The 105,404-nt window shown below is 38.6% G+C and overlaps 2 protein-coding genes across 4 annotated transcripts; both read left to right on the top strand.

The window, feature by feature from the left end:
* Positions 1 to 16,083: 16,083 nt before the first annotated feature.
* Positions 16,084 to 20,212, top strand: RIPPLY2 (ripply transcriptional repressor 2). The gene is made up of 3 exons (XM_045805548.2): positions 16,084 to 16,446; positions 16,711 to 16,775; positions 19,996 to 20,212. The coding sequence occupies exons 1-3, from the start codon at positions 16,084 to 16,086 to the stop codon at positions 20,141 to 20,143; spliced, it is 576 nt and encodes a 191-aa protein (XP_045661504.2). The 3' UTR covers positions 20,144 to 20,212.
* A 2,203-nt stretch (positions 20,213 to 22,415) lies between these two features.
* Positions 22,416 to 104,595, top strand: CYB5R4 (cytochrome b5 reductase 4). 3 transcript variants are annotated; one of them, XM_045804494.2, is made up of 16 exons: positions 22,416 to 22,633; positions 26,598 to 26,751; positions 46,726 to 46,826; positions 50,644 to 50,725; positions 59,797 to 59,826; positions 62,951 to 63,011; positions 64,412 to 64,469; positions 65,856 to 65,949; positions 67,982 to 68,014; positions 69,976 to 70,098; positions 84,744 to 84,884; positions 86,352 to 86,504; positions 89,261 to 89,411; positions 89,718 to 89,804; positions 99,244 to 99,408; positions 104,070 to 104,595. In XM_045804494.2, the coding sequence occupies exons 1-16, from the start codon at positions 22,559 to 22,561 to the stop codon at positions 104,122 to 104,124; spliced, it is 1,563 nt and encodes a 520-aa protein (XP_045660450.1). In that variant the 5' UTR covers positions 22,416 to 22,558; the 3' UTR covers positions 104,125 to 104,595. The 3 variants fall into 3 exon arrangements, with proteins under 3 accessions (XP_045660450.1, XP_087713035.1, XP_045660455.1); XM_087856909.1 differs by lacking the exon at positions 104,070 to 104,595 and adding an exon at positions 98,188 to 98,241 and having other exon boundaries at positions 99,244 to 99,368; XM_045804499.2 differs by lacking the exon at positions 84,744 to 84,884.
* Positions 104,596 to 105,404: the final 809 nt, after the last annotated feature.

The raw sequence follows: 105,404 nt of genomic DNA, 5'->3' as shown, positions 1-105,404 counted from the left end.
TCTTGTTGGGTAGCAGGGACGCAATGATGAAGAACACATGATCTTTTCCTTCAAGGAGCTTGCTGTCTGTTATAAAGATACAGATGTGAACAAATGACTATAATACCATACGCTTGGTGCTTGGCCAGAAGTCTATCCAGGGTGGGAGAGGCACAAAGGAGGAGGTGACTTATTCCTACTTAGAAAGAGAAGACTAGAAAAAGCTTCATGGAGCAGGTGCTACTGGAGCTAAGCGTGTTGGTCTTTCCACACGTGGACTCCCTGTGCAGCCCTGAAGCTGTATCCGACCCCAGAGCCAGGGCTTAGTAGTCATTAGCTGGAGTGAACTGCTGAGCCTGGCCACCCCAGTGCCCAGGATTTGGGGTAAGCTTATGCAGAAGGATTTTTAAACTAAAGACAATGGGTATAAGCCTAGGAACGTAGTGTGATCTCTCAGGGTCAAAAACCCAGCCCTCAGAAAGGACGTGGATTTGAACCCACAGTGGTGTTTCACTTGGTCTTTATCTTTGTTCAGGTTTTCCCATAAGCAGATCCTGACACAAAGCAAAATCTTCAGGAAAGGCAGAGCGCAAAGCAGATTTATCAAACAGAGCTTTCTGACGGCAGAATCTCCGGCTCCTCACAGGTCGGTGGGGGCGGGGGGGCGGGGAAGGAACAGCAGTGTCCACACCCAGCTGTGGATTCGAAAGGCCTCGGTTCCGCTGCCAAGACCAACGGTAAAGAGAGAACCAGAAATGTGGCTTAGGACAAGAACCTGACCAAGGTGGGGCGTTTCTCAAAGGTAACACTTTTCTGCTTCATTTTATGAGGAAACTATTGTTATTGAGAATTTCAGGGACACCTGGGTGGCTCAGTTGGTTAAGTATCCAACTCTTGATTTTTGGCTCAACTCATGATCTCAGGGTGGTGAGATCGAGCCCCACATTGGGCTGGGCGTGGAGCCTGCTTGGGATTCTCTCTCTCCCCCCTCTTCCCCCACTCATTCTCGTGCATGTGCTCTCTTTCTCTCTCAAAAAATATCAATAAGTTGGATCCTCACTACTAAAAGTCATTCTATGTTTAAAATTAAATTTCAATCTATTAACAAATTAAATTCTAATTATTAAATTTAATATTATGGAGCAAACATGCCATGGAGAGGGAAGTCTAAAATCTTTTATTTCTCACAGGAAAAGCACTACCACGCACCACTCATTTATCTGGGGACAGAAACCTCCAATTATGAAGTCAGCATTGGAGGCAGAAAGACATTCCTGAGGGACCCGGAGCCCCTAGACCTTTCAGTCAGACCTTCACAGCCTGGAATAGCCTCAACCAACAACAGGAGTGTTCACAGCTGCTATGTCTGGTTAGCCCAGTTCAACCCCTACCTCCTTTCGTGCTCACTGGGGTTTTTAGAAGCCATCCTGTTGAGGAGGTCACCTAGGAAATGGCGACCGTGTTTGGAGGCAGCAGCAGGCGATAGACACCCTCATGTAAGAGACCACAGGCACTGGGCTTGATTGCCTGAGCTCAAATCCCAACACAGTCTTTTACCAGCTCTGGGACCTGCAGTTAAGTTGCTCAGCCTCCTGGGGCCAACTTCCTCATCTGTAATATGTAAATAAAATCATCATGAAAAATATTGCCAGCCTCAGTCCTCAGGATTGTGAGACCGTAGATGGATCTGCTGTTGTGCAATGTTTTTGCTCTTCCAATAAGTTCTGAAAGGGTCAGATTTCTACAGCAGCAAGTCACCAAGTATGCCTCTGTTGGATGGCGTAACACTAGGGAAGCCCCAAAATTTCTTCTGAATTGTGTTTTCATAAACGGTTAGAGTTCTGATTTTTTAAGTCAGAAGTTTGGAAAGTTTTGCCCAATATCATTTCCTTAACAGCTGTGTCTAGATAATATAACCTGATGTTTGATGTTATGAGCTTATATTTGTTCATAATGTCTATACAAAACCTATCTTTCAATCAGATTTGACTTGTTAAAATCTCGGATTTTTAATTGCTTAAAATATTCACTCAAAGAAATTAGTTAACTTCATTACATGAAACTTTGCTATGATTACTACATTGTCCTGAAGTCCTTGTACACTTTCCAGTTTATGAGCAATATTACCAAAACATACAGATTCGGGAGATGAGGATGCAGGGGTGGCTGGGGGTTGGGGGGCGTTATTTTGCCTACTACAAGTATCGTGCTGTTGAGCATAAGCTTATCTATAGGACTATCAAGAACCATTATGGGATTCTACACCATAGAATGACTTGGTCAGATTTTTATGTTAAAAGATAATGTCTGCAGGGTAGAGGCAAAGATCCTGGACAAGTCCAGGCAGAAGTTGGTGAGGATCTGAACTGGGGAGGGCACGATGCTCAGGGAGAAAAAGGGACATGGAATGCTCGTAGTAGAATGTAAATATTCAATCACTCTGACTGTGAAATTTTTACTATTGCGTTCTTTCTCAACACTTTCCTTGCTGAATTGGAGGGATGGAATGTAATTATTTCTTACCCTCTGGGAGAGTTCAAAGACCAGGCCTTCCATGCCCTTAGAGAAAGGGGATTTGACTATTTTGGCTGCTTTTGATTTAGGCTCTAGATTTAATGAGTCATTGGGGTCTGTTAGAAGTGAACATGGGGCACGGCAGGGATAAAGAGGCCGTGGGGATGGGCAGACTGGGGAGAGGAGCAAGAAGTGGGCATAGTATATGGGACCCCAGACGCCTAGCAATTCATCTGGAGCAAGTGGCCCAAGAAGAGAAAAGCCTAGTGCTTAGAAGTGGGCCTGAGGAGGGATCTGGGTCCTCAGTCACTGAGCAAGAACCTCTTGCAAGATAAGGCAGAGACCCTCCTGAGGCTCGCTTACCAAGTCATTTCATTTTTCCTCCTGGACACACAAGGAATCTATATTCTCCAGCCCTCAGCATCTAGGTGGGACCATGTGCCTGGTTCTGGCCAATGGGATGTGCACAGAAGTAGCAAGTGCCACCTCCAGACCTGGAAAGTAGGAAATCACCTATTCTTGACCCTGCTTTCCCTTTCACTGCACCCTGGGGATCATAACTATAAAGACAGTGAATCTATAGGATAGAAAGAACTTGAAGGACACCCATCCTAGAAGGCTGTGCGGTGGGGAGTATCTGCGTTGGACTTAGCATTAAGTGAAAACTAAATGTTTATCATGTACGCCACTGAAATCTGGGGTATATTTCTTCATGCAGCAGGGCCTTGCCTGTTGTGACTAAAACACCAGACTGTGCTTTTCGTCCCTAAGAGAATGTCACTTTGTGGGTACCAGACCCTATAAGTTTACAGTGGCAAGGACATTTGGAAAGACATATGATTTTCTGGGGTTCTTTCTGATTGTCCCCTGGTCGACCCCCCCCCCCAGGTCATGGCACCTCAAGATGCCTGTGAACCCAAGAGATGTCAGATCCTATATACCTAGTAAAACACTGGGGTGGTGGGAAGGTCTGACTTGTACTTAGGGGTCTGAGCTATACTTGCAAAGTCTGCCCATGCAAGGGACCTCTAAGATGGGTCAGCAGTTACCCACACCTTGGATACATTGTATTTTTTTTTTCTTTTTAAAATGAGAACAAACAGAATGCTACTTGCTGCTTTCATGGTCCTAATCTCTGAAGCCAACTTTATTTTGACTCTGTAGTAATTGCTCTGTCTTAGCCTGAGATCTGCCCAGAGCGGAGCCTGAAACAAACACCTGTGCGCAGGACGTTTATTTAACATGATCTCAGGGAGCAAGAGTAAGAAACCAGAAAGTACAAAGCAGGCAAGAAGAAAAAACTACTACAAGGATATTTTATCAGGTTATTCACTTACTGGGGAGACTCCTGGGGAGTCTCTACAATGCAGGTTAGGGTTCCAAAGTGCTTCCTTTTCCAGACATATCTGTTTGAGACTGGATTTTCTCCATTCACTTCAACAAAGGCAACATATTGCAACAGATTGAATGCAGAACTGACATGAACATCCAGTCATCTTTTATTAAGCAAGACATTAAAGAAATCCGCAAAAGAAATGAGTTCTGGAAAATACAGTCATTTTTATAAGAATATATATTTCATGTTACTATGCAGTGGGTAACTGTTATTTTAAAGGAATTAATAAGTATATAGTTTACAATTTGCTCAGTTTTAATTGTTAATAAAGTAAATATTGATAGATGTAATCCACATAAGCTAAAGGTTTTTGGGGTCCTCAATAATTTTCATTAAACTTTTCATTTTGAAATAATTATTCTCAATAATTTTTAAGAATTTACAGGGGTCCTGAGCAGCTTGTGAAAGTAAATTAAAGGAAACCTTATTTAAAATGGAGTCAGGAAGCCATAAGAAGCATACCTTTCATCCCACAATAGGAAGAAAATTACTTTACCTAGGAGGTGGGAGGATAGAAGAATGGTGATGGGTAGTAAGGAGGGCACGTATTGCATGGTGCACTGGGTGTTAAACGCAAGTAATGAATCATGGAACTTTACATCAAAAACTAGGGGTGTACTGTATGGTGACTAACATAATATAATAAAAAAATATTAATAAAAAAAAAGAAGAAGAAGAATTTCTCCTTGCCTAGCAGCAGCTCAGCCCAGGGGAAACCACCACACTCAGCCAATGAGAAGCTGCAATAGACCTTCCAGCTTCCTCCTTTCCCCTGTAAAAGTAAGCCCCTCTCTTTTGTTTTCTGGACTTCTGCACGGTTCACCATAGCTTGCTCATCTCAAATTGCAATTCTCTGCTATTCCCAAAGAAACTCATTTTGCTGGTAAAATAATTGGCTCTTTTGTGTTTTTAAAGGGCAGCAGGCTTAAGAACCACCATCTTAGATAACCCCCTGCTTGTCAAACTTCAGCGTAAACTTTCAAAAGACAGAACAACTAAATAGCACTTTCCCTACACCGAAGATTTTAAGGATCAGTGAGATGACGATAATTTGTATTCACCTACTCAGGGAGCACTGCACTGTGGGATGGGAACCACATCCCATTTCTGGGAAGAGTAGTTTGGCATGCTTATATTAAAATTTCAAATCAACTGCCTATTTGGATTACAAAAGAGTGTGCTCAGTTAATCTATTGAATACTACCTGAAAATAGAACTACTCACTGAACGAAGATACATGCAGCTACAAAAAACTAAAACACCTTTTCGGGGGTAAAACTCAAATAAGAAAATTCACATTCTCATACCAAAAGTCCTGATGTTGGATATTTCCACGGATGGTTATTGAAATGTTCCCAGGATCTTTACATCCTTCCAACCTGCTAGTTTCAGGATCTTAGCCCGTGTAAGCTTTCATCAGCCCCAGATCCTGGTATCAAAAGTAAATACAGGATTGAGAGGTAGAACATGGAGGACTGGTGTGTTTCCTCCCATGCTTCTCTTTTAGGCAGTAAGAAAGACTTTTCCCACAACCACTCTGCCACCATAATACAGACTACTTTTTAAATATCATTGTTCAGAATTGGATCACATGACTGCCTAAACTAATCACCGGCAAGATCACGTCATGATTCTCTCCCTGCAATTGAGGAAGAGACTAGTTTTTCCGCAAAGCACTCGACTTCTTTATATCTGCACAAATTGGGATTCTTTTAGCAAGAATGAGAGTGGGGGTGGGGAACAGCTATGGCATAGGCAGAGGGAGGTTCTTGCACCACCATGACAACTGAAATGTCTCCTTGTAGTAACCAAGACTGTTACGGGATAACAGATAAAATTTAAACAAGTTTTACGAAGACCACACTTGTCTGCCTTTCTTTTCAATTACTTAGACATCACGGAGGGCCTTATGAATGCCAAGCAGCATTAAAGATATACAAAGTTTCATTTTCTTATATCTTCACTGATAGTTCATTCTTAGCTTGTAACCTTCTCTAAATCCTCATATATATTTCATTCAGTAATAACAAAAACTCAATTCTATTCAATTTCATACTAGTACCTTTTTTTTCCCTACTTAAATTATCATGCACATATTGCTGCCGCCATATTATAGTAATTTTTTAAACTTAATACTTTCAGTTAAAATTTGGCTTCCCATTAAACTGAGAGGTATTTACATATTTAAGGAAAATGAATTTCATTCTATAATCTAAGTAATTCTCTAAGTAATTAATACAACTCAGAAACAAATACAGAAAAATGCTATTCAATATATCTTTCCTTCTCTGGTACAACCCACACGTCAGCTGTCTGGTCTCCCACTAATAGCATGAACCAACCAGAACAGGTAGGTATTTTCTGCTATGATTTTGTATGGTCTGGATATAGCAGAAATAATTTATAGATCATTTAGGGAATGGTCCTGTCTCATTTTTCATTCAAGTCTCAGCCTAAATGTCATCTCTTCCTAGGCCTTCCCTGACTACCCTGCTTAAGAGAGGCTTCCTCCAATTACTTTGCATTAAATCCCTCTTCAATTCTGTCTATGGCACTATTGCAAATCTGTGATTATCTTCTCCAATTATTTATTTTCTGTTTTCCAGCCAGAATACAAGCACTATGAGAGCTGTAAATAAGACATGTTGGTCTTATTCAAACTGTATGCTCAATGCTTAATACAGTGCTTGGCACATAGTGGCTGATCAATAAATGTTTAATTGAATTTAATTTTCTTTTCTGAATCATCTCTCTATTTTATGTTGCATTCTAAAAGCAAAAATTAAAACTAAATCTTGATGTTTATCATATTTTGGCCACTGACCTTTAATAATATAGGATATTAAAATTGTATAGTTAATGACATTTAACATAAAGTGTCAGATGTGACAGAACATGGTAAAATACAGTTTTGTAATGAGAAGATCAATCCTTTTATGTTAAGTGAATACATTTTTTACATATTGTATTTTTATATTATATGATTTATTAGGTAGGAGACATTAAGTTAACTGTTTGGGGCTAGCGTAGAAGTTTAGAAATATCTAGAAGTGAAGCCATCAGGAACTCTGAAGAGTTTCCTTGTCCAAAGCTAAACTTCTGCAAATACTTTGTATCTTCAGTATACTTTGAATTGGAACCACTTCTCATAAACTCTCACTGTGGCTTTAATAATATACAACCAACTATAATATAAAGCATATTGTTTTTAGGCCATTACATATTATACTTTATTGTTATTATTAACCAAATAAGGAAGTTACTTAAGGAGCACAGTGAAATCCGGCTGTTTTCAATGGGGATATTCCCATGTATGAGTGTGATTAGCACAGACTTGCTAAATCTCTCTCTGAGCCATCTGTGAGCACCTTCTTGGTTTAAAACAACACACGCCAGCTCTGCTCAGTTCTAAGTCAGTTTTACCACAACTGTTATCTTTATCTTAAACCTGGGAAGATCCTCAAACGCCTGAAACTTGGAAATGCCACCTTTCACGAAGAATCTAATCTTCAAACTGAAAAAAGACCTCTGTGAAATCAATTATCTCAAGTAAGATTTTATTGGCAGAAAGGGTTGATCATAGAAGTTGCGATCCAACTGTAAGGGGGAAGAAAGAGTCTTTTAGCTTACTAATAAGTTTAGAAGCCATTCCTGTTTTTCACTTTCTGACAAGGCACAATAAAAATCCTAGTTACTTGAAGACATTTGCTTGCTCTTTAGTTCAATCTCAAATTGAAGTGATGCAAACGTTTCTTTTGTAATGGCCTCAGTATGAAGGCTTGGCTCCTGACAATTCAGCAATAGTGGAGACTTTATTAACAGAGACCTGACGGAGAGTTTGTCACTGCACTCAATAGTTTGGAGGTCTAAAGTCCTTGCTGTAGACCCAGTACAATCTTTTCTAAAGATCTTGCTCTGACCACCATGAGTCAAAGCATCGGGGTGGAACCTCGCAGAGACTGCACTGCAATGAAATCACTTAGAACTGTCCAGAGGCCAGTGTAAATACAACATATGCTTGGAAGCAAATTCCAAAGTTATAACAGACATTGTCACAACCACTTTTTCTATCCAAGATGCATATTTTTAAAAACCCCAAATAGAAACACCTCCAGCAGGCTTGCTTCTGACTGCAGCATTTAGTTTCTCGAGCCTAGACTGAGTATGGCTCGGAAACAATACTTTAATGCCAAATTTAAAGTTTTTCTATTAAGCTGTATTTTGCACACCATAAAATTCACCCATTTTTAATGAACAAGTTAATGACATCTAGTAAATTACAGAGTTGTGCAACTCTCCGTGTGATCCAATTTTAGAGCATTTCCATCACGCCAAGAAGATCCCTCATACATATTATGTGTAGGGTTTGGTAGTGGATTTTTCACAATCTTTTTACATGAAAACATGATTATATAACTAAAATAAAATACCCTAAATAAGTAAGTTAATAAATTTGATGCTGTTGGCATTCAGACACAAATGAATAATTATCCTAGAAAGGAGCACACTTTATATGTACAGTCTTTTAAAAAGGAGTCTAGCTTATAAAGCATATGTTATAATTTTCCTTAAATAATATTCATAAAATCATGGATAAAAAAGGATGTGCAGAAACTGAGACTGGCCCTACTTTCGTACCAGCAAAACCGGCATTATTGAGGAGGCACACGGTGGCAATAGCAGATGTGAGTCATTATATTCCCCTCATTGCTTCACACTTCTGTTTCTCACCTTAGTCTCTAAGTGGAGACTAAGTCATACCCTAGTTGAGGTCATCCTGTCCATCGAAAAGGGTGGGGCAACATCAGGTCACATTCAAAATGGGAACCTAGTTCAAGCTCTAATTTATCTTTTCATTTAATATTATTTTCTGGATAATAGAAAAACACATACTCATTGTTTTTATGTGCTTTTCATTTTTTTCCATCCATCCTCCTCAACGACGGTTGCCTAACATCCTTTCTCCAGGGTATGCTTCCCTTCTCTCATCTTATAGTCATACAAAATCCCAAAATAAAAAAAAGAAAACATGTTACGTACACAGGCACCATGTGTAAGGTGAGTTTATAATACTTTCTTTGCCGTAAGTTAAAAACATTGGTGGCTTAGATGTCAGAATGTAAATTCCGTGAAGGTAAGGAGTTTTGTCTCTTGTTCACTGAGGAGCTCAAGCTCCTAGAACAGCACCTGGCACACAGTAGGTGTTCAATAAATACTTGTTGAATGAATGAAGTTTTTTATATTTTTAATCCTAAAAGATTATGTAGATCTGTCTACCTCCTTGGTATGTTATGAAGAACATATCAATACGTTACATAAAGTACATATTTTAGAAATGGATGAATTCCAGAAAGGTACAACCTACCAAGACTGAAACATGAAGAAATCGAAAATCTGAACAGGACAATTACTAGTAAGGGGATTCAATCAGTCATCAAAAACCTCCCAACAAATAAAAGTCCAGGAGCAGATGGCTTTACTGGTGAATTCTACCAAACATTCAAAGAAGAATTAAACCAATCTTTCTCAGACTCTTAGAAAATAAGAGGAAGGGGCACTCCCAACCTCATTTTATGAAGCCAGCATTACCGATACCAAAATCAGACAAGGATCCTATAAGAAGAGAAAATTACACACCAGTGTTCCTGATAAACATAGAGGCAACAATCCTCAACAGGATATTGAAAAACTGAATTCAACCATACATTAAAAGGATCATACGCCGTAACCAGGTGGGATTTATTCCAAGGATGCAAAGATGGCTCAACATCTATAAATCAATCAACATAATACACAACATTAACAAAATGAAGGATAAAAATCATATCATCTCAACAGATTCAGGGAAAGTATTTGACAAAATTCAACATCCATCTATGATTGAAACTTTCAACAAAGTGGTTATAGAGGGAACATTCCTCAACATAATAAAGACCATATATGACAAGCCCATATCTAACATCACTTTCAATGGTGTAAAGCTGAAAGCTTTTCCTCTAAAATCAGGAATATGACAAGGATAACTATTCTTGCTGCTTTTATTCAACACAGAATTGGAAGTCCTAACCACAGCAATTAGGCAAGAAGAAGAAATAAAAGATATCCAAAATGCAAAGGAGGAAATAAAACCGTCTCCATTTGAAGATTCCATGATATATAGAAAACCCTAACGACTCTGCCAAAAAATGTTAGTTAATAAATGAATTCAGTAAAGTAGCAAGATACAACATTAATACATAAAAATCAGTTGGGTTTCTATACACGAATAACAAATTATCAGAAAAAGAAATTAAGAAAACATTCCCAATTACAAATGTATTAAAAAGATTACATTCCTAGGAATAAATTTAAGGAAGTGAAAGATATATACTCTGTAAACTTTAAGATACTGATGAAAGAAATTGAAAAAGACACAAATAAATGGAAAGATTCCATGTTAGTGGATTAAAAGAATTAATATTAAAATGCTTATAATACTCAACGCAATCTAGATTCAGTGCAGCTCTTACCAAAATTCCAATGGCATTTTTCACAGAAATCAAAAAAACAACCTTAAAGTTGCATGGAACCACAAAAGACCCTGAATAGCCAAAGTAAGCTTGAGAAAGAAGAACAAAGTTGGAGGCATCATGCTTCCTGATTTTAAACCATATTACAAAGTATTACTAATCAATACAATATTGGCATAAACACATGCACATAGATCAAGAGAAGAGAAGAGAGAGCCCAGAAATAAACCCATGCACATATGGTCAATTAACTTATGACAAGGGAGGCACAAATATGCAATGGGGAAAGAACAATCTCTTTAATAAATGATGTTGGGAAAACTGGGCAGACGCATGCAAAAAAATGAAACTTGATCAGTATCTTGCACCATACACAAAAATCAACTCAAAATGAATTAAAGACTTGAGCATAAGATCTGAAAACATAAAACTCCTAGGGAAAAAAACCCTTAGGCTATAAGATCCTTGACATCAGTCTTCGCAATGAGTTTTTTGGATCGGATGCTAAAATCAAAGGCAATAAAAGCATAAACAAAATAGTTGGACTATATCAAACTAGAGAGAGAAGGAAAGCATCAACAAAATTAAAAGGCAATCTACTGAGTGATTGAAAATATTTGCAAGTCATACTTCTGGTAAGGGGCTAATATCCAAAATATATAAAGGACTATTACAACTCAATAGCAAAAAAAGCAAACTAGCCAATTAAGAAATGGGCAGAATATCTGAGTAGACATTTTTCCAAAGAAGATGTACCAATGGCCAGTAGGTAAATAAAAAGGTGCTCATCATCACTCATCATCAGGGAAATGAAAATCAAAACAACAATGAGATATCACCTCACACCTGTTAGAATGGCTATTATCAAAAAAACAAGAGATAACAAATATCATCGACGATGTGGAGAAAAGGACACAGTTGTGCACTGTTGGTGGGAATGTAAATTGGTGCAGACACTATGAAAAACAATATAGAAGTTCCTCAAGAAATAAAAAATAGAACTACCATATGACCCAGCAATGGCATAGCTGGGTATTTATCCAAAGAAAACAAAAATACTGACTTGAAAAGATATCTGTACCCCCACTGCAGTATTATTTATGAAAGCCACGTCATGGAAATAACCTAATTATCTACCAATGATGAATGGATAAAGAAAATGTAATATATATATTACATGAAAAAAGAGGGAATTCGGACATTTGGGACAACGTGGATGGCACTTCAGGGCATTATGCTAAATACAATAAGTCAGAGAAAGACAAATAACATTTGATCTCACTTATATGTGGAATCTTTAAACAAAGAAGCAAGCTCAAACTCATAGATACAGAGAAGAAATCGGTGGTTGCCGAAAGTGGGGGATGGGTGTGCATGAGATGAATGAAGGTTGTCAAATGGTACAAACTTCCAGTTACAAAATAAATAAGTCCTGGGGATGTAATCTACAGCCTGGTGACTATAGCCATAAATAATATTTTGTATATTTGAAAGTTGCTAATAGAGTAGATCTTAAAATCCCTATCACAAGAAAAAGAATTGTAACTATGTGTGGTAATAGATGTTAACCAGACTTACTGTGATCATTATTTCATAATATATACACATAATTGAATCATCACATTGTGCGCCTGAAACGAATATAATGTTATATGTGAATTACATCTTCATAAAAAAGCACATGTTTTAAGTGCATTAGTGGGACTCACACAGATTTCTAAATAAATTTTAAATGTAACATGAACAAGTTCTTTTGGTCTTGGCCACACTGGAAATGAGCTTCAGTATCTGTATAAATAGGTGGAACAAATGGATACGTATATAAATGGTCTAGTTCCAGCAATACATATTTCTACTCTCAGTTTATCTAAATTTGATCAAGCATACATTTTATCATATTTTTATTAATTGGCTCTCCCTTTTCTCCTTCTATTAATGCATTTTTCCCCACAATTTTAAGACAATTGATGTTCTCTCAAATTCACATCTCATCATTACATTGCCCCCTCCTTCTTCATGCCAGATCTAGTCACCTTGATTAAAACTGCTTCTTGAGTAATCACTGCTGAATACCCTCCAACTGCATGAGAATCCTCCCGACAGCTCCTGATGTCATTTCTTCTTTCTCCTTATGGGATCCGGAGTCATTGTCCAGTCCCCTTTCTCTCGAGGCCTCTCTACTCCTGCCTCACCTCTTCATCTTATAAACATTCTTTTGCCTCTTGCACCCTAAAACCAAAACCCCTCTACTGATCCCACATTCCTCTTCTCTCTCTTTTTTCCTCTCAGAAAGGTAGTCTCAACTTACTGTTTTATTTTTTCACCTCTACAGCTCAATTTACTGTAAAAAAAAAAAAAAAGCATCTATCTCCATACACTTGAGATCTTGTTAAAGTCACTATGACCCCTACTTGCCAAATTCAATGAACATGCATCCTTATTTTGTTTGACCCACTGGTGGCACTTAATGCCTTGGGCCTTTCCTTCCTTGTTAGGATTCTTTCAGGCCATGGTCCCACCACACCTGCTTTACAAATGTACCTTCTACTACCATTCCTTTTCAGGAATGGTTTTGCTTTGTTTTGGTTTGCATTTCTTCTCACTCCACCATCAGATGTTGCTCTCCAGAGCTCTGTCCTTGGTCCTGTTCTTAAACTACAAAATTTCCTGGGAAAATGAATCAGTCCTTACTACTTCTTTTCTTATGACTCCCATATTTAAATCTTTAGTCCTAAACTCTCTACTGAACTCTTATCTCTGATTGCCCTTTGGATAGTTTCTTCACCTGCATGTTACTAAGTCTTTAAAAATCTGTTAATTTTATTCCCTTCCCCCTGTTATGACAAATGGCACTGTTCCAATGGCAAGAGGTTCCATCAGCTAGTATCCTTAAGTGAAGATGACCTGGAGTAAATCCTACCCACCAAAAATGGAATACGGCATGAGTCGGAAATAAACCTTTATATTCTAAGGCAATGAGAGTTTGGAGTTCTTTGATATCGCTGCATAGCCCAACCTGACCAGACTGATCCAAGATCCAAAACCAAATTCATTATTTTTCCCTGCACACTATTAACAGAATAAAAAAACCGAAAAGCATCTCACTTGCTCTTCATCCTATATTTCCTGTTTTCTCTGTCTTAGTTTGAGCCATCACCACTTACCTAGTTAACCAGGTTAGAAACCTGGGAACATATATAGACTCCACCTTCATGTGGCCCCACATTTTATGATTCAGGTAGTAGCATACATTCTATTTCCTAAGTATCCCTCAAACATGTTCTTTCATTTCCATCCTTACTATACATCTTCTCATCATCTTTTGCCTGAACTATGTCAATGACTTTGCAAATGATTTCCTTTTTTCCAGTATCAGAATTCCCTATATCTGTCTTCCATCTGGCTGCCAGAGAGACTTTTATCAAATGTAAACTTTAGGGTTGCCTGGGTGGCTCAGTTGGTTATGTGTCTGCCTTTGGCTCAGGATATGATCCCAAGGTCCTGGGATTAAGCCCTGCTTCAGGCTCCTTCCTCAGTGGGCAGCCTGTTTCTCCCTCTCCCTCTACCGGGCACTCCCCCTGATTGTGCACTCGCTTTCTCTCTCTCTGTGTGTGTGTCAAATAAATAAGTAAAATCTTTAAAAAATGTACATGTAGACCATTCCACTCTCCTGCTTAAAATATTTCACCAGTGCTTACAGAATAAATCCAAAATGCTCTTTCATGGTATATTAGGCTCCTGTTAGCCCCAGCCCTTCTAACTCTTCAGCCACATCTCTGCTCCAGCAGTCCCTGGTCCTCAGAAGCACTGTTCCTTCCTTCTTTTCCTCCTCCTGCACCACACACACAGACTACACTATTTCCTGATTCTTTTAGAAATCACAGTTTAGGTTTCTTTTATTCTAAAAAGGTTTTCCTGGTTGTCCCAAATAGACTTATCAATTCACTTCCTTGTGCCACTTCTCTGGTTAAAATGTGCTTTTGTTACTGAATGTGGCACTTTTTAAAGACCTTTGCTTATGTGGCCATTGTGATGGTCATAGTTCACAATGACTGTAACCCTCTTGAGGATGGGGATGGGGAAGTGGGGATATCTTATTCACCATTATTTCCGAAAGCACAGTCCTTACCACATTACAGACACCTTAAAAGATGTTTATGAAACCGAAATGATGAACATTTCATCAGCTAGCTTAACATCTGTTAAGGGTTTACATTTTTTAAACACAGCTTAAAATTTGTTGAGAGCTTCTTATGTGTGGCCTTGTAGCAAGTATTCTATAAGTTTTAATTTATTTAGCCAATAGTAAGTCTAGGACATTGAGACATGTATTAGATACCTATCCTTACTGATTTCACTATCTGAAACGAACCGTATCTCACTTTCCTGATGGGTAGATCATTATAAATCTTCAAGTATTAGATTATTTTCCTACACAGTAACTGAATGAATAGCTGAGACACTATTACTTACATTAAAAGCTTTTATCTATAACTTTTAAGAAGTTCAGCTCTATTATTTAAAATATTTTGAAAAAATTATGGCATTTATATATCATCTTTCCTTTGAAGCATAACACTTTTTTACCAAGTTTAATGGACCTTTGTAATAAGTGAGGGTCAACTTAAATAAGAGAAACAGGGTCACAGAGAGGCTGACAACTTGTCCCATAACTTCTCAAGATTTCATTATCATTCTACACACACCCCGCCTCCACGAAATAATTTCTAATTATCATTGAGTGACGAAATGCCAAGAAGTGACTGAAGTGAATACATGAAATTCAAGACTTCTCTTCAGGGGACACTGGTAAGATGTTGAGGAAAATCACAAACATAGGAGAAAATAACATAGAGCTCTAAGCCTAAATCACATGACTCCAATCTTCGGCTTTCCTGGCTGTAACGTTCAGTCTTTCACAATTCACCTTTTGTTATTCTTTTTAGTATTATCTACAAATAATAACAGGCAGAACCTAGTCTGTCAATACATTAACAAAAACCTCCTTTCTTAAGGAGTCTGTTCATTCACCCAGTTTTTATTCTGCCCGAAAGAGGAGTTAAGGCCATTCCTTTTATTTTTTTAATTAATTTATTTTTATTATGTTATGTTAGTCACTATGCCGTACTTCATGAGTTTTTGCTGTAGTGTTCCATGATTCATTGTTTGCCTATAAAGGCCATTCCTTTAAATTTAGTCCGCATCCCAGCTTTTAGCAGACGGGATGCAGAGCTTGTTGCATTGACCACATTCCAAAAAGCCTCGAGTCAAGCAATTACCAGCCACTTGGCCTTTTTGCAGAAATACACAAAACGTGTAGAATTGCTTAATTTTATCTCCTCCTAGACTCCTCACTTGGAAATGGGCTGCTCGGGCGAATGTTGTTTTTTCCCCCCCCGCAGCCATGTGTCGAAGACCGATTAACACTCGCTCCACAAAACCCATTCCCGGGCCATTTGGGAGTTGCACGCGTTCGCACCCGGGGTTCAGCCCATTGCGCCTTCACGCGCACCCTTTTTGTTTCTGCGGCTAGCTGGGGAGAGAGGGGCGGAGAGCGAGCGGACCTCTCCGTGTGCAGCCAGCGGCCGGGCTGTGTATATAAGCTCGGCGCTCGGCTCCGGCGGAGGGAAGAGGCCCGGCTGACCCGCGGGCTGGCAGCAGTCTTGTGCTCGGCCCCGCCGCGCCATGGACACCGGGGAGCCCTCGGCGAGGGGAGCCGGCGAGTGCGCGCGCTGCCGCCGCCGCCGCCGCCGCCCGCCACCCGCGGGCCCCGACCGCCCCACGCGGCGCGAGGGCGCGGACTCCGGCGGCAGCGCCTCCCCCACCCTGGCCCTGCCGCCCGCGTCTCCCCAGCTCCTCCCCATCGCTCTCCGCCCCCCGCCCGCCGCGGGTCCGCGCTCGGCTGCGGGCGGTCCTCCCGGGTCTGGGCTCGCGTCTCCTCCGCGCGCCTTGTGCCCCCCGCCCCGCAGATCCGCAGGCTTCTGGAGACCGTGGGTCGACGCCCCAGGTCACGAGGAGGAGGGGGCGCCGCAGCACGCGGCGGAGGCGGTGAGTGAGTCGCGCGTCGGGCCGCACGTCCCCGGAGGGCTGCTGAGCCGCCCGGACTGGGTCTGCCTGCCCGAGGGAGACGCGCGCCCGGCCGGCCCTACCGGAGGCCCGGGGGTCCTGATGCTGCGAGGGTGTCCTCCGGCCGGGAGCGAGGCTGCTGAGGGCCCCGCGGGTCACGTTCGCCGCGGGCGCAGGAACACTAGACCGCTTTTCCCATTTCTGGAAGGTGAGTGATAACCGCGATTCATCTTCTTTCGTCCCCAGATGCCGGACGGCCCCGGGGTGACCGCAGCCTCAGGAAAGCTCTCCCAGCACAGACACCCAGTCAGGTGAGTGACAGGCCTCCCGGAAGGTCCCCCGCTCCTGCAGCCCCGGGTGGAGCCGGGAATCGCCGCGCCGCGCTCCAGCCGCCGAGCTCCACCGCGGGCCTTGCAGTTCTTCTCTCTGGGAAAATCTGTCTTCACGGATCCCAGAGGTCCTTTACTCATCGAATTGATAAATGTAGTTCACGCTGTCGCCTAAAGAACTGTTACTCAGTGGCCACTCGGTAAACTCTTTAAGAGTATATTAGAAAGAGGGAAAGTGGATGGCATCGTGAAAGTCAACCGGTGACATCTTATGTCTGCAAACCAGTTCTGTTTTAATGCTAAAGGGTTCGAATGAAATTGACTTCACAGCAGGCCGACTGTGTATATTCTTATTCTCTTGCAAACCAGAAGGAAGAATGGTGTTCATAGTTGCAGTTTTACAGCAAATCGAGCTTGACGTGGAAGAGAAAATGGAGTATAATGAAAATCCTAAAATCACAAAGCTTCCTAAAAGGGATCGAGGTTACTTGACATAACAATGAGGAGCTAATTTACCGTTCCTAGCCATGGGAAGGGAAGTCGGCCTTTCTGTAGAAATCTTTGTAGCTTTTAGTCAGGTGAAAGGTTCATTCTGCAGTTTGCTTGCTTCAGAGAGCTGTGAAATGCAGAACCGTATGATATTTGTATATATATGTTTATAAATGGCTTGTAGAGGTCAATACATGTTGATTAATTTTCTACCATGTGCTACCACTAGTGATGGACGCAGGAAAAAAAATAATCACACCCTTCTGGCAAATACGGCAATAGTTTAGTTTGGTCACTTTTACCAGTATGTAAAGGACATGAAGTACCTAACTCTGCCAGAGGGAGTGGGGAAAGATCTGGGAAGTGTGTATGATAGGATGTGGTTACCTAGCTGAGCCTTGAAGTTAGCCAGGTGGATGGTAGGTGGGGAAAAGAGGGACAGAAGAAATAGCATAGGAGAAGGGATAGAGAGTCACCGAACAACATGGCTCCTATGGGAGCCTCCAGGAGCTGGAATTTGGGTGCATGAAGCTGTTGTCATTCTAATAGGTAAGCCATAGGCTGGATCTTGTACACCTTGGTATAGAGTTTTGTCCTATTCCTGTATGTGACATTGGGAACCCATGGCCTTTATTTTGTGGCTGGTATTGGGGGTTACTCAAAGGTCATGTGATCAGATTTATGTTTCAGAAAAAGCAATAAGAAAATGGTATATACGCTTAGTAAACCAAAATGAAATTGGAAGTTACTGTAATTCAGGCAAGATATGATAAAGAGCCATTCTAAGGCATTGGAAGTGGGGATGGGACTGGGCGAATTTGAGGAATGCTTAGGGGACATAATAGATTAGGCTTATAATGTATTGGATATGGTAGGTAAAGAAGAGGTAAAAAGAGAGAATGGCTTCCAAGTTTGTGGCTGATGACCAGATGAATGCTGTGTTAACAGAGTGGAAATTAGGGCTTAAAACAGATTTGGGGAGTAAGATAATGAGTCCATTTTTTCATTTATCGTATTTAATATGCCTATGGGGTATTCAAATGTGTACGTCCAGTAAAGAGCTGGGGGCGCGCGCGCGCGCGCGCGCGCGCACACACACACACACACACACACGCACACAGAGGTAAGGGGCCCAGAGTCAAGATCTTAAGCAGAAATACAGACAGTGGGAGTCTTCGGTAAATGAACAGTTGAAGAAATCATGGCAGTGGATCAGGTCTTCTAGGGGAAAGAGAGAGGAGAAATGATCACTCTTGGTAAAACCCTGAGGAAGCCAATACCAACCTGTATACAAGAAAAAGAGGTCCACAAAGGAGACTGAGAAAAATCACTCAGAACAGGGGAGAATTCAGGAACGTATGAAGTCCCTGAAAGAAGAGTGGTCAGTGAAAGATTCTGGGCAGAGTGTGGTAATAATTAAACAACATTCTTTGGGTTTGACAGTTCTAGTCAAGCATCAGAAAATCATTTGTTTCCTATATAAGAAATCCCTTTCTTTTCTGAACTACCGTAACCATTTATTTGTACTTCTTTTAAGTTTATTTTATTTTTATTAATTTCTATCTTGAATACTATTGGGTATTTCTCATTCTTTTTACTTAATTGTCAACTTCTTGGGGATAGAGACCATGATTTTTTCATCTTTGAATTATGAATTACTTCTGGCACAAGAGATCACTAAAATATTTATTGAATGACTGAATTATTGATGGTTGCTTATTTAGGCACTAAAATTAAAAACTTTTTTTTTTTTTTGCCATCTGGCTAGAAACATTTATAAACTACATTGCCTATTTTTCTGCCTTTTAAAATGGAATACACTGAGCATAATGTAACCTTCTGTTTGTTAGAAGCACTCTGTTATAAATGGGTACATAGGGCTAACTACCCTACACTAAAATGACTGCACTATTGTTGGTGAGTCAGCCATATCATTCTTCTTTGCTTTGCTTTGCTTTGGAGGAAAATAATAGAAGACCAGATGGCAAGATTAATATTTGCCAAAAATTTGAAAGTCTGAGGTAATTGTGTTACATGCAAGTTGTATAAAGCCAGTATTATTCTCAATATTCCAATATGGTATTCCAAATTTAGTTGGATGGGGAAAGGGGAGGGAGATGGGATCAAGCTTGGGGTCAGAGGAAGCCTTCTTATAGCCCTGGTGTGAGTGCACAGAAAAACTTTAGAATATTGCTTTTTGTACTCTTCTAAACTTACATTGTTAGCTACATCTGTAACAGTTAAATCTGTGAGTTTTAAGCAAGATACTAGGTGATTTCTGCTTTTCTGGAAGGTGCATAATATTTTGTTGTCTTTGTAAAATTGGGTTTCAGAATTTTATGTAATATAATGGTAGGCTCATATTTGTTTTCACAAAGGAATTTGGAAATCGGAAGACAAACCTTCTTCTGTATATTGTAAGAATAAATATATCCATAATACCTGAAGTGAGCTAAATATTTATCACAAAGGGTTTTGTGTGAATTTGTTTGATCCAATTTATAGCTTGGATAAAGACTTAAAATGATTAACTAGTTATTGATACTTTGGCAAGTAGACTCCCATGAAACCTGAGATAGTAGCATTTTTAAACTATCTAAAGGCACACATCAATTGTCAAGTATATGGAGCTCTTAAAATTTGAACATTTTATGAGTATAAGGATTCTGAATGTGAAAAAAATAAAGCATATTATGTTGTCTGCTTCTTTCAGACTATTTTGGCCAAAATCAAAGTGTTATGATTACTTATATCAAGAAGCAGAAGCTCTTCTGAAAAATTTTCCAATTCAAGCCACAATTTCATTTTATGAAGATTCTGATAGTGAAGATGATATTGAGGAGCTGATATGTGAAAATTAACCTGATTAGTTACTTGCAATGACATTCAAAGCTTATAGGATTTAAATTTAGTGTACAAATGTATCATAATCCTTCAAACTAATTTATTTGTATATAAATTATTAATAAAATGAAATATTTTGTAATTCTATAGTAGTGTGGCTTTTTTTACCCCTACACTATAATTCAATGTTGGAATTTAAAAATATGTGCTGTTTACGGATGTCTTGATTGGATTGTAAACATTTGGGGCTTACAAAAGATAATTTTGATCTCTTCATCAAATTACAAATTTTATTTTAGTTATAATTTGCAAATATTTAGCTAAAACTTTGCAAAGAATGACAATATTTTATTTTCAAGATTGAATCTTGTAACATCTGGTATTTCCTACTGATCTCCATTAGATACTGTAGTTGCTGATGGATATTTTTAGATAATGAAGAAAATCACCTTATGCTACCAATCACACAATATTATGTGTTTGCTAGCAGATGGTGAAAAACACTTTAAATCATTGTCTATAATTGAAAATGGGAATTAATGCCATGGCTATTAAATTTTAGGGATTTTTAATGAATGATGAATCAAGTAATACACACTTCAATACTCTTCCGCTGCTGTTAAATCCAGTAATTAAATAGCATTGGTGTTCAATAATTACAGCACTTCATTGAGGGATCCCCAGAATTCAAAAAAAAAATGTTTAAGTGAGCATGACTTATATGGTGTCTAAAAAAGGAGAGCCAAAAGGCTAGAATTTGATCTTTTTCCATTTCTGTCTAAGGGGGAGCTAAGACATTTGGCAGATATGAAACATTCTTCAACCGCATAACCTTCCTTTGTTCTGGCTCCTTGCTCCTTATATTGTCATGGACAGATTTTCTCATGGGTAGTGAAATAAGAAATTCTCAGTGATTAGTTTTTTTAAATGTAACTCACAGAAGAATACATCATCATTCAATGACAGAGAAAACAGGAGCACATTGCAAAGTAGAGGTAAACTAGACTATGGTCATGAAGTTCTTTAGCTCAAATGCAGTCTCACAATAAGCATTTTAATTGCAAATGTTTCTTAGTATCCCAGAATGATGATGGGTAGAGGTGAAGGTCAGAGATGGTTACCTGGCTACGGAATGCCTCTTACTTGGATGGCTACATAGATCACACACCTTCCTTCTAATTGAAAGGATGCTACAAACATTGATTTACAGGAACTTAAAGGACAAGGCTGTTGAAATAGAGCAAGTTCAAATCATGTGTCAGAGTAAGGAAAAATTACTAATGGCAGGCAGACAGGGAGAGTTATTTAGAACGTATTTCTTCTGAAAACTTTCCCTTCACTGAATTCTGCGCTCAGGAGGTGTGTGTTCCCCAAGGGATATGCAAAAAACCCACCAGGTCACCAATCTGGACCTTGAACATTAGGGTCTTGTTTTTAGCTGCACAGTATTTGAGCTTCTTTCAGTATGTCGGAATAGTATGACGAGCCCCTGCCATTTTTTGAGTGCCTACTATTAACCGGGCACTATACTAGGTAGTTTACATATGACATCTCATTTAATTTTTCCTGAAACCTAAATCCATTAGGCAGATGGGGAAAATACTAAAATAACTTGCATAAGGCTGCTCATTTAGTAAGTGCAGAGATGGCATTCCAACTAAACCTATCTGACAAACAACTGTTCGTCACTGCATTTGGGGATGGGCTGTATCTGTACACAATTCCCTGTAGCTTTCGGCGAAGACGGGAAGTTAGATGAGGAGGAAGAACTTTTGAGTGGGTGAATGGAGCAGGAGACTACTAACTTCTTTGATTCATTCTTTAGTCATTAGTGGGGGTTCTTAAAAGTGAGGCTTCACCTCATAAGAGTGGCTGTGGCTGTTTGCATTTGACGCCTTAACTCTTAAAATTTCTCTTTCCTGTACAGCCGGGTGCTTTAGAGGAGAGGGTTTCAGAGAAATCCGAATGCTTTGACGGTGGTATTTTCTTCCATACTTCGGGTGGTGCGAAGGTAGGGCTTAGCAACGGGCAGACACTCGTGTTCTGGGTTAACAGGAGTTGGTAAGAATTTATGCTCAGATTCTGTCAGCACCAGGGCTAAGGAACAGCTTCGCTTTGTCTTCGGTCCTTCCGCGGGATAGCTGTCACCTCAGTGCGGTGCTGAAATTCAGGGCGCCGGGCTAACGCGGCCCGCGTACTCTGGTCTGGTTCCTCCCCTGCCGGCGCTGCGTTGGTCCCGTTGGCTCCGCCTCCCGCGGCCTCGACGTGCTGCGTCACGGCGCGCCTCACCCCGGACGACCCCGGAAGTGGGTCGGGGGCTTGGCCTCTGCCCGGCCTCGGAGCCGGAGCGGGAGGTGGTACCCTAGAGGGGTCGAGCCGAGCGATCCTGTCCGGCGGCGGACCCCGGGCAGGGCCCGGGCCAGGGGTCCAGGATGCTGAACGTCCCTTCCCAGTCTTTCCCGGCCCCCAGCTCGCAGCAGCGCGTCGCCTCCGGGGGGCGTAGCAAGGTAAGTGGGTGACACCGTGCGTCTTGTTCAGCTCGCCTCCCGCCGGCGTTCCGTACTACCGAACGGTGCATTCTCTCTTTCGGCCCCCTCTTCCAACCCCTGTCCTCCTCTCCAGCCTGCGTTCCTTCTCGTCCTTGCTGGTGATCTCTTTCCCCGGCCGTCTGCCTTCCTCGAACTATCCTAACCTCCCTTTCTCTCACCTATTAGCCTTTTCCCCCCATCCTCTTTTCCCGTTCTGGGAAGTCTTTTCCCGCGAATTAAATTGAGTTGTGTAGGACAGGGCCAGCACCGTTCTTTTGCCGTTATCATAGGTACTCAGTATTAGCTTCGGTCCCTCAGTCTATCGTGTCTCCGGTCTTTTGTTCTGTACTTTCCGGAAGGAGTTGTGAGTGATGTGGGTTCCCTAGGAGAAGGGAGAGGTTGGGCAGTAGCGACACTGACCAGTGACCATCCTCCAAAGGTGGGGACTCCCAGAGCTAGGGAAGATGGGGGGAGCGAGAACAAATGTTTACAATCCTGGGGTGGGTTTACGGACACTTCTCTAAGCCATGCTGCCTTTCTTCCTCTAGTACCTGTTTCATCACACGGTCTTTTCTGTTGATACCACTTGCTGATTTTGAAGCTAATACAATACTCTAACTTTTTGTTGAACATAGTTTACTCTTAGCAACAGGTGGAATACAAATGTATTTTATATTTATAAAATTTAATAAAATTGTCTCCTGTGCAGTTATTCGTTAGTTCCTCATTCTGTAAGTTCATTTGCATGTTTTGTTCATATTTTGTTTTTGAAACTTTCGCCTACTTGGGCCACTCCCCCTACCCCCACCCCCATTTCTAGGACTCTTGGATCTTAGCATGATTAAGATCTTCACTGACTTTTTTTTTTTTTTCTTTCTTTTCCTCCTCTCCACTTAAACCAGGAGTTTGACTCTATATCAGAATTATGGATTCAGGGATCTGTAGCTTTCATTAGCTTTTCAGAGTCTGTAATTCCAACTGTAATAATACTATAGCTGAGATTTATTTGGTGCTTACGGTATGTATGTTCTAAGTGTTCTGAGTGCTTCATGTGTATTAACTCATTTAATCTTTACAATAATCCCATGAAGTGGTTGCTTTTGTTACCTCTATATCACAGAAAAGGAAACTGATTAAGAAATGTTGCTTTGAATGCTGAAACTTGGATGTGATGTCATTTATTGCTCCATAGCTCCATATATCATCCAGTCATCTAATCATCTGTCCCCTCCTTATGTTTGACCTTTTCTCTCCTTGTACTGGATGCTTGGCTAAATAGTATAGACTTTCTGGAGAAAGAATCTCTGAATTAGAGTATAAGAGTTGCTGGCTTCTGTACTAAAACTACAAACCACGTTCTTAGCATCCTTTTAAAGGAGAAAGCTCAGAGGCAAAGACTAAAGGTCCACAGGCGGTGATGGCAAAGGTGAGTCTTTGGGTCCAAAAAGAGAACAGAATACCGTTATTGCACAATTCAAAGGGAAAGTGAGACTTTTTTCCCCCTTTATGAAATAAGGTAATCTTGCATGTATCAGAACCTGATTCAGGATTGTATGAAATGGATAGAGGTTGAAAAAATAGAAGCTAGTTGGGGAGCTTTTATATCATAATAGTTAAAAGCATAGACTTTTGAGTGAGAAAGACCCAGATTCTTTTCCCAACTCCCGACTTAGTCTCTGAGTCTCAGTTTTCTCAGGTGTAAATGAGAATAATAGTACCCATTTTATAGGGCTGTTCATGGGATTAAATGAGATAATGTTTCTCTTAGCACTCACTGTGTTACTTGCCCTTAGACTTTTATTTGCATTCCATGGATTGTTGTGTGATTGTTGTGTAAAGCCCTGAGCACAGTGTCTGGTGCAGAGTCTGCATTCTAGATGTGATAGCTATTATTGTTTCTACTAATATTAGTAAATAAATATTTTTTGAGAACCTACTATTTGCTGGAGATGTGGTCTCTGTTTCCAAGGAGTTTAGTCTAATAGGCTGCACAGACTAATAAATAGTCAGTTATAAATGTCATAAGTACTATTACTGTGTGTTATGACACAGAGGGCTTGGGGTCAGAGAAGGCTTCTGGAGGAGATAGTGTCTGTGGGAAAGAGGGAGAGAACTGGGCCAGGTTGAGGAGCAGGTGTTTCATAGCAATCAATGAATCAGTTCCCATTTAGCTAAAGCATTTAATAGCAAGGAGCAAAAATTAAAACTCAGAGCTAGTGAGGTAAACTGTGACCAGATATGAAGGGCCTGGTAAACCAGTCTAGGGAATTTAGAGATATTATTATAAGGTAGTGTGGGGAGCCACTGAAAGAGGGAGGGCCCATGCTTAGGTTTGCATTTTCGGAAGATTATGCATTAACCACAGTGGATTATGGAATCCACATAGACGAGAGATGAGTGATTCGGTTTGGATGGGAAAGATCATATTCTCATACTTCACTTCATTTATTGGGACTAAGAGACCTAGAGAGTTTCAGGGATGGTGAGAATGGGGTGATAAAATTGGTAGGAAGGAATGTGAAATTGCAGTGGTACCAGAGACCTATTAACTTGGTTATTTGGGGGGAAAATGAATGCCCACAATAGGCAAGATTCCAGAAAGTGAGGTATATAAATAGTCTATTCAGTCTGTTATAACAGAGGACCGTACACTTTACAAGGTGGATTTTAAACAACAGTCTATTTCTCACAGTTCTGGAGGCTGGGAATTCCAAGATCAATGCACCGAGTTCGATGTCTGATGAAGGCCTGATTCCTGGGTCATAGCCATTTTTTCCCCCACATCCTCACATGGCAGAAAGGATGAGGGAGCTCTTCGTGGCCTTTTTAATAAGGGCATTAATAGCATTCATGAAGGCTCTACCTTTATGATTTAATCACCTACCATAACCTTACTTCCTAATACCATCACATTGGAGGTTAGGATTTCAGCATGAACTTTGGAGGGGCACAAACGTTGAGTCTGTAGCAATATACTTCTTCTTTGAACGTGTCTTTGGTCTTCAGACATTTCTCTGGTACTATGTTACAAACTAGTTGTACAAGTTTAGACAGTAGCTCAAGACCATCTCTGAAAAATTTCCACTAGGTTGTCTTAATTGGTTAAAATATTAGTAATATCTCTCATCCAAAAGCCTTTAAAGTGTATTTTGAAAAAGCAAAAACTACCAAAACCGAACATCCTTTAGTAAATCTCTTGTGCAGGGGTAGGCAAACTTTTCTGCAAAGGGCCAGATAATAAATATTTTAGGCTCTGAGGGCCACACAACAGTTGAGTCTCTTTCCCACCACCGCAATGTGTGAAAATGATTCTAGGCTCCAGAGTGATATAGAAACAGGCATGGGCCAGTTTGCCAAACCCTTCCCTAGAGTGTTACAGTTTGTTTGTTTTTTTACATTATTTGAGAACTTTTGTTTCTCAGTGAATTCTTAGAAAACAGATTGCTGCCTTGTGATTTCTAATGTTCTATGTATATTGACAATCCAGAAAATCAACTTTAGCTAGCCATTTATATTTTCTTCTATTAAATCTCTTGGGATTTTTAAGGGAAAGAAATTTTGGTCTAAGTTGGTAAGTGACTCCAGCATATTAGTGACAGAGCAGAGCCAGGACCAAAACTTGTTTTCTGCCTCCAGGTTCAACAGTGTTCTTGTTGTATTAGATACCATTATGGTGAACATTTGTGTGACAGAATTTCTAAGCCCTACGTCATAGTCCATGTATTTTATATTGTTCTATTTATAATTCTAATACATCAGAGATGATTTTGACAACCATCTAAATCTGTAAAAAAAAATTGTTGAATTGTTAGGTTTGAGTTTTCTTATCTTTTTGAATGAGGATAAGAGTACTGATGCAGCCTGCAGAGAAGCAGCGGGTGGGGGAGGGGGAGGCAGCTGACTCAAAGAAGCCACATTGACTTCTTCCCTTTTCCTTTTTTAGGTCCCTCTAAAACAGGGCAGAAGTCTTATGGATTGGATTCGCCTCACCAAAAGTGGAAAGGATCTAACAGGATTAAAAGGCAGGTTAATTGAAGTAACTGAAGAAGAACTTAAAAAACACAACAAAAAAGATGATTGCTGGATATGCATAAGAGGTACGTGGTATTTATTACGTACTGCAAAAAGTTTTGGCTGGGCTTTCCAGTTGTAATGGCATATGACCTCATGATCCTATTATTTGGTGATATGATTCACAATTAGATAACAAAAATATGCCTTACGCTGGACTATGAAGTATGTAATTCTGAATTTGGACAGTATTTCTTTCTTAGGTAACTGTTTACATAGCATACCTGCACTGTACTCCCTTTGAAAGAAAGCAAGTGTTTTCCCCGGGGGGTTATTCAGTAACACTCTAGTTTACATATAATCATGTCCCACCTTAGTGCCTTATAACAGAATCATTTTGAATGGGAGAAATTGTTCTGCCAGAAAAATGTCTCTGAGAATCGAAAGTAAATCAGAAAGCCTGTGTTTAAGCCAAATCTTAAGTTCTCACATGAAGCAATTTTTATTATTTAATGTAAGTTTCTTAGCAATATTAATGATCTGATTTTTGTAGCCCCATAGCAAATTAGAAATGCCAAACTAGAAATGAGTAGATTGGTGAGAGTGAGCAGAGATACAGGAGAGTAGCTGATAAAAGCAGACCTCACGGTAATCAACAGTCTCACACCTCAGAGGGGAACGAAAGCAATAAAGGGCGTGGGAACGTACAATGGGCTTCCATAGCAATGTCATGGAGTCATCCAGATATGGTTAAATATGCCCACGATCTTTGAAGTGTCGGTTTGTCATTCATTGGTGTTACACAATTGTAATTTATCATTGTATAATTATGGTATGTTGTCAGTTATCCTGATTACACTGTGGGCAGAGTGTATGAGGGCAGAGACCATGTCATGTCAGCCATACTGTTCTGTCCTTGGTGCCTGGCACATAGAGGTCATCAATATGTGTTGTTTGTTGAATGAATTTGCTTAACATTTTTAAGAAGTTTTGTTACTCACAGAGGTGTGTGGTTGTCCTGGTGGATTGGTGATGTGATAAATGTAAAGATTTCAGTAGACACTGTTAGTTTGCTAGGGACACCCAAACAAAGTAGCACAAACTAGGTGGCTTAAACCACAGTGAGTTATTTTCTCATCATTCTGGAGGCTAAAATCTGAGATCAGGGTGCCTTTTTCACAAGGCCGTGAAAAAGAAAAATGTCTCTGTCTCTCACCTAGCTTCTGCTGGTTTGCTGCCAGTCTTTGAAGTTGCTTGGCTTGTAGAAGCATCACCCCAGTCTGCCTTCAGCTTCACACTGCATTCTCCCTGTGTACTTGTCTGGGTCCAAATTTCCCATTTTTATAAGGACCCCAGGCATATTGGATTAAGACCCTGCCCTACTCTAGAATGACCTCATCTAATTATATCTGCATTGACCGTATATCCAAATAGGGTCACGTTCTGAAATACTTGTGGGTAGGACTTCAACATATGAATTTGGGGGGTACGCAATTCAACCCATAACAGACACAATCAGAGTGTGAAATTTTTTTCAGTAGCAAAGGGGGTGGACTCTTCAGCAGGTGATGACATCACTTGTTCTAAGACAGAAGAACAGCTGCTCAACTCCCCGAAGTTTCTCAGGGAAATACAACTGTGGATAGTACCCATAAACTGGAATGAGGATTCTGCTAGATGCAAAAAAACTCCCTTTGCCATTTATTTTATTTATTTATTTTTAATTTTTAAAAAAGATTTATTTGTTTGAGAGAAAGAGAGAACAGGAGTGTGCACACCAGAGGGGGGAAGGACAGAGGGAGAGGGAGAGAGACAGACTCACCGCTGAGCGTGGAGCCCAACATGGGGCTCTATCTCATGACCCTGAGATCATGACCTGAGCCGAAATCAAGAGTTGGCCACTTAACCAACTGAGAGCCACCCAGGCGCCGCTCCTTTTGCCGTTCTGTAGGGTTTTTAATACCCTCCTTGCTCTTTCTCCATGCTGCCCACCTGTTTTACCAGGTGTAAGTATCTGGTAGAAAATGACTGCCACACTCTGCATGAGTGTTTTCTGCTAGACTGGGTGAAGTGGAGGTCAGTGTCCAGGAGAATCTCCGCTGGTGCAGGCTGTAGGCATGTGAGTTCTGTTTCTATAGTAGGAAGCCACCTCTCTAGAAAACTCACTTATGTGAACCCTTCGTGTCTTAGTGATGTTAGATAAATGAGACATTAATATAACAGTCATACTTTATTATTCATTTGGTGTATTGATGGAGATAAGGGACTAGTGTGCTGTGTTTGAAAAGTAATATGTACACTGCTCCCAGTTATAGATCTCCTATAAAGAATGAATGTATAGCACCTTGTCTGGTAAGGTTGTTGATTTAAGGATAAATTTGTTTAAAGTCTCTGTTGGAGAATGTGTTCTACTCTATTAGTAATAAGGCTCTATTAGTAATAAGGAAAACCCCTTTGCAAAAAGTAAAGTGTCTTTTTTTTCCCCCTTTTTGATGAGTTCAATTTATATTATCAAGAAATACTCAATTTAGGTCATGCTCTTTGAGCTTTCCCTCTAGTAGGGGAGGATAAATGATGGACGGGTGGACATATCTGAGTGAAGTGCCCCAAGAAGCTATAAAGAAAGTGACATCAGATTGGAAGGAGGGAGATGTGTGGGTTAGGAAAATCAGAGACACTGTTGTCGTAGTGATAGCTTGGAAGCTGTGAGCAGGTTTTCATTAGAAAATAAGGAGGAAGTACATCAAAGCAGAGGGAAAGCCTAAGCTACAGACCCAGAAAGGCTTGAGATACATCCTGGAACTTAGGTTAATTGTTGAACAGTTATAAAGGAGACTAGAAAGCTATGCTAGGTCAGATAGTAAAGGACCTTGGAAGCCAGGCTGAGAAATGTCCTTAATGTCCTTAATTTAGATGGCTGTATGGACTCTAGGAGATACATGAATGTGGGGACAGTGTGGTCAGAGTATGCCTTGGAAACATGAGTCTGGCGGTGGGTGTAGTGAATTAAACGGGACAAACAGCATTTAGCTCGTTACAGAAGTTCAGGTGGTATTGGGGAACCAGGATGTTGACAAAGACAATGGAAAGTAGGATGACTGTGAGATAAACAGATTAAACAGATTACTGGTAATTTCTGAGATAGTCAAAATTTAAAGTAAGCATGTGACTAAATGTTACCATCTTTTTCTTATTGTTCTAATTTAAAATATAAATGATATCTTTTTTTTTTTTAAAGATTGTATTTATTTATTTGACAGAGAGAGAGACAGCCAGCGAGAGAGGGAACACAAGCGGGGGGAGTGGGAGAGGAAGAAGCAGGCTCCCAGCAGAAGAGCCCAGCGTGGGGCTCGATCCCATAACGCCGGGATCAAGCCCTGAGCCGAAGGCAGACGCTTAACGGCTGAGCCACTCAGGCGCCCCTAAATGATATCTTCTTAAAGGCGAATGTATGCCAAATTTACCTTAGAAGGTCAGAGATAACGTTTGGGCCCAATTTTTAATTGAAGCTGTACCATAGGGAAACATGGTATCGTGGTATCATTTTCCCCTCCTTGATAAAATATTAAATTCTTCATTTGTCTAACAATTGCCCCATATTTAGATCTGTTCCAATTTTAGCTGATCGTGTTAAGGTAGACACAATTAGTTTTTTAAAGAAATCTTAGAAAATATACACTTTGGTATGGGTTTTTATGGCTAATATAATGGAGATTATTTTCTTTTTTTGTGTATATATCAGTATTTATGCACGTGTTCAATTGTGTTGAGTCCAGTTACATTCCTAAAAAAGATGGTGTGAAAAGAACACTTGGCTGGCAGCAGTCTGTAAAACATAAACTAAAATGTGAGCACTGGCCTAGAATGATCTGTAAGGCAGTATATGGGGTTTCCAGTTTGTTCACTTAATCACCATTTTCTGTGAAGTATGTAATTACTGTAATGTAGTAGGTTGTAATTGGAATGTTGAGGGAATGGATAGGATAGGAGTGATAATGCTTTTTAAAAATTCTTGTTGAATTTACCATTAATGCAAACTTTGGTAGTTTTCTCTGTTATTGCTGTTTCTCTCTCGAGAATGAAAGGTGATTTACAAACATGTGAAACTTTGAGCAAACATCTGAATCACTCATCTGTGAAAGCTCCGTAGAGCCTACATCAGGCTTTGTTTTCCCTGTAGTATATTTTATTATAGGATGTAATCAGTGTGGGTAATGATATCTTAAGTCATGAAATCATTTTTTGGCAGCAAGGTATACAGCCTTTGATCTCAGTGAGAGTGAGGGTGAGCGTAGCCTGCCTGATACTCAGTAACAGTCATTTGAATGAATGGTATTTAGAAAAAGATGATTACCGTCAGTAGACTGGCTGCTCTGTTAAAAATTGATGGGATTTGGGGCACCTACCTGGGTGGCTCAGTCAGTTAGGAGTCTGACTCTTGGTTTTGGCTCAGGTGGCTATGGCAGGGTCCTGAGAATAAGCCCTAGGTTGGGTTCTGTGCTCAGCGGGAAGTCTGCTTGAGATTCTCTTCCTCTCCCTCTGCCCCTCCCCCTGTGTGTGCCCTCTCTCTCTCTTTCTCTCAAATAAATAAATAAAATCTTTAAACAATTTATGAGATTAAGTTGCTCATAAGGGATTTAATGGATTTCATTTTAACTTAGAAATAAACATGCTTTGATTTCTCCTAATGCTGATTATCATATACTAGTAAATTGAAGAGGCCTGTTTGAGATCGCTGTAAAAGTGACTTCAAATGGGTCCATACTTTTTGTGTTTCATTACTATTTAGAATATCTTCGGGCCCCTGGGTGGCTCAGTTGGTTGAGTGTCCAGCTCTTGATTTCAGTTCAGGTCATGATCTCAGGGTCCTGGGGTTGAACCCCGCATCAGGCTCCCTGCTGAGCAGGGAGGCTGCTTCTCCCTCTCCCTCTGCTCCTCCCCCCACTCATGTTCTTGCTCGCTCACTCTGCTCTCTCTCTAATAAATAAAAAATCTTTAAAAAAAAAAGGAAAATCTTGGTAGATCGATTCCGAGAAGTAGTATTTAGTCCTGTTATAGGAATCCAGCTTCCTAGATTTCTAAATACGTTTACAGTAAACGTTTTTAAAATTTACTTTGTAGGATGGTAGTGTAAATTTTTGTGCATACAGACAATCCTCATTGTTCGTGAATTCCAAATTTGCAAATTTGCCTACTCACTAAAGTTGTAACCCCAGAAATCAATACTCACAGTGCTTTCATAGTCATTTGCAGACATGAGCAGCACAGGGAAAAATGTGTTGGCCCAAGCACACATTCCTATTTCAGGTTGAACAAGGCCATGCTCTGCCTTCCTATTTCTGCTCTCATACCGTAAAGATGTCTCTTTCTTGAGGTCTGTTACGTGCCATGTTTTTCATATTTTGTGCTTTTTGTTGGTGTTCTTGGCTTAAAGTGGCCCCCAAGGATAGTGCTGAAGGCTGTGATGTGCCTCACAGAGAAAATACGTATGTTAGTTAAGCTTTGTTCTGGCGTGAATTCAGTGCTGCCGGCTGTGAATTAAATGCCCATGAAGCAGCAATACATATGGACTAAGGTATCTTTAAACAGAAATACACCATAAGCACCACGGTTATGGACTGTTTGACAAAAATGTGACCAGAGGCTTACAGGAACCTAACGCTGCCTTTTCCCCCAAGGAGCAATGGTTCAGTGTTTGCCAATTCAGTGTTCACAGTGACTTCGTGGAACGTAACTGCTGAGAGAAAAGAGCATCGACTAGGCTGTTTTTTATTTATACTCCAGAAATAAAGAGAGTTTTATACTTTTTGGGTTAGATTCAAGTCCACCAAGAACAGAGCTGATTTTTCCAACATTAGGCTCTTTTCTTTAAGTCTCCTTAGCTCCTTGCTTCACTTTTATTTTGAGAAACTGTAGTATTCTTTGTCTCTAGCAGAGAAACTTTTTTCTTCTAAGAATAGCCTTTCAAATTTGGGACTAACTTTTTAATTTGTAATGGAGTGTATTATCACAAGCGTACAGAGCTTATCTGAACAATAACGTGCCATTATCACAGGGAGCTCAGCTCCTCTGTACCTGGTCTGCTTCGTGCGCAGCCCTGATCACTTCCTGACGGCAGATTTCTGAACACCTCTCTTCTGCTATCGCTTGCTTGCTTAGGAAATACAAATCAACGTTTTTTTACAGCTACATTTCCCCTTACTCATTTCAAACCTGATCTGTAGGTTTTCACATTGCCTATTGTCTCCTATTAAATGCAGATGATCTCATCCTTGCTGATTTTATTCGTTCTGTCCTGCTGACATCCAAGACGATTTGCTTTTACTCTGTCTGTATCTCCTAAATTGTCAATCTTTTCCTTGCTTTTGTTTTTGTTTTTAAGTTTTCTTCTTTCTGTCCCTTTCTTGCATTCACTAAAAATTCAGTAGAGGAAGCAAACTGGTGGTCTCAGGCCTCCTCTGACCCACAGGGGTTTTGTTTGGTTGACACAGCAGTTTACAAGCTTCAGCCAACGTTTTGAAATTTTTTTCTTTGTGGGAATGTTTGTGATTATAAACTCAATTTTAAAAAAAGATATAGGATAATTCAAATTTTCTTTTGTTCTTAGTTTTTATGTTATGTTTTTCAGTGAATTTGTTCATTCTAATCTCAGGTATTGACCATATTGCCATATTGCCAGAAAGCTGTGCACAGCATTCCCTTATTACATCTTTAGGTTCTGTGGTGATACACCTGTTGTGGTCTGGATATTGCTGATTGTTTGGCTTCTCTCTTTTTTTCTTGATCAGTCTCACTGGAAGTGCATCAGTTTTATTAACTTTTGGTTTTGATTTTCTTTGTTGCTTATCCATTTTCTATTTCATTAATTTCTACTCCTGTCATAGTTAAGAAGGTGGCTATTTTAAGACTCTTTTCCTGCAGTGTTGGCATCAATATATTTATGGAGATAATTTGCAGTTACTCTCGTTATGTTCTTGAATTACCTGATTCTAAGCTTTTATGCTTAAACTATACAGTTACTGTCATTATAGTCTTGAATTACCCGATCTTAAGCTTTTAAGCTTGAACTGTTACGGCATACTTTCTCCTGTTTTATTATATTCAACTCTGGATTGAATCCTGGGTTAGCATTTGTGTGTTACTCACTTCGAGTGCCATATGTAAATTAATTGATTAAGAAATTACCATGGGGTGCCTATTACTTGTAGTTCTTTTTTATGTTAATTAACAATCATATAGGATATCCTTCTGGGACAGTTTTTATTTCTAGTAATTTAATGAAACATGGCTTTTGCTTTTTTTGTTACCTGTGTGTAGCTGTCATTCATAAAAAATAGAGAAGATAGTTTTGAACTTTTCCTCTATCTTGGTTCACTCATTTAATCAATATTTCTTATCATGCACTCTACCAGGTTCTGGGGATAACATGAAAATATAAAACAGAGATGGCTTTTGATTTTAGGGAATTTACAGTGTGGTGGGGATCACAAAGCATTAATTAAATCTGACAAGTATTGTGAAGGAGAGGTACACTGTGCTGAGTGACCACTGCAGAAGATGGAGCTGAGATCTGAAAGTTAACTAGGCAGAGAGGAATGGGAACGGCGCTCCAGGCTCTGGGAAGAAGCACACGCAAAGGCTGGGTGCTGTGATTGTGAGAGAGAGATCACATGCACACACATAGGTATTCACCGTGAATAGAAGGTGCTTAAAGTTAGTGATGTCTGTCTTCTTTCTTCTCTCCTCTTGTATTGGAAAGACACACTCTTTTTTTTTTTTAATTTTATTTATTTATTTGAGAGAGAATGAGAGCATGAGCAGGGTTAGGGGCAGAGGAAGAGGGAGAAGCAGACTCCCCGCTGAGCAAGGAGCCCAATGTGGGACTTGATCTCAGGACCTTGGGATCATGACCTGAGCCGAAGACAGTTGCTTAACCCACTGAGCCACCCAGGTGCCCAAGACACACTCTTTTCAAAGATCCCACTCTTTCTAAGACATTTTCTTAACTATGGTTCATCTCCATATGCTCTTATCAGTCCTCTCCAGCCTCCTCATGACCTTGGGCAGTTGCCTGTCCAGCACTATTTAACACCCTTCAATTCTTTTCTTTTCTTTTCTTTTCTTTTCTTTTCTTTTCTTTTCTTTTCTTTTCTTTGGCAGAGAGAGAGACAGCGAGAGAGGGAACACAAGCAGGGGGAGTGGGAGGGAGAAGCAGGCTTCCTGCTGAGCAGGGAGCCCGACGCGGGGCTGGATCCCAGGACCCTGGGTTCATGACCCGAGCTGAAGGCAGACGCTTAATGACTGAGCCACCCAGGCGCCCCTAACACCCTTCAATTCTTTGCTTTCTTTCTGCCAACAGTTTCTTCCTTTAATCTCTTCATGACTTTGGCCGTCTCAGACTGTGTTTCTTTCCCTGGGCTTTCTTCCTTAGCACTTGGTGTTGGACTTCTGTTAGAACATCTGTAACATGTTTTGGTCATTTTTAGTGTCTTTCCTATTTAAATTGAGTTTGGGAATATAATTCACTGCTTCCCTCCCTACCCCTACCTTCTAGCATAGGGCATGGCTCCTGGCTAGTGTTCAGTAAATGTACCTTGAATCATTTGTATATTTTGATTACACGTAGGAGTTTTAAGAGTTTTAAACCGTAGTAGGGCTTTATATTTCACAAAATAGTAACCAGTTGAGAAACTTGATATTTGATGTTTCTAGATTATGGGCCCCAGGAGTTCCTTAATCAGTTTGAAACTTTGTTATTTCTGGATAGTTTTCTTATTTCTTAGATTCATGGTCCATTATTGAGTTTTGAGCCCATTTTACAATGTATTAGTATTTCCATTAAACGCCTTTTTGTAGTTTTTGTCTCTGTGATGACATTTCTTCTCTGTTAAATGTCATCCACATTTTCTACTAGATTTTTTAAAGGCATTAATTACAGTTATTTTAACATCCCTGTGTAATAGTTTAACATATACACCATCTTAAGTCTGGTTATGTTACTGTTTTTCTCTCTTGACAAAGAGTTCTTTTGTCTTTTTTTTTCAGTGTGACTTGTAATGTTTGCTTGAATGTCACGCGTTGCATAAGGTGGAAAGTAGAACCTGAGGTATTTACACTTAGAAACAAGTACACTTTTTCTGGCAGACAATTCGATTGAGTCAGTCTGGGTAGTAGTTGAGTTGGTTTTGGGGTTTATTGTTGCTGTTGTTACCATCAGTATACCACAGACTTCAAATACCTCCCACAGTGGGTTGCTGCTAACTTGTTTGTAGCGTGGGGCCCAGCAGCCTTGGAGGATTTTCTCCTCGTTCCTGTTGCACTCTTAGCTGACAGCTTGCCTTGCATAGCTGTGTAGGCTCTCCTTCCGTGCTCCGGGCTGCTCTTGCTTGTTACTTGGTGCAAGACTTGTGGTGGAGGCAGAAGGGGTTTTGCAATTTTCCTGTTTGAGCCTCAGTCTCAGGCAGGTCCTGTGCACTTGAGCCCCAGAGTCTGAACTTTTTTTTTTTTTAGATTTTATTTATTTATTTGTCAGAGAGAGAGTACAAGCAGGGGGAGCAGCAGGTAGAGGGAGAAGCAGGCTCCCTGCTGAGCAAGGAGCCCAATGAGGGACTCGATCCCAGAACTCTGGGATCATGACCTGAGCCAAAGCAGTTGCTTAACCGACTGAGCCACCCAAAGCACCCTGAGGCTGAACTTTTTCAGTGTTTGTGTCACTTCCTCAGTGGACATTCTCTTCTGCCTCATACTGGGTGTAAGATCTAGAATGCAGGCGGGTTTTTGCCTCTCCCCAACCTCCCCTCCTGACAGTGGAGCTTTGCCTTATATCAGCAGGGCAAGAGGAGGAGGACAGGGCAGAGGGTATAGGCTCTGAGCAATTTCCCTGCCTCTCCCAGTGCTAGAAGACCTCTAGTTTGTATCAGCACAGAGCCTGGGCATGAGTGGGCTTTCTGTCCCTCCCCCAGTGTTTATCTTGCATTTACCTAGCGTCAGACCAGAGTGAAGGGGGATGTGTGTTTCCTTCCCTTCCCAGCAGCAGCAAACTTCTGCCTGGTATCAACGCAGGAACTCAAGGGTGAGAGGCTTTGCTGTACCTCCCCAAGCAGACAACTTTTGCTGCATGTGAGGGTTCAGTGTGAAGCACGCGTGAATTTCTTGCATCTGCCCCACCAGCAGCTGATAATCACCGTGTATTTGGGCAGTCGGAAAGTGTACGGAGACTTCTGGGTACTCCTGCTCCACCCTCGAGTTTGGTTGTGAGCGGGTACAGAATCCTGTGTCTGAGGCCTTCAGGGTTGTAAATTGGCATGAGTGCACATTTGGCCCTTCAAGTATTTGTTAACATTTCAGTTGTTTTAATAGCAATGTCTTTTTCCCGTGCTCCGTCAAAGATGAAACAACTCGTGTATCCCATCTTCTCAGAGGGGCTACCACTTAGATTATTGGTTGCCTTGTGACCTCACTTGCCTGATGGGCTCAAAAACTTATGGTTTTTATGGATTGTCTGGCTTTTTCTTTTTTTGTTGTTTTATTTACATTTTATTTATTTAATTTTTTTAAAAGATTTTATTTATTTATTTGACAGAGAGGAGAGAAAGCACACACGAGAAGGGAGAGCAGCAGAGGGAGAGGGAGAAGTAGGTTCCCTGCTGAGCAGGGAGCCCCATGTGGGGCTTGATCCCAGAACCCTAGGATCATGACCTGAGCTGAAGGGAGGCACTTAACCAACTGAGCCACCCAGGCACCCTATTTTTCATGTTTTAAAGATTTTATTTATTTATTTGAGAGAGAGAAATAGAGCACAAGCAGACTCCCCACTGAAAGCAGAGCCCGATACAAGGCTGCAGGTGGGGCCCACCCTGGACCCTGAGATTATGACCTGAGCCCAAATCAGACCCTTAACCAACTGAGCCACCCAGGCACGCCTGGCCTTTTCTTTTTTGTTAAGGGTAGGAACACATTTTTCCTGTGGCTTTCTACTTCTGAAGTTCATTATTATATCTTAGCTAATCTTTGCAGCTGACTTACTTTGGAAAATAAGAAATAATCCAAAGCACAAGGACATACTTGCTCCCCCTTCCCACAAGGAGGTAATAGCAAGGTAGTCAAGTGCTGTTGGTAGCTGGCAGTGGTAGACCTAAGGCATAGGCAGACAGGGAAGTGATCCCATGGAATGGGGAAAACTAATCTTTTAGAGAGAGGGTGTCCTGTTTAATATTGACATAAATTGTAAAACCACTTTTAAGTATATGGTCAATGTGGCTCTTGCTAATGGTGTTTGGTCATTGTTCTCCCTAGTTTATGAATGTTTTTCAAAATATTTGGAGTGTAACTGATTCCTCAGACGTCTGGTTAATTTTTAATGATCAATTGCCTCAAATCAATTTCCTAGTTATATATCAGGGCTTTTTTTCCTAATACTAATGTCACATAAGATGATCTTTGATAATTATGCCCTGTTGACATTCTGAAGTGCATAGAGGCCTTTATCACATTCTATTTAAATTTTCCCACGCAAACTGAGGCATTCAGATCAGATTGTCTTTGCTCTTTTGTAAATTCTACTCACCATCATTGAAGTTGTTTGGTGAAGTTAGAAGCTCCAGCTTGAATTCAGGACAGTTGTTACCTGGCTCTTTTCTAAGTTTGTGTGAAGCAGAAACTCATTTTTCATCTTTCTTTTTCTTTTTAAAATCGTGCACCAGAGGCTGACAATTTAAGTTGCTTAGATATTAATCTTAATTTTAGAGGACTTTCTTCAAAGGTCTGTCCTTTTATTTTGAGAGTGATGGACCAGAGAGCAGAATGGAAGCTCCACGTGTGTGGGCAGAACTCTTTTATGCATCTGTTTGGCTGCACTGGCAGGCGTCCCCAACCGACTGTGTGCAAGTCTTTTGGGCTGGAATTCCCCCCATCATCTGCAAATAAGTGTTCTGAGGGTTATTTGGAAAACGGGTGCTGCTGGGATGGTGGATCTTAATGTTTTGACTTGTAAACTTTTGCTTCTGATCTTTAGTTCAAACCTCTCCCGCACTCCTGAGTGTGTTTCCTTTACTATAATGTTTCTCTGGTCCATCCTCTCTAGGGAATAAATGTATACTTCTTGCAGGGTAGAGAAGGGGCTGGTTGCTTGGTAGTGTAGGATGGGGGAGGGGATTTACGGCTCATATTGCTTCTTCTATTGAATTTGAGACCTTCCTGCCCCCTAACTTCAGAACTACCTGGAATCTCTGGTTCTTACATTTTTTGGTTGGTGGGGGGGGACGGGGTGTTGCATACATTGGCTTTTTATAGGTTCCCCTCCAACTTATACAGGCTTTATTTTCACCTTTCTTCATTCTGCTGAGTATGTTATCACTCATCCATTTGGCTTTCAGGCGTCTAAAACTTTATTGCTGTCATCTCCTCTTCTGATTTCTGTGTCATTTTGGCTTTATGTGTTATTTATCTTTTACAGTCATTTTAGAAAATTTTCAGGAGTCTAAGAGACAAATAATGCTTTTAATCCTGAAATTCTAAGATATTCTACTGTCCAACACCTAGTTGGGTGCAGTATTAACTAAAGTAAAGTGGTTAAAGTTAAAGATATATACTAGATATTCCTAAAACAATCACTTTAAAAATAATGAGAGGAGGTATAGCTAAAAAAAAAAAAAAAATCAATAGATAAAATAAAATGAAATTCTAAAAAGTTTTGTTAACCCAAAATAAGGCAGGAAGAGAGGAATAGAGACACAGAAAACTTGGACGAAGAAAAAGAAAATTTGAGGATAAGGATGAAGAGTGATAAAATGGTAGCTCTAAATTCAGCTACATCAATAATTAAGGGTAAATGGACCAGTCATTTGAATTGAAAGATAGAGATTGTGTGTTTATGTGTATCAAGACCTAACTACACGATGCCTCTAAGGGATACACTGTATTTATTTGTTTTGTTTGCTTATTTTGCAGTGTTTTATGTAATTATTTGTCTTTGGTTTTATGTTCCCAGTCAGTTGGTTTCCAAAGTTACTTAGGTCAGTTCCTTTTCTTTTTTCTTTTTCTTTTTCTTTTTAAATTGAAGTATAATTACATACAGTGTTACATTAGTTTCAGATGTATAATATAATGATTCAGCAATTCTATACATTACTCAGTGCTCAACACTATGTGTACTCTTAATCCCCTTTATCTAATTCACCCATCCCCCAATCCACCTCCCCTGTGGCAACCACCAGTTTATTCTCTGTATTTAAGAGCCAGGGTTGTTTTTGTTTGTTTGTTTGTTTTGTTTTTGGCCTCTTTTTTTCTTTGTTCATTTGTTTTGTTTCTTAAATTCCACATATGAGTGAAATAATATGGCATTTTTCTGTCTGTCTGATTTATTTCACTTAGCATAATACCCTCTAGGTTCATCCATGTTGTTGCAAATGGCACGATCTCATTCTTTTTTTTTTTTTTTTGTGGCTGACTAATATGCCAATGTATATATATATCACATCTTTATCCATTCATCAGTCCATGGACATTTGGGTTGCTTTCATATCTTGGCTATTGTAAATAATGCTGTAATAAATGTAAGGGTGCGTGCATCTTGTCAAATTAGTGTTTTTGTTTTCTTTGGGTAAATACCTAGTAGTGGAATTACTGGATTATATGGTATTTCTACTTAATTTTTTTTGAGCAGCCTTCCTGCTATTTTCCAGAGTGGCTACACCAAGTTGTATTCCCACCAGCAGTGCATGAGGGTTCCTTTTTTTCCATATCCTTGTCAACACTTACTTCTTGTGTTTTTGATTTTAGTCATTCTGACAGGTGTGAGGTGATATCTCATTGTAGTTTTGATTTGCATTTTTCTGATGATGAGTGATGTTGAGCATGTTTTCATGTGTCTATTGGCCATTCGTGTGTCTTTGTAGAAATATCTATTTAGGTGCTCTGTAGAAGGGGTACACTTAAAATATATAGACACAGATAGGTTGAAAGTATAAGTGGAGAAAAATGTGTACTGTCTAGACAGTAAGTATAACAGGGTTGACCTATATTGATATTAGATGAAGTATATTACCAAGACAAAGAATCTTACTAGAGATAGACATTTCGTAACATTAAAAGAGTCAGTTCATTATGAAGACTGTTTATGCTTTATAACAAAGTTTCAAAATACATGAAGCAAACACTGATAGTATTGAAAGGTAGAAATAAAATCAGCAGTTATGGTTGCGTATTTTAACACCCTCTCTCAGCAGTTGATAGAAGAACTAGATAAATATCGGTAGTAAAATTAAAATAATGTGTTATTTCTTTACTGAACACAAGATGGCAAAGTGGTCACAGTACTTGCGAAAATGGATCTGTACATTTGAATACAGTGAAATATGCTATGATTTTATTGTGTGAGCACACCTTTTTCTTCATTGATTTTAGAGCCAACAAAATGAGCCATGGGGAATAGTGAAATAAGTAGAAATACTGCAGTGAGTCGCATAATATTTGGCATGTACATGATGGGCATTAAATAAATTCTTGTTGAGTGAATACAATATGGGGCTTTAGAGTTAAATCTCTGTTTGAATTTTCAAAACTAATTTTAAATATGATTACAAAAATACTTTTACTTATAGCAATAGTTCTGAAATTTTTTTGGCTTTAAGATCTCTTTACTCTTGTAAAAATTACACAGACCCCCGAGGAGGTTTTGTTTATGATGTTATATCTGTTGATGTTTTTGCCTTTCAGAAATGAAAATTATGAAATTTAAAGAGGCAGCTCTTTCTGCCCACAGGTCCTGTCCCAGTGCTTTAATAAAACCAAGATTTTATTTATTTATTTATTTGAGAGAGAGAGAGAGAGAGAGAGAGAGAACGCGTGCAAGCGTGAACATGGGGAGGGAGAGGATCCCAAGCAGACTCCATGCTGAGTGCGGAGCCTGACTTGGGGCTCTGTCTCATGACCCTGCAATCATGACCTGAGCTGAAACCAACAGTCTGATGTTCAACTGACTAAGCCACTCAGGTACCCCAATAAAACCACCTTAAAAAAAAAAAGACAAAGAATATTTTAAAATTAATTTTAAAATAAAAACAATAAAGTCACCATATGTTATCACAAATAATAGATATTTTTATGAAAAATAACTTTATTTTCCAAAACAAAAAATAGAGAAGTGGCATTGTTTTACATCTTGGCACATATTTTTAAAGTGTAACTTCATAGGTGACAACTGTATTCTTGTGTCACCTTCTGCATTTTATCTTACACACTTGTGGAAGAAAGATTTTTAAAAAGGCAGATGGCATCTTGTTAGTATTACTATAAAAACGGTTTGGCCTTGGACCACCCACCAAAAGACTTTTAAGCTCCCTCAGGAAGCTCTGGATCATGCTTTGAGGTTCTCTGACATAAAATAGAACAAAGAAAATGACAAATTATCAGTGGGTGTGTGGCCTCGAACCATAGGGATGCAGTTCACTCCCTATCGGTGGGTTATCACGGTTCACATGGGGTTACCTACCCTGAAAAATTGTGGGAGCCTCATCTGGGAGATAGGTTAATAGGTATAAATGTCACTTGAGGCTTACATTGTGGTGTCAGATATAGAGCTGGGGTTGAGAACGAGTTGGAGCTTGCTGCGATCCAGTGTGAGTTTCATTATCTGAGATAAGTGATTCAGGTTCTGTAGGTGGGAAAAGGCTTTTTCTGTCTATGGGAAGTTGGAGTGGTGACTAAAAAAGAGTGCTCTGAAATTGGAAGCTTCCCACATTGCTGCTGAGTATAGAAAACATTCTGGCAGTTCCTCAAAAAGGTAAACATAAATTGTATATGACCCGGCAGATTTACTCCTATGTATATACTCAAAAGAAATAAAAATATATGTCCACGCAAAAATGCGTACATGAATGTTCATAGCAGCATTATTTGTAATAATCCCAAGGTGGAAATAACTTAAATGTCAATGAACTGATGAATAGATAAACAAAGTGTGCTCTATCCATACGTGCAATATTATTCAGCCATAAAAAGGAATGATGTATTGACACATGCTGCAACATGGATGAACCTTGACAATATTATCCTCATGAAAGAAGGCAAACAAAAGACCCTGTATTGTATGCTTCCATTAATTTGAAATGCCCCAAATTTGCAAGTCTCAAGAGACAGAACATACATTAGTGGTGACTCAGCGCTGGGGAGGATGGTAGGTATGCTACCTGAAGAAGGTTTCTGCGTATTGTTAAATCATAGTATCTGTCGTGTGGTCAGTGACCCCCGTACAGGGACTCACGTTTCTCACAATATCAACATCAAAAACTCAAAGACGCTTTCTCCTTTTTAAAAAAGAAAGGAGTCTCCTTTTGTTTGTTTCTTTTTAATACTTTTTAAGATCAGATAATGCAACCAGTGTTACCAGTGTCTCTTTTTAGCCTTGGCTTCCAGGAAGTTTAGGATGACATTTCATGCTCAGTCCTAGTAACATTTTTAGTGGGGTTAGGCCACTGGCATATTTGCTTTTCTTTTGCACGTTTCGTTGTGGGTTTTTAAAATTTTTACACACAAACAAACATTTTGTTCTAGGATGCCTTAGGCTTTAGCAGTAGCAGTTCGGGTTTAAGTTACAACAGATATAAAAATTATATGTGAAAAACTAGGGGCAGCATTTACCAAGATGGGGAAGAGTTCTTTCTGTGTAAAATGACAACATTAGTTTTTAGATATAAAAATGATATTGATCCTTGAACGTAGCCTTTATATGAGCAGTGAGCTCCTAGCCTATCAAGCAGATGCTGGATGATCGTCTTGTCTGTAGATCTTGACCCTGTACTGGGTCAGAAATCAGACTAGAAATTGCCTTTAGAGTTCTCCTCGTCGTCAGACTCTATCACTCTGTGATTGAATTGGCAGTATAAGTTTCTGATGATACAGAGCACTAAGTGGTCGTTTTAAAGTGAGTAATTTTTATTCTGAGAACTTGTTTGAGAGCTCAGAGTTCCAAACATATAACACAAGAGATAATTTCATGAGAAACACTAGAATAGGTACCAGTACGTTGCCTAAAGAACTCAGTGTAGCTGTTGTTCTGAATGTGTGCTTTCCGTTGCACTGTAGCTTGGCCAGGATGAAGCTAAAAAAGGTACCCCTGAATATCATTAGGGTGTTTAAAAGTGATGTCTTAAACATTAGAGTAGATGTTCCTAATAAAACTGTTGTATTTTAATTTTAATAAGTTGTTCTTTTTTATCTATTTTTTTTCCAGTACAGTGAGATATAGTTGACATATAACACTCTGTCCCAGGACCCTGGGATCATGACCTGAGCTGAAGGCAGACGCTTAACTGACTGAGCCACCAGATGCCCCTAACTTGCTCGTCTTGACAGTACTCAGTCAATCCTTATATCTACTCCTGGTTAGAGTTTTCAAAAGTACAAAACAAAAAATAAAATATCAGCATAAAGGAGGGGATGAGTAGATAAGATGGATGGCTGGGTGGATGGATAGATAGATTGATCGATCAGTCGATAGATATTCTCCCTGACTCCCCCTCTGCAACTGAAGGTGACCCACGTAAATGATCTAAAAGCCCCTGTTGGGCTGTGACCAGAGGATCCTGGTCACAGCAGTTTTGTACCATTCAGGACTGATGTTTTATGAACCTCTTCCTGCCCATTTTTGTTTTTAACATCATTATTAGGATTTAGGTTTTGCAGAATTCGTTAATAGCCTAGCATTGAGTTGAGATTATGTCTGTGGGTCCCTAAATACCATGTATTTATATTTGACGGGCAATCTGTTGTACACATCTGCCATATTGTGCAACTAGAGCTATAGGAAGAAGTTGATTGTGTCATTGCAGAACTTAGAAAATTGCAAGCAAAATTAGTTTCAAAAACCAGGTGGTCAGAATCCACGGGGGGCTAGAGGCTTGTAAGTGAGAGATTGCTGTCTGAACAGCACGTATAGTACAAATAGAACACAATCGAGCATGAAAGAAAAGCATAAAGTTAGGTTCTCTGTGTTTGTTTTCTTCTGCCACATTCAAGTTTTAGTTGTTAGGAAATGCATTTGAAGAGGAAAAAGGAAGGAGATAACATAGAGGAAGAAAAAGAGAGAAGAAAGCCTCTGCACCAGAGGAAAAGCATTGTTGGTTTTGGAAGCTGGGTTATGTTTCATAAGTAACAAGCTACTCACACTGCCAAGTGTGGTTGGATCTAACAGTTCTTGGACTGAGACGCTAACGCTCTCAGTTCCTTACAGTGAGGGATTTTATAGGCATTCCTAGTTTTGTCCATTTGAAGAGCATGGAAGCTGTTCAGGTCTGGGGTGACAATATGAGAGGATAAGGGTCAATCTATAGGGCTGAGAGGTCGAAGAGAACACATGTGGGATGTTTGAGGCTTTATATGCTGATTGTGGATAGCTGGCAAAGCTCCTATTTATCTTTCTGCCAGTTGCCGAAACATATGAAATTCCATCACAGAAGGTTCATGATTGTTGTTGTCAGTTTCATGTTCTTGAGAAACTCTAGTCAAGGTTTGGTTGCAGAGAAAGTTTGGAATTCCAAGTAAGGCGTTCTGTCTTAAAAAAAAAAAATCTATTGGGAATAACTCTGATCTTAATCATTACATCTGGCATTTGTGGTCTGTGGATTTTAAGAATTAAACAATAGGAAAAACCCCTTCCAAATTTGGTAGAGAAGGTGGATAGGGAAGAAGAAAGGAGGGAACTCCACCAGTTGTTTGCGGTTTTTTTTCAGACTTCTTTGGAGGACTGCTAAAAGAGAGATCTTGTGAATTTACTTCTTTTTGTTGCCTAAATTGCTTTTAAGCCATCTTAGAAAGAAATCTATCTGGTTGGTTATTCTCTAAAATTAAACTTGTGGAAAAACTATAGTACCTTTTTGGGCCTGAAATCCAGTCTCTTCTTTCCTCCCAAGATTATCCTATAGGATGAAAATTTTAAGTTACCTAAAGTTATTTAAATTCATGGAAGTCATAGCATAAAGAGGGACTAGTCCTGGATATAAGAAAACCAGTTGATCTCATTGTACTCTTGAGGTGTCTTCAGGGCTGGATTTGTCTACTGTCTAGTTTTCAAGTAGAGGATTAAAAAGCAGCTCATTTCCTTGGGAAGGCTAATCATTGAGCAAATTTTCCTCCATTTGTTTTTCCCTATTTCTTTTTTTTTTAAGATAAAGATATATTTAAATATATGAACAGGTGAGATAAAGGTTTGGAGAAGATAAAAGGATTATTAAGATCTAAACAATAATCTTTGTTCCTTGGCCAACTGCAGAGAAGGATCGTGCTTGCTTTCTCAGAGCATGCCTCAGTGGCCCAGTCACACTGGTTTGCCCAGCGGTCGCTGAGATGATCAGACACGTGGGTGACAGTTAGATTCTTCTTCATTAAATTCTCCTAGCAGGGCAGTAGAAGATGATGGAGGAGAGAGAGAGAAAGAGAAGTTTTAAAAATTATAAGCAGTGATTCATTATTTCTTTGTGTTAGGAGGCAGTTCTCTCTAGGTATTTCAAATACCTGCACTTCTTAGAAGCAGAAACACTGCCTGTCTTTGTTCTGAACAGTCTTTTCAGGGATGCTGGCATAGTAAACAACCTCGGGTAGTAGAACTGTTTGGTATAATAAAGATAATGTCTCCCCTCCAGAACAAAGGGCATGTGTACTTCCTGCCCATTATAAAAGATTCGACTTTCCTAAACTTGGACTTCCCCTCCTGTCATACAGCACTTTAGTGCACAGGTATTATCTGGCCCTCTTTGCATAGGTCTGTAGGAATTGGGGTACGGGGAACTCATGCAAATGCTGATATCGTGGCTACTGCTAGTGATGTGAGTACTAAATTAGCCTTTTTGTCTGACATTGTCTGCCCAGGACCCATGAAACTGGCAGGCTAACTTGTTAGCTTGCTAGTCTGGTAAAATCTTAAATTCTTTATGTACTTAATACTTTGAAATGATAATGATTTGTTAAATAGGATGTATTTGAAAAGATTTATTGAAACTTACATTTCTAGTTTGTACAACTTTTAAGAAGCTCATCTAGAATATTATTTCCCCTTGTTTTGATAGGGCTTGTTTATAATGTCAGCCCATATATGGAGTATCATCCTGGTGGAGAAGATGAACTAATGAAAGCTGCAGGATCTGATGGCACTGACCTCTTTGATCAGGTGAGGTGGTGAAGGTAATCATAGTATTACAGTGGAAAAGTTCTCTTAGATTTAGCCATGTGATAGTTGTAGAAAAAAAAGAAAATAGTTGCACAAATTTCACATTTGTTGGCTTGAATTTTGACATGTAGGAAGATGCTCGTAAGTAACAACTGTTTAATTTCCCTTCGAATTATTTTACTCTAATTCTAGAGATGGTTTCAAATCTGTATCTGGGCATCTGCTCTTAAGTGCTTGCTGTCTCCTCTCCTGGCAGCTGTTTACTCGGTTTTGATTGATTTTCATGATGATGAGGGTTGGGTTATGGGAGGCAGTAGCAATTAGAAGAAAGAACAAGACGCTTAAGCTTCTGTGTGCTTATTAGTTTTTTCTCCTTTGGGGAATGTTAAATAACCGGCCTGTCTTGGTATACTGAATCTGCATATGATGTAGAAAGTTTAGATGATTAATGAATAGAAAATTTATTTTTCCTAGAGTGGTAGCAGAGATTCTATATGTATATTTCAGAAGATACTTGTATTAGTCATCTTTCCCCTTTTATTTCCGCTTACATTTACTAAAAACAAACATTAGCTCTTATACTATTTAAAAGTTACATAGAGTATGTGAACTACTATCAATAGGCTGAACCATTATTTTGAAACAACAGTCTTGAGAAAAATAGAAATTTGCCTTTGTCTCACATACACTTTATTTTGTATTTTAGTGATGATGATCCATGTTGTGGTACTGGGATTTTACCATTTGAGATACTGGAATGAGATCGGGTTATTTTTAGAGTTGACTTCTTCTTTTTTTTTTTTTTTTTTAAGATTATTTATCAGAGACAGAGAGCACACACGAGTGAGTAGAGGGGCAGAGGGAGAGAATCCTCAGGGAGACTCCGTGCTGAGCAGCTCAGTCTCACAAACCTGGGATCAGACCTGAGCTGAAACCAAGAGTTGGATGCTCAACCGACTGAGCCACCCAGGCGCCCCGAGTTGACTCCTGAACAAATATAATTTGGTTTCTGTTCCTCCTACCTTCTCAGCTATTTTAGGATTTATTTTTTGACCAGGTTGCCGGAAATACAGTTTGTTTTATATTTAAATGGACTGAGGTGCATCTGCTTGAACAGCAGAATCCCATTTGCCGTTAATGTTCTTTGTGGATTGGAGGAAAGTTGTGTTTGGCCACTGGTCATAATAGCATTCTCCTTGGAAGTTCTTATTGCTGATTTAAGGCAAATTCCCATTGTCATTTGGAATTTGTTATTGTCTAGCAATGCAAGCTAAATAGAAAAGTTTGGAAACATTTGTGTGAAAAATTGCCATACTTTTTTCTTATATCTGTTCTGTAACTTCCTGATGCTAAATGTACTCTTCCTCAAGAAGAGTTTCCAGTAAAATCTAGTCCTGTTTGTATTCCTCAGTGTTGTGAGGTTATATGGACCTTATTTTAGCAAATCTTAATTTAAGCTTTGGAGAAGTCACAAGAATTCTTTAGCAGTTTAAACGGTACGTTAGTTACCAGATTGCTGCATTCCCCTTGGCTTTAATAGGCCCAGTGATGTTTATTTAAGACTTTTACTTACCACAGAAGTAAACAACTGTATATTCTAGAAACTGTGGGGAAGCTTCTTGTATCTTTAAATATTTGAGAATTTATTCAGGGCTAGTATTTAATTTGTACAAAGAATATTAAATAATCTTTTCACTGTCAGATTTCTGTCTCTACTTTGGCTTCTGACCTCCTGTTTTTTATTTCCAGACACCTGATGGGCAATTTGATTACCCATTGGCACTTCAGTTCATTTTGCCTTCAAATAATATCAATTCATCTTCTTCCCTTTTATTCCTCCTCTGTTTCCTATTTCTGCTAATGGGGACCTGAAGCCACATGAGAATCTTTGCCTTCCTCATTGTGCACCAGTATCCAGCACTGGTGAAATCCCGAGGTGCTGTCTTTAAACATTACATCCTTTTCTGTCTTCCTGCTGCCTTAGATGAAGTCATGATCACCTTCTCTGGTCCTGCTATTTTAATACTATCCTGATACCTTTGCCTTCAGTACCAATGTAAATAACATGACAGCGGGATGAGTATTGTTCAAGACAGTCATCTCAGCATCTTGTTCTGCAGCTCTTCAGATGCACACCGTTGACAGTGGGATAAATCAAAAGTCCCTGGTGTGGACTTTGAGGCCTTAAAATACTGTTATTAAGACAAATATTCTCAACATGCATTTTGCTTTGAGCAAATCACTAGTTCCATGATAAACAAACCTCATACTTTTGCCTCCTTGAATATCTTACTCCTTCATTTATCTATTAAAATTCTACCCAACACTATAGCCCCAGGGATAGTGCTCTACATGTCATTGGATGGTCCTTAAATATTTGATAAATGTAATTTACCAATTTCTATTAATAAATGAGTGCTCATTTATAATTACACATTATGTATTTGCTATTTACGTATATATTTATTTACTTAGGAACATACACAAAGATTCTCATGTCAGTATTATTTGACCTGATTTATTTTACTGATGATCTAATGTTTCATGGAATAATAAATTATTATATAATATATTAATAATAATTATTAATATTAATAATTATGATTATTATAGTAATATAATATATAATATAATAATAGAATAGAATAATATAATTATATTAGGAATGATATATTTTCCTTTACTGGTCTTTTACAATTGGACATCTAGATTATTTCCAATATTTTGCTAATATAAATAGTGCTATGATGAATATCCTGATACCTGCATCTTTGTGTATATGTGAATATTTTCTCAGGTAAATTCACGAATTACTCAGTGAAAGAGCAGCATATTTTTAGGCTTTTATGTATATTGAGAAGGTGTCCTCCAGAGGGTATTTAAATTTAATTCCCACCATTGAGTCTGGCAACAAATACTGTCAGTTGTTTTCCTTGAAGTGATAGTCTCAGTCTGTTCATTTTCAAAAAAATGTCTGTCAGATACCCAAGTCTGAATAACCAGTTTCTCAGTCTTTTTTTTTTTTTCTTCTACATATAAACAGCCTTCTGAGACAAAAGATCAGTTCAATTTGCAAATCAAATAATCACATAGGTATTTTTCCTCAAGGTGACCATCTTACTTTGCAGCAGAAATGTTTTGAGAACTTCTTTTGTGACCAAGACCTATACTCAAGCATTAAGATTTAAGAAAATTAATCATTTCTTCTACTTCATGAAAGATAGTCTTCTTTTTTTTTTTTTTTTAAAGTAGGCTCCACATGCAGTGTGGAGCCCAGTGCGGGGCTTGAACTTATGACCCTGAGGTGAATACCTGAGCCGAGATCAAGAGTCGGACGCTCAACCGACTGGGCCCCCCAGGCGCCCCTTCATGAAGGATATTCTTAAATGAAACCAATCTCCCCTACCCCTATGGGTATGTGATGGTGAAGAACGTAAAGATTGAAACCTCTGGCTTGACTTGTGCCAACATGTAAGCAGTTTCACCCCCAACTGCTTTTTCCACATCAGTGCAAGTGTCAACACCAATGAAAAAGGCAAATAACATCTCAGTATTATTATGAAACTAATTGAGACCTCATGGATATCTGAAAGGGTGTCAAGAACCTCCAGAGGTCTGTAGACAACACTTAGAGAACATTGTTCTAAAGAATTCCTATGTCTGCTGCCTTCTTGTTGCTCTCTTATTGGCTAATTGAATCTGTTTCTTAAGTTTTTTCAGAGCAGTATAAGAATGGTTAGTTTTGCTGCAAATAAAATTAGAGCATCTCATGGAGTTAGAGTCATGTTGCTTTTCTTGCATTTATATCTCGTGCCAGGTTCATCGCTGGGTCAATTATGAGTCCATGCTGAAGGAATGCCTGGTTGGCAGGATGGCCATTAAGCCTGCTGCTCCTAAAGGTGAGCGGTGCCGGTGCTAACCTGGCGGTGACGTGGGACACACGTGTACTTTTTTTTACTTAGGTTTCAACAGATAGATTTAAATAAATCACTGTATTGTTCGTATTTTTCACTGGCCTCTTGGTCTAGCCACTGTAAAGATTTTACTTTAACTCTTTAGAATGAAGCAATGACTTTACCCTAAAATTTTGACATGTTTTGAGGGAACACTCGTAGTGTGAGGAATGAGCACTGTGGAAGTGAAACAACCTTATTTACTCCTTATATAGTTTGCATTAGTCTTGTATTCTGTTATTATATAAATTAGAACATTTGAGTAGAGTTTGACTTTCAGACTAGTTTTTTAGAATTTCGCTTTTTGAATGTGCAGTACATTCACATGACTCAAAAATCAGAAAATACAACAAGTTACACAGTGAAATTTTTCCTCCCAGCTTTGTCTCCCATTTGCCTTGAACCTTGTCCCTCCTTTAGTTTGGAAAACCCATGTTCTGATTTTAAGCTCCTTTTAAAATACACCAATTTCTTCCCCTTACCTCGTGACCTGACTCTATAATCTGTATAGTGTTGGAGATCACCTCTTTACGTCCTAAGCTTCTTTCAGAAGAGCACCCCCTGAAAATTTTAGACATGCAATAGGAATAGCAGAATTGTCTTGCTTAATTCTTTACTATGGAAGAAATGCTAGTCATTTCTTTTGAATAACTCCTGACTTTGACACTCAAATTAGGAATAAATTGGCTTGTTTGACCTGAGTCTTCTGTTTATTAGTTCAGTGAGTTTTGTAATTCAAGGCCTGTTTCCAGAGGCCTTCATCAGCAGTGTGGAAACAGTACAGGCATACCTAGACTTGAACCCTAGCTCCATGGCCTATTGGCTGTGCCTTCTTTGGGCCAGTTTCTGCCTCTGAGCCTCAGTTTTAATCTGTACAATGATACATAGGGCTAAGAATTAACATGAGTAAAGTTCCTTTCAGTGTGACTGTAATAGATGCTCAAAAGGATTATTTTTTTTCCTCTTATTGTTACAGAACAAAAAAGCAGTGTGTGTATATACCAAAAGCATACTAGTCTGATCTTTAGGGTGTGGAAATTCTTGTAAACCTGTTCCCTTTGTAAACCAATTCCTTTTCTCCTTTTAATTGACTCCTAAGTTCACTGATTTACTGCCAGCAGGAGACATGATAGTAACTAAAGTTTCTAAATGACTACTTTTACCTCGTCCTGACTGTTATCTCATTTATATAACCTGATACTAGCGGTCCTGTGTTCTTCTGTGTTACCATTCAGGGTAATCAGAAAGCGTGGCAGGCTCCTTAGGCTTTTAGTCCATAGGAGACATGAAGTTTATAAAAGGCTTTTCTGGTTTCCTTCCTCCTCCCTGGAAATGAAAGACAGATCATCCTCAAAATGCTTCACCAAGTACAACAAACACCATTTAAAATAAGCAGATTAGTTCAAAAGGAAATCTCCCCAGATTTTTTAGGTGCTCAGCAAACATGACCTCCCTGAACCCTCATGATGACATTAGGATGTTTCATTCTTAAACCCATTTTACTGCTGAGGAGAAACTCTCAGATCTGTTCACTGATGCCAGAGAACGTAACAGCTTATGAGTGGCAGAGATGCGATTTGAACCCATGTTGATGTCTATGAAACTTGTACTCTTTCTGTATCAGGCCTCAGTATCAGGGCTGGGGACAGTGTTAAAAAGGAGTTTGTAGAGTAGAGTTTGACTTCCAGACTAGTTTTTTAGAATTTCACTTTTTGAATGTACAATACATTCATATGACTCAAAAATCAGAATACAACAAGTTATACAGTGAAATTTTTTTCAGGTATTTCCCCATACAAAAAGGGTAAGTAGAAGCAGCAATCCAGGGTGACAAGCTTCCTCTGTTTCCCTCCAGCAATTATCTAAATATTAGGAACTTAAGAGCCACATTGGAATTTTAATGGTCATACGGGATGGGAGACCAGATCGTGGGTCTGTAAAGGCTGGGAGTTGGAACTGAGATCGCTGCCTATGGCTTGGACTCTTGAAGGGTCTATATGATCAGTGAAATGGGAAGTCTTAAAAAAATCTCTCCAACAACAAGGGAGATGTCAGGTTCTCTTGTTTGCCCTGACCTTGTTTATGCGGTGATGGGGGAGAGGAAAGAGAGACTTCCTCTGAGACTTCGTAATCACAGCCCTGACTACATAAGAGTTGGGAATTCAAATATATTCCACCTATGTGGTCTCAGAAACCTCAAACCAAAAAATAAAATGGCCTCTCGTTAGTGGTCTCCCAGGCTGTGTGGCAGAGGTATATACAAAATTTTAATGGTGAAACACACTTTCAACCTAAAGCCCTCAAAATTCCCACAGGCACACATCAGATAATTATTAGTACACAATAAAAAATTAGACAACATGAGGAAGTGGGTTAGCAGAAATGAGCAGATTTTCACCCCTAGGACTTCATTATTCATATATAGAATAAAAATAATTATACTTGAACTATATTTCAAAGAATTATATTTAAAAGAATGCATTAGTAACAAGTAAAAAGCAAGATTAAAAATAATCATGTTGAATTAAAGAAAAATAAAAACAAATAGAACCTCTAGAAATGAAAAATAGAGCTGGTGAAAACTACATAGCACAAATAGCCAGAGAGTTTAGACACAGCAACAGAGCTCAGTGAACTGCAAGATTGGGCAGTAGAAATTATATAGAATGTGGCACAGAGAAACAAAAGGGTAGAAATATAGTCATGAGACGTGGGGGATCTGACACTTGTAATCAGATTTCCAGAAGTCGTGGTGAGAAAGAGGAAGAGGCAACATCTGAAGGGATAGTGGCTAAGAATTTTCCAGAGTTGATGTCATAAATCCTCAAATTCAGCTCGTTCAGCAATTCCAAACAAGATAAATAAAAAGAAATCCATGCGTAGACTATAGTAAAACTGCAGAACGCTAAAGACAGTGAGAGGATTCGGAAACAGCCAAGAGAGACAGATGCAGCAACAAACCAGTGTGTGCTGTATGGACAGCTAACTCATGGGATTTAGGAGCTGTTACAGCCTATTTACTAGAACAGCAGTAGAAACCAGAGAACAACAGAACAGTATCTTAAAAATGCTGAGAGAAAATAATTGGCAGCTTAAAATCCTTCAGTGTAACAATGAGGATGAAATACAGGTAGTTAAGACTAGGAAGAAAAATAAAACAACAACCACAAAACCAAAATCAGGAGGGTTTGACGGGTCTAGGAAACAGGCTTTCTAATTAAATTCTAATCATAAAGAAGTGAAACTGTAGTGAGTGTTCCCTCTCCCCCGCTCCTCCCGGCTCAGGGGTGCAAACACATTTCTTACCCACAATGAGATGTGGAGTCAACTATTATGTATTCATAAATTAAAAGTTTCCTTCTTAACATGGTCCCCAGCCCTGTACTGAGGCCACAGAGGATCTACAGAAAGAGTACAAGTTTCATAGACATCAACATGGGTTCAAATCGCATCTCTGCCACTCATAAGCTGTTACGTTCTCTGGCATCAGTGAGCAGATCTGAGAGTTTCTCCTCAGCAGTACAATGGGTTTAAGAATGAAACATCCTAATGTCATCATGAGGGTTCAGGGAGGTCATGTTTGCTGAGCACCTAGCACTTGAGAAACTGCCAACCGATAGATGGTGGAGATGGTTAGAGGTTGCTGCCGTTGTAGCTCCCTTCACCCCTGCACTCCTGCAGGACTGAGGCTGCCCACATCTATTCTTTCTTGTATCTCTACAGTTATTAGGTATAAACTAGCATGCACTGGTGTGTTTTACCTGAAAGATGGCTCTGTTTCTGTGAAAAAGCGTTATCATTCTTATTGCCATGGCATGTGAGAGGATGGTTGTTAATCTGTGTTTTTCGCTGTAAAGCCTTTTTGGAGTATTCGTGTTTTGCTGGAGCGAGGCCAGTAGCGGGTAGTGATGAGACAACTTGCAAAGCATTAGGAAGCAAAGACAGGAATTTCACAAATCAGAAAGGTGCTGACTGCAAGTAAGGGGATCGGGTTTTTTGTTTTTTGTTTTTTGTTTTTTTTTTTTTTTTGCTTTTTTTTTAACAATAGAGACTTAGGATCTGGCAGGATACAGTCTGAACTCCAGGCTAACCAGCAGGAGTAGAGCATATGAAAAGGGACAGAGTAAGCAGAAAGACCTAACATGTCAGAAATAAGGAATGTTCATGATAATTAAGGTGAAGTACCATTTTAACATAAATACCACTTGGGCCTTTCATCTTTAGAGGGATTGTCACTGAACTCAGCTGGCCTTATTCATGGAAACTACTAGAATGGGGTAACTATAGTTGTCCAAACTGGGGCAGTTCTGAGTATGCAAGGAGGCTCTCTTAGTAATTGTGCTGGGACGACGGGATAAACTGTTACTCTGGCAAACCAGAGCATGTTAGAACTCCGCAATTAGAACTTCTAGATGAGATGGGAACAGAGGATGAAAAGAAATGAAGTAGGAATAGAGAATGAAACCAGAGATGAAGTGGGGACAGTAGGTGAAGAGAGACTATTGCCGGCATGAGGATTTGTGGGACGAGACGGGGAGACAGGGGCTGCACCAAAGAGGAATTTTATGCATGGGCTTCTTTCAATACAAGATCCCTGGCACCCTCTTTTAGGTAGGTGGCCTGCCAGACCCCAAAGCAAGGGAATCCAAAATCCAAGCATTTTATGGGCATCCCTACAGTTGGGCAGTTCTGGAAGGATAGTTTTCAGTTTATCTGGTGGTTTCTAGTGTGGCAGTGGCGAAATGCATGGGTGTCTAGGAAGAAAACAGGAGCTAACTGCATCAGAATATAAAGCATAATACTAGTGGGGGCGCCTGAGTGTCTCAATTGGTTAAGCATCTGCCTTCGGCTCAGGTCATGATCCCAGGGTCCTGGGATTGAGCCCCGCATCGGGCTCAGCAGGGAACCTGCTTCTACCTCTCTCTCCCTCTCCCTCTCATGAATAAATAAATAAAATCTTTTTTAAAAACCCAAACATAATACTAGTGGATCCTTATCAAGCAAAGAATTAAGTGTTTTTTTTAATAATCCTTTGTTTAAAAAGCATGATGGTTTATATTGTGCTTGAGAAAGATATCAGTAATGAATAAAAGGAGAAACTTTGCTTGAAAGGTAAAGCTTCAGTTCTTGGTTACTTATTTATGGGAACACTTCATTCTCTGGCAAAGATGAAAAATGTTCTTGCTTTTTGCCCTTATTTTAATCCTTTGCTGTCATTATTGTAGGCACACACCACCTGTGGCTGTTGAATGCTAGAATGTGCCTCCTCCACATATAGATGTGTTAAAAGTGTAAAATAGTGCATTTCAAGACTTAGTTGAAAAAAAGAATGTAAAACGTCTCATAAATTTTATGTTGATTACATGTTGAAATGATAATGTTCTGGATATATTATATTAAGTAAGAATATATTATTAAAATTAATTTAACCTGTTCCTTTTTATTTTGTTAGTGTGGTTATTAGAAAATTTAAAATTATGCTTGTGGCTTGCATTATATTTCTTTTGGGCAGCACTGTTCTAGACCATAAGTGTACTTTAAAAAATTTTAATGAAAGTCATATTTTAAAAATAGTCATATTTTCCAATGGCATAGGGCAGCGTCAGAAATGTTTCTTCTTAATTTCTCATTACTTTATCATAGTTTCTAATACTTTATGTTTTTCATTTTCACACCCACTCACTCAAGTAGTTACTGACTATAAAGCACCCGATACCATAGATCAGTAGACTACTTAAAAATGAAAGAGGATTTAGAAGCTGTTCTAACACCTTCACTTTAAAAGTGAAGATACTATATGTGACCTAATTGGAATTTTCCCCCCTCCCATCCCCCCTTTTTGTAAACTAACTGGAATTTCAATAAAAACTTAAAAATTGTTTTTTTAAAATTTTAAATAAAAATGAAAGTGAAGATACTGAGATTTATATGTATATGTACCTTATTTAAAGGCTGTAGTTACTCAACTGGATAATCCTGCCTAAAAGAACTCATGGATGCTTCCTTTTGTAAGGCAGAGAATCACTTTATAAAAGTTACCCAGTTTTGCTTCTTTCTTTCTTTCTCTTTCTTTCTTTCTTTCTTTCTTTCTTTCTTTCTTTCTTTCTCTTTCTCTCTTTCTCCCATTCATTCATTCATTCATTCATTCATTCATTATAAATGCCAGTATTTGTATATGCCAAAATCAACAGGGGTTGATTTTGCTCCTGAAGGGAGCAATGTCTGGAGACACTTTGGTTGTCACAACTAAACCAGGTGCTGCTGCATCCTAGCGGGTAGAGGAGAGGATGGTGATGCCCCTGAATACCCTACAGTGCATAGGATAGAACCCCGCAATCGAATTATCCAGCCCAAAATTATCCAACCCAAAATCCAGAGGGTTTCTGAAATGAGAAGATGAGGTTTGTAGCTCCATGATAAATGTAAAACATTCAGATGTAAGTGCTCAGCATTTGTCTTCCCAGAAAGCTTTTCTTCAGGGCCTTGTGGCAAATGCCTGCAGGTTTTCAAAAAGATAGCTAAAATATTACCTCCTCAATGGAGTCCTTTCAAATTCCTTCCAAGCAGAGATACCCTCCTCTGTGTTTCTATACCTAACCTTCTACATACCTCTTTTAAAGTGTTATCGTATTGTATGTATTCAAATGAATGTATCAACGTTTTATTTTTAATTGTTTAATTTATTTGAATAAATAATGCATTCACATGATTCAGGTATGAGTAGTGCTCTTGTCATACTTCTGTCTCCCATCTACTTGTTTCCCTGCCCATACATACACAAAAGTAACCACGTTACTACTTTCACTATGAATCTTTCCAAATTTATGGGTGATTCTAGTAATTCGGTAAGCAAACTGAATATATATTTGTATTTTCCTAACTTTTTATCAAAATGGTTTTATATTATACCAGTATCTCTATTAAGATGGTGATCAACAAATATTAAAAGAATGAGCATACTGGTAAAACAGAATTTTTCTTTCTTTACCCCAGGGGGGGGGTCCTCCGTGACTCCACTCAACAGGGGTAAACTAGATTGGGGTCACAATTAAAAATTCTCATCCACCCTCTTACCAAAAAAAGAGTAGAGTGCAGTCTATAAATTGTAGTGCTGTTTTTCAAAATGACTCTGATCTCTCCAGAAAACAGAGATTCTTACCAGAGTAATGCAGTTTAACCAACTAATGTTGTGAGAAAATAGAAATTCTTTTGGCCACGGATCCAACTAAATGAAGGAATTAATTATCCAGACAGAATTTCAGATTTCTTGTCAGTCTCATGTGACTAAGATGATTCAGATGTAAATATGCTTAATAATACAAAATAGTCTCATTTCTGTGTCTCAGTTTTTAAAAGAGTTGCAAAAGACTAGTAGAATTCTTTTTAAACGTAATTTAGATTATTTAAGTAGAAGATTTCTTCCTACTGGTACTTTTTGTATATTAAAAAAAAGACTCAGGAAAAAATTACTTATTTAGTAGGATCCAGAAAGTTCTGACAGGTTCAATCAATTCACATCAGGCAGAAAGTAAGTCATGTAAGATAAATGTACATTTTCCCCTAGAAACAAATTAACTGGGGCGATTTTTCAAAATCTGTGATCCTCTTAGATAAAAACAAATTGTTTTACTTGACGAATGAAATTCCTCAAACTGCCAACTATGTGGTGCACTGCAAATAGACTTAATTTACTTATATCTGCGAGTTTGTTGTTTGTTCTAAGATAAAACAATCACAACTGCAGTAGGAAAGACTGATGACGCCCACTGATGAAAGAAAGTGACGAGCAGGGACGTCGGCGATCCCTTGCAAACTGTAATGGCGAGTCTTTTACTTGGCACGTGATAAACAAAGCTCATTTTGAGGTATAATGTAAATGATTTTTAGGTCTTATGTCTTTCCAGGAAGTATTAACACTAGTAATGGCGTAGTAAGAAATACGAGGCTGAGAGTCAGAAGATGGAGTCCAGTCTTGGCTTTGTGGCTGAAGAGCTGTGGGTTTCATTCAAGTCCTCGACCTCTGGTTGTCAGTCGTAAATGAGGGGATCAGATGGTAATTTGCTCTATGTTGTTAAAGATCCCTTTCAGCTATGAAATTATTTCAGTAAAGTAAGGAAAATAAAAACAGTAGTCATCTGGCCTCCTATATCATGATTATTTTATGATAGTTGGGTGAGGTGGAGGTAATGACAGGATCTCTGGTTGATTGAAAATCAGAACATAAATAATTTGAAAGCTTTCATTTAAGTAGTTTCTTTTTCTATAAAACAAGTTCACCTTAACAGTTGATACCTGTCAGTTAACTGCTTGGATATTTTGTTGGCTTGTCATTCTTTTTTTTTTTTTTTTTAAACTCTATTTATCTTGCTGAGGGTTTTAGACCATCTGGCGTGGCACTTGTGGTGATCAAAATGCAATGTAGATTTGTGAGTTGGCTGCCATCCTGAAAGAAAATACCTGTTAAATTTTCCTGGGTTGTAACACTAATTATAGAGAATTGTATATACAAGTGAAAGTCTTATATTTTAGTCATTTTGCCGTTTAAATTTGGAGTAACAGTAATCATTTTAAGTCGTGACCTAGATAAAAAAAAAGATAATAAGGTGTCTTTCTTTGGGTTGTTAACAGGTATGTTTTATTTATGAAGTATAATAGAAAAAATTCTGGATAATTTTGACTACTTTAGCATATGATAACCTGAACAAAACCTGGGTTTTTGTATGCTTTCTAAAGAAATTAACCAAGATATTAGAAAAAAAAATGTTCAAAGAAGTAGAAAAAAACTCAGTGAAGTGGGAGATAAACACCTGGAGAAGAAATGGCCTGGTAATTTTCAGAGATGAAGCTTCCTTGTTTCAAAGATCAGCTGTCTATTTATTAGCCTTGTTTTTCTCCTCAGACCTTAAAAGAAAGCTCTTCAAAAACAGGGCTGTTATCTTCGAATATCATATTAACTGATACTCTCTTCGATGTTATCGTATTCCTAACTGCCTTTTTTTTCCTGAATCACTGTACAGACTATGGTGAAGAAAAGAAAGTCTTAAATGGTAAGTCATATATGTTTATGGTAAAAAATGGGTCATATTCACATGAGTTACATTCACATACAAAATGGCTTTACAGAATTATTTGGGGTAGTATTTAGATATTTTTTTTTATACAAAAGATGTCTTCACTTGCCTAACTTAGAGGATTTGGCAGAACCTTATAGATCCCTTATTCCATCCGTTACTCTTACAGTAACATCCCCGAACATGTGTTCATCTGCCTGCAGCTTGAATATTTGCAGTGATGAGGAGTTCTACCCTCAGAAGCAAGACTGAACAGGGCACATCCCTCTGGCATGGAGCTCAACGCCAGTGTTTACATACAGTTGCTGAGTAGCCTATTAAACTTCTTTACCAAGCTCAGCAGCTCTGGCTTCTTCATCCATTCAGTAGGACTCAGAATTATGGCTGCCAATGTCCACACCCCCTCCCGCCCCCGCCCTCCAAAAAAAAAAGAAAGGTATGGTCTAGTGGTCAGTATTGACTCTCAGGAAATGCTTATTTTACAGGTTTTTTCTCCATATTTGCACAAGAAAGTTATAGAAATACAGCTACAAGCTGGATTGCCAAATTACCTTTCCTTTTTTAACTTGAGAAAATAATCTGTATTGTAGACTGACTTATTGCAGTTTGTGATGTAATATCAGAAGCTTTTTGTCTTACACTGTAGCACTGTGTTCAGTGACAGGCCGATCTTAGGTTTCATCTGATGATTGACTCTTTTGTGATACTAGGCATAGAAGCTTCGCTTAAAGACTCATTACTGAGGGACTGGGCATTTCCATTCCCACCACTTATGGTTTCCAGAACCTTTATTTTCCTATTGCCCTCCTCTGGATGCTCTGCATTTAACTGATACCTCAGTTCAAGGTGGTCTTAAGAATGGAATATTAACATTGCATAAGTGATCTGGCCAGCACAGTTACCTATTTGATCTTGGATGCTATAAGATTGTTATATTTATTAGCTGCTTCTCATATTTGGCTCATTTAAGTCTATGTGGTATGTCTGTGTATTTGCAGATGTGATATCTGCCTGCAATGTCATTATTCAAACAGCTATTTTAGATCCTGAATGAGATAAACTGCTAGCGTATTCCACTTGAGACCTGACCCCTTCAAATTAACATCAGTCGTCAGGCAGCACTTTGGGAGAGGAGAATATTCATTTAGTCTGCCTAACCTTAATTAATTAATTTAACTCCACCCCACATTCACCACGGATTGCTTCAACTTTTCTAGGAGGATATTATATATAAGATGTTTTGTGTTGCTTGGTAAATGTTGACATCAAGACACATTCTACTGCCTATGACATTATTCTGTTCTAAAAAGTTATATTTGCATGATACCGTGTAGTTCTTTAGAAGGTGTGGAAATTGGCTCATTTGTTCTCTCATGAGACTGCAGGGCAGATTTCTTTAGTAGTTTGAATTTGAGGAAGCAGAAATGGTGGTTTTCGTGAGATCACAGTGCTGACGCCTCAAATCCAGTTTTCTGGTCCTAATCAGGTCCTAATAAGATCAAAATTGACTAACAGTTTGTGAATCCTGTTGATGGCTTTTTCTTATACAAATTGTTAGATTGTGATACATTTTTAATTTATATATCTATAAGGCCTCCAAAAGATAAATGACATTGATCTTTCAGTAAAATAGCTTTCCAGTGATTTTCAAATCATTTAATAAGGTTATCTTTTCTTATTTTCTGTCATTTTAGACAAAAATACATTTAAATTGTTACAGTCCTGTTGTTATACTTTTAGTTTTCTAGTAAAGCATCCTTCTTTAGGGTTCACCACTAGTTAGTTCATTACTTTGGCTTTGTTATGTCACATCTCTGAGATTTCCTTTGTTTATCTGAAAGTTAATTGTGTTTTGTAGTTACATAGGAAGAGATGGAAACTGAGGAAGGCCTGAACTCAGGGCTCATGGGCAGCCTCATCCCCCAAATATGGCTGTTTGATATCCTATTATTGCACTTGAGTTGGGTTTAAACAGAAACTTCTTGGCCAGAAAGAATCCTGAAAACCTCCAAACTGGCCTGTCAGAGAGGCCTCCCCTCTCTGACTTTATATACTATGACTTCTTATGTGAGAATTCTAAGACTCACCAGAGACTAAACATAAAATTTATTACCCTGCAGAGTTTGAGGAATAGAAATGTAATTGATACAGTGATTTTCAGAAGTCTTTTAGCAGCAGTCCTCCTTTTTTCCAAACTGAACCTTACAGGTAACAAACAATGCACTCCTGTTGTGGGAGGGAAATATTTAATGCTTCCAAAATCTCCAGAGTTCTTCCACGTTTCAGAGTTTTCATTTGAAAACCACAGTTTTAGCAGGCTTTTATCATGCTGTGTTGATGAATGCCCACAAGAGTAACTAAGATGGAAAAAGACAGAACACCACGTGTCTTTGATGTTGTGGAGTATCTGGAACTCTCAGACACTTCTGGTAAAAAGTGTAAATCGGTACAGCCACATTGGAAAAGTGTGTAGCGGCATCTGCTAAAGCTGAACATACACACACCTTATGAACTTACCAGATAAATGGATATACATTCTTCAAGAATGTACACGCACGTATACACAAATATTTCTAACAGCGGTATTTGTGTCCACTAGCCGAAAACTGGAAACAACCCAAATGTCCATCAACAGGAGAATGTATAAATTCACATATATTTATACAATGTAGTAATATTTAGTAATAAAAAGGAACAAACAACTGTTGCATTCAACAGCATGGGTAAGATCTCAGGAACCTCACAGTTTGATTTCTTGCTTACTGTCAGTCATGCTTGTTTGACATAAGGCCTGTAATGCAGGACAAAAAAAGCCAGACCGAAACAGAAAATATCTTATGACTACATTTTTATGAAGGTCAAATATAGACAAAAAGTAATGATGCTAGAAGTCAGAATAATGAGTACCCTTGGGGGAGGAGTGGTGATTGGAAGGGGGCATAGGATGGGTGCTGACTACAAGGGTATGTTTTACTTTATGAAAATTCATTATGTAGCACATCTATGATTTGTGTCCTTTTATGATGTTTTATAATACCTTTACCAGAAGAAAAAAATGCTTTCTAGATTAACTATAGCTGTTTTGTTTTTCTTTGTGAAGGCATGCTTCCGAAGAGCCAAGTGACAGATACACTTGCCAAAGAAGGTCCTAGTTCTCCAAGGTATGCAGTCTTGTTTTGCTTTTCTAAAGCTAACTCAGTTCTACACCAAAACATACACGTTAAAAAAAAATAAGGCGCTCTGACTTTGAGTTATTGCCTACTATATTAATCACGCTTCTTTGACACAAGAACTAGAGGGTCCCATATATCAGGTGTTGTTGGAGAATGAGCTGTTTTCTGTAAATGCGAGCTTTTAGTATAACTGAAGTTTGGTCCAGTTTAAAGGCTTTTATGTTTAAATCTTTGTGTTTGAAAAAACTTTAAATTTAAAAAAACTTAAAAAATATTTTTAACTTTAAAAAACTATTCAAGAATGTTTTTCTGATTATAAAGTATACATTCATGGTAGAAAACTTGAAAAATATAGAGAAATACAAAAAAGCAGGTGATAAAATCAGTTATAATGTATCAACTCTAGGTGTATACTTAATATTTGGTTTATTCTACCTAGTTTGAGTCGTATAACACCTATTTCTGTATTATTCTATTTTGATAATACTGGCATTGCAATGTATTCTATGAGCAATTTCCTGTGTCATTAAATATTGTGCAAAAGCATTTTTGTCTGCCTTCCATCGTATGACCATACCATAATTTATTCAACTGCTGTATTCTGTTTTTAAAATGTAAGGCACAGCAACTGTCTTAGTAAATTATTTGATCCATATGTACTTTTGTTAATGTTAACATTTCAGTTGCCTTCAGGGTTGAGTGTTCTTTGTGATTTTTTTTTTCTCTTCCTGCCTTTCTCTCTACTGCCAGTCTATAATATAACAATAGCATCCTGGTATATTTGTTAAATCTATTAAAGTATTTCATATACAGTTTCAACTTAAGAGCATAAGGAAGCCTCTGGGATTTACCTGTGGGTGTCCTTATGTCTGTAATAAGTGCAGTTTGATGGACAGCTATTACAAAACAGAAGACTTAGTTTTACCTTAAGGTTTATTGTCGAACCATTTAAAGCCCTTGATGAATTAGTATCTTGAATAATATTATGTTTGTGACGGGGAGGAGTGAAGGTAATAAGTATGTAGATTTCGTCATGCTTCTTAAGAGAATATGTTGTGTAACCTTTCTAAAAAGTATCTTGTCAAGAATAATGTTTGTTTTAATCCAAGTTGGAATACATGTTAGTATAGGTATTTTAAATTCAGAAATAATTACCACTTATATAACGGTAAGACATCCCACCCCATTATTTAGAAAAAAGCTTATTTAGAGAAATCTATTTTTCACTGTAGATTTCAACCCATATATTTAAAAATCATATACTTACTAACGTTAAGTCATATTGTATATTTTTAAACCATATATATTTTTAAATCATATATTTAATGACTTAATATATTTAGTACACAATTACCAATGTAATTATTCATTCTTTTAATATTTTACAGCTATGACTGGTTCCAGACAGACTCTTTAGTCACCATTGTCATATATACCAAACAGAAGGTAAACTTTAAAATCAGAAAAAAAGTAAATGTTCAATAAATGTTAGCTATTTTCTAAGTGCTCTTGTATTAACTTATTTACTCACAGAAACTCCATGGGGGAGATTAAATAATTTACCCAACGTCACACAGTAAGTGGCAGGGTCTAGCATTTTGAATCCAGGCAAGTCTGGCTCCAGAATATATACTCTTAACAACCATGCTATACCTCTTTAAAAAAGCTAGACTAGGAAATATATTATCTACTGTGTGTGTGTGTGTGTGTGTGTGTGTGTGTGTGTGTGTTTTAAGCATGGATAACAAAAGGAGAATCCCAGTTAACTTTATTGTAAGAACTAATTTCCTGCACATAGATTGGGATTTGAGAGACAGTAGAGACTGTATTACTGTGGCTTAGTAGGCTTAAACCACTAATGGGATTCCAACGCCCTCTTGAAACTAAAATTAAGGAGACAGTTGATTTACTAAGTACTTACTGAATTCCGACTTTCTTTGCAACACTATTTAAGAATTCAGGGATCTAATGATGAGCCAGATACGTAGATACTTGGCTTTCATGGGGCTTATAATCTGTCTGGGAAATCAGATAAATACACGGACAACTTACAACATCTCCAAGTAGATCCTTTCCTTCAGCAGTTGGCAGGGTTCCCTCACTTGAGGAACCATGTAAATTTAAAGGCAAGTTCTGGCAACTAGGAATTTCTGCATCACACAGTCCAAAACCAAGAGGGCACAGCCTAGGGAAGTTGCTCCCATTGGTAATATCAGTGAGGCACAGAGGATGAATGACTGAGGGAAGGGGGAAGATTTCTCTGTGGAATAATGTGTTCAGTGTATGGTATAAAGGATAGGTACCAAAATAACTTGGACTGAGGCTATGTAGAAATTAGAGATATCTAAAAATTTGTTAGTGAATTTTTCTTATAAGCTGAAGTCAGAGGTCGTGTTATTTGCCCAGCATCATGTAATAGTAGACAGATTAAAATAAACATACATATCTTGATTGCTGATCTGATTTTAATTTTTCCAAATTATTTATTCAACAAATATTTATTTAGCACCTACTAGGTACTAAGCAATATTCTAGACAGTTCCATACATTTAGAGCTTAGAGATGAGTGGGTGAGGTAGATATTAAGCTATTAATGTTAATAGCTAATAATGTTAATTAAGCTATTAAGATATCAATGTGTAATTAAAATTGCAGTATGTGTTTTGAAGGAGAACTGGGTTATATGAGGAAAAAACAGGCGTAATCTTTCCTCATCTTGTGGATTCTATAAAGAAGTGGCATATGAACATCCATGGATTATCTTAAAAGTGTAGTTGTAGAAATTTGGGCAAAATTTTACTTTTTAATCTTTCTTTTTGCTTTCTGTTTAAGGATATTAATTTAGACTCAGTAATAGTTGATCATCAGGATGATTCCTTTAGAGCAGAAACAATTATCAAGGATTATTCATATATTATACATCTTGGTAAGTACTTTATATTAATGGAAACTACTCCAGTTTCCTTTAAGTTTGGCAATAACTTGGTCTACAGTCTAGGTAGCTGTAGTATTTTATCTGATATTGTCAATTGGTTTGTCATTTTTGATCAATTTCTATTCTGTTTTTTCTTCATACTAATGATAGGGCTAGGAATTGTAGCATGACCTCATTTTTCCCAGGTTTAAATAATTGTATGCAGTCAAAATAAATCATAATATGAAATATTTGTTGCCCCGGCTTTGTTAAGTGTCTTTTACCTGACACCTACAAACAAATCTCTGGAGGCCTGCCACGTGCTCCTACCGAGCAGCCATCACTAAGTGCTGGTTCCATGGGCCTGTTTTTTGCTGGCCCTGTCATGGGAGGTCAGAGGCTGCAGCATAGACTGTAAAGTTGTATTGTAGTCCTCAGCCTCCTGTTCCTTCATGACCAGAGATCAACCATACAATCATTTCTGTCTCCTTTGAGAAATTAGAAATCAGAAGAAAGAAAGTAGGACTAAAATCTGAAATCAAAAGTACCAGGTTCTTAATCCACTTTTTCCCAAATGACTTTAGGATTTCACCCTTTTCTTCTCTAATGAAGGTGATGTTACTCTAGAAGGTGGAAATAAGCAAATAAAAACAACAACAACAGCAACAAGAAAATTGTGTTTTAAGCAGGCGTTCTTATATGAAGAGCATATCATTTACTTTTGCAAAACAGAGACTGATTCCCCAGACAACAGCTGACTCAGGATTCTGTTCACTGCTTTACTGTATTAATGAAGTACCTTTGTCTTGAATTTGATCAGAGTTGATAAATTTTTTCTTTCCTATTTTCTCCATTCAGTAGATTAATCAAACTGGAACCTTAAACTTTTCTTCTAGAAATAATAACTTGTCCTGTTTTTCTTAGCATAAGATCTAATGCATAGGGGCATCTGGGTGGCTCAGTCGGTTGTGTCTCACTTTGGCTTGGGTCATGATCTCGAGGTCCTGGGATCGAGCCCTGCATCTGGCTCCCCAGTCTTGAGGGGAGTCTGCTTCTCCCTCTCCTGCAGCTCCTCCCCCTGCTTGTGCCCCCCCCCCCCCGCATAAAGAAATACAAAATCTTAAAAGAAAATAAAAGATCTAATGTATATTGCCTCTTAGGGGAGAGTTTTAACCATACACTCAGATGTCTAGAAAAGTGTACATTACTCATTAGCACTGCATGATTTTTCTTTAAGTAAAACCTCTGTGCCACCTCTGTTGTTTCAAATATTTTCTGGCTAATTTTGTTCATAGTGTAACAATATGTAACACACAATACAAAAGAAACAAAAATTCCAGAGTCAAAAAATATGAGACCCTTGGATGCTGATACTGTATCGGAAGGACTAAAATAATGCAGAATTATAAGTTCCAGATAGCCATATTAACACAGTGAAGTTTAGAGCAGATGTCTGTAAAAATATTTCTTGCATCTCTCTCCCCCTTCTGGAATGCAATTTCCAGAAGGGCAATGGTTTTTCTCTTTCATTAACTGTTGTATCTATAATACCTAGAAAGTAACACATAGATACTCAATAATTTTCTTTCAATAACTGAATAAATATTCAACCGTAGAGAACAATAAGAAAGGGAGGACGGAGCCAGACACAAGCCTGGCCTTCACGCACGTCTGTACTTGTGCACGCACCAGAGCATGCGCACTGCAGGTGCTGGAGTCCTACCTGCCCTGCTGCCTTCTTGGTCTGTAGGTTTGTCTGTCTGGGACCATGCTTTGGACTAGTGTGGTTACCCGCTTGTGGGCAATTGGGTGTTTGCTCTTTAATAGGGAGAGAAATTGAAAAGTTGGAAAACTGTATTTATATTTAAACAATTGGACATTTTGGTTGTGTACAGTTTCTTTTTCCTGGCCATCAGAATATGTTTTACTCATTTTGAGAGATTTGAAATAGTGCATATAAGAACTGTTTAGATGCTCTTACATGGTGTTCATAGACCGTATGAATTGAAGTTGGATTTTAACTAAACATATTTTTCTTTCCTAGGGCTAAGTCATGAAATTCAAGAAGATCTTTCTGGTAAGCTACCAAAAAATAATTATTTGTATATACACACCTATATATGTATATATACATACATAAGAAGAGAGCGGGAAAGAGAAAATCAGCATTTGTCTTATTTTTCATATGTATATTTTCATATTGCAAAACAAAGATGTGACATTTTCTATATAAACGAATACATTAATTTTTATAAATGTGTTTTTCTGCCTCTGGTTTTAGGTTTTTTCCCTCTGTTTTCTCTTTCTCCTTATTCCTTTCATCTTTTTACCCTTTCCTTTTTCTCTCCTTAGAAGAAAATTCTTGTCTTCTTTCAATTCCTCCTTCCTTCCTTATCTCTGCCCTCCTCCTGACATGCAACATGTAGGAAGATACTAGACACATTTTTCTTAGGCTTAAAAATATAAATATGTAATGTTGACAGGGCATAGTAAGTTATGAATATTGCTGCATATAAAAGTACAGTATGGATTTCACAAAGCTGTTTAACAACAGAAGATTCATAGAATGGTGGTTTCTTGTTTTTTTTGTCTTTTGTTTTTAGTTCTATTGATGTGTAATTAACAAAATTGTAATATATTTAATTGCATGATGATTTGATGTGTGTATACATTGTAAAAAGATTCCCATAATCAAGTTAACACATCCATCACCTCGAATATTTACTTTTCTGTGTGTGCACTGTCTGAGCAAATTGGAATTATACAGTATTATTAACTGTAGTCACCATGGTTATATATTAGATCCTCAGACCTTATTCATGTCTTAACTGAAAGCTTGTACCCTTTTCTCACCCTCTCCCCATTCCTTACCCTCCCAGCCTGGCAACCACCATTCTACTCTCTTTTTAATGAGTACATGACTTTTTTTTCTTTAAAGATTCTACATATAAGGGACACCATGCAGTATTTGTCTTCTGTATCTGGCTTATTTGATTTAGCATAATGCCTCTGGGTTCATCAGTGTTGTTGCAAATGGAAGGTTTTCTTTTTTTTTTTTTTAAGACTGAATAATATTTTCTTATATAAATATAGATATATAGAGAGATGTACACATATATGTATAAATATATATACTTTAAAAAATGATATCGTTTCTTGTTTTAAAGTACTATCAGAATATCTGACACTGGTTCTGTGCTTTCTTTTTCCTGTATATGGCAGCAAGCTCTGTAAATTGTAAAAATTAAAGTCAAGGACCATGTTTCTGTATTTGTTAAGCTTCCAATCAGTGCTCATTGAAATGAATGGATTTGACTAATGTCTTAAAAAGTTATTGTTAAATTGCTGTTGAACTATGTGTTTACTTTGAGGAAGAACAGATTGTTTTTAAAAACAAACTGAAATATAGTTTAGGTCCTTAAAAGCATATTCAATTCATAAAATTTAACCAGTATATAAAGGTCTGTTTTTTGTTATTATACCCATATATTCTGAACTCAGTCAAAAATTAAAAGATACCCTAAAAGGTCTTTAATTATTTAAGATTCTTATGTACTTTATAATGATTCATGAGGTTTTTTCTTTGTTTACTTGGCTCAGTATTAATCCACTGAATTTATTCATAAGAACACCTCAGATCCCAATTAAGAAATGTTAAGAGTATAAATTAAATTTGCTTTTATAGGTCCATTCAATGACCAATTTGTATGTTAGCCCCCTCTTTTTTTTTTTTTTTAAAGCTATGTGTTATTTGCCATGGCTGTATTTGAGCTTGTATGAAAACTAGCAGTACATATTAGTTTGTCCCTTGATAAATTAGTTTGAAAAGAGTTAATTTGATTCATAAAATAAGCTGGATTTAATATCATTTAAGGCATAAACAATTTTGACAAATATGTGTACAAAGTCTTATCTTACTAATGATCCCTGTTATTCGTATCAGATGAGGATATTTGTATTGTTTGAGAAAGACTGATTTTAAAGTAATGTGTTATATTTAGTTTCAATGAATACAAATGGAATTTATCTTCTTTTCAGTGCGGGTTGTTGAGAACGTAGGAAAAATAGAGATTGTCCTAAAGAAAAAAGAGAATACTTCTTGGAAACGTCTTGGTCACCCCCTAGAGAATCATAATTCACTTATTCCAAAGAAAGATACAGGTATGCTGCGCTCTCATTTCGAGTACTGTGTTCATGAAATTGTCGTGTCAGTGATGCAGTTGTACCAGAGTTTGGAAGGCTATTTGGGAGGAGCCAAAGGGCCCTTGTATCTCTCTATAAGAAGTTGTAAAAGGACATTTATCTGTTTTCCTCCTTTTTTCAAATTGAGGTAGGATTGACATATAATATTAAGCTAGTTTCTGGTATATCACATAATGATTTGATATTTAAAGACTTTGTGAAATGATCACCACAGTAAGTCTAGTTAACACTTATCACTGTATAGTCACAAAAGCTTTTTCTTGTGATGAGCTCTTTTAATAAAGATCTACTGTCTTAGCAACTTTCAAATATTCATTACTGACTTACTAACTATAGTCCCCGTGCAGTATATTATGTCCCCATGATTTATTTATTTTATAGCTGGAAGTTTGTACCTTTTAACCCTCTTCGCATATTTTGCCCACCCCACCACCTCCGCCTCTGACAACCACCAGTCTGTTTTCTGTATCTGTGAGCTTGGGTTGGTTTGTTTGTTCTGTTTTTTAGATTCCGTATGTAAGTGAGATCAGACGGTATCTGTCTCTCTGTGTCTGACTTGTTTCACTTAGCATAATATCCTCAAGATCCATCCATGTTGTCACAAGTGGCAAGCCTTTATTCTTTTTTAAAATAGCTGAATGGTATACCATCGTGTATGCATATATATACAGACACATACATACCGTATCTTCTTTATCCATTCATTTGTCAGTGAACACTTACGTTGCTTCCATATCTTGGCTACTATAAATAATGCTGCAGTGAACATGGAGGGACACGTATCTTTCCAAATTAGTGTCTTCATTTTCTCAGATAAATACGCAGAAGTGGAATACTGGATCATTTGGTACTCCTGTTTTTAATTTTTTGAGAAACCTCCATGCTGTTTTCCATAGTGGCTGCACCAATTCACATTCCCTCCAGCAGTGCACAAGGGTACCCTATTCTGTGCATCTTTGCCAACACTTGTTATTTCTTGTCCTTTTGACACTCGCCATTCTCACAGGTGTGGCTCATTGTGGTTCTGATCTGCGTTTCCCTGACGGTTGGCGATGCTGAGCACCGTTTCTTGTATTTGTGGGCCATCTGTATGTCCTCTTTGGAAAAATGTCTCTTTCGAGACATTTTTTGAATTTTATTTTTAGATTTTTAATCTATTTTTTAATCAGATTGTGTTTTGCTATTGAGTTGTATGGGTTTTTTTTTATATATATTTTGGATATTAAACCTTTCTCAGATATAAGATTTGCAAATATTTTCTCGCATTCAGTAGGTTTCCTTTTCATTTTGTTGATGATTTTCTTTTTCTTTAAATTTTTTATTTAAATTCAATTTAGTTAACATACACTGTATTGTTGGTTCCAGGGGTAGAATTTAGTGATTCATCAGTTGCATATAATACCCAGTGCTCATTATATCAAGTGCCCTCTATAATGCCCATCACCCAGTTACCCCTTCCCCCTATCCACCTCCCCTCCAGCAGCCTTCAGTTTGTTTTCTGTAGTTAAGAGTCTGTTATGGTTTGCCTCCCTCCCTATTTTCATCTTATTTTATTTTCCTTCCCTTCCCCTATGTTCATCTATTTTGTTTCTTAAATTCCACATGAGTGAGATCATATGGTATTTGTCTTTCTCAGACTGACTTATTTTGCTTAGCATAATGTCCTGTAGTTCCATCCGTCATTGCGAATGGGTAGCTTTCATTCTTTTTGGTGGCTGAATAATACTCCATTATACATACACACACACACACACACACACACACACACACACACACACACACACTACATCTTCATCCACTCATTTGTCGATGGATATCTGGGTTCTTTCCATATTTTGGCTATTGTGAACATTGTTGCTATAAATGTTAGGGTGCATGTGCCCCTTCGAATCTCTGTGTATATTTCTGGGCTTTCTATTCTGTTCTGTTGATCTATATGTCTGTTTTTATGGCTACCATACTGTTTTGCTTACTATAGCTTTGTGGTATAGTTTGAAAACTGGGAGTATGGTACCTCCAGCTTTGGTCTTTCTCTGCTCTGGCTATTTGAGGGTTTTGTGATTCCATACAAATTTTAGGATTAATTGTTCTAGTTCTGTGAAACATGCTGTTGGTATTTTGATAGTGATTACACTAAATCTATAGATTGTTTTGGGTAGTATGGACTTTTTTTAAAACAATATTCATGGATTCCTACAATTCATGAGCATAGTATTTCTTTCCATTTATTTATGCCATCTTCAGTTTCTTCCTGTCTATATCTAATAGTTTTCAGAGTACAGGTTTTTACCTCCTTGGTTAAATTTATTCCTAGGTATTTTATTCTTTTTGATACAGTTGTAAATGAGGTTGTTTTCTCAATTTCTCTTTCTGATAGTTCATATTAGTGTATAGAAATGCTACAGGGTTTTTGTGTGTTGATTTTGTACCCTGCAGCTTCGTTTACTGTATCTAACAGGTTTTTGGTGGAGTCTCGAGGGGTTTTTTCTATATATTATGTCATCTGCAAATAGTGACACTTCTACCTCTTCCTTTCTAATTTGATGCTTTTTATTTCTTTTTCTTGCCTAATGACTGGGACTGGGACTTCCAGTATTGTGTTGAATAAAAGTGGTGAAAGGGGCATCCTTCCTTTGTTCCTGGTCAGCTTTTTACCACTGAGTATGATGTTAGCTGTGGCCTTGTCATTCACAGCCTTTATTACACTGAGGTGTGTTCCCCCTCTACCCACTCTGTTACAAATTTCTGTCATAAATGGGTGTTGAATTTTGTCAAATGCGTTTTCCGTGTCTATTGAGATGATTGTATGATTTCTGTCTTCCATTTATTAATGTAGCATATCACATTCACTGATTTATGGGTGTTGAACCATTCTTGTGTCCCTAGAATAAATCCTCCTTGATCATGGTGTATGATCCTTTTAATGTATTGTTGAGTCCAGTTTGTTAATATTTTGTTGAGGATTTTTACATTTATGTTCATTAAGATATTGGCCTATAAATTTCTTCCCTTGTGGTCTCCTTGTCTGGTTTTGGTATCAGGGTAATGCTAGCCTCATAAAATGGGTTAAAAAGCATTACCTCCTTTTCTTTTTTTGGGAAGAGTTTGTAAAGGATTGGCATTAACTTTACTTTGAATGTTTGGTAGAATTCATTAGTGAAGACTTCTGGTCCTGGACTTTGTTTGTTGGGAGGTTTTTACTCACTGATTCAGTCCTTTCTAGTAATTGGTTCATTGAGATTTTCTATTTTTTTCATGATTTAGTCTTGAAAGTTGTATATTTCTAGAAATTTATCCATTTCCTCTAGGTTGTTCAATTTGTTGGTGTATAATTGTTCATAGAATTCTTTTATGATCCTTTATATTTCTGTGGTATCAGTTGTAACATTTTCTCTCTTGTTTCTGATTTTATTTATTTGAGCCCTTTTTTTTTTCTTGGTGAGTCTAGCTAAAGGTTAGTCAATTTTATTTATCTAATCGGGTACAAGATCTTAGTTTCATTGATCTCTTTTATTGTCTTTTTAGTCCCTGTTTCATTTATTTCCACTCCGATCTTTAATATTTTCTTCCTTCTACTTAGTGCTTCACTTGTTTTTCATTTTCTAGTTCCTTGACATGTGTAGCTAGATTGTTTATTTGAGATTTTTTTTGTTTATTGACGTAGGTATTTAGCACTATGAACTTCCTCTTACAACTGCTTTTGCTGCGTCCCATAAATTTTGATATATTGTAGTTCCTTTTCATTTGTCTCAAAGTTTTTTTGATTCCTTCTTTGATTTCTTTGTTGACCCATTGGTTGTTCAAGTATGCTGTTTAATCTCCACACATTTGTGAATTTTTTATACCATTCTAGTGGGAAAAGATGTTTGATATGATTTTAATCTTCGTAAATGTATTAAACTTGTTTTGTGACCTAACGTATGATCTGTCCTGGAGAATGTTCCATGTGCACTTGAGAAGAATGTGTGTGTTCTGTTACTTACTTTTGGTTGAAATGTTCTGTGTTTATCTATTAAGTCAGTCTCGTCTAATATGTCATTTAAGGCCACTGTTTCCTTATTGATTTCCTTCCTGGTATAAGTGGAATATTGAAGTCCCTTACTATTACTGTATTGTCAGTTTCTCCCATTAGGTCTGTTAATATTTGGTTGATATATTTAGATACTTTAACCTCTGTTGGGTACAGAAGTATTTACAAATGTTACATCCTCTTGTTGGATCAACCCTTTTATCATTATGTAATGCCTTCTTTGTCTCTGATTACAGTCCTTGTTTTAAAGTCTACTTTGCATGTTATAAGTATAGCTACCCCAGCTTTTTTTGGGTTTCCATTCTCATGGAACATCTTTTTTCATCCCTTTGCTTTCCATTTGTGTGTGTCCTTACATCTGAAGTGAGTCTTTTGTCGGCAGTATATGGATGGGTCCTGTTTTTGAATTCATTCAGCTATTCTGTCTTTTGACTGGAGAATTTAGTCCATTTGTACTTAAAGTGATTATTGATAGGTGTGTACTTTTTGCCATCTTGTTAATTGTTTTCTGGCTGTTTTGTAGTTCTCCTCTGTTCCTTTCTTCTCTTCCTCTCTTTGAGATTTGATGACTTTCTTTAGTGTCACACTTTGGATTCCTTTTGTTATCTTTCGTGTATCTGCTGTGGGTGTTTGCTTTATGATTAGCATGAGGCTTGCATCTAAAAGTCTGTATTGGTAGCAGTCTATTTTAAGTTGATAGCAACTTAAGTTTGAATGCATTCTACAACTCTACATGTTTACTCTTTCCCCACACCCATGTTTTATGTTTTTGATGTCACATTTAATAAAAACCCTTTTTTGTATAAACTTTAAAAAATTATTGTAGTTACAGTTGTTTTTATCACTTTTGTCATTAACCTTCATACTAGCTTTATAAGTGATTAATCCACTATCTTTATATGTATTTACCTTTACCAATGAAATTTATACCTTCATATATTTTCTTCTTACTAATTAGTGCTCTTTTCAGCTTAATGAAGTACCTCTAACATTTCTTGTAAGACTGGGTTAGTGGTGATGAATTCCTTTAGCTTTTACTTGCTTGAAAAACTCTTTTTTTTAATAGAGTTTAAATTTCAGCCTCTACTATCTAATGTTAGGCATTACAAAGTTATTAGATAGTGATACCTGAATGGAGAAGCCCACTTGTGCTTAGACTGTTGTTCAACCATTTACTCCTTCAGGTTCCTTTTTATAAAAGGTTCATAACCAAGTTTAAGTTTATACCTTGTATGCACATCTCATTTTTTTTTATATTAAAGAAGATGTGTTCATTGTTTTTCTGCTTATCTAAACCATTGTCTCAGTTTATTCCTAAAGGATGTAATTAATTTCCTTCTTCATTTCATTTCCCTTTTTCCTTTATTTTTTTAGGTTTTTAGTGTTAGTATAACATTTATGTAAAGGGATGAATATTAAAAGTGTTCTACCTGATGAATTTTCACATAGTAAATGTCCACTGTATTTTCTTTTTGGAAATTGACAGGATTTGCTCCTTGTTCCGAGAATTTTGAAATTTCACAATTTGATATGCCTTAATGTGGGTCTGTTTTCATTTTTCAGGTTGGCTCTTTCTCCTTTGTGCTATCTTTTCATTATGGGAACTTACAACCTTCAGTTCTGAGAAATATTGATTTTCCTTCTCTTCATTGTTTGTTGCCTGGCATACTGTATTAGTTGCTAAGGCTGCCATAACAAAGTACCAGACTGGGTGGCCTGATAACAGAAATTTATTTTCTCAGTCTAGAGGCCAGAAGTCCAAGATTAAGGTGTTGGCAAAGTTGGTTCCTTCTGATGCTTCTGTCCTTGGCTTGTGGGTGGCCATCTTCACATGATCTTCCCTCTGTGTGTCTGTGCCCCTGATAGCCTCTTTTTCAAGGATATCAATCATATTGGATTAGGGATCACCCCCACTAATGACCTCATTTTCACTTAATTCACCTTTTAAAAGAACCTAGCTCCAAGTAGTCACATTGTGAGGTACTGGGGGTTATAGCTTCAACATAGGAAAATTGAGGGGGACACAATTCAGCCTCTAGCATATACCCAATCCAGAGACTCTTTGTTTTACCCACTCTAGAGAGTACACTTCTAACACTTACCCGGAATAGGACAGGGTCACATGTGGCCATGCTAAGTAGGGGAAGACTTCAGAAAAGGTGGGGGGTGGGAGCATCTAGGTTTCTTAAATGAACTTTCATTCAGAACGTGGTTTCAGCTCCACCTTCACTCTGATTCCAGATATAATGGGTCCTGCCAGTTTCTGAGGCTTCAGGGATTTTTTGTTTCAAGTGAGTCAAGTCTTGGCTTTCTTTACTTCTAATTTAAGATTCAGCTTTATTGAGTCCGCTGAGTCAGTTACCAGTTGTTTCTTTGCCTTGTCAGCTCCTAAAGTTTTGTTGCTTTTTATTTCCATTCTTTCTGTCCTTGCAGGCTTATGCTTTAAAAAACAACCAACCAACCAAACACACACACACACACACACACACACACACACACACACAAACACACAAACCTTTGCTATTATTTTAAGGGAGTTAGAAGGAATTAACTGCAGGTATTCACTTTAGCATCTTTAAATATTTAACATTATAAATATTTTAAAAACCATAAAGTTATATTTGTAGATAATATTTAATTTCAGAGACGTTATCAGGTAGCATTATTTTGAGTATACATTGTGAGTAGAAAGCTGTTTTAGACACTGTGCTAATTATTTTCCGGAGTATGAGACTGAAGAATACTTTTTTATAAAGCAACAGACCAACAAGGGCAAGTTCTATAGTACAAACTGAGCGTATTCCAAGATGACCCCCAGCAAACAGATGCGGATGAGTTGCATTGTGAATGACTCCCTGAAAGAGGTGAATTTCAAGCAATGTAATGAAAATAACTTTCAAACAAGTAACAAAAAACTATGAAGGGTTTTCTAGGAAAAGGTTCAAATTGTTACTAGGTATTTATTGTGCCAAGGCATTTTGCAGGCTGTAGAGAAAGAAAAGTGTAAGCCACAAGTGGGGAAAGGTAAAATAGAATTCTTTTATAGGAGCAGAGGCCAGAATTTTGTGGTATTAGGAAGGGAGATAGAACGTAGAGGAATAATAGTGCAATCCAGCAGGTCGGAAGAAAATAGATAAAAGACAGTGACAACGAAAAGAGATATTGTTAAAGTGAAATCTCTTGCCCTGATATTATCTATCTAGTGATTGAAAAATCATAGCAAACCAGATAAAAGCCAAGTCCAAGAAATAAATGATACTAAGAACAAAGGGTGACCTCCATTTGGAAAGTGTTAGAGTGAGTATCACTCAAGTTTTCTCAGTAATTTCCCGAGGCTTTCCATGAACTCTTTTGTCTCTGCCATAAATTTCTGCTTGAGTCCTGAACCATTAGTTAGTTTTAGCTTTCTTGTCTGAAATTGGATCAATGCAGTATTTTTCATTGAATTGGGTTTTTCACTTTGGAAAATGACTCAGAGTTTAGGGGATCGTTTATTTATGTGACTGAATTAACAAAGATGATTTCTTCTTTGTTCTTTCCACTACTTAAATCATGACAGAAATTGTGGATTAATCACTAGCAAAGCTGAGTACTTGTATCATCAAATTATTACTATTAACTTGCCATCAGTAATGTCAAATGTTTACAGTCCATCACGTGTTCCTAGGTTTTCAATATGTTAAAATTGTTGACTTTTTTTTTTTAAGATTTTTTTTTTATCTGACAGAGAGAGATGGCGAGAGATGGAAGACAAGCAGGGGGAGTGGGAGAGGGAGAAGCAGGCTTCCCCGCCGAAAAGAAGCCTGATGCGGGGCTCGATCCCAGGACTCTGGGATCATGACCTGAGCCTAAGGCGGACTCTTAACCAACTGAGCCACCCCGGCGCCCCTAAAATTATTGACTTTTACAATACTAGCATGCTGGCTTCCTCTTATTAAAGTAAGCCTGTAAATCTAAAACTTTTAATGCAGTACCTTCTCATGTCAAATCTAGAATGTAGAATTTAGAATTTACTTACACAAAAGATTAAAATAAAGCAAAGAACATAGTTAGAGAAGAGAAACTACTTCAGTTTTACCTTTATTTTTTTTTTTTTTAAAGATTTTATTTATTTATTCGACAGAGACAGCCAGCGAGAGAAGGAACACAAGCAGGGGGAGTGGGAGAGGAAGAAGCAGGCTCATAGTGGAGGAGCCTGATGTGGGGCTCGATCCCATAACGCCGGGATCACGCCCTGAGCCGAAGGCAGACGCTTAACGACTGCGCCACCCAGGCGCCCCTCAGTTTTACCTTTAATCCAAATGTAATATGTGATATCTTAAACTGTATCAGTGGAACTAGACTACCATTTTTGAGTTGGATGCTTCCCATTTTTTTCCCCTCAGAGGTGATGATCGTGAGTGAATAGTTGTGTGTGTGTGTGTGTGTGTGTGATGGGTGAGGACCTTGTTTGTCTATTAAGGGTCAGCAACTGATAGGCAGTTGGGTTACTATTTCTGTAGCCAACCTAAAATTTTATTTTAATTGCAGTTGCCTTTACTGTGGGGCCTTTGATCACCAGACAGTTAGTTTTATAGATTTGCCAACGAACACTTCCGTAAATGAACATCAGGATACAAAACTGTAAAGAGTTTAACAAATTTTGTCACAATTTTGATGTCAGCAGCCACTTATAAACCTTTATGTTAAATACATGTATTGAATCTGTAACTTTAGTCTTTATAATCTGTGTTGAACTATGTGAAATTGTTGGTATTTTACTATTTTTAACCTAGAAAGCTGAACCGTTTTGCGTGGTTTGACGTCTACTTTCATAAGGCTTCTTAGCTGCAGGCACCGCGTGCACGCACACACACTGAGGTACTGTCTGCGCTCATAAACGTCCTCGTGGACGCACTGTAAGCAATCATTTAATGGAGCCTTTTTGTAGGGCAAGCTGCTTGCTCACCATGGAACAGACCTTCTTGCAGATGTAGGAAGAGCCACCCCCACACGTCTGCCCAGTCTTTGCCTGTACATCCATGTTTATTTGCTGTCTGAAATAAGCATTCAGAATTACTAGAAAAGAAGAAACACTGCAAGTAGCAAAGGAAAACTATGCTTTGTTCTCCTCCATTATCTCCTCCGCCCAGCGTGCACGAAGGTGTTGCGTACTCAGTAACCATATAGTGCTTTGGCATCTTGCCGTCTTATTTTCATCTCTATTAGAATGGCCCAAACGTGAAATCTGAAGAAACACAGAAAAGATGGGGCAGACTGTACCTGAGTAAGAAATTATTTACTGTATTAAAAGATAAAATGGAAAAAGTTTAAAACCTTAGAATTCAGATGATTCAGGCACTTGAGTGTACAGTGTTGGCAGCATTATTAGTTACGGAGCAAGAGAGGAAAGGTGCTAGGTGTAGAAGTATTCAAATTTAGTGACAGTCTTGCTGAATGGTGTGGGGTCTAGACTCCATTGAATCTAGTCATGGAGAAAGAGCTGCCTTTGTCCTAATTTAACACTACTGTTTAACTCCACCAAATCCTCACCTCGAAAGATTCAGTTCCCATCAGTCTGAGGTAGTAAAACATCTTAATATAACTTTAGGATTTTTTAACAATAGCTATTGTTAAAAATATCTAAACAATAGATATTGTTTTAACAATAGCTAAAACAAAAAGGAATCTGTGCTTTCTGTCGATTTGATAATACTAATTTAACAATTATGTATGAAAATTCTCAGTCTTTGAGCATCGTTTCATTGTATTTTATTCTAATATATGAATAAACATGTATCCACAGATACTCATCATCCTTAGTGTTTGAAGACAAGTTATGGATATATATTTTTTTTAAGAGAGAGAGAGAAGGGGGTAGGGAGGGCAGAGAGAGAGAGAGAGAATATTAAGCAGACTTCACGGCCAGCACAGAGCCCAACGTGGGGTTTGATCTCTCGACCCTGAGATCATGACCTGAGCTGAAATCAAGAGTCAGATGCTTGACCGACTGAGCCACTCAAGCAGCCTATGTGTTCTTATTCATATATACAGAGTGGTTTGAGTGAGGATATTTTAACTAAACTACTAGAGATTAAGTGGAAGCTTTATCAAAATTAGTGAAAACCCTCAATAATTTTTTAAAAACAAAAAATAAGTACAGTTATGTAATGCTTTTAAGAGTAATATTCCAACTTTGCTGTGTCTTCAGTATAGGAAGATATTCTACTAACTTAATAAGTTTGAATTATTTTATCAGTAGTCAAAATGTTAAACATTTGTACAGTGCTTGAAAATAGTTTATACTCAAGTGTTCCGAGCATCATCCCTGCAGTCAGGTTCATTGCTCATCAAGGTCACTGTCTTGGCAGAAATAGCTAGCAAGCTAAATCAGCCTGGCCCCTGCTATGTGAACAGTGACAGATTTTAATTACTCTCAGTGTAATTAAAAGATGAAAACTTCCTTCAGTGTTTCCTGGACTTTTAGAATCTGGGTGTTCTATCTTTTTTTTTTTTTTTTTTTATAATTTTGTATTATGTTAGTCACCATACAGTATATCCTTAGTTTTTGATGTAATGTTCCATGATTCATTATTTGAGCATAACACCCAGTGCACCATGCAATATGTGCCCTCCTTAATACCCATCACCACTCCCCTTCCCTCTGAAGCCCTCACTTTGTTTCCCAGAGTCCACAGTCTCTCATGGTTCATTCCCCCTTCTGTTTACCCCCCCTTCCTTCCTCCCCTTTCTTCTCCTACTGATCTTCCTATTTCTTATGTTCCATAAATGAGTGAAAGCATATGACTGTGACAGATTCTGAGTGGAATGTCTATTGTATTGAATGGCTGTAGGTTGTGTTTTTTTCTGTGTGGACATACTTAAGTATGTACATAAATATATATATATATATATTACATAAATTTTATATATATGTGTGTGTGTGTGTGTGTGTGTATATATATATATATATATATAAAAGACTTTATTTATTTATTTGACAGAGAGAGAGGCAGTGAGAGAACACAAGCAGGGGGAGTGGGAGAGGGAGAAGCAGGCTTCCCGCAGAGCAGGGAGCCCGATGCCGGGCTCGATCCCAGAACGCTGGGATCATGACCTGAGCCAAAGGCAGACGCTTAATGACTGAGCCACTCAGGCGCCCCCATAAATATATTTTTAACTATTATAGATGGTAGTATGTTTGGGGTTGTTTCTTTTTCATGGACTGCATTTTTGAGTGTGTTAAAATCCAGCTAATTGGTTGCCCTACCTTGGTTTAGGAAGATCATGGAGAACTAAATGAGTAAAGGTAGATTGCAAATTAGGAGGTAAGTAAATGACAGTTAGGTGATCGAAAGTAGTAATGAGTGCTGAGAAAAAGTGTGGTTGATGAGAATAGTAGAGAATGGGAATATTCAAGAAGAGATATACCTGAGAAGAATCTTGACTTGCTGAACTGATTCCTTAATTTGTACATTAAATAGTTATTTAGGAAGTTGTAAAGGGTGGAGGGATAATCTATAAATATTTGTGCTTGAAATGACATGGTCAGAAGAGGGAGGAAGACACCAAACCAGAAGCTAGTCTAGAACAGTAGCTTCTCGTACTTTTTGAACAAAGCCTCTGAACTGGGGCAGGAAACTCTAATCACATCTTGCCTCTTCCCACATCTTCTCCGGCTGCTCTGTGACCTTGCGCAAGCTATTTAACTTCTCTAAGTCTCTGTTTCTAGTAGGGAAAGTAGGAGTGGATGGGTGCTTTAAAAGTGTGCTGAGGTCAAGTAGGAGTTAAAGACCAGATGGAGGGCAGTGTGGACTCGTAACCAGGGTTCTCTTTGTGTTCTCTCTCCCACTGAAGACTTTGTCTAGATTTGAGCCTTGTGAAATTGTATCCTTTAGAAAAAAAAATGCAGTGTCTTTTCAACCAAAAGAAAAGAGTATGCCCGGATTAATCATATTATCCTTAGTATTTTAGTATTACCCTGAGTAATATCATTTGTATGTTATTAAGAGAAGTTAGGTGTTTGGGACAGAAATTTTTCTGTCTTATGCTTCTGTTTCACCATCTTATATTATTTCGGTTTTTCATTTTCTTGTGTAATTATTTATGCTCACAAAGCCCAAAACCTGACACTTAAATAATGGCGCCGTGCAGCCCAAAGTAGTCGGCGCATCTGCTTCCTGTCTTTTCTCCTCCTGTGTTTCCGGGCCGTGTGTCTGTGCCGTCTCTCTCAGTGTAATTAAAAGATGAAAACTTCCTTCAGTGTTTCCTGGACTTTTAGAATCTGGGTGTTCTTTGAAATTAGGGCAGACTTCTAGGCAAGATGCTGAAATTATCTCTTGGGTGTTAAATAGCAAGAATACTGGATGAACTTAACAAGAAGTGTCAGTAAATTACTGTAACCTGGGCTTTCATTGTGTTTGAAATATAATTGAGGAGATGCATAGCTCCTGTAGCAGATCCTTTCTGGCAAATGCTAGAGTTGAAATTGTGAAGGCAGAACATGAACCTTTTCAGCCAGCAGTAACGTTTTCAGAAGGGCATGCATTCAATTTTATTGTAAGAAAGCACTAAGGCCCTCAGACCTGGGCCAGACAGGCATCTGCCCTGGACTCCAGACTTAGAGAACTCCCCAGTGTCTCTCTTCCGGTCATATCCCTCCCACAGGATGAGAAGTGTGCAAGGCCAAGAAATATCCACCTCAAGAAACGTCCACCCTCTTTCCTTCAACAGCTGCATGCTAGGTATTGGAACCCAGAATTTCTGCTCAAATAGTCCCAGATCCACTTGCATTCAAAGAGTGGCCAGGGCCGTTTATGAGGAAAGCAAGAGGATGAGCTTAAACATGGGCTGGTTTGTCCATACCTGCATAAGGCTCCACTCAGTATCAGGCAGAGCCTGAGGTGAGAAAAGAAGTGGGGACCAGGCCATAGCCAGTCAGTGGGGGGTGCAGCTCTCATCCTTCTGCCATCTTCCTGCAAAGAACTCTGAGGAGTTCAAGAATCCTGATTTTGAACCTAACCTTCTAGGACATCATGAAGGTTTATTTAATGGTACAGCATAGAACATATTTTATTTAATAGTTATGCATCTGATTTATAACTTTTAAATGTTTACGTGTATAGTATGTGGGTCTCTGATTGTATTCTCACTCTGGGTCCCAGAAAGGAAGGGACAGATCATTTGAACCTTCGTTTCTCCTTTTAGGTGAGCCTATGTCCATTGATCCTTTGTCAGTCTAACACTGGGTTAGGTGTTCTAGGATAACTTTACAGTGATTCCTTTAGCTGTAATCTGGTCTGAGCTCTGCCCGGGCACTAGAATGAGGTGAGTTCAGTAATGCCCCTTGGTTTTGGTGTGCAATGCTGCACTTTAAATTTATGAGCCACCAGGGGAGCAGGGGGAAGATTTAGTGACCAGGGTCTTTAGGGCCTGAAGGGACAAGGGAAGAAGAGAAATTGGATAAAACCATGGCCAAAATGATTTCTTAGGATTATAAGTGAATTTCAGTTTTCCACGAACCATTGATTATTAGGTGTTGGGCCTTCACTTCCTAAGATCTGGAATAAATCTGTCCCTACTTAAATATTTTTAGGTTAAAAAAGAAGGAATCAGAGTTGATTCCTTTCCATATCTGTAAATGCTGTTTTATAAGCAAGGAAAAAACAAAACAAACCAATATCATCAGTCTAGTCTGGCATGCTATTTGTGTCCACAGGAGTTCTGTAAGTGAAAATATTATTGCTTTCAGAATTTCTATAACAAGTTCTTCTAACCTAAATGGTATTATTTTGCTCTGTATACAAATGATAAATATTTCCTGAGCTTGGGATATTAATTTTAAATATTTTCAGTATTTATAGAAACACTTTGTTCCTTTTTGTTTATTTGTATATTAGTAGTACAAACTGGGAATTTTCATTTTTCACTTAAGTTAATTTTCCAGGTAGTGAAAACTTACACACTTAAACATAAAAGTTAATTTTTCTGTTTTAATCATTTCTTGATAGTTAAAATGTTCTATAATTCATACACAAACATAGAGAAACAGAATGTGTATTTTTCCTGTGTTTATCAAAGAAGTATTTCTAGAATTATTTAATAGTACAAGTATTGTTAAACCTTAAATACTTGAATTTCAAGACCACTCTGTAAGAAAAGACTTTAGAATGTAGATTTGTTGATTATCAAATATTTTCCACATCTGTAATGTAGTTATATAGCTGTGAATAAGGTTTAAAAAATGAAATTATTTAAAAGTGAATTTATGAAGAAATAGGTTTTAATTTCTTAGAATGTAATGCTTTTAATATGCTATAATTAGACATGAGGAAATAAAACTCACTTAATAGAGTTTGTTTTTCAACCTACAGAAGTATTGGCCGGCTTTAGAAAATACATATCTCGGGAAATAAAGTGAAATTCCAACTGTAAGATTTTCAGACTACTGATGAATTTTTAAAGTGCATAGGCATTTTAGTGAAATTCAAGCTTGCGAAAGCAGAAAAGCTGAATCTGTGCTTTCACTTAGTGGGTCTGGTGTTACTTCTTATTTAATGTATTCATCAATAAGAGAAAATGAATCACTTTCTAGGTTTGCACTACAGAAAGTGCCAGTTAATTTCCAAGGAAGGTGTTACTCATGATACGAAGCTTTTCTGCTTGATGCTACCACCAAGCACTCATCTTCAGGTGCCAATTGGGCAACATGTTTACCTCAAGCTAACTATTACAGGTAAGGTAAATAGAGGCTTTGGGGAAACATTTTCTTTATTTATAAGCACTTCCAAATCAGTACTCATCTTTTAGGACGTAACTATTTAGGTTATTAATCCATGTTTCTGGCAGCTGACTGAGTGATGGCCCAATTCTAGGTTTGTAGATGCAACGTTCCTATGTGTTGGAGCCGTAGCCACACCATATGCTGTGGGGAGCAGAGACACTGCCACTAGTTGGGCAGAGAGAGTTCCACCAGCACTGGAATGTATTACTCCCAGAACCCTAAGGGAAGAGGTGAGGGGAGTGCCCAGGTGGTCCTGTGGGGGAAACTATTAGAAACACATGCCAGTGTCTCTTGGTAACCACATCTGCTTGTGTCATTTATGGAACTGAATTTATAGAATTCAAAGTGAGTGAGTGACTGTAAATGATGTCCTTACATGTGTGCCACCAGGATAAGAAGCTCTATAAAGATACTCCTTACTGTGAGTTTCTCCCCTCGTTTTCATCCTGAAGTTACCTTATGTACTTGTTTTAAATGCCCTTCTTAACCACATCTAGCATTTTCTTGGCCTTTCAAAGCCTCAGAAGGTCACATTCTCACGTCAGTCGCGGTGTTTCCCACAGCCAGTGTAGCCAACGTGGTCGGGACAGCATATTACCACGGTGCTGGGAGGTTCCTCCCTTCATCAGCGCCAGCGCCAGCTTGTCATTTAGTAGCTGGTCCCCTCTGCAGCGCAGTTTCTGTCGATGTATCAGAATTCACAAGGAGATGAATTCTGTGTATGTCGAGGAGCCACGTAGAAAATGTGGGTCTCTTCAATGTGTGGTGACTCCTCTTTCTATGGGGTTTGGCTAGCTAAGATATAACATGAATTCTTACTAAATTTATCCCGGGTTTTTTTTTTAAATATTCTTAGAGGTAGTTGGATGCATATTTTTTCCTTCAGTTGCCAAAGTAATATATCATATATTAAAACATTAAAGCAATTCAAAGTATATAGAGTAAAAAAGTGAAATTCTTCCCTTTCTCAACCCAAATGATCCCCATGGCCATCAGTAACCATTGTTAAAAAATTGGTGCATGATTAAGGTTATTATGTGAGTACTTTCTTACATCCGCGTAAAATTTTGATGCCTTTTTATTCGTAGCCCATTACAAAGTTTATATCCTCCTGATAGAACAGATGGTTGTCTAAGTTTATTACCATAAATCCCTATCATCTTATGCCCCACTTAATAAATACACATTGTTTATATGATGGTTAAAGTATTGATTTGTGTAAATTATTCCAGCATGCATAGGCTTGTGTATACACACACACATACACACACATAGAGAGAGAGAGTCAGAATTATGTACACATTAGATGTATACAGTTTTAAATATGTACTGATGGCATCGTAAAATTAGTACGTTTCATCTTTATTCAGAGCTTTTGAGATTTTTAGAATTAAATTTCTTTGTCATAACTTTTTCTAGGTACTGAAATTGTGAAGCCATATACACCTGTATCTGATTTCTTACTCTCAGAGGTCAAGGAACCAGTTCTTGTCAACAATAAATACATCTACTTTTTGATCAAAATCTATCCTGCTGGACTCTTCACACCAGAGCTTGATCATCTTCACATTGGTTAGTATCTTTTTTAAACCTCATTTGTGTTCTAGATTGGATCACGTGTTCCACTGTCCTCTAGTTATCTCCATGGGGGAGTCCGTGAAATAAGGAAACTCAACATGTCTATGACCAGAGTCTATTTCTTTGGCCCACCCAACCTATCCTTACTCCCACATTCCTCATCTTTGTTGTTTGCAGCCTCACGGTTCATCCTCGACCCAGTCTGCAGGCTTGAGTCATCCTTGACTCCATTTTCTCCCTGCCAGTCCAGGCCACTACTAAGTTCTGGGGAGTCTACCTCCCAGTGACTTTTTACTCTTTCTTTTCTATCCCTTCTGCCACCCTCTCAGATTAAGCCTTCATCATTTCTCTCGTGACCTCTAACTGCTCTCTCTCAGTTGCCTCTAACAGTGTCTTTCTCTTTCTGTTTATCTGCATTTCCAAACTGCCCTCAGGATAGATTTAATCAGATCGCTCTGCAGCTTTGAAACTTCTGATGAGTGTCCATTCCTTAGCTGATTAAGTCCTCTGCACGTCCTGGTCTCTGAGCACAGACTCCCGTGATCTCTCCAGCTTGGTCTCTCGCGGTAACTGCTTGTGTGAGCGCTCCGCAGAGTTCCACGCGTTCGTCACCTCATTCATAGGTACATGCAGGAGCCTCGCGTAGGGTGCCCATCACCCCTTGCTCTGCCTGTCAGGTAGCTTTTGTTTTTAAAGACCCAAACAAAATATCACATCCTTTATGAAGCCTCCTTTCTCCTGAACCCCTCAGTAACTAATACTTTGTTCATAGCTCTAGGATCAGAATAAATAACATTCCTTCTTTACAGAACTTTGAGTTTCGAGGGTAACGATTGTCTTATCTTTGTAGTTCCCATAACTAGCATGGCAATTGACACATAATAGGCTCTCAGTAAATGTACTTTGAAAGAATTAGTAAAAAGACTATAATGAAATCTATTAAGATTTCAAGACCCCTGTTCCTGTTCCTATTCCTCTTTCTGCATCTGCAACTCTTCACTGCCTTTTGTCTGACAGTAGAAGTGCTCTTCCCATCTGGAACACAGCATTAGCAGTAACCTCACGGTATCAGTGAAGCAGATCGCTACAACTTGGAAAGAAAACGTGTTGTGTTGTGAAAGTTAAGCCAGTCTTTACATAGTGGGTGTGGTTAGTCCTCTTTGATTACATAGATCAAAATACTGAATATAACTGTGAACCTAAAGAATCTCGGAATGCCTGAAAATCTAGCAGAGGTGACACTATTATCTTGTGGTAGACCGATGCGTGATTGTAATACAGCATGTGGAAACTGAACCCCTGTTCTTGTAACCTGCTTATAGAGATTGTGTGAACAGAGCAGGGTGGAGAAGTCGCCTAGAGCGTGGAAAAGGAAAGCCCAAAGAACAAGACCCATGTTTTTTCAGCTTCATCCAGGGGAGCTAGACATAGCACAAGTACTTGTATCACTTAGAGGTTAGTGATAACTCAAGAAGTCTCCTCACAGCCTGCATGAGCTCCCGTCTGAGATTACCCACTTCTTTGTTTCAATTCCATGTTCACCAAGCAACTCTTTTATGATTATTTTGGCCTTCCAAATGTTCTGATCCTGGGGATGAGATGCCCTGGGTGGGTGTGTAAGACTCAGGTCGCTAGGTGCACACGCCTTCTGTGAATCGGTTCATTGCTGTTCGGGCAGGCCTACTTTACTATCCTGTGAACTGGATTAAAATCCGGTCCCTTGCCTGAGTCTACTCAGTTTTCTGACCTTGGAAGGACTGGAGTGCTGACAAAAGTTACCAAGTTAGCATCATTCTTTGAGGCATCTTTAGTAAACAGCCAGCTGACTTTTTCCTGAAGATATTGTGATCTTATGGTCCTTTTGAACTAGGACAGGAAGCTTCTGTTCCTTTCTAATACTTAATTCATCAATTACTGCAAGATTCCTACTATCCTGCTATGGACAAGAAGGAAAATTTATGAGCATTGAAAAAAAATAAAGCAAATATTTGAAATTGTTTTTAAAATGTTTAACTTCACTTTTTTATTTTTAAAATTACGTTGGAAATTTCCGAAATGTCCTAAAGGCAGTTCTCTGGGTAGTACCAAGTGATTATATCAAATGCACTGCAAATATTTTTTCTCAAATATTCTTATTCTAGATTAAGAAGTAGCATGCTCTAAGTATAGTTTCTGGTCTTTGTTTTTATAGGCATTAAATTCAGAAGAGCTGTTGTTTTAATCAATAGGTCTTTTGAAAGATTTGATGGAGGTGACGTTAGCACATTTACTGACATATGACTGTAGAAGACATTTCTGTTTGAATTTTCTCTCCTGGTTTTATTGTTCTGCCTAAGAATCAATACGAAAGTAGTGAGTATATATTCTCAACCTTGTACTGTGCAAGGCAGGTATACATGAACTTTGCTTTCGAGGTGCTTATAATTTAGTTTAGCGATCAGTTCTTTACTGACAATTTATACTTGAGTACTTGTCAGTTTGTAAATTAGAGACTCCAAATGATTTGGGAAAATAATGATGGGAAATGAGTTTAGTAAAATCTCATTATTGATTTGGTTAGAATGATAGAATCCAAATATATTTGGGGGCTTAATGAGTATTTCCAAAACTCCTTATACATTTTAAAGGCTAAGACGTAGTCTGAACGTTATGCATTCACCCTGTTACTCATCAGTGTTCTAAATTCGACTAGCTAAACCTCAGTTTCCCTGATTTTTTTTTTCTGATTTAGTTTATATTTCATTGTTTAGGAGATTTTGTTTCCGTAAGCAATCCTGAGGGCAATTTTAAAATATCCCAGTTCCAAGAATTAGAAGACCTCTTTTTATTGGCAGCTGGAACAGGCTTCACACCAATGGTTAAAATACTGAATTATGCTTTGACTAACATACCCAGTCTCAGGTATGTAATTTTATCTTTAATTACTGTCCTTTGTGAGGCTATTAGGTTAGTATAAGGTGTTCTAAATTAATTACTCAGTGGGCCTTGATAGACATATTCTCATTCCCTCATTTATCATTTCTTACCCTACGTCCTCCAGTCCTAGCTGTTTTACTAACTTAATTCTTTTATTTTTGATACTTTTGGTTACCTAATTGGCACTAAAAAAAATTTCATGCCACTTGACGTTTAGACTTTTCCATTCATGCATATTTTAAATGTAATCGAAATAGTTCTTTTTGAGTTGTTGTTGTTTTTTCTTTTAAGGAAAGTGAAGCTGATGTTCTTCAATAAAACAGAGGATGATATAATTTGGAGAAGCCAGTTGGAGAAATTAGCATTTAAAGATAAAAGGTATTAAACTGGTGTTAGCTCTTCATTTCAATATTCAAAAATGTGTAGTCAATCTAGGCCTTACCTCCTTTGATTGGAGTTTTAAATTAGCCAGGAAGTTTCTTCAAAGACAAAATAAGCTAATCAATAATTCTCTCAATGTAAGTCATGTTAATGTCCTTCCCCCAAAGTAATACTGTTCAGTAAGATTAATATGACTTCATATATGTATCAGTAAAATATATCTTGGACTTTACGTGTGTGTGACTTATACTGAGTTGGGTTTCATTGAAAATGACGTAGGGTAGCCGGTTTGCTAATTCAAGATTTTCTTGTTATAGTGGGTACAAATCAAATAAATGTGATGAGATGGACTTAGCAAAAATAAGTATTTTTCTTTAGTACAGAATTTTTTAGAACCTTTATTTATTTATTTATTTTTTTAAAGATTTTATTTATTTATTTGACAGAGATAGAGACAGCCAGCGAGAGAGGGAACACAAGCAGGGGGAGCGGGAGAGGAAGAAGCAGGCTCATAGCGGAGGAACCTGATGTGGGGCTCGATCCCGTAACACCGGGATCACGCCCTGAGCCGAAGGCAGACGCTTAACCGCTGTGCCACCCAGGCGCCCCTTTTAGAACCTTTAATATGCTAATGTCCATTGTGACTTTTCAAGATGGGGTCTTCCTTATACGTCGTTAAGATTTTCTTCATTTTTGTCTATTTACATTAACATTTATTAATGGCTGTGGTCCTCAGTACGCACCTTACGAAATGCAGGCGTAGGCAATAGAGAAAAGTTTGAATCAGGCCAAACTGTGGTAAAACGAGAGAGCATGGACATCTGTTTCACTGAAAAAAAGCCCTAACACAGTCCGCTGAAAGAAGATAATCGAAATGGGCACATGCCCCGTGTCCCCTAAACAGATTTAAAAGTGGTAGGAAATTTTAAAGGAATTTTTTCAGAGAATGAATTGGACTAGCTGTCATACTTTCTAAAGCATTTCTAAAACTATTTTTATGAAATTCAGGACTTTATAAGGACTTCACACAAAATATCTGAAGTAAATATGTTGAGGATCATACAGTACAGATAAAAGTCTAGGCCTTTGGAAAGTTAGAGTTAAAGACGTCAGAAACTCAGCTGCGCTGGGCTCCGTTTCTTGTGATTACGTTCTGAGTGTCCTAGCTAAGGGAGTGCTTGGCCGGCTCTGGCTTTCTTCCCTCCCGTCCTCCATCCTCCTCCTCCTCTCTTCATAAATAATGCTCACAAATTAAGGACGACCTGAACTTACTTATCCTTGAAGTATTTTGTCTTCCTACATACTTAAACCATAAACCTAAGAATATTTACTATTATGTAGGTAGCTATAAGGCAGTTTGGAGCATGGTTTAAAGAAATACAAATTCCTGGGGTTTCCAAGTGTCTTTTTCACTATTTTCAAAGTGGAAAATTAGAAGCAGCATGTATCAAAAAGCCTAAAGCCCTAATTTCAAGCTTTCATTCTACCCTTCACTAGCTTGGAACTTATTCAAAAATTACTTAGCTCTTTGGGCCTGTCTCTTTATCTTCAAAAATAAAATAATGACATCTTTCCTACTTACTTCATAAGGCTCTAATGTGAGGATTAGAGAAGACTGTATAACTGCCTTGAAAACTGGGAAGCCCTACCTCAGATATTTGAATTGTGGTTTAGAAGAACTCTACCTTCTTGTGTTTCATTTCTGTATTAACTGTTTGAGCTCCTGTTTTCCTAACCACATATTTAGAATAATTTAAACAGCATAGCTAGGCCTTTTTACTGTAGGTTTTTTTTTAAAAAAAGTATTTCTGGCAGTGTTTTGACAAAGTTATTTTTTCAAGATAGTTCTCTTGTACAAGAAGATCCATTTACCATCATTTGAATAAACAGACATTGTCCATTTAGTCTTTCAGTGGGAGTTAAACTTGATTTAAGAAGTATTTGGTATCAAGAAATGCGTTGACAGCCTCTAAATATATAGTGTATTTCCTTTCATTTTGTTTTGTTTTGGTCTACATAATCGTAATTTCTGTTGGTGGATTGCATAGGCTGGAGTGTTGAGGATGAGAAAAGCCCCCCCCCCCCCCCCCCCCCGCCCAGTCTGGTTGACTGGTCTAACAGCACTCCCCAGGTGAGTGCTGCTTCCACCTTGCAGAGAGAAGTGCTGGTGTTCTGACTTCTGGCCTGCCTTCATCCTTCCTGTTCTGCTCCTTCTCCTCTTCCTGCTCTCCCCTCTCACTTCTGTGCTCTCTCTCTCTCTCTCTGCTCGCTACCTCCTCCTTCCTCTTCCTAGAGACGTAGCTGTCCTTGCTTGAGGCACTCTGTTGGCACTGACCTTTAGTGTTGTATAATTTACGCTCCCTGGAGACTCCTGTCGGCCTGCACTGGAAAACAAAGAGGCTGTGCTTGTATAGATGGCTTTGGCCTGTTGATGAGCAACGTTACCATATGCTGAGGCCTTATGAGAAAGTGAGCCTTAAAAGCTTATTGATGGGTCTTGTAGCGCGCTTGACTGTGGAGTCCCATATAAGAAAGGAAAGTAAAAGTTCAGATTTTTTTTTTTAAAGATTTTATTTATTTATTCGACAGAGAGAGAGACAGCCAGCGAGAGAGGGAACACAAGCAGGGGAAGTGGGAGAGGAAGAAGCAGGCTCATAGCGGAGGAGCCTGATGAGGGGCTCGATCCCATAACGCCGAGATCACGCCCTGAGCCAAAGGCAGACGCTTAACCGCTGTGCCACCCAGGCGCCCCTAAAAGTTCAGATTTAATATAAGGTTATTTCAGTTAGTCACATCTGTATTTCAGTTAGCATTTAAGGCTTCAGTTTTTCCATTTGTAGACTAGGGATATCAGTACCTACATCGTAATATTGTTTGGGTACGGGGGTCAGTGAGATAGTGTATATGTAAGTGCCTCGCCCAGAATTAGCATATTTGTAATGAATGTAATTCATTCATTCATTAAATACATGGGAGCTTCTACCATGCGCCTATATACAGGGGTATGGCAGTGAACAAGATACTGTGTTGGCTTATTTTCTCATGCAATCCAAGGAATGTATCTCTTCATTTACCCACATCGCTAAACTTAATAGAATTGTGCAAAACACAGGTATATCAAAAGTACTTTTTTTGGATATTTCTATTTCAATCAAGTTTCCACTAAGTATAAAATCTGAACAGAAAACAGCTTACTTGAATTTTATCCAGATGTTATTATACTTGACTCTTAACTCCAGTAGTGAAGACTCCATTCACAACATTTCAGATCTAGCAGAATCTCATCCATTTATTTTTCTTAAGAAAATTGAGAGAAAACAGAAGGCAAATATATATGGTAGTAGATGTAGCTGATTACTATGTGAACTGGAATGCAAATTAAATTTCACTTATCTTTCTCTTGACTACTGAACAGTGTTGTGCGTGAGGTCCCATCCCAGCAGAATGCCCTAGCTTGTGAGTTCTCAGCTTTGGCAGAACGATTTTTGAGGGGCGGGACAGCTTGACAATGAGACTGACTTCTGGGCAACATTTTGTAATATATAAGCATAACAAGTGTTTTCCTTCGTTTTCAAAGCAATCATTTTGGGAGAAAAATAACCTTTTAGTAAAGCTATCTCTGTCTCTCTCCGACACACAAACACATGCGCACGTATACACACTCATCTTTTTGTTTTGCATTTTTTAAACAATGTGGTCATACTAACTATACGTTTTATAACTATATTTTCTCTTAGTGTATTATGCCTATTCTGTGTATAGAATATTTTAAACCAGTGGTTCTCCATCTGGAGTAATTTTTGTCTGCCACCTCAACTCCCCCCGCCCCCACCCCCTGCCATCACTTCGGGGGACATTTACGTCTGAGAACATTTTTTATCATCACCACTGAGGGCATCTAGTTGGTAGAGGCCAGGAAGGCTGCTAACTTCTTACAGCACACAGGACAGCCTCTCGCTACAAAGAAATATTCATCCCCAAATGCCTGTAGTGCCAGTTGGGAAAACCTGCACTGTACCATGATTTTTCATAGCTGCATTATATTCAGTCATGTAAGCATACCACGATTTATGTAACCGATGCCCTGCTGTCTGGCATAGTGATTAGAAGTTGTTCTGTACCTCTCCGTGCAGGATAAAAATTCATCGGAAGAATCATCAGGTCAGAATACCAAGCCTATTGATCTATTTTGACACATAGCCTCTAGAAAGGTGAAGTACCCAGCACAGAATATTGTATCCCGCACACAATATGTTAGTGTCATTGTTTTTCCTTTAGAAAGGATGAGGCTAATGTTTAGGGCAGAAGGGAAAGAGAAAGGGCCAGGGATTCCAAGCAGCAGAGGAGGGGGGCACAGAGGACGGGGCATTGTGTGCCTGTTACAGGCACCAGGGGATCACAGGCATCCCTTCAGATGTCTGTGTGCTGTTTGCAAAATGTGCTTAGTGTTGGGAAAGATCCAGAGTGCACCAGAATACCCTAGTGGTGGTGAAGGTCTGAAGTCAGCAGTAATGGTAAAGTCTGTACCTTGAGAGGAATAAATCCTATGTTACAGAGGTCTAGGAAGAGGAAAGCGTGGTGAAGGAAGGGGCTTTTGAGCTGAGCTTTGGGAAGCAATTAGCATTTCTGTGAACAGGAGAAGAAATTTGGGTGATAGGATTTCAGGAGCAAAAAACTTTGAGGGCCAGTATGTTGAGTGATTTAGCATTTAGCAAAAGAGCACAGTCCAGTTTCATTGAACTATATACAGTGCATAATGAACTATGTGAAATAACTTCGCAAAAATAGAACCGTTAATTAGATCTATTTAGAAAGATCACTTCGAATCCTCTTGCTTTACAGCCAGAGAAACAGGGTAGGTTAAAATCAGGGAATGGAAGACCCTAAGTGTAGTTCATATATTAAGTGTGTACGTAGTGGGCCGGGAAGCTCTGGCCTCATGGAAGGAAGCTCGTCTCCCTTTATTACCAGCAGGCTCTGTAGACAATGATTAGCTCTGTTTCTGTACTCTGGTGTCCGCATTAGGACCAGCAATGTTTCAGTCCAATTGAGAGAGCAAAAGCTGATGATTTCAGAGGCATAAGCAAATTGAAAATGTGCTCGAACCCCTTTCTTTTTTTCCAGCTTGTGATGCGCTCAGCTATGTGGGCCCCTAATCTGGACCCTTAAGCACTCTGTTCTTCCCAGATGTTCTTCAAATGGTGTATTTCTTGGAATGTGTTTCTTGAAATGTTCATGTGTTCCCCTCTAAAGGGCTCTGTGAATAAATAAGTTTGAGGAAGAATGTGCACCATATTACCTTCTTGAAGGTTTGCTGTGAAATTAGCGTATTTGAGGGTTTGAGGAATTTTGAAGAAGTCTATAAAAATAAACTTTTCTTAACCCATTAGTCCCAAACTCATTTGATAGGGTAGCCTTTTCTCATGGATTACCATGAACATCGGGAAGTATTTCATCAGATTTATTTTGAGAAGTGTTTGCATAATATATATATTTTATCAAATTTTAATCCCTAGCTGTTTATTTTGTGAGTTATTTTCCTGTGAGCAAATAGCAAGTCTTCTTGCTGTTTCTAGTATTTTTTATTAAGTTTTTAATTTTGATTCCAGTGTAGTTAACATGTTCTGTTAGTTTCAGGTGTAGAGTATCGTGATTCAACAATTCTGTACATTACTCGGTGCTCATGATGATACGTGCACTCTTTACTCCCCATCACCTATTTCACCCATCCCCACCCACCTCCGCTCTGGTAACCACCTGTTTGTTCTCTGTAGTTAAGTGTCGGCTTCTTGGTTCGTCTCACTCTCTTTTTTTCTCCTTTGCTCATTTGTTTTATTTCTTAAATTCCATGTATTAGTGAAATCATATGGTATTATTCAGCCACAGAAAAGAATGAAATCTTGCCATTTGCAAAAACATGGATGGAGCTAGAGAGTATAATGGTAAGTGAAATAGGTAAATAGTTAGAGAAAGACAAATACCATACGATCTAGTATTTTTCTTTTTCTAGAGAAATCTAGGCCCTGAATACCCTGAAATACTATTCTCTGGACAGTTACCAATCACAGAAGCTTCAAGAGCACTAAGTTTTGAGATGGGATCTGGGTTTTTAGGAGAACTAATACAGCAATGATGTGTCAGATAGGTTGGAACTCAGGGTATCAGGGCAGTATTTTAGACAAGAGATCGAAGGGCTGGATGTGGAGTTGTGGCCGTAAACATGGAAAGCTAGGGATTGTGTGTAAGAAATGTGAAGGAGGTAGGTTTCAGAAGCTAATCGGCTGGCGGAGGAGGGACTCGGTTGTTGGACGACTGCGGGCTCTGCCTAGGATTCAGACTGAATGAATACATTAGTATGTCAGGATTTTTCATCCCGGATCGTTATCAGTCCACTCTAAAAGAACGCTTTTCAGAAGCTTATTTACTCCCGTTGGCGTTTAGAGCACATAGGCATTCACCGGAAGCAGGTCTATTTTCTCTCTCTCTCTCTCTCTCTCTTTCTGTTGCTTTGCACTTTATGGATTACCTAAATTTGTTGTCAGGTAACATTTTCAAGAATTCTAGTCCTTTCCTGCATTTTGAAATCATAGGGCGGGAAGGAATTTCAGAACATTTACCCTTATGCCTCAAGGCTGTAATTGTTTCAGATGATAAATTGACCTTTCAGAATAATCCAAAAGAGAGGATTCCATAGTAACCATCTGTGTCTTGATAGGGTAAAAAGGAATCTCTCTTTTAAGTGTTCTTGAGTCTTAGCTTGGTACGGTTCCTACTCCAGTTTAAGCTCTTCTAGTCCTTTAAAGCGGATAAGCAGGGTGGCAGCCTCTTTTACAATATCCCTAAAAATTGCATCCATGTGGCTGTTGGCTTTTTCCTTTGAGGGCCCAAGAGTTATGGCCAAGGGACCATTGTGTGAGTAAATACAAAATGCGCGAGAAGGTTACACCATTTATATAAGGGTCCCAGCTACTTACCACCTTAGATGCCTGCAGAAAGTATGCCAATGGTTAGGCTTTTTTTTTTCTTTTAAACATCTGAGTAAAGGAAAATTACGAATTTTTTCAGATGAGAGGGACACCACTATTGATTTATATATCTTAGCAGTTTTATTCCAGTGACAGACTTGTTGGAAATACAGCCAGAGGAGACACTTCTTTATTTTTAATTCAGCGAGGCAGTTGCTATCTTTTATCAAAACAGTTGTCTATGTGTGACTAGAAATGTCTTCAGATAGTGGTTCTGCAGCTGCTTTGGGGTCTCCGTTGATGATCTGATGAAAGGTTGTGGATCTTCCTAGAAAAGTGCACTTACAAATTCACATACATTTTTTTTAAAAGATTTTATTTATTTACTGGTCAGAGAAAGAGAGTGCGTGCACACACAAGCAGGGGGAGTGGCAGGCAGAAGGAGAAGCAGACTCGTTGCTGAGCAAGGAGCCCAGTGTGGGACCTGATCCCAGAATCCTGGGATCACAACTTGAGCTGAAAGCAGACACTTAACTGACTGAGACACCCAGGTGCCCCTCACATACATTTTTAAATGTGATTTCATAGATGCCAGCATATGACTTTTGTTCTAAGTACAGTTTTTATTTTTGACCAATATAGCTTCTTTGTAAATACATTTCTGTACTCATTCATCAGGTATTTTTGCACACTTACCTCAAGTCAAGCCTAGATCTGGTATTAAATAAGGTAGGCACGGATCCTGCCTCATGGAGCAGTAAACAAAGACGACATTCTAGAATTATCTAAAACTATCTTAATTTTACAGCTAGCAAGGAAAAATCAGTTAGTGAAAGACGTTTTTGGGGAAGCTCTTTTATACAGGGTAGGTTAGAGTGCTGCTAAAACTGCATGGGAGCCTCAGAGGTAAGAACTAGAACATAGTTCTGTAGGGTTCTTAAATATAAAATCTGAATATTAGAATAGGCATCATCGAGTTCTCCCACCTTGTACTACAGCTGGACAAATGAGACCTAGAGGCTGGGGTCTGGGTGAGAGCGAGGACTGGTTCTCTCACCCCTGGCAGGCTCTCAGAGTTGGTCCTTTGTGCTTCGTGCCATCAGGTTTTGGGAACTGTAACTCGGCTGCAGCACAGCGAGGGGAGGGCAGCAGCACCCACGCCATCTTGTTTCCATTCTGATACTTGGCTCCCCAAGCCCCCTCACAAGGGAAACTTCACTTCGGCTTCTTCTTAAGATTGACATTAATGGATGATTGGTTTCTGCTAGTCTTGAGGAAATATTTCAGTTATTCACTGGTAATGGTAGAAAATCATTTGATCTGATGCTACTAAAAATGGTAACAGTTAATTGTGTTTGCTACGTCAGAGAGCAGGGACAACATAAAACGTTTAATTTACTGTGATTCTTTACCAGCAGTTCACTCGGCAGATTACAGAACTGTGGGAAAAAGTGGTCTGTAGTCACATGGTGAGACTTGGTTTTGATGTTCTTCTTTCTCACTTTAATTCTGCACCTTTCCTTTTTCTTTTGTATGTGTCGTTTCTTAGTATTTGAGTGCTTCCTGGGTGTTGGCTGCTAGGGATGCAGGGGCAGCCAAAGCAAACGTGGTCCTTGCTCTCGGGGCGCTCATGATCTGACGGGGAAGGTAGACATTCGTAGAATAGTCGTCTTGAAGACCACAAAAGGGAAAGGAAGACGTTTCTCCAATACATATAACAAAGGGCTAATGGGCTGCAATGCTTCCGCCTGTGGAAACGATGCTTGCTCTAGGAACTGAGGAGTAGGGCGTGGTAGAAGCATTATAGAAAGAAAGAGAATGGGCAGCATGTGAAGACTGAAACACGTAGACACACAGTTAGGAGCTAGGACTTGGCGAGGCTGTGCCTACGGGTGGTGAGGCTGGGAAAGGTCCCCAGGATAAATCCCAGGCTCCAGGCTTTGGCAACCAAGTTCCAAGGCACCATTCCCAAGGATAACATCAGGTGTGGGGTAGGAAGCTTGTAAGTTGAGGTTGAAGCGGTGGAGACAGCGATAGTGAGAAGTCAAATAGGCTCTTGGGTCTGGAACTCATTGGAGAGGTTCGGGTCGGAGATTGAAATGTACGTGTCATTGGTAAATGCTCTGTAGTGTGATTTATGCAAGCAGATTATTAATGGAAATGTGGAGTTCTTTGAGATCCCTTGGAACTCTGTAGTGAATTTAGTAAACAATGTCAGATTACTCTTCTTATCCGTAGCAAAAGCTAATCCTTAGTAAATATGGATTTACCTGTATGTTTTTGTTAAATCTTTGCTTCTAATCTGTTCTAGTGCTTTTCTAGCAAGTATATCCAGTGTATCAATCTTTATGTATTAAATTGTTCTCAAGGGGGAAGAAAGAAAACATTTTCATGAACTTGAAACATGCTAATAATACGTTTGAAATAATAGACTTTTTAAAATGTTTTTAAAAAATGTTTCTTTTCTCTAGATTTGACGTTGAATATGTTCTCTCAGCACCGACTTCTGAATGGAATGGCAAACGGGGACACATTTCACCAGCTCTTCTTTCTGAATTTTTGAAAAGAAGTTTAGACAAATCCAAAGTCCTCATCTGCATTTGTGGACCAACACCATTCACAGAACAAGGAATAAGGTGAGTAGTAATGTGGTAGGGAGAAGAATACCCAACACTCTGAAATGCAAATCTTCCATAAAAGCAATTGACTTAGCTCTCTGTTCTTCCCATTCATGCAAACCGGCACTGCAATTTTCGGTTACAGCCTAAGAAAATAGTAAAGTTTTTAAGCTTCATGCAGGTGGGAGGTTGGAGGCCAGGTTTATGCATGGAGTTAGACGTGAATGATGGATGATCTCTGCTAATGACCGGCAGTATGGATACATATTCATGAGTTTGGTGCCACAATCTTAGGTGGGACATTGGATTCAACCTGTTCTTCCACCAAAGCTTTATAACATATAGTAATTAATAAGCATTGTTCATCTCATTGTAGCTTTTGACTTTTCTTCATTCTCTGCAATTAGAAAAAAGCTAGTAAATTACAGGGGGGCCTGGGTGGTTCAGTCGTTAAGCGTCTGCCTTCGGCTCAGGGCGTGATCCCAGCGTTCTGGGATCGAGCCCCACATCAGGCTCCTCCGCTGGGAGCCTGCTTCTTCCTCTCCCACTCCCCCTGCTGTGTTCCCTCTCTCGCTGGCTGTCTCTCTCTTTCTGTCGAATAAATAAAACCTTAAAAAAAAAAAAAAAACTAGTAAATTATAGTGATTGAAAGCCAGACAGCAAGACAGAAGGAGAGACTGGCACATAAATAAGTGGAGACTAAGAGTTGATTCTGGGCAATGAAACATCAGTGGTGGTGTTCCTCTTATTTGAAATTCACCTTGCTCGGATTTAGATCTAAAATGACACTTTAAAATATTTTGGTAACTGTAACCACTATTGGGTGTATAGGTGATTTTAAAATAAAACTGCCTTAAATGCCCTGTTTTTTATTATTTTCGATATACGACTAAACCTACCATTTTCTGGATAGTTTTCTCTCTTGCTATTTTATTTTTAATTTTAATTAGGAAAAAGATTGACCTCAATAAATAAAAACATTGAGAAATGTTTCTTTCCATGTTGCATTTTAAAAGTATTTTAATTAAATTTAAGTGTATTTTTGGATTTTAATACCTTCAGAAAAATATTCTTTTGTTTAAGCACTCGAAACTTGAATTTTTTTTTAAATATTACAACTTCTTTAATCTTTCAAAGGTAAAACAAAACTATTAAAATTATAGTGAAGACTAACAATATGGTTTGAAGTAAAATAATTTTTCAGAAAGAACAAGGCTAAGAGCTACATTCTTCAACTTTATTGACAAGTGATTTTGGATGTATCTTAATGCTTACTTTATAGATGGCAGCATAATAATCCTTTTAAATGATGAGAATCATACTCTTCAGCATTGAAAGAGACTGTCTTTAAGGCCACTTAGAGCAGTTAACTGACTGAGGAAGAATCCCTTGTCCAGCCTCCTAAAGAAGTGGGTTGTTTTCTCCCATGAACGATGGGCTGTTTGCGGGCTCTTCATCCTCATTCTCGTTCCGCGCAAGGCTTAGCCCGCTTCCTTGCACACCGGAGGCTCGGTGCGTGTGGAATTGAATAGAAGGAAACCAAGATCCTAGTATGTCTGAACTTTTAAAACTGACTGTAATTCAACAGCTTCAGTTTGTCAGCTTGACTCGGAGCTGATCTTCCCGTGCTGCGCTGGCCGGCTTGCCTAGGACTGCTCAGGAGTATTGGCGGTCATCATCTGTGCATCCCCGCCTTTGCTCGCCGTCCAGCATGCTGCCGGCGCGCCTGGGGAGGTGTAGCCCGATTCCCATCAGTACGGGCACCCCTCGTCCATTACTGCTCTTCACATGATTGTGCTTCGCAGACATTGCCTTTTTTTTTTAACATATTGAAGGTTGGTGGCCACCCTGCATCGAGCAAGTCCATCGGTGCTACCTTCCCAGCAGCGTTTGCTCACTTTGTGTCTCACAATATTTCACGCTTCTTCATTATTATTATATTTGTTACTGGTGATCTGTGATCAGTGATTACAACTTGCCCAGAGCTCAGATGATGGTTAGCATTTTTTAGCAGTAAAGTATTTTTTAATTGAAGTACGTACATTGTTCTTTTAGCTATAATGCTGTTGCACACTCACTGGACTGTAGTGTAAAGATAACTTTGATATGCACCGGAAAACAAAAAAATTCATTTGACTTGTCCTGTTGCAGTATTTGCTTTATTGCGGTGGTCTGGAACCGAATCCACAGTATCTCTAAAGAGTGCGTGTACTTGCGATTCATAGCATCTGCCCCTGTGCCATTTAGGACTCTCGTTTCTTTGATTTCCTTGCCTTGACCATCTTAATGGATGTAGTGTATCTCTTACTTGGCAGTTACATGGATCTCTTATTATATCATAGTTTTCGCTATCCTGAAAAATGACTCTGTGATGCCCAGTCCTTAAGGCCCTCCAAAGTTAATCTCATGTTAATCTCATGTCTGCTATATATGCATAACCATTTCAAACATACTCTCCATATTTGGTGAAAACCTGTTAAATTTGTATGATATGGTAACAGAGACTCAGAAACGGATTTTAATATAGATAAAGAGCAAGATAATTACTTGCTCAGTGAAGATGCTTTCATCTACTAAATACCCACCTGTTTATTATGTAGATAAATAAAACAGTGTCTGCTTTCGAGGCCCACACTGCCTAGTGGAAACAGCTGCACACACTGATAACTAAAATATGACTCAGAATATCATAAATACTCTTACGAGAGGTGAAAACAAAGTGTTAGGAAAATTCAGGAAGAGGCAATTTACTTTTACTTACGGGTGTGTTTTGGAGAGAGGGGAGCTACCTGCTCTTTGAGTGATGGCCCCAATGTTGCCCGTCAGAGAGGTAGAGAGGGTGGGAGTAGGCAGAGGAACGAGCAGACACATGGGGGATGCAGGTATTCAGACGTGTGAAGCCACTAGCCCGTGAGGGACAGCGAGTGTGGCTGGAAAGGCAGGAGGAGTTCATCCAGCGAGGAGAGGCTTGACTATTGGCACCAGGTTGGCCCTCTGGCCATATTGTTGCTTTGTCTGAATATGTGTGTCTGTCTGGAAGCTGCTACTTTGAGTTTGAATCCCAGCTCTACCACGTACAGTCATCTTGCAATCAGATATCCTAGAGCCAACTACTTAACCTTTCCAAGCTTTAGTGCACTCGTCTGTACAAGGGAATACATAATAATACTGAGGCATGTGACTACATATACTAAGTACTAAATAAATGTTGGCATTTTCAGGAACATTTTTTTCTTTTTTATAACATACAGTGTTATGTTAGTCTCATGCATACAGTGTAATGATTCAGCATTTCTGTACGTGACTCAGTGCTCATCACAGTAACTGTACTCTTCCTCCCTTTATGTATGTCCTCCAGCCCCCCCGACCACCACCAGTTTGTTCTCTGTATTCAAGAGTATTTTTTTGTCTTTTTTTTTGTTGTTTGTTCATTTTTTTTTTTTTAAGATTTTATTTATTTATTTGACAGGATAGAGACAGCCAGCGAGAGAGGGAACACAAGCAGGGGGAGTGGGAGAGGAAGAAGCAGGCTCACAGCGGAGGAGCCTGATGTGGGGCTTGATCCCATAACGCCGGGATCACGCCCTGGGCCGAAGGCAGACGCTTAACGACTGCGCTACCCAGGCGCCCCCATTTTGTTTTTTAAACTCCACATGAGTGAAATCATATGGTATTTGTCTTTCTCTGTTTTCAGCAGCATTTTTTTAAATAATTTTTATTATGTTATTTTAGTCAGCAGCATTTTAAACAGAGCTACTTCTAAGCTTTCAGTCTCTATTTATAATGTTTTCCAAGTTGAATTATACGTGAGCAGTACTTCTGCTTGCCTTGTTCAGTTTGGGAGAATGAAGATAGAATGCTGGGGTGTTTACGCCTTACTTTGAAACCTGGTGGATAAAGGGGGGGAAAGACCATGCATTTATTCTGCCTTTTCTGTATGAGCTATACTACTGGGTAACTACATAAGAAATGAGCAGAAGTTTGTTTTTCTCTGTAGAATTCCTTAGCTGATAAATGAATTATGGTAGGTGTCACCAGCTATGTGTACACAGTCACCAGTGGTTGTTAGCATCCCCAAAGAGGAACAATCAGGTATTACGTGCCTCCTGATGGAAGAACACCACCTATGATGTAGTCTTGTTAAAAAAGAATGGAACCTGTACTCGATCAAGCCTCTGGATCCAGTTATTAAATTGTGGGAAATAATAGGACGTAGGAGCATATTTTAAAAAAGAAGGCATAGGAACATATTATTAAAGTACACCACAGAGACGCAGCAAAATGAAGACTCTGGGAGGCTCAACACATGAAAATCTGGCTTTGTCAACAAAGAAATTGCAGGACAGAGAGAGAGAGAGAAGGGATGTTGTAGATCAAAAGATACCTAAAAGACATCAGTCAATCACAATGAATAGACTTTAAATTGTCATTAAACAAACTTAAAAATTATGGCACTTCTTAGACAATTGAAAATTTGAACACTGACTAGATATTTGATATCAAGATATGATTGTTAATTTTTTAGAAGTAATATTTGTGGGGTTTTTTTTTTTTAGAAAGTACGTACTAAGCAGGGGGAAAATGAAAAAATACTATGGTTACAGTGATAAACTTTGATCTTACTTCTTTATTTTTAAACATTTTCCCAAAGAAACATGTACTTTGTATTTGTTTTTCAGGTTGCTGCATGATCTGAACTTTTCCAAAGATGAGATCCATAGTTTTACAGCATAATGAAGAGCTGTCATTGTCCTTTATTCAACTGTTTTGTCTGAATTTGTGATTACTTAGGATTTTTTAAGAGCACATTTTTGTACATACTGACTAAAAGGTCAGCTAGAATCCAGGTTTCAGTTTCTTCAATGAAATCAGCTGTTCCTTCAGTATCGATGACTTGTTGACTTTATTTTGTACCATAACTTATTTTACTACTGATCTTTGACCTGGAATCAATCATGGCAACAAGTCCCTACAGGAGTCTTTTGTGATGAGTCACGAAGTTCCGTACCATTTAAAGTGTATCACTGTTCTACGGTAAGCTCTTGTGTTTTATGACATGGTAAAGTAAATGATCATCTTGATCATGTTTCTATGCTGTAAAATGTCTTATTAGCAATACTGATTAAATTTTACATTGCACTGTTAACTCAGGAATGATTGTTTATGTCCTTGTATTCCTATTAAAACATGGAATGTTATAACTTATTAAGTGATCCAAACATTTTGTGTGTGTATGTGGCATTGATACAGAGTAGAATAAAAGTACTTAAGTACTTTTTAATTCTTGTGGTAGAAATGTGTTTGAATGCAGCAATATCCTGTGTCTAAGGGGAATTTAAAAGGCAACAATAGAAGATTCTAGTGACACTTCACAAATGCAGTTTTGGATTAGATGTGTCAGAGAACTGAAGAGAATCTTAACTGTTTTGATTCTTAGCCAAAATTACAGGTGTCAGGAAGGATCATGAAAGTGTAGACCCAAGATAATCATTTGGGTCTTTGGAATGGGTTAAATTGTCATTCCTTTTGAGCCCATCTAGAGGCCCAGTGTGTCCTAAATGCTACCTTCCCTGGCTGGCTGCTTCCCGCCCAGCTGGCAGTTCAGCAGGGAGCCCTCCCGTGCTCTGGTGTGTGGGCAATTTATTCTCTCCCCCTGCTGCTGCGTGCAGCCTTCAAGTACCTTCACAGATGGGGATTTAGCAAAGGACATCCAGAAAAGTCACTGTGAGCTTTTCACGAGGAAACTGTTGAATGCATAGGTGGCTACTGCAGGAGCTGAGATTTTTCAGTCTCACTCAGTACAGCAGCCCTGTTTTCACAGAAATGGGGGGTGGGAGGAGTCTCCAATTTCCCTAAAAATGATGTTATAAACAGCTACATCTTCACTGAATGAGGTACTCAAGAAGAACACAACCTCAGCGTTCCTGATGACAAACCCCCGGCTGCTGAGGCCGCACGTGTGCAGGTGGCTGAGGACCCCGCCTCCTGCACCTCCCGCTTCCGCAAGCCCCTTC

The sequence above is a fragment of the Ursus americanus genome, chromosome 29, assembly GCF_024610735.1.
Source record: "Ursus americanus isolate L20-20 chromosome 29, mUrsAme1.1.p, whole genome shotgun sequence".
In the NCBI taxonomy this organism is placed as follows: Eukaryota; Metazoa; Chordata; class Mammalia; order Carnivora; family Ursidae; genus Ursus; species Ursus americanus.
Note: the sequence above shows the minus strand (reverse complement) of the source record. Positions and strands in the feature narration are given on the sequence as shown.

Coding starts and splice junctions, on each gene's coding strand:
- RIPPLY2 (XM_045805548.2), top strand. CDS start 16,084: ATGGACACCGGGGAGCCCTCGGCGAGGGGAGCCGGCGAGTGCGCGCGC. Junction 16,447..16,710: donor CGCAGCACGCGGCGGAGGCG/GTGAGTGAGTCG, acceptor TTTCGTCCCCAG/ATGCCGGACGGCCCCGGGGT. Junction 16,776..19,995: donor CAGCACAGACACCCAGTCAG/GTGAGTGACAGG, acceptor TGCTTCTTTCAG/ACTATTTTGGCCAAAATCAA.
- CYB5R4 (XM_045804494.2), top strand. CDS start 22,559: ATGCTGAACGTCCCTTCCCAGTCTTTCCCGGCCCCCAGCTCGCAGCAG. Junction 59,827..62,950: donor AGAAAAGAAAGTCTTAAATG/GTAAGTCATATA, acceptor TTCTTTGTGAAG/GCATGCTTCCGAAGAGCCAA. Junction 89,412..89,717: donor ACTAACATACCCAGTCTCAG/GTATGTAATTTT, acceptor TTTTCTTTTAAG/GAAAGTGAAGCTGATGTTCT.